Below are 135,761 nucleotides of genomic sequence, written 5' to 3'. Positions count from 1 at the left end.
CAATTACTCCTCATGGCATGTGACCTACACTCAAAGTGGCCCAACTTCTGCCTGCTGGGTCAATCATGACTTCCTATCCTCTCTTTTTGCACGTTGGGGTGTTCATGATGTCATCGTGACAGATACCCGTTATCTGTCACGATTGTTCATCTCAACAGATATCACAGCTTTCACGGAGGGGCGGGGGCGGGGGGGGGGGAAGCATATCAGGGCTGCCTACTGCGGGGGTGAGCAACACGCAGCTCTTTAGCGCCATTTAGTGACTCCCTGGAACTTTATAAAAAATGTTTGAAAATGGAAATAGATGTGCGAGGGAAATTTACTTTTTTGTTTCAAATATGGTTTCTGAAGGAGTAAAACACAACAAACCACAAACATTTTTAACTTTTCCCAATGCTGTAAAAATGTGTAGAATAAATATTACATTTCAACGTTTTTGTCAACGAAAATTTGCGTCATCACCTGTGACAAACATTTCTATTACTCTCAATTGTCCCTGGTTGTGATTCTGAGCGTGATTGCAAGCAATTAAAACAAAAAAAAGAAGAAAATCCTCACTTTGTCCTGTGGAAATTTTTAACAAAGCAGCCCTGTTTGTACATTTCACCTAGATCACAAATGTCAAAAACAAGGCCCGGGTCAGATGCGGCCCGCCAGGTTATTTTATGTTGCCCGTAAAAGCAAATCATGTGTGTCAACCTGCTCAAATCCGTACCAAAATGTGAAATTGTCAGGTGAAATAAATAACGTTGAGATTTTGCAATAATTTCGTGACCCAGTTTACACGCAAACAATAATCGAACAAACTATTGTAATTGACTTGACTGATTCCAAAAGTTGTAATCCATTAAATTGTTGTGTAAAAGTAATAATGTTGTGGTTTCACTGTCATAATGGCCCTCTAAGGGAGGACGTAACTCCAAATTGGCCCACGACTAAAATTGTTTGATACCCCTGACCTAGATCTCCAAACATTTTGTGGTCTATTTAAAAGCCCAACACATACAAAAATGTCCGTTGAAGTCAATTGCTAAACTTAACAAGAAGTCCAACATTTTGAAATGACTTAACAATTCATCGTCACCTAGACTACAAATGCGGATATGATGTTTCACCTTTATTGGGATTCTTCTTTTGAACTTGTTTTTCATCGTAGATGTAGCCTACTTACTTGCTAAAGAAAACAAAATTTGTATTTTTAATGTTTTCCTCTCAGCTGTTTATCAGATTATGTTCATATTTGCTTGAGTGTTGACGCCTTCATGATTTTGCAACAGTAAGATTCTCGATCTCTGACCAACTCTTCTTCTAAACTTGAAGCTTACATATTTCCCAAATTAGGTTGTGCTGCAGACTCTTTTTTTCCCACCTCCAAGGTGTGATCATGATTACCCATACAGCCGTGCAAATGCCAGTGATTTGGGTTGCCGAATAAGGTGTTTATCTCCACACTTAAGATGGCTTGTTTAGATGTATTTAGCTCAAAATTTTCTAATGAAACCTATCACTCTTTAACAAAATGAACGGTTGAAGAAAAACGCACAACAGACTCCATAAATAGTTTTCTGAGCAAATATGAGTTAAATCTGGTTAATCTGCTGGGCAAAAAAAATGTCAAAGAGGAGAACATATTATCCACAGCTCGTCGTGGTGCGGCCACAATGATAAAAATAAGTTTGCATATGTCTTCATGCCTAGACTCATCAAATGTGTCAAATATTGACAAGATATAAGATAAGATATCCTTTATTTGTCCCACACTGGGGAAATTTACAGCCTCCAGCAGCAAGAATGTGGGTAGAAAGAAGAAAGAAGAAAAAACAGACAAACACCGTTCAATTAATGAATATGATCGGTCAAGTTGTGCCGAATTTTAAACTAAGTTCAAAGTGGAGAACTTCCTCAAAGGTTTAGCACATGGCTCCATGATACGTGTTGGATTTATTATTGTTTAGTAATCATACATTCACGTATTATTCGGTTGATTCTCGTGTCGTCATTTTATGCTCGCAATGAAGAATGCTTCTGCCTGTCAGTATAGTTTGATTTTGCTTGCAAAGAAGAACGCTTATGCTTGCAATCATTAGTTGGCTTTGCCTGCAATGAAGAACGCTTATGCTTTCAATAAAGATTTATCCTTTATTATTTACTCACATCTATAATCATTATATGTTCTTCATTATGTGCTCACTTTTGCTTGCTGTACTGTGTGAGAAGTTAGGGTCGCAACCACCTTTCCGAGGACGTGGCTGGGAAGAGATAACTGTTAAGACTAAACAGCGAGCAAGGCTGAACCGTGAATGGAGACATCAACACCAGCTGCAACGGGATGTTTATGTCTATTTGCACACATGTACGTAAATTGCACTCACATACACACACATAGTCAAACAAGTTCAGAGTGTGTTCAACAGCCCCCACCCTTTAGGTTGGACACACCTATGTAGTAGCTTTTCCCAATAAATGAGGGGGTGAAGGGGGAGATCGTTAGGGGTTCCGTGTGGAGAACTGAAACCGAACGCTTCTCCTCGTTCCCTCCTGGTACCAGAATCGAGTCTCCTGTCTCCTCCTTTTGGTTATTCTTGAGTGTCAATTTGGACCAACCTGACAATACGTTTTTGTAGGCCTTGTGTGGTTACATATACCACTAAATTTTCATAGCACAAGGTGAAAAATACAACTCGGGCTGCATTATTAAAAAAATTCCAGGAGGCATTCATGAGCCATTTTTGACATATTGCACAAGAAACAAATTATTGATTTTGCCAGGCCTGGTGTGTGTGCAAAATTTCATGAGTTGTCGTGCATGTTTAGACCCTCAAAATTGGTGTTGTTTTCTTGGAGAACTGCACGATGCCATGGCAACAGTGTTTTGCAAAAACTCACAATTTGCATGTTTTACATAATTGAAGGCCTCTTCTGAGGAAGTACAAACGACATCTATCACATGAGGAGAAAAACGCCAAAGAATACATTGATTTCCTGTAGCCATTCCATGGTACTACCACTATGTCAAAAGACAAGTTTGTATGTGTCCTCAAGCTTAGACTTTCATCAAATAAGTGAAATTTGAAAAAGATCGGATCATCTGTGTCAAATATCAGCAATATTTATTGTCACAGTAAAACCCGTATTTTCACGTCTATAAGGCGCCATTAAAAGTCTTAAATTTTCTCCAAAATGGACAGGACGCCTTGTGATGCGGAGCGTCTTGTGTATGCGCTGAGTTCCAAAACCTGACTGACAGCCGACACGCTGTTTATATAAAGAAAAGGCGGAAGTGCCTGTGGACAGGCATGCGGCAAAGAAGTCGGCCAATCAGTGAAGGGTGTGCGTGTATATATACATATATGGAGAGAGAGAGAGAAGGCAGACGTGAAAGAAGACAGGCGGGGAAGAAGTCCACCAATGAGTGAAGGGTGGGCGTGTAAGTGGACGCTAAAGGGACGCCCGAAGCAGGGACCAAGACCTGTATAGAGTGAGGCTATGTGCATTGTTGCAAAACAACTTCGGTTTTGGTTTCTAAGAACCCCCGAAAATAAATTCTACAAAGAGACACGCCTACGAAGCTCAGTTCAAAATTCAAGCCATCGGTTATGCTTTTGGCATGCGTGCCCATCTCACAGCAGCGGTGAAAAACCAAGTCAAGCAAATGAACTCTGAGCTTGCCGTTATTCCCGGAGGCTTGACTAAAGCACTCCAACCGCTGGACATCGGCATCAACCGGGTGTTCAAAGTAAAGTTGTGACTGGGCGTTCAAAGTAAAGTTGCGAACGGCATGGGAACAATGGATGATAGATGGCAAACACAACTTTACAAAGAGTGAGAGGCAGCGCTGGGAGAGTTACGCCACAATCTGCGAATGGATTGTGGCTGCTTGGACGAACGTGTCTGCTTGCACTGTTCGAGTTTTTGGCAAAGCCGGCATCATTTCTGTGGAGCCACATGGCAATGAGAGTGACTCTAACAACGAGAGGGAACGCGGCGTATTTGATGGATTACGGTACTTGCACAATTGTTCAGTTCTTTCTATACACACATGCGCTGCAGACCATGTTTCGCTCTGTTCTTTACTTTCAAATGTGGGAAAGCTTCACACGAGAGAAATGTTGACTTTGCTGTTGCTGCTCCTTCTTTCTGCTCGGCAATGCGCAGCAACTCACACTTTAGCATGTGATGCGTTCAATGACAACTGGGATGTGCAGTCCTCTGCTTCTGATACAGAGGATGAGGACTTTGATGGATTTCTGGGTGATGATTGATCGAAAAACGTGAGTACATTGTACGATGGCTAAATAAAATACAACGGAACTCAGTTTTGCTTCCGTTGCCTTTTTAAAAACGTGTTTTTAGCTTGTATCTGTATGTCTTGGGATGCTACCGTATGCTTCAAGCTAACGTGTTTTTAGCGTGCGCACATGCATGCCGTATGTTTAAGCTGGCGTATGTTTTACCACTTTAAAACTGCGCCCAATGACACAGTGCGTGTTGTCTATGTCTAAAATACAGAAATAGCACCCATTAATGAGACTGCGCCTAACCATACGGTGCGCCGAATGGTCGTGAAAATACGGTAATCAGACTGAAATTCATGTCTTGAATTACATGTGACTGCCAATTTTCATAGGCCTCAGCCAAACTTACTGGAATTTCTTTTTCATTCTCAGTTGGGCTGCAGAGCCATTTTGTTTTTCGTAGTTTGTGACAATTTTAAAATATCAAATTTTTCACCATGTTTAAGTACCATATTTTAACGACCATTCGGCGCACCGTATTGTTGGGCGCAGTCTCAGTAACGGGTGCTATTTCTGTGTTTGACACATACACAAAACACATTATTATTGGGCGAGGCATGGTAAAACGTACGCCAGTTTAAACACACGACATGCATACACGCACACTAAAAACACGTTTTTAAAAAGGCAACGGAAGCAAAACTGAGTTCGGTTGTACTTTATTTAGCCATTTTACAATGTACTCACGTTTTTCTCTTCACCTCTGACACGCTCACCCTTCACTCATTGACGGACTTCCGCATGCCTGTCGTCACTCACTCCGCCTTTTCTCTAAATAAACAGCGTGTCGGCCAGAAGCGCTCTCAGTTATGCTTTGAAACTCGGCTCATACACTAGAGGCTCCGCATTATAAGGCATCCTGTCCATTTTGGAGAAAAGTTAAGACTTTTGGCGTCTTGTAGTCATGAAAATACGGTAACCAAAAATACAATTAATGCTTGTGAACAATAATAATAATGATGATAATTTCTACTAAATTAATAGGGACCTTGAATTGGTCACGACTAGGGCTCTAATGAAATGAAAGTGAGAATCGTCTTTAACTGTTTGTAGCCATTACAAGTGCAGCTACTCAAATAAATCAATGACTTGCAAGTGTGTCAAATTATCCAAATCTATTCGAGTTAAGGTGCACACAACTATAACTCTATTTAGAGTCAAGGGGAAACCTCCAACAGTAATAAGACACTGACAGAAATTAGCAAAGGTATTTTGTGTAAATATGTACATAAGGAGTAACTGGGCAACCAAACTGTGAGTACACTCCTCTGAACAAGAATTAAAAAAAAGAACAAGGATAAACACAAGTTCACTGAATTTCTAATACTCTCATAACCCCCCCCCCCCCCCACACACACACACACACACTCCCCAATGCAGAGGGCATTCAAATAAAATTGTAACAATACAAGTTCTAGGTTGAGTTGGTATGGATTATTATCAGGGTTGGTGTCAGATCTGACACAGAAAAAAAATCGTCTGAGATCTCAGATTAAAAAAAAAAAACTGGGTTCATCCGAAAAACATTTGGGAATCCTTTTAACTGTCCTAACACCCAAACAGGTGGCCACAAAGTCAAAAATGTCCTCTCCGACGTCCCACGTGGCATCCAATCCACATAAGATGTAATTCAATCCATCGACAATTCTCAGTCCAAAAAAAAAAAAAAAACAGCCTGCATAAAATCCGCAGGGCATTCACTCAATGTGGCGGTAATCAGCCATGGAAAATAAACGATTTGGTAAACCTAGCTCGCATGATGGTCACAGCGTTATTCGCGGTACGCATGTTAGCTTAACTCGATGCTAATGCGCTTGCTATGGAGAACACATTTTGGTGCTATGGTTTACCCCCTTTCTTTTATAAGATAAGATAAGAAAAGATAAGATATCCTTTATTTGTCCCACACTGGGGAAATTTACAGCCTCCAGCAGCAATAATGTAGGTAGAAAGAAGAAAGAAGAAAAAAACAACAAAAACCGTTCAATTAAGTGCAATATAAACACAAAATGGATCAATCGTAGTGCTATTTACAATTGTATTATAACAACACAGTTACATCTTACATCCACAAAAAAGTTTCAATTTTCAGCAACTTCATTTCTCACTATTTTTTTAATGCTACAAATCAAATACTAGGAATGCTAATCACACATTCAACTAAAACACAGGATCACAGGATTCACCTCCACCACCTTACACAGGTAGGGGTTTAAGCACCAGCTTTCGTTTATCCAGAGCCATTTGTCTTTCGAGTGCTCAGAAGTTACCGCACCCTCGCGAGCGAAAGTCATTGTTCGTAGCGCCGCGGTGCATTCAATATCTGTCGGAAACGTCAGAATTGCTAATAAACATATCCTTAGCTAAATCTAACAATAAAATAACAGTATTAACAGTCTGGGTTACATGTTCATTAGTTAGGGTTAGGGTTAGGGTTAGGGGTTAGGGTTAGGGTTAGGGTTAGGGTCAATTTTGTAGTCTTTTTCTTGTCACAGTCTCGGCTTGTCTTGCCCTTGGTCTTGGCTTAGTTTCCACTTCCAATAGGCTTGGTCTTATCTTGGTCTTGGCCAAGTATCTCTGGTGTACTGTGGTCTTCAGCGCAACTATAGTACGGCAGTCAAACCTCAGTTTTCGTCTATAATCTGGTCCAGAAGGCTGTTTGAAAACCGAATTGTTTGAAAACCAAAACCATGCTCACACATCTGCTCACAATGGAAAGCGAGACGATGAAGCCTCATTTCCTCATCTACCCGAGGAACCGTCATTTCCTCGTGTAAGGAAGGCGAGAGGAGTCAAGTGGTGCATTCACGTGCACTCAGTTTGTTCGAGAACCGAAATTTGTTCATCATCCAAGGCATAAAAAAACTAGACATTTTTGGTCGAAACGGAATTGGTTGAGAACCGAGACATTCGAAAACCGAGGTTTAACTGTACTGTATATGATGCTGCCATCCGTTTTGTCCACGGTGTGCCCTTTAACAGCCTCCAATCTCAACTCGATTGCATAATTATGAATTATAAAGATTCATTACAGTCACATGATAATCAAAGATGGAGTAGGTGGGGAGGCTTATCTGTGCTGTGAATGGTACAGAGTGACGATATTGTGAGGTAGAGGGGGACAGTGATGACTGATCAGACTTTCAAACTGAAGGTCTACCAGTCCGCCCAGGATGTATTGGGAAGATCAAGATCTCTTCCCAAACAACCATGGATCTCACAGCTGACCCAAGACATCATTGACCGTCGCCATGAGGCTCGTCTCTGTGGTGATTTGACAGAGTACCAGAGGCTGAATGCAGCACATAATGCAGCAATTGCAGCTGACAGGGAGAGGTACTGGGGGGAAGAGGCCAAACGCCTGGAATCAGCAGCACACAGCAATGACCTCAGACAGGTCTTTAGCATGCTGCGCAAAGCCTGTATCGGACCATGCATCAAGACTGCCCAGTGGAAAACGCCACAGAAATCAACTGCCTTGAATGCTGGAAAGAGCACTTCAGCCACCTCCTTCATCTTCCTCCAGTCCCTGTCTGGTTACTGCTGCCAACTCCGCCACCCCCGACCCCAACTGTACAACTGACCCAGTTACAATTGATGAGGTCAGAGCAGCAATAAAAACACTGAAAAATCACAAGTTGCCGTCACCGCAAAGGTTCTCAAAGAAGGTGATGACTCCATGGCCCAGTGGCTCACCCACATCATTAAGCACGTGTGGTGGCATAACACCCCCCCCCCCCCCCAGACTGGAACCAGGGCATCATCCTGCCATTCTAAAAGCAGAAAGGCGACAAGCTGCTCTGGAGCAACTACAAAGGCATCACATTGCTTTCCATACCTGCAAAACCGTTCACCCGTATCCTTCTCACCTGTGCTCTTCCTGCCATTCGAAGCCCCCGCCGACCTCAACACACTGGCTTCATGCCCAACCGGTCCACTGTAGACTGAGTTTCGGAATGACCAACATCTCTTTATAGCTTTCATAGATCTTAAAGCTGCCTCTGAAACAGTTGACTACCTCTCCTTTTGGAACATCCTGAAGTACCTCAGAGTTCCACCCAAAATAACCACATTGTTCAGCGACTCTACAACAACTCAGAGAGCTGTGTTCTTGTGAATGGGAAGCACTTACAGTGGTTCCCCACTAACTGTGGGGTCAGACAGGGCTCTGTGGCCGCTCCTGACCTTTTTAAGGACATGATGGAGAGCTTCAGACCGATATCATCAAGTTTAAGTCAATATCACCCTATCAAGACTGACGTTTCAAGGACCCTAAAACCGTTGGAAACAGGAGTGGATGCACACATTGAGACTTTTCTTGACTTGGAGTGATTGGCCAATGATCATAGAGAACAGCGAGAGACCCTTCACGCTAGTGTTGTTAACAGCAACTGTGGAGGATTTGGTTAAATATGCATAAGATTTGGAAGTTCGCTATTGGCAGAATAACATTTGACTTGTGAGTGCTGCAATCTAAATTTCCCAAGGTGTTGGGACCTTTCATGGAGTTTAATGTTTCAGATGGTTGGTGTTCGTTTAATCCGAATAAGAGGGAATATTGTTTATTTTTCTTTCTCGTGCACATCAAACATTCACATGCATTGATTTGTTTCTGATGAACATCTCACCCCTTAAAATGGTCTTGGACTGTAAATATGAATCAATACTTGTCTCTTTGAACATTCACTTCGGAAAATGTATACATCCTCAGCCGCGGTGGCATTTTAATACACAAATATTGTTGGATCAGATCAATACTTGTGTCTTTGAACATTCACTTCAGTATATTTATACATCCTCAGCCCCAGTGGCATCTTAGTACACAACTATTGTTGGATAAGAACGTTGTTGAAGATATTTGGAAGTTTGATTATTATGATATTTTTTTTTCCAGTTCAACAAAACGGACTGGGGCAGTCTCGTGGGAATCAACAAAGGCATTTCGGAAGGGAGATAATTTCTTCTGAGGTTCACCAAAATCAAATCTAAGAGATTGAAGTTGGCCAACCCATACCAGAGAATTGCTAGTTGAGACTGTCTGTATGCTATATTTAAGCTACCAGAGATTTATAAGAAAGAAATGGCTTCACAAGCGGAGCACACTGTCATCTTCTCGCAATACACCATGAGAACTTCAGGCGAATCCTTGGTATCAAGTGGTCCGACTACATCACCAACAAAGACGTCTTGGAACGTGCCAACATGCCCAGCATGTACACCCTCCTCCATCAGCGTCGCCTTCGGTGGCTCGACTATACTCCGCAGGATGGAGGACGGTAGGATCCCCGTTGGCTTGTGGACAATACAGACTCGAAGTAATGTGATGAAAGTCAAAGTCACGGGAAAACTTCTGGAACTCCTCACATGCAAATTGGGGTCCATTGTCCGAAACAATCTGGTTCGGGCAGCCATAGCGAGCAAAGCGAGATTTCAGCTTCAACATGACTTGAGAAGCAGTTGTCGTTGACATATGGAGTATCTCGATAAACCTGGAGAAATAATCTAACAAAACCAGGTAGGTTTGTTGTAATCACAAAGGTCGATTGCAAATCTTTGCCAAGGTCTTTCAGGCATAGGAGTTGCGATGGGTGTGTTTCATCTCACAGCACATTTGACAGGACTCCACTTTCAGTTTGATGTCAGTGGAGACATCCCTGCCCGCTCCCTGCATTTTGCTAGGCCCTGATGTCCATCATGGATAGGGACATTTCCGACATAATCGGGCCAACTTGACTTGATATATCTCAGTAGCACCTTCAGGTTACTGTGAGCTGCTGTGGCTAGCTTTATAGCCTCAAGCTTTTGTCGTGTGGCTGGCATGCCGGTGATGATGGCTGCAATATAACACTACATCTGAATGAGTGTCACTTACCTCCGTTGTGCACTGTAATGTGCTACGGGAGAGTGCATCAGCTACGGTAAGAGTCTTGCCTGGCGCATATTCAGCTGTAGGCTTAAATCTCATAAGTCTCATTAAGAGTCTTTGGCAACGCATAGGATCATTATCCAGATCCTTTTTATTTATCAGCGGTTTATGGTCGGTGACCAATTTGAAGTTCTCCAGCCCAACCAGGTATTTCTCAAACCTTTCGCATGCCCAAACACTTGCCAGACATTCCTTTTCTATCCGGGCATATCTGGTTTCGGCATCTGACAAGCGACGAGAACAGTAAGCGACCGGTTTCCAGTCCCCGTCGTGTTGTTGTAGCAGCACACCTTCAATGGCATAACTGCTTGCATCTGCTGATAGCAGTAGGTTGGTTCACATCATACAGGGTGGCCCACTTAAAAGTAGCCCGGATTTTTTTTTTAAATTAAAATATTTTTTAAATTTTTTTCAAAACATGTATTTAATTACGTGAATGTTACAAGTGACCCAAGTCTTTCCAAAACCTGTTTTTATTACTTACAGGTTACAAGAGATGCTGGAAGTGTCCCCCATTGACATCTATACATTTTTGAGCACGGCACAGGATGTTGGCTGATACTGACTGCCGCTCTGCTAAGGTGATGCTTCGGATAGTGTTGGTGATGTTCTGTTTGAGTTCGTTCAGGGTATGAGGATTATTTGCGTACACCTTTTCTTTTAAATTCCCCCATAGATAAAAATCGCATGAGGTCAGGTCCGGAGACCGTGGTGGCCATAACCCCTTGCTCACAGTTCGCTCTTCCGTAAAGACTTCATGAATGGATGCCAGTGACATGTGGGACGTGTGACATGTTGCACCATCTTGTTGGAAGAAGGAGTACATTCTTTCTTGTGGTGTTAGTTGCTCGTAAAACTGTTCCAAGATGCCCAGATAAACATCGGTATTCACTGTTGATTCAAAGAAAAATGGGCCCACTATCCGTGTTCCTGAAACTGCACACCAAACACCGATTTTCTGGTCATGTAGTGGTTTTTCGCGTGTCATGTGGGGATTCACAGAAGACCAGTACCGCGTATTCTGGGAATTTACGTATCCTGATAAGTGAAACCATGCTTCGTCCGACATAAAGTATAGCAGTGGGTCCAAAAGTCCGTCTGCAATGCTAGTCAGCAACCATGTACAGTAATTAATGCGTTTAGCTTTATCGGGCTGCTTTAGTTCCTGAACACATGAAATTCGGTATAGTTTCAGTTTCAGAGAATTCAGTACACGCTGACATGTCGTTCGTGCTACACCAACTTGCTGGGATAGTCTCCGAGTTGACTTGTGAGGGCTATTTGTAATTCGCTGCTGAACATCACTGACAACTTCGGGCGTCCGGACTAATTTAGGTCTCTGCTTCTTCACGTTTGCGAGAGAGCCAGTGTCTCGCCATTTCTTAACCAGGCTCTGAACACAACGTTTAGCCGGTGGTTTTGTTTGTGGGTACTCGCGAGTGAAGGCCTCTTGTGTTTTCTTAATTGATCCGGTTCGCACATAGCCTTCCACAATCACTATTCTCTGCTGCAAGGAAAACACCATTTTCTTGAGGTATGGTACGCACCCGGAGAAGGTAGGAGCACTACTGTTCGTGTATAATCTAAAACAAACAAAAATTGGCTCAGCGCCAACGTGTATAACCGTAGCAGTTTTGGAACACTTCCAGCATCTCTTGTAACCTGTAAGTAATAAAAACAGGTTTTGGAAAGACTTGGGTCACTTGTAACATTCACGTAATTAAATACATGTTTTGAAAAAAATTAAAAAAATATTTTAATTTAAAAAAAAATCCGGGCTACTTTTAAGTGGGCCACCCTGTAGAACTTGAGAACGGGAGATGTAGACAGAATGACTTTGTTATGCTCGAATGCCTCTTTCTGCGGGTGATCCCATGTCCATGTAAAATTGGACCTCAACTGTTCGTATAAGAGTTGACCCACTGTTGACAAATGAGGGATTTTATTCCCCAAGTATGTGAGCATGTTTAGGACACATTTTCAGATCCTGGACGTTCTGTGGCTCTGGGAGCTGTTTTTACTTTTTCAGGGTCAGGTTTTACTCCTGACTTGTCAATCAGTTGACCCAGGAAGTGGAGTTGTTTTTTTCCGAAACACGCACTTTGTTCAAACATGTCGACTTGATTCTCTCCAGTACTTTGCTCAGGCGGTCGCCGTGCTGTTCTGGTGTGTTGCCATAAACTAGTATGTCATCCATGTAAATTGCCACTCTGTCAAGATCACTCAAGGCCTCCATCATTTTCCTCTGAAGGATTTCTGAAGCGCTGGTGATGCCGAAAGGCAGACGTTTAAATGCGTACCTTCCAAAAGGCGTAATGAATGTGGTTAACTCGCTGCTTTGTGGATGGAGGGGTATCTGCCAGAACCCTTAGGCTGCGTCAAGTGACGTAAACATTGCGCCGCACAGTTTTGCAGTGATTTCTTTTACCTTCCCCAAAAGTGTCAGAGGGACTCGGCGAGCTGTGTGAATGGCATACGGTTCTGCGTCATCTTTGAATTTTATTTTGACTGGCTCTGTCCTAAGAGTTCCATGCTCACCGAATGCATTGTGCACTTCCTCAATGTGTTTCACTCGTCCCATTGTTTATGCTGTCTCTTTGCCTCGCAGGTTATTAGACCTCTGGCTGTGGATTACAAACACTGGAAATGAATAGCACTTTCCTTTGTACTATACATTTGCCTGGAATTTTTCAACACAGTTAAGCTGACCACCAGGGCTATTAATGGGGGGGATATTGGACTGCACAAGTTTCTCTTTAGGGTCTAACATGTCGAATGTCTCTTTCTCCATGATGTTAAAATCTGCTCCAGTATCAATTTTATATTTAACTGGTGTTGTACCGATGACAATTTCTACAGTCCATTTATCACTGGCTGGCAGTTACGCAAAGAAAAAAAGTTTTTAAAAAAAGATGGAATTCAGTGTTGTGACAGCCCCATGGAAACATGAGGTCTCTAAAACAGTCTCCGCGTCCGTCACTTCTTTGATGGACTTACTGTGGCACGTTCTTTCCCAACTGAGGGGGAAGCAGGTTTTGGCAGCAGCAGCGGTGTCGGTGAAAGATGGAGACTCTGGTTGTCCAGGACCAAAGGTGATCGTGTCCATCTGCTGCTCAGCATCGTGGATATGGTACAGTTTGGAGATTCTCTGCTCCAGTTCAGCAATCTTCTCAGCAAGGCGGGTGCAGCTGCTGCAGCTGGACGGAGAGGCAAAAGGAGGCATGCGTAGAGTATGGTGTTGGTCTACTGGTGGTTTGGCTAGTTGCGGATGGTTTGGCTAGCAGCGGGTGGTTTGGCAAGCAGCGGTTGTGGCTTGCAGCAGGTCGTTTGGCTTCCACCGCTGACCCTCGCTCGCTGGTATGTGCTGTCTCTCGCCGTCGCTCGATGGTTTGCTCGCTGGTGCTCTCTCTCACTGTTCGCCGTCGCTCGGTAGCTCGCTAGGTGGTGCTCTCTCTCGCCGTCGCTCAGTAGCTCGCTAGCTGATGCTCTCTCTCGCCATTTGCCGTCGCTCGGTAGCTCGCTAGCTGGTGGCCTCTCTCGCTGTCCGCCGTAAGTCGGAAGCTCACTAGCTGATGAATCTTCTCTTTGAAGAATTTTTTTTTTCGCTGCGTCCTGCCAATAGCGTCCATAAGTTGGCGTTGCTGCTCCTTGTTTTCTTTTGCTCCGCAATAGAAGATACCTGCATAATACGACTGCATGTCACAAATAATTACACTGAAGAATGTCCAGCGAGTTCAACATAAACATTTGATCACTCTACAGCCAAAATTAACTGACCGCAATACTGTAAAGATACTCCGGTTGTTGTTGTTGTTGGTTTTTTTTTTCTGTATATGCAACTCTGGTGCGACTGTATCTAGTGGCAGAAACAACATCACGCCTGAATTCATGCAATTTACATGGATAGTGCAGAATGTTATCTTTTATGGCACTTGAGATGGCAAAGGCTCTCACACTGTACTGAAGAAGTACAGATACGTGTGTGGGAGGGCGGGGGGTGTCTTGTAATTACGGATTCAATTTCTGTATTTAAGTACAAGAGAGTTTTAAATGTACAGTATCCAAGTAAAAAGAAAATATGATTTGATAACAATATATATATATACATATATATATATATATATATATATATATATATATATATATATATATATATATATATATATATATATATATTTCGACAAAGTAATGATTACAAAGTAATCTAATTTGAAATCAAGGCAGTTAAGGTAACATGTTATTCAAGTATCAATAAAAAGTATTCGTACTTTGTTACTTCCCAGCACTCGCATTTCGTAACATCTTAGACCGTAGGTGTCAAACTCAGGTCCTGGAGGGCCTCTGCATGTTTTCCAAGTCTCCCTGTTGCAGCACACCTGATTTCAGCACACCTTGACTTTCATTTGAAATGTCAATCTAATTTTGAATACAAGTTTCAGATAATACTTGTTTGGCTCCAATCTGTGGTGCACTGCAGCTCAAACGTCAGATTGTCGACGTCCCTGGAATGTGGGAGGAAACCAGAGGACCCGGAGAAAACCCATGCAGGCCCTGGGAGAACAACTAAACTCCACACAGGGAGGCCAGAGCTGGAATTGAACCCGGTACCTCTGCACTGTGAAATTGATTCGCGAACCCCTGGACCTCCAGGCCGCCATCTATTCATTTCAGAGTGATTCAATTAACTCATGCCTTACAAGTTGACAAAGGCAACGTGACAAAGACATACTGCTTGGAAATACCCGCTGAAAAGAAACCACCTACTGTAATTGTGTGAAAACAAAAGAAAATCAATTCAGTGCTCCACCTTAACAAGAGCCCCACCTTAATGGTGGCCAGACAAATGATTTAAGGCGTCCATTACCGACTGTGAAACAACAGAAGAGAGACGGAAGCAGGACTGTCAACAACCCAAGCGTGAGAGGGGCATCAAAAGCAAACTTGGGTGTGCGTGGTGAGTACTTTCTCCATCTTCAAATGTTTTCAGGGAACACACCATTATTCTTGGACATGTTTGGTGTTGTGCTTTGTACAATAAAGGGAAAAATATGCATTTTGATTCTGGTTACATTGGACCACAAACTTCCAGACAAAACTAATGACAAAAACGGAATTTTAAATCCGGACAAACGTGCATATGTGCAAAAACTGTGCGCTCAAGAAATTTAATTTTTCAAAATACACTTCTCAGTGAAGTCCGAAAAGATCCATCCTTCAAGAACGTTTAAACAATCAAAAATTAACCTTTTCTTTTTTAAATATTCCAGCACACAGGGCTCCCACACATAAAAATTAACATTCGAGGATGGCATGAAATGGGTTAACAGCAAACCAACATTAGGTGTAACCTCACTTAAATTTGTAATATGAATGAGGTAGTTTTTTTTTGGAAGTCAGTTACCGTAAGTGGCTCCTTAAAGAGTGTGTCGCCTGCCCCCGCGGGTCATCCGTTGCTCATCTAAGGTCAAGTGTATTGAATGAATGCGTGTGACATCATTCAGTGTTTCCTTTAAGCAAACCATCTTTGCACGTACATTGGAAATGTATCAAAGATTTAAAATTGCTGTAAAGCTTCATTGAGAACGTTATTATTTTTGGAGTGATGGGCAAGATAACTTTATTTATACAATGCAGAATTACAACATTTAAAAGCATTTATGATCCTGACAACTGCACAAAAAAGCACCATTGCAATTAATCTATCCTTTGCAAGCCGGAGGTAAGCACAGTTGAGTGGGGGGGGGACTAAAACTCTTTCTGTTCTTTCGGATACATGAATTTCACAAGAGTAGGCCAAAGTACTCACGCTTTTGAGACGATAGATGGTGGTTCACAAACAAACAAAACAAAACTTAATTTCCGCTTTTCTTTTATTGACAAATATTTTCACATTGAATTAAAAAAGTCACAAATCAAACAACTGTTGCAAGCGATATTGAAAGAATTTTTTTTTTTGGCAATCACAATGCTTTGCAGCATCCCACATACATGCACACACAAACAACCCCTCTCACCACCCATGCCCACACACGAACTTTCGTGAAGAGTTTGGTCACTATTCGTAAGTCTTCGTTCAGTGAAGATTTATTTACAAAAAGTGCAGAATTACATTTTAATGTGACAGCACTTTTATGAGAGAGATCTTAAAAGAATGATAAAGAACGCTTTTCAATTCTAAAAAACAAAACCCATTTGTGGCATAGAATTTGTTTTGTTTGTTTTTTGTGAGCCACTCACACTGCTCGTTTCTCAATAAATTATGTTACGATCAAAACCATTTAGAATTGTTTTAGAAAGGAAACACTGTTCAGATGTTCGAGTCACAGATATTAAAATATGAGCACCAAGGCCTCGCCTCTTCTTGAAATGATTGGATTCGCAATAAGCAAATTTTCTCCAATAATTGTGAGAAGCGGGTGAATTTTGCAAAATTTTGCTTTGTTCTCCTGCTGATTACCAAAGAACGGAAAGGTATAATTTTATTTATTTCATATTGTTTTTTATTTTCCACTGGTTAACTGGTTAATTGTCGATTTTATTTCTTTTACTGTCCACTGGTGAATCCAAAACATTCTTGAAAAATTGGAGATATCCTGCCAATATACATTTTCCACAACAAATGGGGGATGGTCCCAAAAAAAATATTTTAAATTTGAAACAAATAATAATTGAGGAGCCGCGAAAATGCTGGGTGTGCACTGTGTTCCACAATGCAACCATTTGTGAAAAATGTTTTGTGAAGTTAAAAGCTTTTACATGGCGAGGCTCTGTGTGACAGTGGACTTTGAAGTGCATGTTTGGTGCTGGCACCATGTACAGAAATGACAGCATTAAAAAAATATACCAATTTGTATCTCAACTAAAAAAGTGATTTACGGAAAAGTCGCAGTTTCAGTAAATGCGAGAATTCTGTCCAACGGGAATAACATTGACATTGGCAGAGAGTTATGACTCTTCTCAGTCGCAATCCAACCAGTGTCTAACCAGCTAGTTCTCCCATCATGTTCACCACATGGACTTTCTCTCAATGTACATTTACCGTCCCTTTTCACTGTCTTTTAGGGCATCATCAGCCACAATGAGGATTCTCAAGGTGTTCACTGTTGCCCTTGTGCTGTTTGGTAAGTCTTCGAACTCAACTATCAAGTAACAGAGTAAGTGAAACGTCACCATGTAACAAAGATGTCAACTCTTTATCACAGGAACCAGCTGTCTTTCTGCAAAGATAAAGAGACAAGTGACCCCAGATGACAATAGTCCACCTGGATCACCTCCAGGAAGTCCACCAGGATCACCTCCGGGAAGTCCACCAGGATCACCTCCGGGAAGTCCACCTGGATCACCTCCGGGAAGTCCACCTGGATCTCCACCTGGATCACCTCCAGGAAGTCCACCAGGATCACCTCCGGGAAGTCCACCAGGATCACCTCCGGGAAGTCCACCTGGATCTCCACCTGGATCACCTCCAGGAAGTCCACCAGGATCACCTCCGGGAAGTACACCAGGATCACCTCCGGGAAGTCCACCTGGATCTCCACCTGGATCACCTCCAGGAAGTCCACCTGGATCACCTCCAGGACAACGTGGGCCACCAGGACCAGAGGGTCCAACAGGACCAACCGGACCAGATGGTCCACCAGGGCCAGATGGTCCACCTGGACCAGATGGTCTTCCAGGAGTAGATGGACCACCAGGAGCACGTGGACCAGATGGTCCGCCAGGACCAAATGGCCCACCTGGACCACCTGGACTCGATGGGCCACCAGGACCACCTGGACTTGATGGGCCACCAGGACCAGCTGGACCACATGGGCCAGCAGGACCACCAGGACCACCTGGACCAACTGGACCATCTGGACCCCCTGGACCACCAGGACCACCGAGTGCACCAGGACCACCTGGACCACCAGGTCCTCCTGGGCCACCAATAAATTATCCATATTGGCTTCCCTTTAACCATGGGCAACGACCAACACCATATTGGCCACCTGCTCCACCAACATATTGGCCACCTGGCCCACCACCATATTAGCCGAATGGCCCACTGCCACCACCACCTGATCCAAATTTTATTTCATGTCATACTAAGCAACCCCGGCAAATGTTAGCCACCAATGCAACACCACACCCATTTGGACACCAAATTATCAACCGGCACCATGATTTCTCACACCTGCATCATTACCAGAACAACCCATGCCATCACTAAATACTCCATATAAAACAACCCACCTGGACAAGCATCCTGCCAACCAGGACCATCTGTGACTCCAGATGAAAACAACAATCTGGAACGTATCCTTTTCAAACCTGAACCACCATCTAGGTCCACACCAGGATCTGCCTAGCCAACACCAGTTTCTGGATGAACACAACCACCCGGACTTGGACTTGGACCAACAACCAATCCACAACCTGAGTTTGCTCGACATGTCACCCCAGATCAAAGAGAGTTGTTCTTATTCCAAAACAAAACTTGTCCTCAAGCATTCAGTCCTAATCATCTTGAGTATTGTGTGGTCGTTAATGTGTAAATGCAAGTTAAGTCAAGCCAAGTCAACTTTATTTTCAAATATGCTACATCTGCAACAAACAGCATGGATGAAATTACATTCCTCAGGAGAGAGAGATTCCCATCCTCACCACCTGCATCCAGTTCAAATAATAAAGATTATTTTTCTTCTCAATGACTTGAATTGCTTGAATGTGACCTCAATTCAGACATTCCATCCTTTGTTTTCAGAGACACACTCATACTTGGTTGGTATGGCATGAAATTGAAGCCACCTACCTGTAAAAGCAATACAAATCATCAGCCATATATATATATATCTTCCACTGAACAAATTCAACTCAACATTATTCATAGAGAAATTTAAAACTGCCATTGTTGCATGCAAAGTGCTCTACATGAAAAATTAGTGACACAATAGCAAAGACAGTGAAAACAAATAATGTAAATACAACAGACAGCATAAAATGCTAGGAAAATGGCGAGTCTCGTGCTGAGTAAAAAGTCACACAATAAAAATGTGTTTTCAGATATGTGGAACGAGCGATGCCCTCTGAGCTCCTCCGTACCTCTGGTTTGTGCACGCGTGAGTGTTTGTGTGTGTGTGTGTGTGTATAAAAAATAAAAATCCTCGTCTCACCCCTTGGGTGGTGTCCGCCCCTCATTTAGCTCGGGTCCACTACCAGAGGCCAGGAAGCTTGAAGGTTCTGCGCAATATCCTTGCTGTTCCCAGCACTGCACATTTCTGGACTGAGATGTCCGATGTTGTTCACGGGATTTGTTGCAACCACTCATCTAGTTTGGAGGTCACTGCCCCGAGTGCTTCGACCACCACAGACACGACTGTCACCTTTACCTTCCAGGCTCTCTCCAGTTCCTCTCTGAGCCCTTGGTATTTCTTGAGTTTCTCGTATTCCTTCTTTCTGATGTTTCCATCACTTGGGACAGCTACATCCACTACAACGGCTTTCCTCTGCCCTTTCAGTCCTTCAGGCCAGCCCTCACGAGCCACTGATAGGACTTCTTGAGATCAGCCACTTCAGTTATGGTCTGGTGGTACAACCCGTGTAGGGGCTTGTCCTCCCTTTGATGGTCCTTCTTCCAGCGCCTCATCTTCTGTTCCCCATTGTCTGAGACATTCTCTGAGTACGTCATCCGTCAGAACCTTCTCCTTGATGTATATATGGAGCTTGGATGTTTCGTCCAGGACAGTGGCTCTCACACTCACGAGTCGCTGGCCTCCTTCCTTTCGGCTTGCATACAGTCTCAGGGTGCTGGATTTGGGATGGAAACCTCCGTGCATGGTTAGGAGCTTTCGGGTCTTAACGTCCGAGGTCTGGATCTCTTCCTTTGGCCACCTTATTATTCCTGCAGAATATCTGGCAGGTCATAGCTGTTTATTGCCCACGTCTTATTCGTGCCATTGAGCTGGCTTCTTAGGAGTTGCCACACCCGGTGGAGGTATTTGGCCGTAGCTGCTTGAGGTACTTGTCGCTGTCCACAATATCTGCTGTTGTTCCTTCAGGGAGTGAGACCCCTTCAGTGCAGACGACCTTGCCTCTCTTAGTCACCATCCGACTACATTTCTCAAGCCCGAATGGCATCCCGATGTCGCTGCTGTCGATCCTGGTTGTGTGGATCAGGTAGTCTATGTCCCTTTCGCTCTTAGCATACAGCTTTATGTCATCCATGTAGAGGAGGTGACTGATCGTAGCTCCATTTCTGAGACGGTATCCATAGACTGTCTTGGTGATTACTTGGCTTAGGGTGTTCAGTCCAATGCACAACAGCAGTGGGGAGAGTGCATCACTTTGGTATATGCCACATTAATGGACACTTGGTTAAGTGGCTTGCCATTGGCTTCAAGTGTGGTTTTCCACATCCTCATCGAGTTCGCAACGAAGGCTCTTAGGGTCCTGTTAACCTTATACAACTCCAAGCAGTCAGTGATCCATGGAGCAGCATCGTAAAAAACAAAGACCATCATAAAGTTAGTGATGTGGCTCAAGGGTCTTGTGTGTTTCGTGAACAAAGGCCACAAATATTAGAGGAAGTGGAGAAACATTTGTATCTCAGATACGATTTGTGGCAAAACAAGACAATTGTATCGGGATTTGATAAAAAAGGATCCGAGTGATGCTCCTGAAGAGTTTGATTTTAAAGCTAGCAGAGGTGGTTCGAAAAGTTGAGGACAATAAGTGATTCGTCATGGGGAGGCAGCCAGTTCAGACAAGGAAGCTGCCGAAAAGTTGAAAGTTGAGTTTGAAAATCTCATCAAGGCCGAGGAATGTCTTCTCCAGCAAATTTTTAATATGGTGATCAAGGCCGAGGAATGTCTTCTCCAGCAAACTTTTAATATGGTGAGACTGGACTTGTGTGGATAAAGCGGTTCAGAAAATGGATGGAGAGATTTTTGTTTTGTTTTGTTTGTTTATTGAACCTAAAACATATACAGTAATAATTTGACAGAAAATAAGGTAGATAAAAAAAGTAAAAAGAAAGAAATCAGTCTTCATTCAACACAGTTATTATGTTCAAGGGAGTAGGATGACGTAAAAAACTTATCTAGTCCTACCCGTTATGTGTTTATATCTACTAAATCATTTTTATATCAATCAGAAAAGAAAAAGTAAGAAGAAGTCTCCATTAAGGCTCATACTTTACCCTTAACCGTGATATTTTTACAACTTTTGGTTTGTATCGGGATTATATACATCCTCACACTGGCACTCTTGTGTCAATTTTCTCTTGTATTCATAATGGTTATTTCAATACCTTTCTCTATTTATCAACTCAGTTCTGATTTATCATTATATTTAATGTTTAGAATTTATCATTTTAACTCTGATTGATGTAGGTTGTTTGTACTATTTTTTTGAATTTGTTTTTGAACTCAGCAAGCGATTTACTCATTTTTAGGTCAGTTTCGAGATTATTTCACAGATTAACACCTTTGCTAGATTACACTTCTTTGCTTGATGTTTGTTCTTGTTTTGAGTTTTTTGAATAAGTTGGTACCTCTTAATTAATAGTTGCTTCCTCAAATTTCGAAAAACTTCTAAATGTTTTGGCAGAGCAGGTTATTGTGTGCTTTGTACATTATTACTATAGCATCCTCGTCTCGAAAGGCGATGGTCGACGCGTACTGGACGTAGGTCCTGTACTGGACGCATGAGCGCGAGTGGCTGAAGAGCCCTATTCTTGAGTGGCATTCCCGCTGGCATTTCACGCAGGTGAATGTTGAGGATGGTGGGGTGGTGCGTGGAGCAGCTGCGCGGCACTTTCTCGCTGCCCGCTTCTGTGGGAAAAGGGCCACATCCCCCAAGACATGAGGGATGCCTCCATTGTCACCCTCTACAAGAACAAGGGGGACCGCAGCGACTGTAACAACTATCGGGGCATCTCTCTGCTCAGCACCGTTGGGAAGGTGTTCGCCCGCGTCGCCCTGAAACGGCTTCAGCGCCTCGCCTCACGAGTCTACCCCGAATCGCAGTGTGGCTTCAGGGCTAAAAGATCCACAGTGGACATGATATTCTCCCTCCGCCAGCTTCAAGAGAAGTGCCGCGAGCAGCAAAGACCTCTGTTCATTGCCTTCGTTGACCTGACCAAAGCGTTCGACCTGGTCAGCCGGAGCGGGCTATTTCAAATACTGGAGAAAATAGGCTGTCCACCAAAACTGCTCACCGTTATCCGCTCCTTCCATCAAGACATGCAAAGCACAGTCCGCTTCAACGGCGCTACCTCCCAGCCATTCCCAGTCAGCAGTGGAGTGAAGCAGGGGTGCGTCCTTGCACCAACCCTATTTGGAATCTTCTTTTCCATCCTCCTCCAGTATGCCTTCTCCGACTGCGAAGAGGGGGTATACCTCCGCACACGGCAAGATGGTAGCCTCTTTAACATGGCAAGACTGCGCACCAAGTCTAAAACCTACAACATCCTGGTAAGAGAACTACTGTTTGCTGACGATGCTGCCCTCACTTCCCATAGTGAGGCAGGACTCCAGCACTTGGAGAACAGACTCTCGCGTGCGTGCAGGGACTTCGGGCTCACGATCAGCCTAAAGAAGACAAATATACTAGCCCAGGGAACCACCGTCGCCCCCTCTATCACCATCGAGGACACACCGCTGCGAAATGTCGACTCCTTCACCTATCTAGGCTCAACCGTCACATGTGCAACAACACTCGACGCCGAGATCAGCTCGAGGATCGCCAAGGCTGCCGGTGTGATGGCGAAGCTGTCGAAACGCGGCTGGGAAAACAGCCTTCTGAGAGCAGCTTTGTACATTAATTGGGCGATTTTAAAGTCAACCAGGTCATAAAATTTCATCGTATTTAATTTGATAAATAGTGGATTTGTGGGTTCCGTATATTTTGATCTATTAATAATTCAAATTGCTTTTTTTTGTAGTTTGAGAATAGGGAGTGTGTTTGTTTTGCAGGCATTTCCCCATATTTACACACAGTAGGTCATATATGGTAATAATAATGAAGTGTATAATGTGTACAAAGATCTCTTATTTAGCACTTCCTTGGTTTTGTAGAGGATCCCTACGGTCTTGGCTATTTTTCTTTTTACGTTATCGATATGTGGTTTCCAACATAGTTTTGAGTCTATTACTAATCCGAGAAACTTGGTTTCATATGCTCTTTATATTTCAATTGAGTTTACCATAATTTTAGCTTGGTGTTTGATTGGTCTTGTGCCAAAAACAATTAACTTTGATTTTTTCAGGTTAAGTGACAATTTATTTCTGTCGAACCAGTTTTTTAATTTGATTAATTCGTTTTCTACAGTTGTCAGGAGCTGTTTCAGATTTCAGAACAGTAGAAAGTTGTATCATCAGCAAATAGGACACATTTAAATAGTTTTGAGACCTTGCAGATATCATTTATATATAAGATGAATAGTTTTGGACCAAGCACTGACCCCTGAGGAACTCCGTGAGTGATTTTCAGTTGATTCGTTTTTTTATTGTTGAGTTGCACGTACTGATATCTGTTTTCTAAATAACTTTTTATCCATTTATAAGCTACACCTCTAATGCCATATCTTTCTAGTTTTTTCAATAATATACTGTGATCTATTGTGTCAAAAGCTTTTTTTAGATCTAGGAAAACCCCAACAGTAAATTCTTTGTTGTCTATATTAGTGGTTATTGCTTCCACAAACTCCATAACTGCCATTGAGGTGGTCCGTTTATCCCTGAAGGCATATTGATTCTGACTTAACAGCGCATGCTTTTGTATAAAGCTATCAAGTCTGCGAGAAAATAGTTTTTCTAATATTTTTGAAAATTGTGGTAGTAGTGATATTGGTCTATAATTTGTAAACAGATGTTTTTCTCCACTTTTATAGATTGGAATAACTTTAGCAATTTTCATTTTTGATGTAAAGATACCAGCTTTGAATGACAGGTTGCATATGTGCGTGAAAGGTCGCACTACATATTTTATAATCTGCTTGATTATTGTCATATCGATATTAAAACAATCAGTTGACTTTTTATTTTTGAAAGTTTTTATAATATTTGATACTTCCTCTTGTTTTACAGCATTAAGGAACATCGTGGAGGAGTTTTTTTCTACGTATCTATCTATTTCAAGCAGGTTTGTTGGATCAGGAATTTGTTTTGCTAGCTTACTGCCGATGTTGACAAAATACTCATTAAATTCAGTTGCTATTTCTGCAGTTTTTTCCAAAATAGTATTTTTACCTTTGATAAAATACTCTGGATAATCAATTATTTTAGGACTATTTCTGATTACTTGGTTAAGTATTTTCCATATTTCTTGTGTGTTACCTTTTATCTGCTCTAATAGTGCATGATAATGATCTCTTTTACTGGTTCTTATAATATTTACTAGTTTATTTTTATAGGTCTTATATTTTTTTCTGCTTCTTCAGTTCTGAATTTTAAAAACAATTTATATAAATTGTTTTTCTTTTTACATGCGTTTTCTATGCCTTTCGTTATCCATGGCTTACTTGGGTCTTTATACTTTTTGGAGACTTTAGTTAATGGAAAATGTTTATCATATAAGGAGATTATGGTAGACTGAAATACTTCAAACGCTGTATTTGGGTCTTCGTTTGAGTAGACCTCGGTCCAGTTTTGTTTTTCTAGGTCTTGCTTAAAGGCATCGATGGAACGTTGGGTTCTTAGTCTTATTCTGTTATACGAGTTGTTGATTTAGCTTTTCTACCGAAATAATTATGAAAAACTGCAAAAACAGGTAGGTAGTCACTTATGTCATTAATGAGAAGTCCACTTTCCATTTTATGATCAATCTTATTTATAAATATGTTATCTATTAATGTGGCCGTGTCAACTGTTATTCTGCTAGGTTTCAGGATTACTGGGAAAAAGCTGTTGCTGTACATAGTATTTATGAAGTCAGTTGTTTTTTTGTGTCTATTTGGGTTTAATAAGTCAATGTTAAAGTCACCACATATTATTCGTGTTTTCTTATCGTTGTAGTAACTGAGCATATCTGTTAGTTTTTTATTGAATGTGTCAATACATGTTCCTGGTGTCCTATAGATGCAGCTTATGATGATATTTGATGCCTTTTTATTGTGTATTTCAATGGTTAGACATTCCATTAGGTTTTCTATTGTGTTTGTCAATCTCTCGATTTTACTGCATTTAAGTGCTTTGTCTACATATATTGCAACCCCCCCCCCCTCCTTTTTTGTTTTCTCTATTAGTTGCAAACATTTTCATAACCTTTAATTTAGTCAGGTATTCTTTAATTTTTGTGAAGTTTTTATAGAGACTTCTACTGTTTAAGTGTATTACCGAAAGTGCATTTTCCAATTTTATATTAGTGTTGAATTGTTCATCCAGGTAATAGTCAGAGTTTGTTACCCTTTGTTTGTTGTTGAAGAATTTATTGTCTGGGTCCAAATTGTTCTCGGGATTGAATGGCTTATAGTCAATATCTTCAAAGGGTTGGAAATTAATGTTTTTGGGATGTGAATTTCCCGCTCCCACGCGGTCGTCGTTGGCTCCCTCACGGCCGTCGTTGGTTCCCTCGCTGTCGTCGCTCGCTCTCTCACCGTCATCACTGTGTCCCTCGTGGTCGCTGGCTCCCTTGCGGTCGTCGCCGACTCCCTCACGCTCGCCGGCTGGCTGCCTCCTGGCTCTCTCACGCGCGCTGGCTGGTTGTCTCCCGGCTGCCTCAGGCTCGCTGTCTCCCGGCTCCCTCGCGGTCACTGGCTCCCCTGCAGTCGTCGCTGGTTTCCTCTCGGTCGTCTGTGGCTCCCTTGCGGTCGTCGTTGGCTCCCTCACGGTGGTTGCAGGCTGGTTGTCTCCCAGCTTCATCACGGTCGCTGGCTTCCCTGCAGTCGTCGCTGGCTTCCTCACGGTCATCATTGGCTCCGTCACGGTCGGTCGTCGCTGGCTCCCTCGCGGTCGGTCGGTCTTGAAAAAGTTATTGTCCGGGTCCAAGTTGTTCTCAGGGTCAAACGTCTTGTGGTCAGTAGGGTTGGAAGTCATCAAAGGGTTGGAAGGGTCATCAAAGGATTCGAAGTCCATGTTTTTTGGTATGTGAATTTCCTGCTTCAGTAGAGTCAGTTTTTATTGTCGGGTGGTGAAAATTTCTCAGTATGCTGCTTGATGGTGTTGAACTCTAGCCTGTTGTGTTGGACTGGTGCGGGGGTGGACAATAAGTTTGTTATGTCTTAAGTAGGCAGTTTCCCCTCTGTCACGTGCAGCTTTTAATTTTGGGAGGAGCTCTTTTCTTTTTTGTCGTACAGCATCTGTAAAGTCTTCGTTGATGTAGATGTTGGAGCCTTTTCAGTATTTTGCTTTTTGTAGGATCCTTGATCTGTCCTTGTATCTTAGAAATTTCACCACAACTGGCCTTGGTCGAGGTCTTCCAGGGTCTTGTCTTCCTGTGCGGTGAGCTCTCTCCACCTCAATTTGCCCCTGTATCAGAAGTTTCTCCTTAAGGATTTTTTGAACTTTTTCCTCTGTTTCAGTCCACGTTTCTCCCGGTTTTTCCTCAATTCCATCAATTACTAAGTTGTTTCTTCTTGACTGTCCTTCCAAGTCGTCCACCTTGTCTGTTAATACAAGCATGCCGTCACATACTTTGTAGAATTCTGTTTGCATGTCTTTGGAATGGCCAGTTTGACAGATTCGATTTTTTTTAATTTCGTCTACCTCTTTTTGGGTAAAGTTGATGCTGGTTTTTATTTCTTGGACTTCCCTGGTAAAAGTGTCAAGTCGTGAGTTTGTTGAGTCTATTATCATCTTGACAAATCCTTTGAAATTTTCCTGTTGTTGTTGCAAGAGCGCCGTAAAAAGTTCTTTTTGTTGCTGGAGTAATTCATTTACTTGAGTGAGGGTCAGGGAATCCTCTTCCTGCTTTGTGTCTTGCTTCTGTTTGGGTGGCATTTTGTCGGGTCTCGTTGCTAGCCGGTTGTATGCTAGTTTGTGACGTGTCCAGTAGGCTTGCTGCTGGGTGTTTCTAACGTGGCAAGTGGGTTTACCGGCTCCCTCACGCTCGCTGGCGTTTAGTTGGTTGGTCTCTGGTCGTGGGTTCCAGCTGCATAGCGACTTTTCGCAGTTAGCTTCCGTGCTAACATCCGCGGTTAGCTTCCGTCGAGATGTTACCTTGTACCGTCGTGTAGGATTGCAGACAGAGGGTCCATATTTGCTGCCATTACTTTTGGGTTTATGAATTCAATGTGTAAAAGAATGCAATCTACAATTGTCACAATAAGAGGGAGAGAGACAGAGAGATGTTCAATTTATATGTTACACTGTAAATGTTTGTTAAAATTGGTTAAAAAAATTTTTTAAAAATGATTGTCGTTTGTTGTTACCTGCTCTCTTATCGTCTGTAATTTATGGTGTAAAATAGTTGAAAAATTTTTTTTCAAAAACTTGTTTTCTAGACTTGGAACGGATTAAAATGTTTTACCTTTATTCTCACGGGAAACATGGTTTTCGAACAATTCGGTTTTCGAACAGCATTTTAGAACGGATTGTGGTTGAAAACCAAGATTTGTGTGTGTGTGTGTGTGTGTGTGTATATATGTAAAAAGACAGAGAGAGAGAGCGCGACAAACACACACACACACACACACACACACACACAATTCACCAGGGGTACGGAGGTGCTCAGCGGGCATCGCCAGTTGCACATACAGGTATCTGAAACACATTTTTATTGTGTGGCTCGGCATGAGACTCACCATTTTCTTAGCATTTTGTGCTGTCTGCTGTTTTTGTATTTGTTTTCACTGCCTTTGCGATTACCCGACTAATTTTGCATGAACAGCACTTTGCATGCAGCAATTACTGTTTTAAATTTCTCTTTCAAGAATGTTAAGTTGAATTTGGTAGGTGGAAGATATATATATGGCTGATGATTTTTATTGCTTTTACAGGGCGGTAGGTGGTTGCAATTTCATGCCATACCAACCAAGTATGATTGTGTCTCTGAAAACGAAGGATCGAATGTCTGAATCGAGGTCAAATTCAAGCAATTCAAGTCATTGAGAAGAAAAATAATCTTTATTATTTGAACTGGATGCAGGTGGTGAGGATGGGAATCTCTCTCTCCTGAGGAATGTAATTTCATCCGTGCTGTTTGTTGCAGATGTAGCATATTTGAAAATAAAGTTGACTTGGCTTGACTTAACTTGCATTTACACATTAACGACCACACAATACTCAAGATGATTAGGACTGAATGCTTGAGGACAAGTTTTGTTTTGGAATAAGAACAACTCTCTGATCTGGGGTGACATGTCGAACAAACTCAGGTTGTGGATTGGTTGTTGGTCCAAGTCCAAGTCCGGGTGGTTGTGTTCATCCAGAAACTGGTGTTGGCTCGGCAGATCTTGGTGTGGACCTAGATGGTGGTTCAGGTTTGAAAAGATTACGTTCCAGATTGTTGTTTTCATCTGGAGTCACAGATGGTCCTGGTTGGCAGGATGCTTGTCCAGGTGGGTTGTTTTATATGGAGTATTTAGTGATGGCATGGGTTGTTCTGGTAATGATGCAGGTGTGAGAAATCATGGTGCCGGTTGATAATTTGGTGTCCAAATGGGTGTGGTGTTGCATTGGTGGCTAACATTTGCCGGGGTTGCTTAGTATGACATGAAATAAAATTTGGATCAGGTGGTGGTGGCAGTGGGCCATTCGGCTAATATGGTGGTGGGTCAAGTGGCCAATATGTTGGTGGAGCAGGTGGCCAATATGGTGTTGGTCGTTGCCCATGGTTAAAGGGAAGCCAATATGGATAATTTATTGGTGGCCCAGGAGGACCTGGTGGTCCAGGGGGTCCAGATGGTCCTGCTGGCCCATGTGGTCCAGCTGGTCCTGGTGGCCCATCAAGTCCAGGTGGTCCTGGTGGCCCATCGAGTCCAGGTGGTCCAGGTGGCCCATTTGGTCCTGGCGGACCATCTGGTCCACGTGCTCCTGGTGGTCCATCTACTGCTGGAAGACCATCTGGTCCAGTTGGTCCAGGTGGACCATCTGGTCCGGTTAGTCCTGTTGGACCCTCTTGTCCTGGTGGCCCAGGTTGTCCTGGAGGTGAACCAGGTGGACTTCCTGGAGGTGATCCAGGTGGAGATCCAGGTGGACTTCCTGGAGGTGATCCAGGTGGACTTCCCGGAGGTGATCCTGGTGTACATCCCGGAGGTGATCCTGGTGGACTTCCTGGAGGTGATCCAGGTGGAGATCCAGGTGGACTTCCCGGAGGTGATCCAGGTGGACTTCCCGGAGGTGATCCTGGTGGACTTCCTGGAGGTGATCCAGGTGGACTATTGTCATCTGGGGTCACTTGACTCTTTATCTTTGCAGAAAGACAGCTGGTTCCTGTGATAAAGAGTTGACATCTTTGTTACATGGTGACGTTTCACTTACTCTGTTACTTGATAGTTGAGTTTGAAGACTTACCAAACAGCACAAGGGCAACAGTGAACACCTTGAGAATCCTCATTGTGGCTGATGATGCCCTAAAAGACAGTGAAAAGGGACGGTAAATGTACATTGAGAGAAAGTCCATGTGGTGAACATGATGGGAGAACTAGCTGGTTAGACACTGGTTGGATTGTGAATGAGAAGAGTCATAACTCTCTGCCAATGTCAATGTTATTCCCGTTGGACAGAATTCTCGCATTTACTGAAACGGCGACTTTTCTGTAAATCACTTTTTTAGTTGAGATACAAATTGGTATATTTTTTTAATGCTGTCATTTCTGTACATGATGCCAGCACCAAACATGCACTTCAAAGTCCACTGTCACACAGAGCCTCGCCATGTAAAAGCTTTTAACTTCACAAAACATTTTTCACAAAGGGTTGCATTGTGGAACACAGTGCACACCCAGCATTTTCGCGGCTCCTCAATTATTTGGAGATTATTTGTTTCAAATTTAAAATATTTTTTTTGGGACCATCCCCCATTTGTTGTGGAAAATGTATATTGGCAGGATATCACCAATTTTTCAAGAATGTTTTGGATTCACCAGTGGACAGTAAAAGAAATAAAATCGACAATTAACCAGTTAACCAGTGGAAAATAAAAAACAATATGAAATAAATAAAATTATACCTTTCCGTTCTTTGGTAATCAGCAGGAGAACAAAGCAAAATTTTGCAAAATTCACCCGCTTCTCACAATTATTGGAGAAAATTTGCTTATTGCGAATCCAATCATTTCAAGAAGAGGCGAGGCCTTGGTGCTCATATTTTAATATCTGTGACTCGAAGATCTGAACAGTCTGAACAGTTTTGTGAAGTTAAAAGCTTTTACAGTTAGGATGGCGGAAAAAATCGTTGGCACCGCCCTACCCACTTTTGAGGACTTCACAGTGCAAGAATCAAGACAATTGCATCCCCTGCACCCTGCCCACCACCTTTTCCAGCTACTCCCCTCAGGCAGACGCTACAGATCTATGCGCACCAAATCCAGTAGACACTTAAACAGCTTCTTCCCTCGAGCCATTAACTCCTTAAACAGTCACTGACGTAGTCACTCTTCTTGTACTACAAAATGGTACTACAAAACTACTGGTTACACTAAAATGGTTCAATGATTTTGTTGTTTACGATGATACTAATGCAGCATGTTATACCGGAGACAAATTCCTTGTGTGTTCTACATACTTGACCAATAAAGATGATTCTGATTCTGATATCATTCGGGCTTGAGAAATGTAGTCGGATAGTGACTAAGAGAGGTAAGGTAGTGCGCACTGAAGGGGTCTCCTCCCTGAAGGAACAATATTGACATTGAGGACAGCTACAAGTACCTCGGTATACACAAGCCAATGACAACCTCGAAATGGCAACAAGGAAAGCAGCTAGGGCCCAATACCTCCAGCGAGTGAGGCAAGTCCTAAGAAGCCAGCTCAATGGCAAGAATAAGACGCGGGCAATAAACAGCTATGACCTGCCAGTGATCAGATGCCCTGCAGGAATAATAAGGTGGCCAAAGGAAGAGATTCAGACCACGGACGTTAAGACCCGAAAGCTCCTAACCATGCAGGGTTCCATCCCAAATCCAGCACCCTGAGACTGTACGCAAGCCGAAAGGAAGGAGGCCGGGGACTAGTGAGTGTGAGAGCCACTATCCAGGATGAAACATCCAAGGTCCATGAATACATCAAGGAGAAGGCTCCAACGGATGACGTATTCAGAGAATGTCTCAGACAATGGGGAACAGAAGATGAGGCGCTGGAAGAGGGACCATCAAAGGGAGGACAAGCCCCGACACGGGATGTACCACCAGACCATAACTGAAGTGGCCGATATCAAGAAGTCCTATCAGTGGCTAGAGAGGGCTGGCCTGAAGGACAGCACAGAGGCACTCATCCTGGCTGCTCAGGAGCAGGCCCTGCGCACCAGAGCTATTGTGGCTCAGATATACCACACCAGACAAGACCCAAGGTGTAGGTTGTGCAAAGAGGCACCTGAGACGATCCCACACATAACTGCAGGGTGTAAGATGCTTGCAAGGAAAGCCTACATAGAACGTCATAACCAGGTGGCTGGCATAGTCTACCGAAACATACTGTGCGCAGTATGGACTGGAAACCCTAAGGTCAAATGGGAAACACCTCCGAAGGTGGTGGAAAATGACTGAGTGAAGATCCTGTGGGACTTCCAGATCCAGACTGACAAGATGGTAATGGTGAACCAACCAGATATCGTGATCATAGATAAAGGGCAGAGGAAAGCCGTTGTAGTGGATGTAGCGGTCCCAAGTGATGGAAACATCAGGAAGAAGGAACATGAGAAACTCGAGAAATACCAAGGGCTCAGAGAGGAGCTGGAGAGAGCCTGGAAGGTAAATGTGACAGTAATGCCTGTGGTGGTCAGAGCACTCGGGGCAGTGACCCCCAAACTAGATGAGTGGTTGCAACAGATCCCGGGAACATCGGACATCTCAGTGCAGAAAAGCGCAGGGCTGGGAACAGCAAGGATACTGCGCAGAACCCTCAAGCTTCCTGGCCTCTGATAAAGGACCCGAGCTGAATGAGGGACGGACACCACCCGAGGGGGGGTGAGACGAGGAATTTTATATATACACACACACACACACACACACACACACACACACACACACACACACACACACACACACACACACACACACACACACACAACAGAGGTACGGAGGAGCTCAGCGGGCATCGCCAGTTGCACATACAGGTATCTGAAAGCACATTTTTATTGTGTGACTCGGCATGAAACTCACCATTTTCTTAGCATTTTGTGCTGTCTGCTGTTTTTGTATTTGTTTTCACTGCCTTTGCGATTACCGAACTAATTTTGCATGAACAGCACTTTGCATGCAGCAATTGCTGTTTTAAATTTCTCTTTCAAGAATGTTGAGTTGAATTTGGGAGGTGGAAGATATACATATGGCTGATGATTTTTATTGCTTTTACAGGGCGGTAGGTGGTTGCAATTTCATGCCATACCAACCAAGTATGATTGTGTCTCTGAAAACAAAGGATCTAGGTCACATTCAAGCAATTCAAGTCATTGAGAAGAAAAATCATCTTTATTATTTAAACTGGATGCAGGTGGCGAGGATGGGAATCTCTCTCTCCTGAGGAATGTAATTTCATCCGTGCTGTATGTTGCACATGTAGCACATTTGATAATAAGGTTGACTTGACCTGCATTTACTCATTAATGACCACACAAAACTCAGTATGATTAGGACTGAATGCTTGAGGACAAGTTTTTTTTTTTGGAATAAGAACAACTCTCTTTGATCTGGGGTGACATGTCTTTTATTATGTTTTTTATTTTTTTATTTTTTGCTTTTCCAGGGCGGCAGGTGGTTGCAATTTGATGCTATACCCACCAGGCATGATTGTGTCTCTGAAGGTAAAGGACAGGATGTCTGATTCGAGGTCACATTCAAGCAATTCAAGTCATTGAGAAGAAAAATCATCTTTATTATTTGAACTGGATGCAGATGGCACGGATGGGAATCTTGCAATTACAGATTCACGACCACATGATGATCAGGATGATATGTACTGAATGCTTGAGGACAAGTTTTGTTTTAAAAGTAAGAACAACTCTCTTTGGTCTGGGGTGACATGTCCAGCGGTTGTGTTTCTGGCCAGCAACAGGTCGTCTATGTGAGCAAGGGGTGAGCCCAGGTGGGTCGTTTTCATCCGGAGTAACTGGCACTGGCTAGGCAGGTCTTGGTGGGGACCAAGATGGTGGTTCAGGTTTGAAAAGGTCACATTCCAGATTGTTGTTTTTGTACGGATTCACAGATGGTCCAGGTTGGCAGGATGCTCGTCCAGGTGGTTTGTTTTGATCTGGAGTATTTGGTGGTGACAGGGGTTGTTCTGGTGGTGGTGCAGGTGGGAGAAGTCATGGTGCTAGCTGACAATGTGGTACCAAGTTGGGTGGTTTTGCACTGATGGCTGACATTGGCCAGGGTTGCTTCGTGGGATATGAAATAAATTTTTTATCAGGTGGTGGTGGCGGTGGGCCATGTGGCTAATATGGTGGTGGGCCAGGTGGCCAATATGCTGGTGGGGCAGGTGGCCAATATGCTGGTGGTCGTTGCCCATGGTTAAAGGGAGGCCAATATGGATAATATATTGGTGGTGCCCCAGGAGGACCTGGTGGTCCAGGTGGGCCTGGTTCACTCTGTGGTCCTGGTGGTCCAGATGGTCCTCGTGGTCCAGGTGGTCCATGTGGTCCTGGTGGGCCACCTGGTCCAGGTGGTCCAGGAGGACCATCGAGTCCAGGTGGTCCTGGTGGACCATCGAGTCCAGGTGGTCCTGGTGGCCCATTTGGTCCTGGTGGGCCATTAGGTCCAGGTGGTCCTGGTGGGCCATCTGAGCCAGGAGAACCACCAGGTCCAGGTGGGCCTGGCGGACCATCTTGCCCTGGTGGACCATGTGGCCCGGTTGGTCCTGATGGACCCTCTGGTCCTGGTGGCCCTGGTGGCCCAGGGAATCCTGGAGGTGGTCCAGGTGGAGATCCAGGTGGACTTCCCGGAGGTGATCCAGGTGGACTATTGTCATCTTGGGTAAAAGCTGCATTGGATAGCACTTGTCTCTTTATCTTGGCAGAAAGGCAGCTGGTTCCTGTGATAAAGAGTTGACATATTTGTTACATGGTGACTTTCACTTCCTCTGTTACTTGGTATTTGAGAGTTTGAAGACTTACCAAACAGCACAAGGGCAACAGTGAACACCTTGAGAATCCTCATTGTGGCTGATGATGTCCTAAAAGAAGTGAAAAGGGATGTTAAACGTACATCGAGAGAAAGTCCATCTGCTGAACATGACCGGAGAGCTGGCTTGTTGGTCACTGTCAGTTTGTTGAGGCCCAGGTTTCATTCCTTGCCACAAAGGCACCTGATTTGTCCTTGGGAAGAACGCTGATATATCCCTGCCAATCAGTTGTCATCGTCGGACAGAATTCTCATAGTTAATGAAACCACTGCTATTTGCTGAGTTGCTAATTGTTTTTTTATTTATTTTTTATATTTTTATTATTTTATTTATTATTCTCTCATAGACAAGAATGGTTCCAGCACCAATAATGCTCTGCCGTCACACAGAGCCTCGCCTTTAACTTTAACTTAACAAAACATTTGATAACAAAGGTTTGCAGTGTAGAACACAGTTGAAAACCAGCATTTTCGTGGTTCCTCACTTATTTGGTGGTTATTTATTTCAAATTTAAAATACTTTTTTTGTGTGAACATCCCCCATTTGTTGTGGAAAATGCTTTTTGGCAGCAGATCACCAATTTTTTGAGTGTTAGAATGTGTTGGGTTAACCAGTGGACAATAAAAGGTTGATTCAACCTTCCTTGCGGTTTCCGTTCTTTCGTAATGAGGAGGAGAACATTGCAAAATTTTGCAAAATTCACCCGCTTCTCACAAACATTGGAGAAAATTTGCTTTTTGTGAAACCAATCATTTTCATTTCAAACCAAAATGGTTATTTATCATTCGTTGAAGCTCTGTCTCATAATAGTGTCAAGACATTAAAATATCATCAGGCACTTTTTTGTCAGAATTAATCTTCACTGAACAAAGACTGAGGAACAGTGACCAAACTCTTCAAGAAAGTATGTGTGTGTGGGGGGAGAGGGGGGGTGTGTGTATGCGTGTATGTGACACGATGCAAAGCATTGTGATGATCAGAAAACAACCATATTTGTATTGTAATGTTGCTTGAAACATTCCTTTGATTTTTAATTCCTTGCAAAAATTGAGGTCAAAAAAGAAAAGCGGAATTAAAGTTTTGTTTTGTTTGTTTATGAACCACCGTGCAAAGTCTGAAAAGTGTGAATACTTTGCCCTACATTTGTGCAAATCATGTATATGAAAGTACAGAGAGACTTTTAGTCCCCCTCAACCCAGGGTCTGAACTCAACTTTGCTGACCTCTGGCTTGCTAAATATATTTTGCATTGTTGATTTTTTTGTGCCATTGCCAGGATAATGAGGCTGACAAATTGCAGCATCTCACCACAGCAAGCTTTGTCACAAGGAGAGATTTTTTTCTTTTTTGCACCTACTGAAAAGACATTCGGTTAATTAATATGTTGATGTGGATGGGACACTTGGGTCCAAAACGTCTTTCAATGTTAGCTATTTAATCCGGAAACAATAATAAATCATTGAACACAACTAGCCTTTATTAACTTATTTGTTGGGAGTATGAAGTCAACCCAAGTATGACTGTTTTCAAGTCTAAGTTAAAAACTCTTCTTAGTTTCCCATGTCTGTAACTGGGTTCCTGTAAAGCATTTTTTTTACTTAAATGCAGTTTTAAAAATATGTTTCTTGCACTAAATTATTTAGTACTCTTTTATTTCTGCACTTTTTTTTGTCTTCAGTTCTTTTATTTGTAAATGCTTAATTCTGCGTTGTATGAATCAATTTGCAATGTCCATCATTCCAAAAGTAATGAAAGCATTCTTTTGAATGCAGCTTTCCAGCAATTTTAAATCTTTGATCCAAATTTAAAAAATATGCTTTGTTCCACTGTAAAAAGATGGTTTGCAGAAACGAAACACTAAATGTCACACGCATTCATAAAATATATTCGACCACGGATGAGCAACTTTGATTGGCCTCTTAATTAATTTTCACCAAAAAAAATTCCGCCTCATTCATTTCACAACTTTAATTGAGGTGACATTTGTGAAAAAATGCACGACATGTATTCTTACAGCTAATATCGGTTTGCTGTTAAAACGTTTCGTGCCATCCTCAAATAGTAATTTATTTATGCATGAGAGCCCCATGCGTTGGAATATTTTTTAAAAAATCAAATAAAATCACAGTACATGGTTGATTTTTGATTGTTCAAACGTTCTTGAAGGATCGATCTTTTATGACATCCTTGAGAAATGTATTTTGAAAAATGAAATATGTTGAGAGTACATATTTTGCCGTTATGCACGTTTTGTCCGTTTTTACAATGCCGTTTTTGTCATACGTTTGGTTTGGAAGTGTGTGGTCCAATGTAACCTGAGTCAAAATGCATATTTTCCATTGATTGTCCAAAGAACAACCCCAAATATGTCCAACATAAAAGTTATGTTCCCTGGAAACATGTTGATAGTACTCACCACGCACACTCAAGTTTGCTCTCGGAGATCCTGTCAGGCTTGCGTTGTTGTCAGTCCTGCTTCCGTCTCTCTTCTGTCGCCTCACAGTCATTCCTAGTGAGCTTAAATCACTTGTCCGGCAACCATTAAGGTGGGGCCCTTTTTCAGGTGGAGTACTGAATTGATTTTCTTTTGTTTTCACACAATTACAGAATGTGGTTTCTATACAGTGTGTATTGCCAAGCAGTATTTCTTCGCCAGGTTGCCAAGTTGGAAGGCATTTGTGAATTGATTAATTCTGAAATGAATAGACAAAGACAAAAGGTCATTGCCGCTGGAATCTTATGCACAGGTACGTGGAGTCATAACTTGTCTTCAAACTGCTTGAAACGTGTTTTTTTTTTTTTGTGTGATCTCCTCAGAGTCAGCAAGCAAAATTTCGTTTGTTTTTTTTTTGTCTCCTCTGAGTCGGTCAGTAACAAAAAGGATACCATGGCATTTTGGTTGAAAGAATCATGTGTTGTCAAAATTATCCAATTAAAAAACAAACACAGGAACCTGGTGACAGCCACGGACCAAGTCCACTTTGGAAAAAAAATGGTGGTGCCAGCCAAACGTGCAATAAAATTTTGCCAAGAATCATCGCTTTTAGGCACCATATGCAAGGACGAGGCCCACAGACTATTCAAACGCCCCACAGAGCCCAAACGTACCATTGTAGCAAATTCCCCCTCATAATGGCCAAGTTGGCCATGTCAAGGCAAGGCATGTGGGCAAAAACTGGTGGGCCAACGGTCGTGGAAAATGCGGGAATCGTTAGTGACGGAAAATCCCTCAGCAAACGTTGATAAATGTCACCTGATGCCAAATAATTTGCGTGTGTTCATGGTCCGAGTCCCCCAGCTTCACACGATAAAGTAGTGTGAATCAACTAGAGATGAACAACATCCACTCGCAGTTTGTGTTCACACAAAAAATCCGCGCCCACAATTCGAACAGTGCTCTAAGCAACAATTAAGTTCCACTGGAAATTGCATCCATGTAAGTGCACAGTTATTGGCTTGGGTCCAAAATTGACAATGGGTGAGATATTAGGGGTGGCCCTCATACACCTGCTGTCTCGTCCGTGGCAGTACGCTTAAGCAGGCTAACTTGTGACCCGTCGTCAACCAGGAAACGTCTTCCTAACGACAAATCCGTAATGAAGCGCAGCTCACTTTCTCTGCCAGCACTGACAGCAGCAACTGAATGTCGCCATACGTGGAAAAGTGCTTCGACATGCTCAAACTACGAAGCTGGGTCGGACTGCCAGAACTCTGGCAACCTCGCAGTCACGATGATGGCTGCAGGTTGCGGGAGTTGGGGCAATATAGCAGAGGAAGACACCTCTTCATCCGCTGCTCAAAACATATTTGATGTCGTGTTCACCAATGTGGCAATAATGGCGGACACACGACTGACTGGAAACTACATCTTTAGTCCACAACTGCCAGCAAAAGAATCTCTCGTGTTGCAAAATTGCATCAAAAATATTAATGTCAACATGACCCCCATAGCCAGTCTGCTGGGTGAAAGGCATGTCCCTAATGTCCGCCACACTATTAACGAATTATATAAATGACATATTTTTATGTTATTGCACACAGCACACCTATCCTCCAATCAGTCTCAATTTTACAAAAAGTACCGGTATTTCAAAAATATAAGAGCAGGTCACATTTAACCCACAGCAGTGGTGCCTAACCAGTCAATCAGTGTGTTGGAAAAAAAAACATATATGTATATTTTTTTTAAATGACATGACGGGAAGTCCGTGTTGCAAAACTTAGCGACTTTATATTCAGTGAGCATTCAGATCCTCTCAAGTGACTTTTTCAAAAAAAATTAGACTAGTTACAATCTAGCAACTTTTTCTGGTGTGACTGGAGACTTTTGGAGTCTGTGTGGTGAAAAGCATGTTGTTCTCAATGAGCAGCGCCAGGAGCTGTTGTGGGCCTCCCCCAAAATCAAGCCACTGCTGGCTCATCGTGCCAGGTTTGCAATCTGGGCTGGATGTAAATGTAAAAGTTTTCATTGAAATAAATTCAAAAGACATCAACAAATAAAAATTACAAATGGGAAAAAAGACAAACACATTCAAGGCTGTCTGAAAATTGGAGAGGGCCTGTTCCCAAATCAGTTATCTGGATTTTCCCTGGATGGAAAAACACATGGAAGCGAGCTTCATCCCCCAACTCCTCCAAGCCTGTGACTGATAAGGTCAGCTGCAGGCGCAATGTCAAAGTCTTCGTTGCTCCCTACCATGTCAACACTGGAGGGACTGAGTAAACCGAATGTGCGCAGGTCGTTTCACAGATTGTGACGCTCCTTCTACCTTTCCCCCCTCCCTCCAGCAGCATGTTCATGACATGTTAAGTCTTGAGAATTGTACTCTGTTTTTTAATGTATGCCTCATGCGCTGAGTTTTTTTTTTCTCTGGCTCAAAGCATCCTCCCATTTTGGAGAATGTTTGGAATCAATTCTTGTTTTCCCCCTCCTCTTCCCGATTGTTTTCCTTTCAAATCTAAGCTATCAGATCTCTGTTCAGCGCTCCGCCAGGCTTCTCGTTTTGTCTCTCCCATGTTGGTTATTGCTGTCCTGTTGATTTTCCGTTGACTGGGTTGTAACGAAGTATTTTCCTTCTGTGATTCTAGTATACTGGGCCAAGAATTCTCATACATATATATCAGAGCTGTCAAACGAGTAAAACATTTAATCTGATTGAAAACGCAACTGTTATCATGAAGACACATTGACAAATTAACTGAATTTCCTTTTATATTTTTTTGTCCTATTTTTCCCGTTTTAATGCTCTCATCAACATCGAATCATGGAGCAGGTTTCTTTGTGCAAAATGCAAATATGTACTGAAACAACAATTTTGATTTTCAATTTTACATGAACATTTTTCACTTGGAGCAGTTATTCACACATAATCTCTCACACAATATTACTGTCCATCAACAACAGTGAAAAAAAATATTTCGTCACACAACACCTCCTTTGACAGCTCTTTTTTTATGGAATCAAAACAGAGCAATATAAAATTATAAAGTGCACATCAAAGGTAAACTAGTCCTCAGACAAAAGTGGATTCAAGCCATGGTTGCATATTTCGTTTTTCTCAAGTTTGCTTTGAACACAGCAGTCAGGCTATGTTGATTCTGTTGGTCCTTCTTGCGTGGAATTTTCTCTATGGTTTTGTGTAGACATCATTTCGGATGACTACACTTAGTTCAAGGGACAACACTGGAGATGTTTTCTTCTTTTCAACGTGGTCGCTACCACTGCACCGCTGAACTCTCGACGTGCCTCAGCGCACCGTCACTGTCAGACGAACACAGAGAAGCTCCACCCCCTTTATTTATAAGGATACTGAACATGGTAACCTTATACACAAAATAGTTCCAAACAAGTTACAATCATGTCAGTGGCATACATCGTACTCAACAGGCTACATGCTCTTTATTCACCAGAGGCTCATCCACCTCGTCTCTTATTTCTCTCCCGAAACAGTGTCACCCCCCGCTCTGTGTACCTTAGCCTTATCCGCTTCGGAGAATTTCTGTGCCCTCTGTCGTGAACAAGACCCTAAAATACTCCTCCACTTGAAGTAACACATCATCCACGACCCGGAGAGGGCACTCCATCCTGTGGACCATTACCAGTCAGCAAAATTGGTCTGGCTCAGCTCTTGGGCAGACACGGCACGTACACTCAGCCAACATAGCTCAATGAATGACGGTCCTGCAGTGGCCCACGTCTGGCATCCATGATGTAGGCCGCAATCGGCCCAGATCTGAGCCATATTGTAAAACCATATCTGGCCCTACGCCGGGCCAGAACAGGTTCCTGATATCAGCCTTAATTCAACCTCAACTAAGCCACATCTTTCATGAGCTTATTTGCCCCACATCTTAAAAAAATGTCTCAAAAACAATTGTTACAAAAATATGTTTATTTTCATAATTTGTGAACCTCACGTATAACTACACATACAATGGAAAAATGCACTTTTCTATCTTTAACTGTGAACACCAAGTCCAAATTGGGATGCAGCTTACTCTTGAATAGTATTTTTCTATCCATCAAATTGTTGCACTCTCCATGCCATCTTTTCTTCTCATGCTCTCCTTCCTGTCACCATCCCGATCAGGAGCCAGATGTAGCCGTCTTTTGATTGTGACATCAATTTCCCGGTCTGAGGCCCAAGATGTTAGGCTGTTAGGTCTCACAGCGGCTGTAAGAACTGTAAGAAAACAAGAATGGACAGTGTGTTAGGAAAACAAACATTTGTACATGTCATGAACAATGGTCAGTAAAAATAACCCTTGATATTTCTTATAATAATAAGAAGAATACATTTATAAGCGTCTTTCAAGACACTCAAGAACACTTAACAACCAAAACTAAACTAGGTGTGACGCTGTAGGGCGGAATATTTGCCACCAAAAACTAAACGTCAATAACTTTTAAGTAGTTTATACTGAATTTGAATGAATTGAAGTTAAGTGGCTCGGATAATGGATGGATTTGTATATTTTACTCTGAATCATCTTGAATAACTGAATCTGAATTGTACAATCTGAATTTGGAACGATCTACTTTTTTTCTTTGAAACTGTATTTGATCCTCACTGAAAATTAAATTCTGTTTATTTTCATATTCAGTCTTACAAATACAAAACTTTTCATTTCAACGTCAGATTTTGTTTTTAAATTAGTTTTAAAGTAACTTTATGTTCAAGTAAATTGTGCGCCTCACCTTCTGGTGAGGCCCCACCTCCTTTACTGCCGGCTGGTGGGCATTTAACCCCGTCAGGGGTCCAAAAGCCCCAGCGTTCCCCCCTCGCACCACTCTGAGTCATCCCATCACGCGAGGCTGCGAGCTCTGTTTTCCTTGCTTCTTCTTCTTGTTCTTCTTCTTAATTGGCGGGTGGCAGCTAACGTTTGCGGTGCATCACCACCTACTGTATCGGAGTGTAGCAATACTTGACTGTTATATATTAAAGTACGTATGAGGAAAAAAAAACCCCTTTTACCTGATTGTGTGATGAATGGAATTGCGCATCGGTGTGCAATTGTAAAACAAGGCTGTGTGTCGAAAAAAAAGATCTGAAACTGCATTTAAGGGTGGCCCAATACTGGCTGGCCATATGCAGGCCGGAGTTGTAAATTGATTTCTGGCCCAAATACTTCACTCCACAACTGGCCCTCATCTGGTTTGACAAAGTCAAGCCAGTGCCTCCTTAGCCATTCCTGGGCCGTGTTCGGCCCACATGCATTATGCAAGTGCCGACACAAGGCCAGCTTCATGCCGAATCCGGGCCAGATGCATTTGCTGAATGGGTTGTTTCAGATTTAGAGGTGCTGATTTTCATCCCAACCATCACACTCGGCTGCGAACTGCTCCAGTGAGAGTTGTCGATCCCGGGTTGAAGAAGCCAAGAGCCAGACATCGATCATCTGCAAAAAGCAGAGATTCAAGACTGAGGCCTCCAAACTGGATCCCCTCAACTCTTTGGCTGCGCCTAGAAATTCTATCCATAAAGGTTGTGAACAGAATCGGTGACAAAGGGCAACCTTGGCGGAGTCCAACCCTAACTGGAAACGAATCCACTTACTTCTGACAATGAGAACCAAACGAGATCTGAGTGGGGTGCTAACAAAGATGCTTTAAAAATCATTTGTGTGAGTTAAATGAGTTTGTGGTGGATTAATGGAAGCATGGTGTATGGGACAGTGTCAAAAACACTTCTGAACAAAAAAAACAGTTTGCTCAAAATCAGGCTCTGAGATTGTGTTGTGAACACATGAAGACATCTATTTAGGTGATTCAAGTTGAAATGAAATTGAACTAAAGGGGAAAATTGCAGTGCCAGTCAAAGAAACATTTTCCAGAAGTGATGGTTCTGTAACAGGGAGGGTGGAAAATCCAAGGTCGATGGAATTAGATGGCAGATCAAATTTGAGTTTTGGGGCTGTTTAACTCCTTAAACAGTCACTGATGTAGTCACTCTTCTTGCACCACAAAATGGTACTACAAAACTACTGGTTACTCTAAAATGGTTCAATGATTTTGTTGTTTGCGATGATACTAGTGCAGCGTGTTATACCGGAGACAAATTCCTTGTGTGTTCTACATACTTGGCCAATAAAGATGATTCTGATTCTGATTCTGATTATCTCTTCGGCAGTGTCGTGTTGGGTTCTGCCTTTCTGGTTGTGCAGTGATCCCTCGCTTATCATGGTTAATGGGGACCGGGACCAGCCGTGAAATCCGTAAATTAGGGTTTGCCCCTCCCTCCGCCCCCTAGGAATTGCGTCTGGGAAAACAGCCTTCTCAGTGCAAAAACCAAGGTTATGGTGTACGAGGCCTGCGTCCTCTCCACCTTACTCTACGGCAGTGAGTCATGGACCACCTACGCTAGGCAGGAACGGCGACTTAACACCTTGTGTGTAAGGGTTTGTGAGTACCAGCATGTTTAAAATATGTCAACAGTTTTTATACTTAACATATTTGAGACAAAGACCATATTTACTGAAATATTTAATTATAAAGCCTTAAACAGTAATTAACATTCATCAGCATTGTCTTTATGCAGCTGTGACAGTGTAGCCTCCAGCTGCTGGCCAGTTATCCCACGGCGCGCAGCCGATGTGTTTATTACTAGACAATTACGGAGGCGACTAGACAAGTGCTGCTTTTTTCATATGAGCCCAATCACCCTCTCTCTCTCTCTCTCTCTCTCTCTCTCTCTCTCTCTCTCTCTCTCTCTCTCGCACTTCCCTCAGCCACACACATACACACACACACATCCCCCGCACATGGGCGCTCGCACGCATATATACACACGCACACAAACACGCACACACGAAATGGCGTAGTAAACACAACACTGATCTAGGCAAGCACTTGATTAGACACTGATCAAAGAGTAATCCATGTGATAAGACAGAAAGGAGAATGCTGGGTGGGGCTGTGAAGCCAATCAACATCACTGTGCTCATGGGATAGATCCACTCGTGCTGTCATTGGTCGATGTCGGCGCTGGGAACCAATCAAGCCATGTACAAAACCTATGACTCATTCGCCATTTTTTTCTGAATACAGTACTTTGGGGAAAAAAATGGGATGCACTGAGGCCGCGATAATCAAAGCGCGAAATAGCGAGAGATCACTGTACCACACCCCCTCCCCCCTCCTGCGGATGTAGATCTATATTTTTCTAGAGAAAATTAATAGTGGTAAGCTGAAAGGTGACTGTGTAGAGGAGGTTGATTTCAGACTACACTTTGTCCATAGATTGTTGACTCCAATATTTTTGAATGGTTCTAAGGCAGTGGTATCCAAATTTGTTCCTCAAGGGCCACTGTCCTGCCTGTTTTCCAGCTCTCCCAAGAGCACCACACCTGATTCAAATAATCAGGGTCGTTCCACTGCTGCTTCAGAGCTCACTGATGAGCTGATCATCTGAATCAGGTGTGTTGCAACCAGGAGAGTTGGAAAACAGGCAGGAGAGTGGCCCTCCAGGCCCAGAGCTGGACATGCCTGTTCTAAGGATCATGACAGTGTCAAAACAGAATGTGTTTGTCATCTCACAGTTCAATATAGTCTTTTCGACCAGTTTACTTACTTTCAGTTCCTGCCAAATTTCTATTGTCTGTTTAAATGTTCAATAAACAAACAAAACAAACAAACTTCACGAAGCAGACTTCTGGTTATTTATCTGTTTTTAACATTGTGGGATTGTTAGCAATGGATTGAACATAATAGGTTATAACAAGTTTTTATCTGCTCGGATTCATTGTTAGCATTGACCATAATAGGTTACAAAAAGTTGTTATCTGCTCGGATTCATTGTTAGCATTATTGTCAATAAAGTCCATGGTGTCATAGATTAGGCCTGATTTGTTATTTGCACTGTTTGAAAACGGACATAGGTTCAACACAAGTGGGACTGGAGTTTATTTAGTGTTTATTTAGGTCCCAGCACATCAAGGTATAAAGAAGAATGAAAGAGTGGATGGATTTGCAGGATCAGCATTTACTAATGACCAATGGCTGCGAGTGTCTCTTGGGATAGATGAGGTCAAGGCATAGATGAAGAATCCAGTTAGAGTTGAATAGCGCGTAGTTTAGAGTGGAGAACACACAGGATGTCATCTACCACATTTTTCGGACGATGAGTCGCTCCTGAATATAAGTTGCACCGGCCATAAAATACAGAAGAAAAAGAAAAAAAAAAGAGAAAAACATATATTAGTCGTACTACAATACAATACAACACATGCTGGTTTACATAGCACTTTCACAATAGCTGCCACTGTAACAAAACGTTTAACAAAACAGTTAACATAAAGTGAAATAATAAACACACTTGACTAGAGTATAAGTCGCGTTTTTGGGGGGAAATGTATTTGATCAAATCCAACACCAAGAACAGACATGTCATCTTGAAAGTCAAATAAAAATAGAGAACAACATGCTGAATAAGTGTACAATATACTTATGTTACATGATGCTTTAAAAACTAACTGAAAACGTTTCTGGCATGTTCACGTAACATATCAAGAGTTATTCAGACAGTTATAGAATAAAGAACATTCTAACAAGTTTATCAAACCACCAGTGTCACTCCAAATCACTAAATCTAATGAAATCTTCAGCCTCTCTGTCACTTTTAAAGAACTCCATGAACCCCAGAGGCAGAAGCAGCGGTTCTTCCCCGTCTCTTAATCAGTCATCCTAAATCGTTTTCATCAGTTCCCACCAATGTGGAAAGTATCAACACAGGCCTAGACCACCCTCTTGCGGTTTAATGTGAAAATAACATGTGAAATGATCGAACGTGTAAATAAATTCACACATAAGTCGCTCCAGAGTATAAAACACACCTCGCCTAACTATGAAAAAAAACTGTGACTGATAGTCCGGAAAATACAGTATAAAATCTACAGCAAAGGGCGGGTGGGATGAATGTAGAGCAGGTGTCACCAACATTTTTGAGGGTGAGAGCAACTTCATGTGTACCGATTGTGTGAAGGGCTACCAAATTGATACACGTCTGAAATAACATATTTGTCCAAAATACCTTCAATAATATGAGGATGTGTTATTTTTAATACTTGATGATTTAAATTGTCAGACTTTGATCGTGTTTCGAAATGTCTCACAGTACTGCCAATGTTTGCATTTTTAAATCATAATTTCTACTAGCAAATCACAATGTCCAGGCACTGGCGGGCTACTCAAGTGGTCTTCACGGGCTACCTGGTGCCCGCGGGCACCATGTTGGTGACCACTGATGTAGAGAGTAGGAATAGAGGAGAACAAGCTGCAATTCGTTGAGAAGAGGACAGACTGAGTTAAATGGGTCAATGTGTTTGATTGACAACAAACAAATGCTTGCATAATCTCAAAATATTTTAAAGTGAAGACAACTTTCAGTTTTGATATTTTAGCAACAAACAGGATGTTGATGCAAATATTATTTTAAATGATTTGGCACTCCAAATCTGTCAATTACAGACTGAAGGTATAAAGGGTAAACGTCAACTCTGGTAATTGATTTACTCCAACGTACAAGTATGAAGAACACGTCGCACGGCAAGACCAGCCTAATAGAAACCTGCGTGAGAACAAAAGGAATAAACAAACAAATGAAAATAATTAAATGCCTCACTGAATGACAGCATGACCTTTGCAAGGGGCGTACAAGGCAGGTTGCATACGAGACAAAATGGGAAAAAGCAGAGCAGGATCAACACCGTCTTGTAACATGCGGTGAGGTTCATGACTGGTGAGGCATTACTTCCTGGGAGTCTGAAATAAAAATATGAATCCAAAATAGATATATTTTGGATTCATATATTTATATATAGCATATTTTTCACTTTTAATAACCTTCAATAAAACACGTCTTAATTCAGTTAAAAAAATATTTTTTACTATTTGTTTTCAAAGCTTTTCATTTTTATGTTCTCAAGTGATTCTACATGGTTCAACAATGTGATAGCAAGAAATACAAAATAACAATTATTAATTTATTAATATAAACTCAAGTTCATTGTTGTTGGGTTGTTGATTCTTGGAGAGGTTTTGAAGTAAAAAGAACATTTGATCATTCCTGAATATTTAATATGAATGACCCGATTACAAAATTACCGGTACCTAGACATCTGGTATCATAACTGCAGGTCTGATGTTTCTCACAAATCAATCCACGTCAAAATCTGTAAAGAATTGGATGAGTTATGAATTTATTGGACTCAAACATTTACCTCAGTACAAGTGAATGGAAGAGATCGCCGGGGATTCCAAGATGATGACTTATGGCCTTTTCAAACTTCAAACCTTTTTGTCGTTCGTGATTGTCGGTTAGACGACCAGATAAATATCATTCCGTGTCATTGACCGGACGAGATGTCACACTATTACACTACCATCAAGATTCAGGCAACCAGGGGAAGGTCCATTGAGGAGGCTGGACAAACAGCTTAAGTCATGTTGAATTATTTGCATTGCATTGTTTTCTAGTCAATCAGAAAATGACAAATTGTGGAGGACCTTACGGTGCACGTGGACCATGTGAGACTTGTATAGCCGGAGCTCTGGGGACTCTATTAACTTTTTAACCATTATTCCAAGCCATGACACTGTTCACTTCAAGTTTTATGACACATTGTGAAGCACTGTTTATTTTGGAGCCTTTCGTGGAGAAATGTTGAGTCTTCAGCACAATAACAACCAGTCTAAACGCGTCTGCAAAAGCTGGAGCCATCCTCGGGGTCTGATTCTCATCAAAACCCTGATGCGAACATGGATATGCCTTAAGGACTTGATGGATGAACTTCAGACCAAGATCAAGATCAGTATTAACCTTTCAAGACTGAAGTTTCACGAACCATGAAGCCGTTGGATCCAATAGTGGATGCACAAATTGAGACTAGTCTTGACTTGGAGTGATTGGCCAATGATCATGGAGACCAGCTAGAAACCCTTTAAGCTGGTGTTGTAAAGCTATCAGTACCTGTTGAAAATTTGGTTAAAAAGGGGAAGATTTGGAAACCCTGTACTGGCAGAACAACATTTGATGTGTGAGCGCCGCAATCTAAATCTGCCATGGTGTTGAGACCTTTTATGGAGTACAAGGTTTCAGATCCTTGACGTTCATTTAATCCGAATCAGAGGGAGCATTGGTTTTTTTGTTGTTGTTTTTTTTCTCTCATGTACATCAAACATTCACACAAATAGTTGATTGTCTTTTGATAGATTTTATTTGAGCTAATAAAAACAAACAAACAAAAGTTTGCACAGCTATGTCTTACAGCATCCAAAAGAGTTAGGTGGTATTGCTCTGAAATACAGTAATCCCTCACTTGTCGCCTGGCCGCAATAAGTGCAAAACCACGAAGAAGGGTTTACACCCCACTAGGAATGTTTTTGTAAGTGTATGTAGGTACCCATCCATCCATCCATCCATTTACAGATCCGTTTTATCCTCACAAGGGCCGTGGGGCATGCTGGAGCCTTTCCCAGCTGTCTTCGAGTAGTAGGCGGGGATACACCCTGAACGTTGCCAGCCAATCGCAGGGAACACAGAGACAAACAACTATCTCTGCTCACACCCACACCTAGGGACCATTTAGAGTGTTCAATCAGCCTGTCATGCATATTTTTGGAATGTGGGAGGAAATTGAAGTACCTGGACACCCCCCCCCCCCCACACACACACAGGAACGAGGAGAACATGCACAGGAAGGCTGGAGCCCGAGTCGAACGTTGCACCTCTGCACTGTGGAGTGGGCGTTCTAACCAGTCGTACCACGCCTTTGCCCCTCTCTCTCTCTCTCTCTCTCTCTCTCTCTCTCTCTCTCTCTCTCTCTCTCGCTTTTGCGCTCACTTTTGGTCTGCTCAAGATAGCCCCCCCACGCCCAAACGGTGGACTGAAGCCGTGGTAATTGAAATGTGATATAGCGAGGGATCACTCTCTTTGATTATTGAGTTGACAACATAAAAAACCCCTACATTACTGGCTTCGCTTTGACACTACAGAGAAATCTTGTGGCTGGTTGTGGAGGCAAAGTGCTGATCCGGTAACATTAAAATCCCAAGTATATTCACCTCTTTTGTCCTCCACCTCCACTTATTTGAAAAAATTTATTTTCTTGTCTTCAAATTTGGAATCACTTAACATGTTTCTTGGGGCGACAGACCAACTCTGTTCAGACTCCGATCTCAGCTCATCTTGCCTTCCCCTCCATCCTTGCTCGATGGCACATTTCCTTTGTGGGCTGGGCTGGCCCTCAAAATTCTTAAAGATCTCTAGGGTGCCTCCACTTTTGCCTCTTTTCTAAAGTTAATTGAAGTTTTCATGACCTCAAGGACATTTTTTAAATATCTCCAAATTTGTTATGTTCACACTTCGTGGCTTGCTTTTCCAACAATTTCCAAACAACTTTTTTGAACCTCTGCCATCATTAATGGGTGCTGGGTATGCTATTTATGCTCAGATTTACAAAACTGTCTGTGATTCATCATTGAATATTCTCAAAACTATATGACAAAATGATTTACAACAAGAAAATGTCATATAGTTGCAGGGAAATGTTGCAGCATCATCAATTTGTGCAAAACACAGCTTTAGTTCATGGAGAATTCCTCATAGAGCCCATGATACTAAAGGCCGGTTGGTCAAAATATTTAACATGGTTTCTACCTTTTGGGAGCGGTGAATACAGGTTAAAGCTGACAATATACATATGTTTGGCTTTGCCCTTCATTAAATTTGTAATCTTCCGGTATTTTAGACCTCCGGTCTAAGGTCACACAGGTCTATATAGCTGTGAATGCAACCTTGCTGGCCAGGAGGCTGATTCTGCTGAGATGGAAGGGGAGCTTTCTTGCCCCTCTGGGACATTTTGTGCTGGGTACACCTTCGATCCTTGGCCGAAGTAGTGTGCTTGACATTATTGTCTGAAGAGGATGTGGAAGACATCCACATTTTTGGCCTTTTGATAAGAGGTATCCTGCTGTTTGGTGTTTGCTGTTTCCTGATCTATTGCAAAATTCAGCCGGCAGAAGAAGCTTCATTGGAAGGGTACAAGCTGGCGGCCTACATGGAAGGTGGGGTGAGTGTGATCAACACTCAGACTCATGTGTTAACCGAACTCAGACGCAAAGGGTTGCGGTGTTGGACGCGCTTCGCAAAACTGGAAAAGCCTGGGAGTAGTTGTACCGACCTAGAAAATTGATTGACTGATTGATCAAGAATTCGGCAGATTGAAATTGCAGACAGCCTGACCCCAAAGCAATTGTTTTCTGGACTTTCCCCTGGATGGAAAAACACATGTCCGCAACTATTCTATCTCCTTCCCCCCTGCACTTCTGCTCAGGCCTGTGACTGATAAGGACTTGGCCTTGCAGCTGCAGGCGCAATGTCAACGTCCTCGCTAGATTCCTATTCCCTGCCCCGTCGCACAGCTGGAGATGCTTCACACTCCACTTTCTCAGATTGAAACATTTTGCCACCTTCCTCCCATCCCTCCCCCACCCTGTTCATTACATGTTAAGTCTCGAGAATTGTTTTACTGTATTTTTAAATGTATGCTACAGTGCTGTCAAAAAATATTTGTCCCCATCGTGATGACTGTGTTCTTCGCATATTTATCACACACAGGGATTTCGGTTCACCAAACTAATTTTAATATACGACAGAGACAACAACAAAAGGAAATACAAAATGCTGTTTTCAAATGACAATTCAATTTACGAAGGAACAAAAAAATAAAAAATAAAAACACTTTCTGACCCTGTGTGAAAAACTAATTGCCCCCCGAACCTCATAGTGGGTTGTGCCAACTTTGGCAGCAATAACTGAAATCAAGCCATACTTTACGTTCTGTCTCCCCCATGTTGGTTATTGATGTCTTGTTTATATTCCTCTAAAGAGTTTTAAACTGGGAAGTCCTTGTGTGTTTCTTGCAGACCTGGCCAATAACTCTGATTCTGAACCTGTTCACCACTCCTTCCAGCTCCTTCACTCAGGGAGGCGCTATCTAACTATGCACACTAAAACCAGCAGACATTGCAGCAGCTTCTCAATAACTTCCTAAAAATTGACTTGATTTTTAATTCCTGAGTGAAAATTTGTCAATTTCTGCCAATTTGACATTGTGTTGTGACAAATTTTGGCATATTCATTGTTTTTACATTGTCACGCTGCGTTATTTGCAGAACCATTGTTGATCTTCATGATTGCACTGCTTGTCAAGTTAAATTGCTTTTGGACTCTCTCGATCAAGTTCTATCATACCATATCATACCGCACGTTAAATCTTTCATTGGCTCTATACTTGTGTATTTATGTCCAAAATGTACATTTTGTTCTCTGTAGTGTTACAGTTGTTTCACCTCCTGAGAATAAATTGGGCAAATAACGATGATTCTGATTTTCATTTTCACACAGACATTATGCGTACGATAAAACGTAACAAGTGAAAAGCTGTGTTGCCAGTCACATATTTTACTAGAAAGAGCTGATAACTCGATTAAAAAAATTTTGAGGGGATAAATTTCACGACAACACATGATTATTTCAACAATAATGTGCTGTGGTATCGTAATTGTTACTGATTGACTCAGAGGAGACCAACCGGTTTGTCCTCTTTGCAAAGCCACAGGAGCCTTCATCAGGTACACCACCCAGCTCATTGTTGTCGGACAGATAATAAAAATAATAAAAACAGCTGTTTGAAGACATTTTTGGACTCCGCGTACCTACATATAAGATTCCAGCAGCAGTGACCTTTAATTTATTCACATCAAAGTGACTCAATTAATACATTAATTACAACTTGGCAACATGACAAAGAAATACTGAATGGCAATACTGACCGAATAAAAACCACTACTGTAATTATTTGAAAACCAAAAAAAAAAAAAAATCAAGTCAGTGCTCCACCTTCAGAAGGGCCCCTTAATGGTGGTCGGTCCAGTGATTTAAGATCACTGGTAACGACTGTGAAGACAACAGAAGAGAGACGGAAGCAGGACTGTCAACAACGCAAGGCCTCAGAGGGTTTCCAAGAGCAAACTTGAGTGTGTGTGTTGAGTACTATCGCCATCCTGAAGTGTTTTCAGGGAACACAACATTAATGTTGGACATGTTTGGCACTTTCTTCTCTTTTGATGTTCAAAGATTTTTTTTTTTTCGGCCCAAATGGCTAACATTAAAACTGCTCTTCATGTCTTTGAGTCGAAAAAAAAAACATCTACTCCCACTGACAAAGCTTGCTGTGGTGACATGCTCCATTTCGTCAGCTTCATTATCCTGACAAGTGACAACGGCACAAAAAAAGTAACATTGCAATTAATCCTTGGCAACCTGGAGATAAGCACAGTTGAGTTCAGAACTGTCACGTCCCGTGCCGGCCAGTAGGTGGCGGGGTTGTCCCTCTACCTACTGCACACCTGTTTTCAATCTCGGGGTGATGTTTATCCCTTTATTAAGAGACTCCGGCAGTCCTCTCACTGCCGGAGAATTCCTCGCCGAGCCATTACTCTCTCGTACTCTATTTTTCGCTATTGCTATTTGCCTCGTTGCATACTTGCCTTACGGCCTATACTTGTTGCCCACTTATTTCGACTTTCGATATTTCGCATTTGCTACTATTACCACCAGCGCGATTATCTCCTCGCGTTTGTTTCAGCCGCGAGCGTTTTCTGTTTGTTTCCTGATCCTTATTTGATCAGCGTTTTCTGTTAATTTCCTGATCCTTATTTGATCAGCGTTTTCTGTTACCGTTTTTCCCTGTCGGGCTCTTTCTGTTGTTTTTTCGTTCTGTCATTTGTAACAATACTCTCTCTTGTCTGCTTTACCTGGGATCCAACTTATTTAATTCATTGTTCTGCTCGGAGCGACTTTTTCCCCTCGAGCAGAACGGGACAAGAACTTGGGGGGAAAAACTAAGTCTGTCCGTACTTGCAGATGCATGACATGCACAAGAATAGGCCAAAGTTCTCACGCTCTTGAGGCGATGGATGGTGGTTCATAAACAATCAAAACAAAACGTTATGCTTTAATTGAGAGCAATTTTCCTACAGAAATAAAAAAGTCACAAATCAAACGAATGTCCGAAGCCATTTGACGAGAAAAATATTTTATTGTTTTCTGACAATAACAATGCATTGCTTGGTGTCACACACACGCACCACCGGACACACAAACACCACGCACCCATGCCCACACACACACACTTTCTTGGTTGGTTACTGTTTCTAAGTCTCCATTAATTCATTCATTCATCTTCCGTGCCGCTTGATCCTCACTAGGGTCGCGGGGGGTGCTGGAGCCTGTGTAGGGGCTTGTCCTCCCTTTGATGGTCCCTCTTCCAGCGCCTCATCTTCTGTTCCCCATTGTCTGAGACATTCTCTGAGTACGTCATCCGTCAGAACCTTCTCCTTGATGTATATATGGAGCTTGGATGTTTCGTCCAGGACAGTGGCTCTCACACTCACGAGTCGCTGGCCTCCTTCCTTTCGGCTTGCATACAGTCTCAGGGTGCTGGATTTGGGATGGAAACCTCCGTGCATGGTTAGGAGCTTTCGGGTCTTAACGTCCGAGGTCTGGATCTCTTCCTTTGGCCACCTTATTATTCCTGCAGAATATCTGGCAGGTCATAGCTGTTTATTGCCCACGTCTTATTCGTGCCATTGAGCTGGCTTCTTAGGACTTGCCACACCCGGTGGAGGTATTTGGCCGTAGCTGCTTGAGGTACTTGTCGCTGTCCACAATATCTGCTGTTGTTCCTTCAGGGAGTGAGACCCCTTCAGTGCAGACGACCTTGCCTCTCTTAGTCACCATCCGACTACATTTCTCAAGCCCGAATGGCATCCCGATGTCGCTGCTGTCGATCCTGGTTGTGTGGATCAGGTAGTCTATGTCCCTTTTGCTCTTAGCATACAGCTTTATGTCATCCATGTAGAGGAGGTGACTGATCGTAGCTCCATTTCTGAGACGGTATCCATAGACTGTCTTGGTGATTACTTGGCTTAGGGTGTTCAGTCCTATGCACAACAGCAGTGGGGAGAGCGCATCACTTTGGTATATGCCACATTGATGGACACTTGGTTAAGTGGCTTGCCATTGGCTTCAAGTGTGGTTTTCCACATCCTCATCGAGTTCGCAACGAAGGCTCTTAGGGTCCTGTTAACCTTATACAACTCCAAGCAGTCAGTGATCCATGGAGCAGCATCGTAAAAAACAAAGACCATCATAAAGTTCGTGATGTGGCTCAAGGGTCTTGTGTGTTTCGTGAACAAAGGCCACAAATATTCGAGGAAGTGGAGAAACATTTGTATCTCTGATACGATTTGTGGCAAAACAAGACAATTGTATCGGGATTTGATAAAAAAGGATCCGAGTGATGCTCCTGAAGAGTTTGATTTTAAAGCTAGCAGAGGATGGTTCGAAAAGTTGAGGACAATAAGTGATTCGTCATGGGGAGGCAGCCAGTTCAGACAAGGAAGCTGCCGAAAAGTTGAAAGTTGAGTTTGAAAATCTCATCAAGGCCGAGGAATGTCTTCTCCAGCAAATTTTTAATATGGTGATCAAGGCCGAGGAATGTCTTCTCCAGCAAACTTTCAATATGGTGAGACTGGACTTGTGTGGATAAAGCGGTTCAGAAAATGGATGGAGAGATTTTTGTTTTGTTTTGTTTTGTTTGTTTATTGAACATAAAACATATACAGTAATAATTTGACAGAAAATAAGGTAGATAAAAAAAGTAAAAAGAAAGAAATCAGTCTTCATTCAACACAGTTATTATGTTCAAGGGAGTAGGATGAAGTAAAAAACTTATCTAGTCCTACCCGTTATGTGTTTGATATAAAAATGATTTAGTAGATATAATCAGAAAAGAAAAAGTAAGAAGTCTCCATTAAGGCTCATACTTTACCCTTAACCATGATATTTTTACAACTTTTGGTTTGTATCGGGATTATATACATCCTCACCCTGGCACTCTTGTGTCAATTTTCTCTTGTATTCATAATGGTTATTTCAATACCTTTCTCTATTTATCAACTCAGTTCTGATTTATCATTATATTTAATGTTTAGAATTTATCATTTTAACTCTGATTGATGTAGGTTGTTTGTACTATTTTTTTAAATTTGTTTTTGAACTCAGCAAGCGATTTACTCATTTTTAGGTCCGTTTGGAGATTATTCCACAGATTAACACCTTTGCTAGATACACTTCTTTGCTTGATGTTTGTTCTTGTTTTGAGATTTTTGAATAAATTGGTACCTCTTAATTCATAGTTTCTTTCTCGAATTTCGAAAAACTTCTGAATGTTTTGGCAGAGCAGGTTTTTGTGTGCTTTGTACATTAATTGGGCAATTTTAAAGTCGACCAGGCCATAAAATTTCCATCCATCCATCCATTTTCTGAACCGCTTAATCCTCACTAGGGTCGCGGGGGGTGCTGGAGCCTATCCCAGCCGTCTTCGGGCAGTAGGCGGGGGACACCCTGGATCAGTTGCCAGCCAATCGCAGGGCACACAGAGACGAACAACCATCCACGCTCACAATCACACCTAGGGACAATTTAGAGCGCCCAATCAGCCTGCCATGCATATTTTTGGAATGTGGGAGGAAACCGGAGCACCCGGAGAAAACCCACGCAGGCCCGGGGAGAACATGCAAACTCCACACAGGGAGGCCGGAGCTGGAATCGAACCCGGTACCTCTGCACTGTGAAGCCGACGTGCTAACCACTGGACTACCGGGCCGCCGCCATAAAATTTCATCGTATTTAATTTGATAAATAGTGCATTTGTGGGTTCCGTATATTTTGATCTATTAATAATTCGAATTGCTTTTTTTGTAGTTTAAGAATAGGGAGTGTGTTTGTTTTCCAGGCATTTCCCCATATTTCCACACAGTAGGTCATATATGGTAATAATAATGAAGTGTATAATGTGTACAAAGATCTCTTATTTAGCACTTCCTTGGTTTTGTCGAGGATCCCTACGGTCTTGGCTATTTTTATTTTTACGTTATCGATATATGGTTTGCAACATAGTTTTGAGTCTATTACTAATCCAAGAAACTTGGTTTCATACGCTCTTTCTATTTCAATTGAGTTTAACATAATTTTAGCTTGGTGTTTGATTGGTCTTGTGCCAAAAACAATTAACTTCGATTTTTTCAGGTTAAGTGACAATTTATTTCTGTCAAACCAGTTTTTTAATTTGATTAATTCGTTTTCTACAGTTGTCAGGAGCTGTTTCAGATTTCAGAACAGTAGAAAGTTGTATCATCAGCAAATAGGACACATTTAAATAGTTTTGAGACCTTGCAGATATCATTTATATATAAGATGAATAGTTTTGGACCAAGCACTGACCCCTGAGGAACTCCGTGAGTGATTTTCAGTTGATTTTTTATTGTCGAGTTGCACGTACTGATATCTGTTTTCTAAATAACTTTTTATCCATTTATAAGCTACACCTCTAATGCCATATCTTTCTAGTTTTTTTCAAGAATATACTGTGATCTATTGTGTCAAAAGCTTTATTTAGATCTAGGAAAACCCCAACAGTAAATTCTTTGTTGTCTATATTAGTGGCTATTGCTTCCACAAACTCCATAACTGCCATTGAGGTGGCCCGTTTTTCCCTGAAACCATATTAATTCTCACTTAACAGCGCATGCTTTTGTATAAAGCTATCAAGTCTGCGAGAAAATAGTTTTTCTAATATTTTTGAAAATTGTGGTAGTAGTGATATTGGTCTATTATTTGTAAACAGATGTCTTTCTCCACTTTTATAACTTGGAATAACTAGCGATTATCATTTTTGATGCAAAGATACCAGCTTTGAATGACAGGATGCATTTGTGCGTGAACGGTCGCACTACATATTCTATATGTAGCTGCTTTATTATTGTCATATCAACATGAAAGCAATCAGTTGACTTTTTATTTTTAAAAGTTTTTGCAATATTAGATACTTCGTCTTGTTTTACAGCAGTAAGGAACATTGTGGAGGAGTTTTTTTCTACGTATCTATCTATTTCAAACAAGTTTGTTGGATCAGGAATTTGGTTTGCGAGGTTACTGTCGATGTTTACAAAATACTCATTAAATTCAGTTGCTATTTCTGCAGTTTTTTCCAAAATAGTATTTTTGCCTTTGATAAAATACTCTGGATAATCCATTTTTTTAGGACTATTTCTGATTACTTGGTTAAGTATTTTCCATATTTCTTGTGTGTTACCTTTATTCTGCTCTAATAGTGCATGATAATGATCTCTTTTACTGGTTCTTATAATATTTACTAGTTTATTTTTATGGGTCTTATTTTTTTTCTGCTTCTTCAGTTCTGAATTTTAAAAACAATTTATATAAATTGTTTTTCTTTTTACATGCGTTTTCTATGCCTTTCGTTATCCATGGCTTACTTGGGTCTTTATACTTTTTGGAGACTTTAGTTAATGGAAAATGTTTATCATATAAGGAGATTATGGTAGACTGAAATACTTCAAACGCTGTATTTGTGTCTTCGTTTGAGTAGACCTCGGTCCAGTTTTGTTTTTCTAGGTCTTGCTTAAAAGCATCGATGGAGCGTTGGGTTCTTAGTCTTATTTCTGTTATGTGAGTTGTTGACTTAGCTTTTCTATCAAAATAATTATGAAAAACTGCAAAGACAGGTAGATGGTCACTTATATCATTCGTGAGAATTCCACTTTCCATTTTATGATCAATCTTATTGTGGTGTATTAACCATCATAGTTATTTGTATGTTGTTTGGACGCATTGACTTCGCGTACTTTGTATTGCTGTCTGCTGCGCATGCGTGAAATGTTACCTGAAATGCTAAGCCTCTTCCCCACGAGGTTAATGGCGGAACTCGATGGTTGAATACATAATAGAAAGCGCGTGTGTGTGCCTCGTCATTTCAAGACACAACACTTATTTATAAATATGTTATCTATTAATGTGGCCATATCAACTGTTATTCTGCTAGGTTTCAGGATTACTGGGAAAAGGCTGTACATAGTATTTATGAATTCAGTTGTTTTTTGTGTCCATTTGGGTTTAATAAGTTAATGTTAAAGTCACCACACATTATTCGTGTTTTCTTATCGTTGCAGTAGCTGAGCATATCTGTTAGTTTTTTGATTGAATGTGTCAATACATTATCCTGGTGTCCTATAGATACAACTTATGATGATATTTGATGCCTTTTTATTATGTATTTCAATGGTTAGACATTCCATAAGGTTTTCAATTGTGTTTGTCAATCTCTCGATTTTACTGCATTTAAGTGCTTTGTCTACATATATTGCAACCCCCCTCCTTTTTTGTTTTGTTTTGTTTTTGTTTTACCTATTAGTTTATACATTTCATAACCTTCTATTTCCATTTCACTTGTTTTATTTTTGTCAAGCCAAGTTTCAGATCTGGCAATTATTTTAAATTTAAGATTAAGATATCCTTTATATGTCCCACACCGGGGAAATTTACAGCCTCCAGCAGCAAGAATGTAGGTAGAAAGAAGAAAGAAGAAAAAAAAACAACAAACACCGTTCAATTAAGTGCAATATAAATACAAAATGGGTAAATCGCAGTGCTATTTACATTTGTCCTTCACATCATTTAAGTATTATTATTATTAATTATTGTTGTTATTTTTATTCAGCAGCCTGACAGCAGTCGGTAGGAACGAGCGTCGGTATCTCTCCTTCTTGCAGCGCAGGTGTAACAGTCTCTGGCTGAAGGAGCTACCAAGTGCTGTCAGGGCGGGCTGGATGGGGTGGGAAGGACTGTCTATCATAGCTTTTAGCTTAGTTAGCATCTTTCTGTTGCCCACCTCCTCCAGAGTGTCAAGGGAGCAGCCCATGACAGAACTGGCCTTCCTGACCAGTCGCTCCAGTCTCTTTCTGTCCCGGGCTGAGATGCTGCCTGACCAGCAGACAATGCCATAATGGATGGCCGAGGCCACCACCGAGTTATAGAAAGTCTTAAGGAGTGACCCCTGAACCCCAAAAGACCTGAGTAGGAAGAGTCGGCTCTGTCCTTTCCTAATCAGGGTGTCCGTGTTTGTAGACCAGTCCAGTTTGTTGTTCAGAAGAACACCTAGCTACTTGTAGGAGGTCACCCTCTCTATGTCCATATCCTGGATGTTCATCGGTGCTGGTGAGGACTGTTTCCTGCAGAAATCCACAACCACCTCCTTAGTTTTCCTAGGGTTGATCTGGAGGAGATTCTGCTGGCACCAGTCCACAAAGTCTTTTGTCAGTCCCCTGTACTCCCGATCGTCCCCCTCTGTAATGAGGCCAACAATCGCAGAGTCATCGGAGAACTTCTGAAGGTGGCAGTTTGGAGTGGCGTGTCTGAAGTCCGAGGTGTAGAGGATGAACAGGAATGGAGCCAGAACAGTCCCCAGCGGCGCTCCTGTGCTGCAAAAAAGCCTGTCCGACTCACAGCTCTGCAACCTCACGTACTGCAGCCGATTTCTGAGGTAGTCTATGATCCATGCTGTGAGAAGGTGGTCCACTCCGGCGTTCTGCAGTTTGCCTCCCAGTACGTTGGGCTGGATGGTGTTGAAGGCACTGGAAAAATAAAAAAACATGATTCTCACAGTGCTCCCAGCCTTCTCCAAGTGTGACAGCACTGAGTGGAGGAGGTAGATAATGGCGTCTTCCACGCCGATGCCAGGCTGATAGGCAAACTCTAACGGGTCCAGTGCCGGACTCACCAGCGGTCGAAGGTGGGCGAGGACGAGTGTCTCCAGCGTCTTCATCAGGTGAGACGTCAGCGCCACCGGTCTGTAGCTGTTCAGCTCCTTAGGGTGGGGGGTCTTGGGCACTGGGACCAGGCACGAAGTTTTCCACAGCTGCGGAGCTCTGCCCAGCTTCAGGCTCAGGCTGAACATGTGCTGGACAATGTCACACAGCTGGTCAGAGCAGGTCCTGAGGAGCCGGGAACTGATCTTGTCCGGACCTGCTGCCATCCTCACATTCATCTTCCTCAGTTGGTTCCTCACCTGCTCTGTTGTGACAGACAGGCAGGAACCAGGTGACAGAGGAGGGGGAGGAGAAGAAGTCCTCAGTGAGAGTGGTTGCAGTTGGTGGTTGGGGGAAGGGACAGACTGGTTGAAAAAACGGTTCAGTCCATCTGCCCAGTCGTTGTCCTTCTCCTTCTCAGTCAATGTCTTTGGGCTGTCATGGCATGAGATGGTTTTCAGGCCCCTCCAGACACCAGTGACATTGCTGGCCTTTAACTGGTCCTCCAATTTCATCCTGTATATAGTGGACATTATAGTGACAGTAAGGACAGTAAGGCGGTTTTATCGATGAGAGCCATCAGGCTTACGATAATTTTCAGGAAGAAATTGGGAGATGTAAAGTTTCCAAGATGGTTCAGGGATGGGAACTTATTGATTGCGTGTAAGGATGAGGCGCAAAGGGAAAAGGCGTGTCAGATGAAGGAAATTAGAATGTGCCAAGTGGTGAGTGTGAGCACGGTACATGTACGGGGTGAATAGAGTAAAGTGGTGATTTGGGGGATACTGGAGGAAGTAACAATGTATGAAATTTGTTCAAATATCAAAGGTGGAAAGTTGAGGCAGGCATGGAGGTTGCAAATTACGAGGGAAGTGGAGAGAATTTACAGTAAAAGCGCTTTGCTGATGTTTGAGGGGAGGCTCCCAGAGAAAAGTGTTGCTTGGCTATGTGACATACAGTGTAAGGGCGTACATGACTCGCGATTAAGGTGTTTTAAATGTCAAAGAATTGGACGTACTCCTATGACATGTCATGGAAGGAGAAGGTGTGCAAGGTGTGGGGAGGATTATGACAATAACCAATGCAATAATGAGGAACAACAGAAATGTTGCAATTGTGGTGGAAATCACTGTGGCATATGGCTGGTATGAGGTAATGAAGGAGGTTCAAGATCAACAGGTCAGGGAAAAAAAACGGGATGACGCGGAGGCTGTTTGTATCTTGAGCCAGCAGAGTGTGGGAGTGTGTGAAGCCAGAAGTGAGGAACAGCAGAAGAAAAAAACAGAACAATTGAAGGAGGAGAAAGTTTGGATTGATGTCAGGTCACATATTACTACATTCATTGCAAGGATGATAAATGCAATGATGGGGATAACACAGATCATAGGGCAGCGTAGAATTATCTTAATGTCAAACAATTAACGTGGGAGGAGGTCAGAGAAAATGTGGGTGGGAGGTTTAGGACGACTTATCAATGGGCAATAATCATTGCTCAATATTGAGTTACATTCAATACGTTTGTCGAGAGAGTGGGTTTTCAGTAAAGCAAGATGGGATCAGTTTAAATTTATGAGTGAAAGGTAGAGTAGGCACATAGATCACAAAGCAAATATTGACGTTATCAATGAGGAAATTAGGGAGGTGATATTCAGGGCTACTGTGTGTGCTCAACCAAGATGCAAAGGTCATATGAGAAGAACGGACAGAAGAATACATGACAGTTGTGAAGGAAAGGAAAGAGGCTACAAGGCCTGATAAAGAATGCTTACTATTTAGACATTGTTGGAGTACATGAAATTGCAAGCGGTGTTTAGGAAAGTTGTCAAGGAAGGAAGAAAGAACTTCAGGGATTTTTCAGGTAAAATTGGAAGAACTCCAATTAGGCATGTTTGGGGAATGATTTAGAGAATGAGGGGTGAAAGAGGGAAAGGAAGTATCCAGTGTTAAAAGATGCAGAGGAGATCCATCCATCCATTCTCTTCCGCTTACCTGCAGTTGGGTTGGGAAAATAGCTTTTGGAAGCCCTAATTCTCCTTTCCTCTGCCACTTCTTGCAGCTCTTCCCGGGGGATCCCAAGGCATTCTCCGGCCAGGCGGGTGACATAGTCTCTCCAGCTCGTCCTGGGTCATCATTGAGGCCTCCTGGGTCGCCCGGAACACCTGACGAGGGAGGTGTCCCGGAGGCATCCTGATCAGGTGCCTGAGCCACCTCATCTTGCTCCTCTCGACGAGGAGAAGTGGCTCGACTCTGAGCCCCTCCCGGATGACCTTTGCTGAGAAACCTTATCTCTCAGGTGGAGCCTGGACACCCTGCAGAGGAAAGTGATTTCGGACACTTGTTTGCAGAATCTCGGTTTTTCGGTCATGACCCACAGCTTGTGACCATAGGTGAGGGTAGGAATGTTGATCGACAGGTAAATCAAGAGCTTCACCTTTTGGGTCAGCTCCTTCTTCACCACGACAGACTGAAACAAAGATGCTGCACCAATATGCCTGATCTCCCGCTCCATCCTGCCCTCCCTTGTGAACATGAAGTTGATGAAATGTTTTAAATGATGTTGAACTCCAAATCTGGCTCCCTGGCCCTTGAGTTTGACACCTGTCAATTACAGAATGTAAGTATTAGGGGGAAATGTCAACTCTCGTAATTGATTCATGTATGAAGAACAAATGTCGCACAGCAAGACCAGCCTAATAGAAACCTTTGTGAGAACAAAAGGAAAATAAATTAAATACCTCACCTAATGACAGCATGACCTTTGCAATGGGTGTACAAGGCAGGATGCGTCTTGCATTTGCACCTGCGATGCAAGATCGAAAACAGCAGAGGAGAATTAACACAGTCCAATAATGTGTAATGAGGTTTATGACTGGTAAGTCGTCAGAAATAAAAATATGAAGCAATAGTAAATGAGCATATTTTTCACTTCTGACCTTCATTAAAACACATCTAAATTCTGGTAAAAAATGAATTTTTGAAAATTTGTTTTCAAAGCTTTTAATTATGTTCCAAGTGATTCAACACCATTCAACAATGTGATCGCAAAAAATACAAAAGAAAAATCAATATACACTCAAGTTCATTGTTGTTGGGTTGGTTTTTATTGGAGATTATTTAAAGTGAAAAGAACATTTGACCATCGCTGAATATTTAATATGAAAGCCCCAATTATAAAATGACCTAGACAGCTGCGATCATAACCGCATGTCTGATGTTTCTAATCAGAATCAGAATCAGAATCAGAATCATCTTTATTGGCCAAGTATGTAGAACACACAAGGAATTTGTCTCCGGTATAACACGCTGCACTAGTATCATCGTAAACAACAAAATCATTGAACCATTTTAGAGTAACCACTAGTTTTGAAGTACCATTTTGTGGTGCAAGAAGAGTGACTGTCAGTGACTGTTTAAGGAGTTAATGGCTAGAGGGAAGAAGCTGTTTAAGTGTCTACTGGATTTGGTGCGCATGGATCTGTAGCGTCTGCCTGAGGGGAGTGGCTGAAAAAGGTGGTGGGCAGGGTGCGGGGGATCCAGGAGGATTTTCCGTGCCCTTGTCTTGATTCTTGCAGTGTGCAAGTCCTCAAGAGTGGGTAGGGCGGTGCCAACGATTTTTGCTGCCGTCCTAACTGTCCGTTGAAGTCGGATTTTGTCCTTTTTTGTGGCGCCCCCAAACCAAACCGTGATGGAAGAACACAGGATTGATTCGATGACTGCAGTGTAGAACTGTCGTAGCACCTCCTGTGGCAGGCCATGCTTCCTCAGCAGCCTCAGGAAGTACATCCGCTGCCGGGCCCTTTTCAGGATGGAGATGGTGTTGACTTCCCACTTCATGTCCTGGGAGACTGTGATTCCCAGGAACTTGAAGGTCTCGACGGTTGACACAGGGCAGTTGGATAGTGTGAGGGGCAACTGAGGAGAAGAATGTTTCCTGAAGTCCACGATCATCTCTACAGTTTTGAGCGTGTTCAGCCCGAGGTTGTGTCGGCCGCACCAAAGCTCCAGCTGCTCCACTTGTTGGCGGTACGCAGACTCGTCGCCGTCTTTGATGAGACCGATGACCGTGGTGTCGTCTGCAAACTTTATGAGTTTGACAGCTGGATCTGTTGAGGTGCAATCGTTTGTGTAGAGAGAGAAGAGCAGTGGCGAGAGGACACATCCCTGTGGGGCACCAGTGCTGGTAGTGCGTATTGATGATGTTGTTGCTCCCAGTCTCACCTGTTGTGTCCGTCCCGTCAGGAAGCTGAGGATCCACTGGCAGATCGTAGGGGACACACCGAGGTGGAGTAGTTTGGGGGTGAGGAGTTCTGGGATGATGGTGTTGAACGCAGAGCTGAAATCCACAAACAGAATCCTTGCGTAGGTCCCTGTGCTGTCGAGGTGCTCGAGGATGTAGTGCAGACCTATGTTGACTGCGTCTTCCACAGACCTGTTTGCCCGGTAGGCAAACTGGAGAGGGTCCAGCAGGGGTCCAGTGACGTTCTTTAGGTGATTCAGCACAAGGCGTTCAAAGGACTTCATGACCACAGACGTCAGGGCGACAGGCCTGTAGTCGTTCAGTTCCGATGTTGCAGATTTCTTGGGAACTGGGATGATGGTAGACTGTTTGAAGCAGGATGGGACCTCACACAGCTCCAGGGATCTGTTGAAGATTTGTGTGAAGACCGGAGCCAGCTGGTCAGCGCAGACTTTCAGGCAGGAGGGGGACACTTTGTCGGGCCCCGGAGCTTTCTTGATCTTTTGCTGCTTGAAGAGCCGTCTCACGTCCTGTTCGTGGATCTGTAGTGGAGAAAAAGAGGGTGGGGGGCTAGGTAGAGTGGTTTCTGGTAGAGGTGGGTGTGTGTGGGAAATGGGGGTGTCCTTTTCAAATCGGCAGAAAAACATGTTTAGTTCATTAGCAAGACCCTTATTGTTCACTGTTTGGGGGGATGGCATTCTATAGTTAGTGATTGCTTTCAGGCCATTCCATACAGATGCAGAGTCGTTAGCAGAGAACTGGTTTTTCAGCCTCTCTGCATAGCTTCTCTTTGCGATGTTAATTTCCTTTGTCAATTGGTTTCGGGCATGTTTGTACAGTGCCCGATCTCCACTTCTAAATGCGGCCTCTTTCTCTTTCCTGAGTTGCCTGAGTTTGGGAGTAAACCATGGCTTGTTATTGTTGAAGGAGCAGAACGACTTCGTTGGTACACACATGTCCTCACAGAAACTGATGTATGATGTTACAGTGTCTGTGTATTCATCCAGTGTGCCCGTTGAAGTTTCAAAGACGCCCCAATCAGTGCAGTCTAAGCATTCTTGTAGAGCTAGCTTTGCTTCATCTGTCCATTTTTTCACAGTCTTAACAACCGGTTTAACACATTTGAGTTTCTGTCTGTATGTAGGTATTAAGTGGATTAAATTGTGGTCAGAAAGACCCAATGCTGCGCGGGCGACCGATCGGTATGCATTTTTGATTGTTGTATAGCAGTGATCTAGAATGTTGCCTTCTCTGGTGAAACAGTCTATGTGCTGCTTATATCTGGGAAGTTCACGGTTAAGATGTGCTCTATTAAAATCGCCCAAAATGATCAGGGGTGACTCTGGGTATTTTAGTTCGAGTTTGTTTACTTGTTCGGCTAGCGTTTGTATCGCCGTGTTAGCGTTAGCTTGTGGCGCAATGTAAACACCGACTAGTAAAAAGGAGGTGAACTCACGTGGCGAGTAGAATGGCTTGCAGTTTAAAGACAGCGACTCCAGGTCCGGGCTGCAGTGTGCGTCGAGCTTCGTGACATCAGTGCACCATTCTTCGTTGATATAGAAGCAAATCCCACCACCTTTCGATTTTCCCGATAGCTCCGTGTCGCGGTCGGCTCGGAGAAGGCGGAAGCCGGGTAGATGTAGCGCGGGATCTGGATGGCGGTCACTGAGCCAGGTTTCAACAAATCAATGGTAACAAATCAATCTGGGTCAAAACCTGTAGAGGAGGGGTCTCAAACTCAGGTCCTGGAGGGCCGCTGTCCTGCTTGTTTTCCAAGTCTCCCTGTTGGAACACACCTTATTAAAATGAACAGGTTCAATGTCAGGCTTCCTCAGAGCTTGCAGATGATCTGATCATTTGAATCAGGTGTGTTGCAACAGGGAGACTTGGAAAACATGCAGGACAGCGACCCTCCAGGACCCGAGTTTGTTTGACACCCCTGCTGTAGAGAATTGGATGAGTTGTGAATTGATTGGATGCAAACGGTTAACTCAGCATGAGTAAATGGAAGAGATCGCCAGGGATTCCAAGATGGTGACTTATGGCCTTCTCAAACGTCATGACTTTTTTGTCGTTCACGATTGTCACACCGTCATAAATATCAGATAAATATTACACCAGGCTGGGGAGGCCTTGCCCCTGCACCTTCAATGACAAAAGGTGAGTTATTTTCCACGATTTAACCTCTGCTGTGGCCAAGTGCAGGGTGGCATTTACGTGGGTAAAGACAGAGCTTCATTCCTGAATTAATGACAAATTTGTCCTGTGGTATGGCCTGACTACTTGCTTTGTAAACCCGGAGAAGGCGTTGGAATTTGTTTGCAAAAAAAAAAAAAATAATAATAATAATCAGATGTCCCTGGGCTCGATGGATGGCTGAATTTCTTTGTAAGGGTATGTTGCTTTTTCTTTTTGCCAGTGATGTTAAACTTCAGCAAAACGGTTTTGTTAATTTTTAAGGAATTCTGCTAGTGGTTTTAATTTGTTGAGGCAAGGTAGCACACACCCAATTTGAGGGTGCTTCTGCTCAGAGTAGTGGGGTTCTCTTGTGCTTGTTTTGGTGTTTTGGGGGTTACCATCGAGGGGAGCCAAATGAGGTGGCTCGCGCATCAGAATAGGATGTCACCTGGATGCCTCGCTGGTGAGGTGGTCCGGGCATGTCCCACGGGCAGGAGGCCCCGGGGTCGACGCAGGGCACTCTGGAGAGACTATGTCGCCCAATTGGGCTGGGAATGACTCGGGATTCCCCCGGGAAGAACTGGAACAAGTGGCTGGGGAGAGGGAAGTCTGGGCTTCCCTAATAAAGCAGTTGCTCCAGCGACCCGACTCCGGATCAGCGGTAGAAAAAGGAATGATGGATGGATCGATGACCATATTTTCCAGATTATAAATCACTGTTTTTTTTTCATATTTTGGCCGGGGGTCTGATTTATACTCCAGAGTACAGGTGTCAAAGTCATTGTTGTACCTTTATCACATTATTTGCATAACTATCATTGATCTTTACGACTGCACTGCTGGTCACGTAAAATTGCTTTAGGCCTCTCGGGATCATTTACACAATTTTTATTTTATCAGTTCTCTCATTCTATGGGACATAATCTAATTTCTCAATGTAACCAAACTTCTGGTTTATGTCCAAAATGTACATTTTGTTTGCTGTAGTGTTAGGGTGGCTCCACCTACTGGTGATAAATTCATTGTGTATTTTAATTATTATTTTTATTTTCACACGAAGATTATGGGTGAAAAATAATAAAATATGTAACAAGTGAAAAGCTGTGTTTTTTTCAGCCACATATTCTACTAGAAAGGGCTGATAACTGACATCATGGCACATGATTATTATTTCAACTCATGTGCCATGTTATCGGAATTGATACTGACTGATTCAGAGGAGACAAACAGGTTAGTTCTCTTTGCAAAGCCACAGTGCCTTTCATGAATAACACCACACAGCTACTTGTTGCTTGACTTATTGAAAAAAAAATAAACATGTTTCCAGCTGTTTGAAGACATGTTAACGAGTCCACATACCTGCGCATAAGATTCCAGTGGTGGTGACCTTTTTGTGCTCTACTAATTTGAAAATGATTCAATTAACTGATGCCTGACAGCTTGGCATCATGTCAAAGAAATGCCGCTTGGATATACCCACTGAACAGAAACCACTGACTGCAATTGTGTGAAAACAAAAGAGAATAAATGAAATAATTCACCTTAACAAGGGCTCCACCTTAATGGTGGCTGGACAAGTGATTTAAGCTCTCTGGTAACGACTGTGAGGCGACAGAAGAGAGACAGAACCAGGACTGACAACAACGCAAGCCTGAGAGGGTTTCCAAGAGCAAACTTGAGTGTGTGTGGTGAGTACTATCGCCATCCTGAAGTGTTTTCACGGAACACGACATTCATGTAGGACATTTTTGATGTTGCGCTTTGGACACTCAAGTGAAATATGAACTCAGGTTTCATTGTATCACACACTTCCAAACCAAACGTACGACATAAATGTTTTAATCACGGACAAAAAGTGCATACCTGCAAATGTATGTGCTCTCAACATATTTCATAACACATTTCTAAATGAAGTCGTGAAATGTCAATCCTTCAAGAGTGTTTGAACAATCAAAAATTGACCAACTAATGTGACTTTATTGTATTGTGTTATTATTCCAGCACAAAGGACTCTCATGTTTAAAAATTACTATTCCAGGATGGCACGAAACGGGTGAAAAGTGAACCAATATTTGGTGTAAGAATCCATGTCGTGCATTTTTTCACAAATATCACAAAGATCATATAATGTATTAATGTATTTTAAGCGGGCGGCCCGGTAGGCCAGTGGTTAGCACGTCGGCTTCACAGTGCAGAGGTACCGGGTTCGATTCCAGCTCCGGCCTCCCTGTGTGGAGTTTGCATGTTCTCCCCGGGCCTGCGTGGGTTTTCTCCGGGTGCTCCGGTTTCCTCCCACATTCCAAAAATATGCATGACAGGCTGATTGAACACTCTAAATTGTCCCTAGGTGTGAGTGTGAGCGTGGATGGTTGTTCGTCTCTGTGTGCCCTGCGATTGGCTGGCAACCGATTCAGGGTGTCCCCCGCCTACTGCCCGGAGACAGCTGGGATAGGCTCCAGCACCCCCCGCGACCCTAGTGAGGATCAAGCGGTACGGAAGATGAATGAATGAATGAATGTATTTTAAGCTAAATCAGGGTGGCCCAATGGTCCCAGCAATGCAGAGGTGCAAGGTTCGATTCTGGCTGCAGCCTTCCTGTGTGGAGATTGCATGTTCTCCGCATGCCTGCGTGGGGTTTCTCCCGGTACTCCGATTTCCTCTCGCATTGCAAAGACATTAATGGCAGGTTAATGGAACACTCCAAATCTCCAAATCAGTGAGGGGACGTGAAAATGCTGGACATCCACTGTGTTTTACAGTGCAAACCTTTGTTCACAAATAGATTGTGAAGACAAAGGCTTTTTCAAGGCGAGATTCTGTGTGACCATGGACTTTGAAGTGCATGTTTGGTGCTGGCAGGGAGTCATGACTCTTCTTCCCAGTCGCAGTCCAGGTTTCTCAATCCAAGACATGGGACCTGGGCCTCACCAAACTGAGTGTGTCCAAGCAGCCATTTCTCCCATCATGTTCACAAGATGGACTTTCTTTCGATGTACGTTTACCGTCCCTTTTCATTGTCTTTTTAGGACATCATCAGCTACAATGAGCATTCTCAAGGTGCTCACTGTTGCGCTTGTGCTGTTTGGTAAGTCATCAAACCCTCAACTAAAAAGTAACAGAGTAAGTGAAAAGTCACAATGGAACAAAGATGTCAACTCTTTTTTTCACAGGAACCAGCAGTCTATCTGCGAAAATCAAGAGACAACTGCCATCAAATGCAGGTTTTAGGCCATTTAGAGGAGGACCACCTGGTCCACCAGGACCAACCGGACCACATGGCCCACCAGGGGCAGATGGTCCACCAGGACCACCTGGGCCAGGTGGTCCACCAGGGCTAGATGGCCACCCAGGACCACCTGGACCAGATGGTCCACCAGGGCCAAATGGGCCACCCGGACCACCTGGACTAGATGGTCCCCCAGGACCACCTGGACCCGATGGGCCACCAGGACCACCTGGACCAAATGGGCCACCAGGACCTCATGGACCACCTGGACCACCAGGACCATCTGGACCACCTGGACCACCAGGACCACCTAGTGCACCAGGGCCACCAGGACCTCCAGGTCCTCCTGGACCACCAATAAATTATCCATATTGGCCTCCCTTTAACCATGGGCAACCTCGGCTACCACGACCTTGGCCACCTGGTCCATATCCATATTTGCCACCTGGTCCACCACCATATCAGCCACATGAGACACTGCCACCAACACCTGATCCAAATTTTCTTTCGAATCACAATTCATAAATATCAGCCATCACTGCAGGTTCCAGTGCAGCCACCTGTGTTCCTTGATTAAAAAAAAAAAAACACCCATCTGGACACTTAACTCTCAACATACCCCATGACTTGTCCGCGCTGCACCACCACCAGAACAACCCTTGGCATCATCAAATCTTCCAGATAAAAACAACCCACCTGGACAAGCACGCTGCCAGCCTTGATCATCTTTTACTCCGGATGAAAATAAATCAATCTGTAAAATTACCTTTTCTAACCTGAACCACCGTCTCGGTCTCCACCAAGACATGCCTTGCCAACCACAGTTACTCCGGATGATCATGACACACCTGGAGCAACACCTTGCTCACCCAGACAACCTGTTACTGGTCAGAAACACACCCACCTGGACCAGCAGTGGGACCAACATCCGGTCCACACCCTGGGCTCGCTGGACATGTCACCCCAGACCAAAGAGAGTTGTTTTTATTCCGAAAGAAAAGAAAAGCATGCAGTCCGAATGTTAATAATCGGACTCATATCCTTGCCACCTGTGTACAATTTAAATAATAAAGATGTCTTTTTGGCTGCCTAATTTAATTGCTTGAATGTGACCTCGATTCAGACATTCGGCCCTTTGTGTTCATAGACGCAATCATACATGCTGGGTTTGGTATCAAATTGCAACAGCCTTCTGCCTTGTAAAATGAATAATAATTTTCAACCATATGAACATCTTGCACTTGCCAAACTCAATTCAATTTTATTTACAGAGCACTTTAAAACAGCCATTGTCATACAAAGGCCGTTCCATTTGAGGTACACCAGTCTCCAACAGCTTTTCCCTGATGCCTGATTAACAATTATCAGCAAAACGTACATCTTCCACGAACCAAACTCAACTCAACTTTATTTTGAGAGCACTGAAAAACAACCATTTTCTCCGGGTGCTCCGGTTTCCTCCCACATTCCAAAAATATGCATGGCAGGCTGATTGAACACTCTAAATTGTCCCTAGGTGTGAGTGTGAGTGCGAATGGTTGTTCGTCTCTGTGTGCCCTGCGATTGGTTGGCAACCGAATCAGGGTGTCCCCCGCCTACTGCCCGGAGACAGCTGGGATAGGCTCCAGCACCCCCCACGACCCTAGTGAGGATCAAGCGGTTAGGAAGATGAATGAATGAAAAACAACCATTCGCAAAGTGCAAGGCAGTTCTTTATCAACTGGACATACCTGACCAGACTGCAACACCGCCACCACCAAAAGCTCGTCCACTTGTTCATATCCTGTCCAGACATCCAGATGAGTTTTATAAATTAATGAAAATGTCAAGTCAAGTCAACAGTATTTATAGAGCACTTTCAAACAGCCATCGCTGCATACAAAGTGCTGTACATGGAGCGATTTAACATATACAATAAACAGTAAGACGAATCAGTAATAAGTAATAAGTAATAAGGCGGTAGAAAGCACCAAGCAGTAAAATCAAGAGCAAATCTAAGTCATGCTGAGTCAAACGCCAAAGAATACAAGTGAGTTTTGAGGAGGGCTTTAAAGATGGGCAGCGAGGAGGCTTGCCGAATGTTCAGTGGGAGGTCATTCCAGAGAGATGGACCAGCAACAGAAAAGGCTCGATCCCCTCTGAGCCTCAGTTTAGTTCTTGGTACGTCTAGCAAAGACTGGTCCACAGACCTGAGGCGCCGGGCAGGGGTGTAGGGGTGTATGAGCTCAGAGAGGTAAGGTGGCGCGAGATTATTCAGAGATTTGAAAACAAAGAGGAGGATCTTAAAAATAATTCTAAAATGAATGGGGAGCCAGTGAAGGGATGCCAAAGTAGGAGTTATATGCTCCCTCTTACGAGTACCAGTCAAGAGGCGAGCAGCGGCATTCTGTACCAGCTGAAGGCGCTTGATGGAGGACTGGCTGACTCCAAAGTACAGGGCGTTGCAGTAATCGAGCCGGGATGTGACAAAGGCATGAATTACTGTCTCAAAGTGTTCATGTGAGAGGAAAGGTTTTATTTTGGCCAGCTGTCTAAGGTGAAAGAAGCTGGATTTAACAACGGCACCAATTTGCCGATCGAGTTTGAAATCACTGTCCAGTTTAAGTCCCAAGTTTGAGACCGTTGATTTCAGATAAGGAGATAGGGGGCCCAAGTCTACAGGATGGAATGTACAAGGTCCACTGGGGCCAAACAATATCACCTCTGTCTTCTTTTCGTTGAACTTCAAGAAATTTTGTGCCATCCAGGTTTTGATTTCTTCCAGACAGGATAGGAGTGGCCTTAATGAGAAGGTGTCTTTCTTGCTCAGTGGGACATAGATCTGGCAGTCATCTGCATAGCAGTGGAAAGGAATACCATGTTTCCTTAAGATGGAACCCAATGGGAGCAGATACAGCGAGAACAGCAGAGGCCCCAGAATTGAGCCCTGTGGAACACCACATGACAGGGGAGCAGTGCGTGATTCAGAGCAGCCAAGGCTGACACAAAAGGTCCTGTCAGCTAGATAGGACCTAAACCAATCAAGAGCACTCCCGCCAATGCCCACCAAGTGCTGCAAACGAGTCAGCAGAATACTGTGATCCACTGTATCAAATGCTGCAATTAAGTCCAATAAAACCAGACACACGTGGTCTCCAGAGTCATTTGCCAGGAGGATGTCATTAGAAACGCGTAACAGGGCTGACTCCGTGCTGTGCATCGTCTTGAAACCTGACTGGAAGACCTCCAAGATGTTATGTTCATCCAAGAAAAGTTTCAACTGCATGTGCACCACTTTTTCCAGAATTTTGGAAATGAAAGGCAGTTTGGAAATGGGTCTGTAACTTGACAGCTCATCTGGATCAAGACCAGGTTTCTTGATCAAGGGTTGGACCACAGCATGTTTAAACTGTTGGGGAACGACACCAGAAGAAAGGCTGCTGTTGATGATATCCAAGACCGATGCACCAACACTCGGGAGAACCTCCTGAAAGAAGCGTGGGGGAAGAGAGTCGCAAGGGGAGCCAGATGGCTTCGTCTGGCGAACTATATCCTCCAAAAGCGCCAAGGACACAGTATCAAAAGAATTTAGGACAGCTGAACATGGAACATGGACAGAGGGGTCAGATGCGGTATTTGGGACCGGAATCCTAGCTGTAGAGACCTTATCAATAAAGAACTGAAGGAATCTGTTGCACATCTCGGCTGAAGAATCCGAGCAAGTAGGCAGAGGGGGTTTGAGTACAGAATCTATCGTTTTAAATAGTGCACGAGGGTTGTGACGGTTGGCTAGAATAAGGTCCGACAGATATTCTCTTTTGGCCTCTTTTACTGTGAGCTGGTAGTTACGCCAGCTGTCTTTCCAAATTTGAGAAGAGACATGCAATTTGTCTCTTTTCCACTTGCGTTCAGCTTTGCGACACTCCTGCCTAGCTGCGCGGGTAATGTCGTTAAACCATGGCTCGGGTTTAGGCTTTGGCAGCACAATTTTTGAAGGAGCCACCAAATCCAGGATGGCCCGGCATGACGAGTCGAACCAAGAGGTGAGTTCCTCTGTGTTAGACGAGGGTACGCAAAGGTTATTAAAGGCATCAGAGAAACGACTAGCAGTGTGAGGGTTAAAAATTCGGCGTTTACAACTAGGAGCGCCAGATTTCACAGCAGCATGCGATAAGACTACGTCAAATAAAACTGCCATGTGATCAGAAATTCCATTTTCAAGGACTTCCAGATTTGACACCGTTATACCATGAGCAAGGACAAGGTCTAAAATATGTCCTTGTTCGTGTGTCGGGCTGGTCACATACTGCACAAAATTAAAAGAGTCGATAAGTCTTAAGAAGTCTTTTGCTAGCGTTTTTTCCGGACAACATACATGGATATTAAAATCCCCCATTAGGAGAATACGATCATATCTCAGCCTGATTTCCGCAAGAAAGCTTGAAAAGTCGCTTAAAAAGTCTTTGTTGTATTTAGGAGGACGGTAAATGACAGCACAAAGCACCGGGAAAACACGACCAACTTCAAAGAAGGTTGCTTCAAAGCTGTTGGCAGATGTGGTGAATGTGCACCGTTTACATTTGAAATTGTTCTTAAAAATGCTTACCGTACCTCCACCACGTCCTGATGTCCTCGGGGTATCGAGGAAATCACAGTCAGGTGGTAACAATTCAATCAAAGCTTTGTACTCACCGGTACCTGCCCAAGTCTCCGTCAGACACAGAAAATCCAAGTCATTGGAAAGAAAATACTCCCTCAGAATATGGGTCTTGTTCGTCAGCGACCGGGCGTTTAACAACGCGATCCTTGTGGAAGTAGCAATGGGAGGGCTTCCCTCTGTCAATCGCCGAGCCCGGGGGAATTCCCTCAAAAGGTTTCGCTGAATTCCTCCCCGAGAAATGCGCGCAGGGTAGAAATGCCGTGGCACGATGGGAGAGCCAACGACTGTTAGCAAGCACGAGGCGACGGGGTCGAGGGCACACCACGCCGGAGCGATCGAAGTGTGTCTCAGATCCCGTTTCAGTTTCACGAGCTGACCACTGCGTTTGCCGCGGCGGCGGCGGCGCTTTCGTGAAGGGAGCGAGCGAACGCGGAAGAGATCAGCCGGCAGGTTAGCCAAGAACGGAGGTAGCGTCTTTCCACCACCGTCCTGCCAAAACGCGGCCGAATCTCCGACGTGTTGTTGAATCAATAACAACGATCGGCGATCATAAACCAACCGAGACGCTGTTAGGGAGGTAACAAGCATTGCGAAAAGTAAAAAAAAAACCCGAAATGGCAGGAGCGTCGCCGAACACACTGGCGCACAAGCGGCCATCTTGGATCATCTTCTGTCTGTAATTCTTTTACATGGTGACAAATAGCATGTTTTATTTCACTGATGCTTTGTGACAAAGATAAAAAATAAATTATTTTTAATTAAATTAATAATAAATAATTTCATAAATATAAGTGGCAGACTACACGGTGTCCAGCATGTGGGACGTCAAGATTGGCAGGGGAAGACACGAAGAGAAAGCAGTGGTACTTCGGAAAAGTGTGTGTGGAGCAGGTGCGTTCACTTACAAGCGCGAGTGCCATCAAGAAGTGTTGGTCGCTAAAATTGGATGGAATGAAGCCCCAGTTATATACAGAAAGCCATCCCTTTCATTCGTCTGTGTCTCACCACTCTGGTTGATGTCACTGGACCAAAAAGTGCGTTAAGATTACGATTCGGGGGAGAGGACACTGACGTAAACTTTTACGGTGTGCAAAGCCTGTACGTATATATTTGTGTCTCATAAAAGATGAGCTCATGTGGACACAAAAAAAAAATTCTCGATGAGGACAGGATCTGCAAAGTTGACTGAGTTCCTTAATTGTTCCTTTAGAAACACAGGTTGGAGAAGAGAACAAAGATGAGGAAGAAAAATAAAGATTGAAGTGACTTTTTTACTTTGTTAAATTCATGGCCTTGTGAGTCAGATGCAGCCACATTGCGCCTCGCCTTCGAATAGGAAAACAGGGGTGGTGTCTCCCTGAGGCAAGTTTCGCAGAAGCAGAGCACGGCAGACAGTGCACATGTTTTGTTGGATCCTTTTGATCAGAAGAAGTTCATCCAGATTGTTTGGCAGAGAATGTAGATTAATAATTAAATATTTAATAATTAATGTAGATTTTCTTTTCTTAATCAAATGCATCGATGGGAGTGGTGTTCGAAATCCATGCTGACGTTGCACTGGATATAAAATGGTCTGGGTAGATCCCTGTAATTAGGTCACTCGTGTTTGGCTCATTGGTGTCACATGTTTGTAGCTCCACAACAAAGGAAACAAGTAATTGCTTTTTTTTTTGGTCGAAAGAAGCACAAGAACATTAGGAATATTTTGAAATTGAATAAACAGATCTTTTACAAACCATTTCATGAAGCTCTTTAGATTTCCTTCGACAAATGTGCAATTTACTTTTATCATTCACATATATTCTGTCACGTTGTGCGCGAAGTATCGCGGAGCGATAATTGCTTCGTGCACAACAAAAAAATAAGGACGTGGATCCCCGAAATGCAGACACCAAACAAGGTCTCCGTAGCAAAAGGGTTTAATCTACAAAAATTTGCACCGACAAAGTAGTAACATAAAGTGCTGGTCAAAACGAGGACCAGAGGGCACAAAGAACGAATAACAAAAAGCGCTTGCACAAAAGGCAAGGGGGAAAAATTATCGCGAAGGCAAACAAAAAACAATGTAACCACTACACGCAAGCGAGAGCCAAATCACAAACAAATAACCATACTTACAAAATAATGAGCACCGAGAGTTCAAAAAGCGAAACACGACGAGGTCTGTAGCAATAGCAGTCAATGAGCAAGGAAGTAGCAAGGCGAAACACAATACTCCAGCGATCTGTGCGTTTCAGAGGTCTCCTTAAATACAGACTGAGACTAATTATAGATTGGCAGCAGGTGTGCACCAAAAATCCGCCGATGCCACCTGCTGGCCAGACTGAAACATAACCGTGACAGTACCCCCCCCCTCAACGGACGCCTCCTGGCGGACTACCTGGCTTCGATGGGTGCGCAGCGTGGAAAGCGCGGAGAAGGGACGGGTCCAAGATCCAGGAGCGGGGGACCCATTGCCGATCCTCCGGGCCGTAGCCCTCCCAGTCGACCAGGTACTGGAACCCCTTACCCCTGCGCCGAGAGTCCAAAATTTCCCGCACCGTGTACACCGGGTCACCATCGATAATCCGTGGAGGAGGCGAGGTGGGAGGCGGAGCCAAGGGACTGGTGGCCACCGGCTTAAGCAGGGAGACGTGGAAGACTGGGTGGACCTTCATGGTGGGCGGCAACCGGAGCTTGACGGAGACGGGGCTGATGATCGAGTCCACCACGAACGGTCCCGTGAAGCGGGGCCCCAACTTGCTCGAAGTGCCGGCCAGACGCAGATCCCTCGTCGACAGCCACACTTCCTGGCCCACCTGATAGGCCGGCGCCGGGCGACGACGACGATCTGCGATCATCCGGTTCCTGGTGGCGGTGCGAGACAACGTGGCCCTGGTCTCTTTCCACATACGATGAGCCCGTCTCAGATGATGCCGCACAGACGGGACTTCCACCTGCCCTTCTTGTGATGGAAAAAGCGGCGGCTGATAGCCATAGGCAGACATGAAAGGAGACCGCCCTGTGGCTGACGAGACGAGAGTGTTATGGGCATATTCCACCCAGGGCAGGTGAACAGACCATGATGAGGGACGATGGAGACACACGCAACGCAGAGCCGCCTCCAGGTCCTGGTTCATGCGCTCAGTCTGTCCGTTGGACTGCGGGTGGTAGCCTGACGAGAGACTTGCCGTGGCTCCCAGGGCTAGACAGAACCGCTTCCACACCCTGGAGACAAATTGGGGTCCCCGGTCCGACACAATGTCCACGGGAATCCCATGGAGCCGGAAGACATGGCGAGCGAGGAGGTCAGCGGTCTCCAAGGCAGACGGTAACTTTGACAAGGGAACAAAATGAGCAATTTGAGAATGAGAAGCGGTCCACAATGCTAAGAATAACGGACTTTCCCCGGGAAGGAGGGAGGCCGGTGACAAAGTCCATGGAGAAGTGAGACCAGGGTCGAGGTGGAACGGGAAGGGGTTGAAGCAACCCTGCCGGCTGCTGGTGAGAGGCCTTACTACAGGCACAGGTGGAGCAGGCCTTGACGAAATCCAGAACGTCCTTCCGCAGCTACGGCCACCAAAACCGCTGGGAGACAAGATGCCAGGTCCGATTCATCCCAGGATGGCAAGCCACCTTTGACGAGTGCCCCCACTGCAACACCTCTGAACGCAGAGGTGGGGGTAAAAAGAGTTTACCAGCAGGACAGCCAGCCGGGGCTTGGGTTCCGTCTTGGGCCTCTTGGACCTTACGCTCAATCTCCCACCTCCGCGCCCCCAGGATGCAGTGGTCCGGTAGAATGCTCCCTGGTTCGCTGCTCCTCTCAGCGGGGTCATGGATACGCGACAGGGCATCTGGTCTTATGTTCTTGGACCCTGGACAATAGGTGAGTGTAAAGTTGTAGCGCGTAAGTAGTAGGGCCCACCGGGCTTGACGTGAGTTCAGTCTCTTGGCAGAGCGAATGTATGCGAGGTTCTTGTGGTCGGTGTACACAGTGAAGGGTTCCTTAGTCCCCTCGAGCCAGTGCCTCCACTCTTGTAGAGCTGAAACGACGGCCAGTAATTCACTATTTCCCACATCATAGTTGGTCTCCGCGGGACTGAGACGACGAGAGAAGAAGGCGCAAGGGTGGAGTCTCTCGTCGACTGGGGAACGCTGCGACAATACCGCCCCCACTCCAGTCTCGGAAGCGTCCACCTCTACCACAAAAGGAACTTTGGGGTTAGGATGTTGCAAAACAGGGGGGTTAGTGAAAGCCTTCTTTAATTCGCTAAACGCATTGTCGGCATCCGAGTCCCACCTAAAGGGGACCTTGACTGATGTCAACCGGGTTAACGGAAGGGCTCTCTGGCTATAGTTCCTGATGAATCGTCGGTAAAAATTGGCGAAACCCAAGAAACGTTGTCGCTGTTTCCTCGTGGTGGGTGTAGGCCACTCTACCACCGCCTTAGTCTTGGCGGAATCCGCTCTCAGCTGACCCTTCTCTATGACAAAACCAAGAAACGAAACTGACTCCACATGAAACTCACATTTCTCTGCTTTAACGAAGAGTCGATTCTCCAAGAGACGCTGCAAGACTAGCCGGACGTTGTGTTGGTGCTCTTTAAGCGTACGAGAAAAAATCAATATGTCATCCAGATAAACAAAGCAAAACACGTTCAGTAAATCTCTCAAAACGTCATTAATAAGACTCTGAAAGACTGCGGGTGCGTTGGTCAACCCGAAAGGCATGACCAAATACTCAAAATGTCCCAGTGGGGTCTTGAATGCAGTTTTCCATTCATCCCCCTCTCGTATGCGGACTAAATGATAGGCACTACGTAGATCAAGTTTTGTGAAGATGGTTGCAGATTGGAGAGGGGCAAACGCGGAATCTAATAGCGGAAGTGGATATTTATTCTTTATGGTGATTTCATTAAGTCCCCGATAGTCTACACACGGACGTAATGACTTGTCTTTCTTTTCTATGAAAAAGAATCCAGCCCCCAAAGGAGATCTAGATGGTCTAATAAGGCCAGCGGCGAGGGAGGCGTCAATGTACTCCCTCAATGCTTCTTGTTCCTTGTGGGAAACTTGATACAAATGAGAACCTGGAAGGGGGGTATTAGCGAGTAAGTCGATGGCACAAATCGTACGGCCGGTGAGGCGGCAAAGACTGAGCACGGTCCTTACTAAACACTTGTCGCAAATCATGATAGATGCTCGGGACTTTATCTAAACAAATAGATTCCGGCGGGTCGTTACGAGGAAGCCCTCTACCCCCCGCCGCAGACTGCAAACAGTGAGCATAGCAAAACGGACTCCAATTCTCAATTGCGGGGCGTTCCCATGAGATGACTGGATTATGGGTTCTTAGCCAGGGTAACCCCAGGATTAATGGTACAGATCGGGACCGCATCAGAAAAAACCTCCGATGTTCGACATGATTGCCCGATGACCTCAACATTATAGGCCCTGTGATCTGTTTAATTTCCGCCAGGAGTCGCCCATCAAGATCGTGAACCCTCTTGACCTCATTTAACTCCTCTACCGGACAACCCAGTTTGTTAGCTATTTCTGTGTCCATGAAACAGTCGTCCGCCCCCGAATCCACCAATGCCCGAACCGGAAGAGTCAGTGATAGACCATAAAGAGTACCGTCCAACTCGAGTCTCTTGGGACGTCCTGCCCTGGACTCCTCGAGACCCACACGTCCTCCTACCAGCTGCAGGGGCTCTTCCTCTGCGTCGGCTGGGCTGGAACTCGAATGACGCTCGGGTCCGGATGGTCGCCTGGACTCGTGTTCAGCCGGCCGACTACCCGCACGTCGGGGTTGAAAACGGGTAGTTCCTTGTTCGTGCATGCGTTCCCTCTCACGCTCCCGCAAGCGGTTGTCCATGACGAGGGCCAGACTGATGAGCTCCTCCAGGTTGGTGCTATCATCGCGGGTAGCCAGTTCATCCTTTAAAGCAACACTTCACCCGCGGCGAAACAAACCACACAGCACGCGGTCCCCGTAACCGCTACGGGCTGCCAAAATGCGAAACGAAATAGAGTATTCGGCCACTGATTGCTTTCCTTGCCGACACTCTAGTAACCGACCTTCGGCCTCTCTTCCCATCACTGGATGGTGGAAGACCCGTCGAAACTCTGCCACAAAATCAGGGAAGGAAGACCGAAGGCCGGGTTTAGCATTGCTCACGTCCAACGCCCATGACGCCGCCTGACCAGTCAATAGACTCATTATGAACGCCACCTTGGTTTTATCCTTGGCATAGCTGTAAGGTTGTTGGTCGAATACCAACGAGCATTGGTGAAGAAATTGTTCACCGGGCCCAAGTTCTCCACCATAACGCGGTGGGTGTGGGATATCGGGTTCCCGCTCCACCGGTGAACCCAAAATTTCGAGTCGATGGGCCAGCAGGGAGACCGTGCCCCGGAGTTCCGCGAGCGCTTGTTCCTGCTGACCCACCAGTTGTCCTTGGCTGGTCAAGGCGGTCATAATCTTGTTGAGGTCTGCGGGATCCATGTTGGCTGGAGTATTCTGTCACGTTGTGCGCGAAGCGATAGGATAATTGCTTTGTGCACAACAAAAAAATAAGGACGTGGATCCCCGAAATGCAGACACCAAACAAGGTCTCCGTAGCAAAAGGGTTTAATCTACAAAAATTCGCACCGACAAAGTAGTAACATAAAGTGCTGGTCAAAACAAGGACCAGAGGGCACAAAAAACAAATAACAAAAAGCGCTTGCACAAAAGGCAAGGGGGAAAAATAAGAATCGCGAAGGAAAACAAAAAACAATGTAACCACTACACGCAAGCGAGAGCCAAATCACAAACAAAGAACCATACTTACAAAATAATGAGCACCGAGAGTTCAAAAAGCGAAACACGACGAGGTCTGTAGCAATAGCAGTCAATGAGCAAGGAAGTAGCAAGGCGAAATACAATACTCCAGCGATCTGTGCATGTCAGAGGGCTCCTTAAATACAGACTGAGACTAATCATAGATTGGCAGCAGGTGTGCACCAAAAGTCCGCCGATGCCACCTGCTGGCCAGACTGAAACATAACCGTGACATATGCATTGCAATGGATCCCAACGATTGTACAAAGGCACAAAACTTTAACAAGTAATTGGTATTGAAAAATATAGTAATGCACTTTAAGATTAAACGAGATTCATAAGAAAGCAATTGTGAAACCATTTTCACGTGCATATAAAATCGAAATGTAACTCTGCCTACACCTTTCAAACTAAGGAGAGTGCTATTAAATGTTGTTAAGAATAAAGTATTCACGTCCTTGATCGGGTTTGCTGTGTTGGGTCTGTCTCAGGGACAGACTGAGGTGGCTGTTGTCTTCTTCTGTGATCAAAACAATGTTGTCTTTTACTCTGATCACAACAATGTGCCCCCCTAACGGATACTCCTTGAATTGCATCCTATTAAAAATAAAATCATTCCGTGTCTTTTATGCATGTATTCATTTTTAAATTATCCTGCGGGCCTAATCAAACCTCCTTGCTGTTTGACATGCAACAACAACAACAGCAACAACAATGTTTGACACCCCTGCCAGAGACGAATTGAATAAGTCAGTCATGAACGATATGATCTCTTTTCCTTTTCAGCTCTGTTCAATTCTGTACAGGTAATGATCTTTTTGTGGATTCTATTTTCCAACTCGTCTTGTTTCGCTGGTACAATAGCTTCCTTTCTCAGCAAGGTAAGCCTGCAATCTTTTATGTTGCATTCCTTTGTCTTCTGTGAAACTCACTCAGTTTTCCGTTGTGGTCAGTCTCTCTTCCAGTATGTCAATTCTCCTCTTAATTTCTCTGACTCAAGTCCCCCATGCGCAATTGAGACGAGAATGTCACTTCTAGATTTTTCTTGAAACTTACGCAGCTCCGTTCGCATTCGCATTTCGTTACCGAATTTGAGTGAGCCAAGCAAGCATCCAGCATTAGCTTCTTTTGGGTTGTCTTTTTCATTATCACTTTTCCCCAATTTAGTTGTCTCAACCTAGTGAAGAAACCAACCTGTCGGAAGCATTCAGGGGAGTGACTCAGTAAACAGGATGAATAAAAGGAGGAAGCCCTGAGCCTCACTTGGCTGTGGTCTTAAGAGCTGTTCACGTGACACACGTTTGCATCAGTGCTGCACCGATGTATTTTGTTGCGATATATCTTACACCGGTGTAAATTTTGTGGAGTGTTCACACATATGAAGCTGCTTCATAAAGAGAAGCGTGTTCACCCCAGTGCAACTCCCTTTTGCATTCACATGGTAGTTTATGTGGCCTTGCAATACGGAAATAAAACATGCGCATGCGTATAGTGTACTTCCTTTTCCCCGCCTTGTTTTTGACATATCGAAAAACCATAGTTTATACTTCTCCAGACAAATCAATGCTGTGGTCTATCAGACAATGTAAAAAAGATAGTGGCCCTCCATGACTGGAATTTCCCACCACTGATGTATAATCAAATTACTAGTGTGACCCTGCAAGGACTTCATTCACGGACAGGGTGTGCAATCAAAGTAGTATGTCATCCTGACGAGACCAGCTTCTTTCTCTTCTCAGCCTTGAAGATAAGATACCAGCCTCAGGAGGGCGCTCCCATGACACATGCACAGCTGCTATCACAAACCAACCCTCAACATGATTCCTCCAATTATCTAGGAGTACATTGTGTGTTTCCCCACCCCTTGAGAAGTTTGTGTATTCAGACACTCCCTCGGCCAATAAAAGTGGGGAGACCAGTGAAGTGTTTTCAGAACTGTTCGGAGATTGTAAGGGATTCCACTCATTAACTCTCACAAGTTAAAAGACAACTGTGCTTTACTCCTCGTCTCTCTTGTGTTTTCATGTTTGTCTTTGGGGTCTGGTTGCCTGCCAGACCTGACACTGTCTTTGGCCAGTTGGTGGGGTACACCCTGAACCAGCAGTACACATCAAGACAAACCATTTGCACTCACAATCACACGAGGAACAATTTAGAGTGTTTGACTAACCTTCCGTGTGTTTTTTTGGAATGTGGGAGGAAACAAGGGGACCTGGAGAAAACCCATACAGGCATGCGGAGAAGATGTAAACTCCACAAAGGTAGGCCAGGGCCTGGAATCAAAACTCACAACTCTCCACTGAAGCGAACATGCTCAACAGTCAAACAGTGCATTGGTTGATAATACAAATAAGAAGAAGAAGAAGTAGAAAAAAAAGAAGAATCATTTTGACAAAAACAATACGGACCTTACAGCAGTTACTACTCAGGCCTAAATTAAAATTAAGGTGAGAATGCTCTTTACCTGTTCAACCTTGATATTTTTTTCAAATCAATGTCACATCTTGGTCTTGTCACAGTGCTGTCTTGCCTGGCTCTTGGTCTTGACTGGGTTTGAACATCCAAAAGTCTTGGTCTGGGGTCAAAAATTCCAGTTGTAGTGTGATCTTGAGCCCAACTATTGTATTATTCCATGCCGCCATCCGCTCAGTCACCGGTGTTCCCTTGAACAGCCTCCACTCTCAACTCCATTGCATGGCCCTCCCTTAGCTTATAGTGGCAAATTCACTGGTCCTTGTTTATCTGTAAAATACTCAACCCAATCTTTGCTGTCTGATGACTTTGCATACAACCATTCGTACAAACAGTTTCAGTTAGGTAAACTTATTCGTCACCTCACAAATGGCATGTTTGTTCAACCATCAACATTGCATCCTCAAAGACAGCAACCATTTTCAGCACTTGAGATTGGTGAAGAATTTGCACAAATAACACCCACATGTGAAGAATGACGAATAGTATAGATTTTCATTCATTCATTCATTCATCTTCCGTACCGCTTGATCCTCACTAGGGTCGCGGGGGGTGCTGGAGCCCATCCCAGCCGTCTCCGGGCAGTAGGCGGGGTACACCCTGAATCGGTTGCCAGCCAGTCGCAGGGCACACATAGACGAACAACCATCCACGCTCACACTCACACCTAGGGACAATTTAGAGTGTTCAATCAGCCTGCCACGCATATTTTTGGAATGTGGGAGGAAACCGGAGCACCCGGAGAAAACCCACGCAGGCCCGGGGAGAACATGCAAACTCCACACAGGGAGGCCGGAGCTGGTATCGAACCCGGTACCTCTGCACTGTGAAGCCGACGTGCTAACCACTGGGCTACCGGGCCGCCCCTAGTATAGATTTTCTAAAACCTATTTACCAAACTGTAACTCATGAGGTGTCAATGCCAACAATATGCACAATAATTAATGAGAAAACATAATATTTTTAAATTAGAGGCCAGCAGTTTGTTCACATATAAAAATATTTATTTTACAATTGGAATTGGTGACAGAAAAATTCTTGCAATATCTCAAAATGTTTAAACCAATCATATCCAAAGTCCGGCCCGCGGTCGAATTCCATTCGTCCCACGGTCTCTGTCATAAAATCAGTGCCGTCTGGCCCGCAGGTTGGGCACAATGGGACACGTGTTGCACGGAGTGAGGTCTCGTAGACGGGTGAGTGATGTTTCATAGAGTGCTGCTTCCCTCTAATGGCTAAATGAGTAATAGCATTCATTAAATGAGTAATAGCATTTAGACACTAGAGAGCAGTAGCACTCTACGAGACATCACTCACGAGTCTACGAGACATCACTCCGTGCACATACTAACCTCACAGTTTACTAAAATGGCGCCAATCAACAGAAAAAGGAAATCTGACTGCGAGGGACGACGATTCAAGGATGGATGGAAATTGGACTATTTCTTCACTGAAATACGCAACAACTGTGTCTGCCTCATTTGCCAAGAGACAGTGGCTGTTTTTAAAGATTATCATGTCAAGCGACATTACCAAACAAGACACGCTGACATGTACGACATGATTACAGGCAAGGGAACGCACAGAGAAATTGAAGCAGTTTGAAGCTCGTCTGAAGCTTGAAGAACGCCATAGAGGCGAGTCAAACGGGAACAGGGGCGAGTTACGTGGTAGTACCGCTGATCGCAAAACCTTCCAAACCTTTCAACGAAGGGGAATTCATCAAAGACTGCATGATGACGATGGTGAAGAAAATATACCCTGAGAAGCAGCAAGAGTTTGCCAAAGTCTGCCTGGCACGTAACACTGTGGCACGCAGGATTGAAGAACTCTTAGCGGACATCAAACGACAATTGGGAGACCGAGGAAAAGAGTTCGATTTTTTTCGCCGGAGTTCCACTTGCAGCTGGAACTCATTGAGTTGCAGTGTGATGCTGAGAGCCGCAGTCGGCACCAGCAACTTTCTCTCGCCAACTTTTACCAACAGCTGAATAAGGACAGGTTCCAAGAGATTCGAGCATTTGCTTAGAAAATGCTGAGCTTGTTTGGGTCGACATATTTGTGTGAGAGGACATTCTTGGTAATGAACATAAATAAAAGCTGTGTGAGGACACGGCTAACGGACCATCACCTGCGAGACATTTTGCGCATCAATACCACTGCTTTTGAGCCAGACCTGCCCTTTGTGCTGCAATCCAGATCTCAATATCACCCGTCACATGAAGACAAACAAGTCATTTGTCATCTGGCAATAAGTCTGAATAAATGTTTGTTAAGATCTACATCAGTCCTAAGTTTCATTCCAGAGTAAAATTTTAAAAGTTCAATCAACATTTATATTGACTGATATGTCATATTTCAAATGATCCCTGCAGTTGTGAATATGTGTATTGCTTGTTCATTTCCCCGTTGTTCGAGTCAAATGTATTGTGAGTATTGAAAAGTCATGGTGATACATTTTATGTTTCAAACGCTGCAATTTGCATTCAGGAGACTTCTGTTTAAGAAAAAGTCAAGTGAATATTCAGTTGCATGTGATATACCTCTTTCAAATGAACCAAAATAAATTCTTAATATTGTTGAAATTAAAATAAAAAATAGAAATGTGAAATACAGACTGGCTTACTAAAATTTGTTTAACAATATTGTTGTTCCGTGTAAAGAATGTCAGCCAAGGTCAGACCCCCGACATTTTACCACATAAAATCTGGCCGCCTTGGCAAAAAGTTTAGACACCCCTGGTTTAAACTGAAGCGGCACATAAAGTGATGTGGCAGTCTTATATCTGGCCCACGGACCTTTAGTTTGACACCGGTCAATTACATTCTGTCAGTATGAGGGACAAATGTCAACTCTGCTAATTGATTAATTAAACCATGCAAGTATGAAGAACAAATGTCTCACGGCAAGACCAGCCTAAAAGAAACCAGCATTTGAACTTGCGTAAGAACAAAAGGAAATATCTATTCAAGCCTCATCAAGTGACGGCGTGACCTTTCTGATTGTCACGTTGAGCCCGAGGCGATGAGAAATCGCCTCGTGCACAACAGAAAAAAAAAAAACGAGGTGGATCCCAGGAAAAAAGCAGACAACGAAAAGATCTTGTAAGAAATAAAAGGGTTTTAATAAAGAACAAAAGGAGCCCGAACAGGGAAAACGGTAACAGAAAACGCTGGTCAAATAAGGACCAGGAAAATAAGGAAGACAACCGAAAACGCTCGCGAAACAATAAAGGGCGAGGAATTACCGAAAATAGGAGAACCGTAGCGATAACAATTTGGTCACAACGCGAAATACACGAAGGTAGTGGCCGTAAGGCAATAGGGCAGCGAGAAATAGTCAAACGACGAGATTAGCGATAGAGAGCAATGGCACGGTAAGGAATTCTCCGGCAGTGAGAGGACTGCCGGAGTCTCTTAATATAGAAGGGCAATCAGTCCGAGATTGCGAACAGGTGTACCGAACAGGCGGAGGGAAAAACCCGCCACCTGCCGGCGAGCACGCGACGTGACACTGATGGGCGTATAGAACAAGTTGCCTCTTTCATTTGCAGCTGCAAGGCAACATAAGCAACTGACTGATTCAGAGGAGACAAACTGGTTTGTTATCTTTGCAAAGCTACAATACCCTTCATCAAAGACACCACACAGCTCCTTGTTGCTTGACTTATTGAAAAAAAAAATAAACATGTTTCCAGCTTGAGGAACTCCGGGCGGATCTCATCCACCCCTGGGGCCCTGCCACCGAGGAGCTTTTTAACCACATCGGTGACTTCAACCACAGAGATAGGAGAGCCCACCTTAGAGTCCCCGGGCTCTGCTTCCTCCAAGGAAGGCGTGTTGGTGGAGTTGAGGAGGTCTTCGAAGTACTCTGCCCACCGGTTCACAACGTCCCGAGTCGAAGTCAGCAGCGCCCCATCCCCACTGTACACAGTGTTAGTGGTGCACTGCTTCCCCCTCCTGAGACGTCGGATGGTGGACCAGAATTTCCTCGAAGCCGTCCGGAAGTCGGCTTCCATGGCCTCACCGAACTCTTCCCACGTTCGGGTTTTTGCCTCGGCGACCACCGAAGCCGCGGTCCGCTTGGCCAGTCGATACCCGTCAGCTGCCTCTGGGGTCCCACAGGCCATAAAGGCTCGATAGGACTCCTTTTTCAGCTTGACGGCATCCCTTACTGCTGGTGTCCACCAGCGAGTACGGGGGTTGCCGCCACGACAGGCACCAACCACCTTACGGCCACAACTCAGATTGGCCGCCTCAACAATAGAGGCACGGAACATGGTCCACTCGGGCTCAATGTCCCCCGCCTCCCCCGGAACATGGGAAAAGCTCTGTCAAAGGTGGGAGTTGAAACTCCTTCTGACAGGGGATTCCGCCAGACGCTCCCAACAAACCCTCACGATACGTTTGGGTCTGCCAGGACGGACTGGCATCTTCCCCCACCATCGGAGCCTACTCACCACCAGGTGGTGATCAGTTGACAGCTCCGCCCCTCTCTTCACCCGAGTGTCCCGAACATGCGGCCGCAAATCCGATGATACAACTACAAAGTCGATCATCGAACTGCGGCCTAGGGTGTCCTGGTGCCAAGTGCACATATGGACACCCTTATGTTTGAACAAGGTGTTCGTTATGGACAATCCGTGACGAGCACAGAAGTCCAATAACAAAACACCACTCGGGTTCTGATCGGGGGGCTGTTCCTCCCAATCACGCCCCTCCAGGTCTCACTGTCATTGCCCACGTGAGCATTGAAGTCCCCCAGCAGAACAAGGGAGTCCCCAGCAGGAGTACTCTCCAGCACACCCTCCAAGGACTCCAAAAAGGGTGGGTATGCTGAGCTGCTGTTTGGTGCATATGCACAAACAACAGTCAGGACCCGTCCACCCACCCGAAGGCGGAGGGAGGCAACCCTCTCGTCTACCGGTGTGAACCCCAATGTACAGGCACTGAGCCGGGGGGCAATGAGTATGCCCACACCTGCTCTGCGCCTCTCACCGTGAGCAACTCCAGAGTGGAAGAGAGTCCAATCCCTCTCGAGAGAACTTACCAGAACCCAAGCTGTGTGTGGAGGCAAGTCCGACTATATCCAGTCGGAAATTCTCTGCCTCACACACCAGCTCGGGCTCCTTCCCTGCCAGAGAGGTGACATTCCATGTCCCAAGAGCTAGCTTCTGCAGCCGAGGATCGGACCGCCAGGGTCCCCGTCTTTGGCTGCCGCCCAGCTCACATAGCACCCGACCCCTTTGGCCCCTCTCATGGGTGGTGAGCCCATGGGAAGGGGGACCCACGTTGCCTCTTCGGGCTGTGCCCGGCCGGGCCCCATGGGCGTAGGCCCGGCCACCAGGCGCTTGCCAACGAGCCCCACCTCCAGGCCTGGCTCCAGAGTGGGGCCCCGGTGACCCGCGTCCGGGCAAGGGAAGCCTTGGTCCATATATTGTAGTCATCATAAGGGTCTATGAGCCATGCTTTGTCTGGCCCCTCACCTAGAACCTGTTTGCCATGGGTGACCCTGCCAGGGGCATAAAGCCCCAGACAACTTAGCTCCTAGGATCATTGGGACACGCAAACCCCTCCACCACGGTAAGGTGACGGCTCACGGAGGGGGTTTTTCCTTTCAGGGATTCCATATCCAAAAACTCCTCCGTAATCTCGAAATTCTTATTAATCCCTCTGATAAAAATTAAGATTTTAGCAGTGTCCTTAATATTGTTGCTTTCGTCCAGTGTCAAAGAATATAATGAAAATCTCTCCGCTTTTTTTGTTTAGCTTGCTCGTTAAGTGTTCGTCAATTACTTCAATCTGGCGAGTCACTGACCTGAGAAAGGCTTGTTGGCTCTTGCTAGTTTGAATGCCAGTAAAAAACTTGTCATCGTGCTTGCTTTTTGGATGGAAGTTGATCGAGTAAAGGTGTTTTGTTGAGCCTGCACAATTGCTAGCAACCTGTCAGCGGTGGCTGTACGTTCTTGTGTTGAAAGGTTGCTGGCGTAATTAGCATGTTTAGTGGAAAAGTGACGGCTGATGTTGTATTCTTTTAAAACCGCAACAGTTTCTTGGCATATATGACATACAGCCTTGGATCGGACATTGGTAAAAAAGTATTTAGGCCTTCCTTCTTAAACACCCGCACTCACTTTTTACTTTACTTTTCTTTGACATTGCTGCAGATGGCTTTCGATCCAACCAATAGAAGTAGAGCGATTACTGAATTGGAAATTGCTCGCTCTCTAGAGTGCTCTCTCTCTCTCTCTCTCTCTCTCTCTCTCATTCTTTCGCGGTACAGGCACTGCAAAATAACGTCACAGCACCGCCTGTTGTTGAACGCCAGTCATTGCAAATAAAATGAAATAAATTGCGGGAATTCACATCAAACCTTTCACTGTATTCTGAACCAATCTTCGGCGGGCCGGATTAAAAAGCCCTACCTGTCACGTCACGTGTTTGCCAGCAGGGGGCGGGCTTTCTGCCCGCCGTTTACACACCTGTCACCCATTTGGCAGAAACATAACCGTGACAGTACCCCCCCCCTCAACGGACGCCTCCTGGCGGACTACCTGGCTTCGATGGGTGCGCAGCGTGGAAAGCGCGGAGAAGGGACGGGTCCAAGATCCAGGAGCGGGGGACCCATTGCCGATCCTCCGGGCCGTAGCCCTCCCAGTCGACCAGGTACTGGAACCCCTTACCCCTGCGCCGAGAGTCCAAAATTTCCCGCACCGTGTACACCGGGTCACCATCGATAATCCGTGGAGGAGGCGAGGTGGGAGGCGGAGCCAAGGGACTGGTGGCCACCGGCTTAAGCAGGGAGACGTGGAAGACTGGGTGGACCTTCATGGTGGGCGGCAACCGGAGCTTGACGGAGACGGGGCTGATGATCGAGTCCACCACGAACGGTCCCGTGAAGCGGGGCCCCAACTTGCTCGAAGTGCCGGCCAGACGCAGATCCCTCGTCGACAGCCACACTTCCTGGCCCACCTGATAGGCCGGCGCCGGGCGACGACGACGATCTGCGATCATCCGGTTCCTGGTGGCGGTGCGAGACAACGTGGCCCTGGTCTCTTTCCACATACGATGAGCCCGTCTCAGATGATGCCGCACAGACGGGACTTCCACCTGCCGTTCTTGTGATGGAAAAAGCGGCGGCTGATAGCCATAGGCAGACATGAAAGGAGACCGCCCTGTGGCTGACGAGACGAGAGTGTTATGGGCATATTCCACCCAGGGCAGGTGAACAGACCATGATGAGGGACGATGGAGACACACGCAACGCAGAGCCGCCTCCAGGTCCTGGTTCATGCGCTCAGTCTGTCCGTTGGACTGCGGGTGGTAGCCTGACGAGAGACTTGCCGTGGCTCCCAGGGCTAGACAGAACCGCTTCCACACCCTGGAGACAAATTGGGGTCCCCGGTCCGACACAATGTCCACGGGAATCCCATGGAGCCGGAAGACATGGCGAGCGAGGAGGTCAGCGGTCTCCAAGGCAGACGGTAACTTTGACAAGGGAACAAAATGAGCAATTTGAGAATGAGAAGCGGTCCACAATGCTAAGAATAACGGACTTTCCCCGGGAAGGAGGGAGGCCGGTGACAAAGTCCATGGAGAAGTGAGACCAGGGTCGAGGTGGAACGGGAAGGGGTTGAAGCAACCCTGCCGGCTGCTGGTGAGAGGCCTTACTACAGGCACAGGTGGAGCAGGCCTTGACGAAATCCAGAACGTCCTTCCGCAGCTACGGCCACCAAAACCGCTGGGAGACAAGATGCCAGGTCCGATTCATCCCAGGATGGCAAGCCACCTTTGACGAGTGCCCCCACTGCAACACCTCTGAACGCAGAGGTGGGGGTAAAAAGAGTTTACCAGCAGGACAGCCAGCCGGGGCTTGGGTTCCGTCTTGGGCCTCTTGGACCTTACGCTCAATCTCCCACCTCCGCGCCCCCAGGATGCAGTGGTCCGGTAGAATGCTCCCTGGTTCGCTGCTCCTCTCAGCGGGGTCATGGATACGCGACAGGGCATCTGGTCTTATGTTCTTGGACCCTGGACAATAGGTGAGTGTAAAGTTGTAGCGCGTAAGTAGTAGGGCCCACCGGGCTTGACGTGAGTTCAGTCTCTTGGCAGAGCGAATGTATGCGAGGTTCTTGTGGTCGGTGTACACAGTGAAGGGTTCCTTAGTCCCCTCGAGCCAGTGCCTCCACTCTTGTAGAGCTGAAACGACGGCCAGTAATTCACTATTTCCCACATCATAGTTGGTCTCCGCGGGACTGAGACGACGAGAGAAGAAGGCGCAAGGGTGGAGTCTCTCGTCGACTGGGGAACGCTGCGACAATACCGCCCCCACTCCAGTCTCGGAAGCGTCCACCTCTACCACAAAAGGAACTTTGGGGTTAGGATGTTGCAAAACAGGGGGGTTAGTGAAAGCCTTCTTTAATTCGCTAAACGCATTGTCGGCATCCGAGTCCCACCTAAAGGGGACCTTGACTGATGTCAACCGGGTTAACGGAAGGGCTCTCTGGCTATAGTTCCTGATGAATCGTCGGTAAAAATTGGCGAAACCCAAGAAACGTTGTCGCTGTTTCCTCGTGGTGGGTGTAGGCCACTCTACCACCGCCTTAGTCTTGGCGGAATCCGCTCTCAGCTGACCCTTCTCTATGACAAAACCAAGAAACGAAACTGACTCCACATGAAACTCACATTTCTCTGCTTTAACGAAGAGTCGATTCTCCAAGAGACGCTGCAAGACTAGCCGGACGTTGTGTTGGTGCTCTTTAAGCGTACGAGAAAAAATCAATATGTCATCCAGATAAACAAAGCAAAACACGTTCAGTAAATCTCTCAAAACGTCATTAATAAGACTCTGAAAGACTGCGGGTGCGTTGGTCAACCCGAAAGGCATGACCAAATACTCAAAATGTCCCAGTGGGGTCTTGAATGCAGTTTTCCATTCATCCCCCTCTCGTATGCGGACTAAATGATAGGCACTACGTAGATCAAGTTTTGTGAAGATGGTTGCAGATTGGAGAGGGGCAAACGCGGAATCTAATAGCGGAAGTGGATATTTATTCTTTATGGTGATTTCATTAAGTCCCCGATAGTCTACACACGGACGTAATGACTTGTCTTTCTTTTCTATGAAAAAGAATCCAGCCCCCAAAGGAGATCTAGATGGTCTAATAAGGCCAGCGGCGAGGGAGGCGTCAATGTACTCCCTCAATGCTTCTTGTTCCTTGTGGGAAACTTGATACAAATGAGAACCTGGAAGGGGGGTATTAGCGAGTAAGTCGATGGCACAAATCGTACGGCCGGTGAGGCGGCAAAGACTGAGCACGGTCCTTACTAAACACTTGTCGCAAATCATGATAGATGCTCGGGACTTTATCTAAACAAATAGATTCCGGCGGGTCGTTACGAGGAAGCCCTCTACCCCCCGCCGCAGACTGCAAACAGTGAGCATAGCAAAACGGACTCCAATTCTCAATTGCGGGGCGTTCCCATGAGATGACTGGATTATGGGTTCTTAGCCAGGGTAACCCCAGGATTAATGGTACAGATCGGGACCGCATCAGAAAAAACCTCCGATGTTCGACATGATTGCCCGATGACCTCAACATTATAGGCCCTGTGATCTGTTTAATTTCCGCCAGGAGTCGCCCATCAAGATCGTGAACCCTCTTGACCTCATTTAACTCCTCTACCGGACAACCCAGTTTGTTAGCTATTTCTGTGTCCATGAAACAGTCGTCCGCCCCCGAATCCACCAATGCCCGAACCGGAAGAGTCAGTGATAGACCATAAAGAGTACCGTCCAACTCGAGTCTCTTGGGACGTCCTGCCCTGGACTCCTCGAGACCCACACGTCCTCCTACCAGCTGCAGGGGCTCTTCCTCTGCGTCGGCTGGGCTGGAACTCGAATGACGCTCGGGTCCGGATGGTCGCCTGGACTCGTGTTCAGCCGGCCGACTACCCGCACGTCGGGGTTGAAAACGGGTAGTTCCTTGTTCGTGCATGCGTTCCCTCTCACGCTCCCGCAAGCGGTTGTCCATGACGAGGGCCAGACTGATGAGCTCCTCCAGGTTGGTGCTATCATCGCGGGTAGCCAGTTCATCCTTTAAAGCAACACTTCACCCGTGGCGAAACAAACCACACAGCACGCGGTCCCCGTAACCGCTACGGGCTGCCAAAATGCGAAACGAAATAGAGTATTCGGCCACTGATTGCTTTCCTTGCCGACACTCTAGTAACCGACCTTCGGCCTCTCTTCCCATCACTGGATGGTGGAAGACCCGTCGAAACTCTGCCACAAAATCAGGGAAGGAAGACCGAAGGCCGGGTTTAGCATTGCTCACGTCCAACGCCCATGACGCCGCCTGACCAGTCAATAGACTCATTATGAACGCCACCTTGGTTTTATCCTTGGCATAGCTGTAAGGTTGTTGGTCGAATACCAACGAGCATTGGTGAAGAAATTGTTCACCGGGCCCAAGTTCTCCACCATAACGCGGTGGGTGTGGGATATCGGGTTCCCGCTCCACCGGTGAACCCAAAATTTCGAGTCGATGGGCCAGCAGGGAGACCGTGCCCCGGAGTTCCGCGAGCGCTTGTTCCTGCTGACCCACCAGTTGTCCTTGGCTGGTCAAGGCGGTCATAATCTTGTTGAGGTCTGCGGGATCCATGTTGGCTGGAGTATTCTGTCACGTTGTGCGCGAAGCGATAGGATAATTGCTTTGTGCACAACAAAAAAATAAGGACGTGGATCCCCGAAATGCAGACACCAAACAAGGTCTCCGTAGCAAAAGGGTTTAATCTACAAAAATTCGCACCGACAAAGTAGTAACATAAAGTGCTGGTCAAAACAAGGACCAGAGGGCACAAAAAACAAATAACAAAAAGCGCTTGCACAAAAGGCAAGGGGGAAAAATAAGAATCGCGAAGGAAAACAAAAAACAATGTAACCACTACACGCAAGCGAGAGCCAAATCACAAACAAAGAACCATACTTACAAAATAATGAGCACCGAGAGTTCAAAAAGCGAAACACGACGAGGTCTGTAGCAATAGCAGTCAATGAGCAAGGAAGTAGCAAGGCGAAATACAATACTCCAGCGATCTGTGCATGTCAGAGGGCTCCTTAAATACAGACTGAGACTAATCATAGATTGGCAGCAGGTGTGCACCAAAAGTCCGCCGATGCCACCTGCTGGCCAGACTGAAACATAACCGTGACATATGCATTGCAATGGATCCCAACGATTGTACAAAGGCACAAAACTTTAACAAGTAATTGGTATTGAAAAATATAGTAATGCACTTTAAGATTAAACGAGATTCATAAGAAAGCAATTGTGAAACCATTTTCACGTGCATATAAAATCGAAATGTAACTCTGCCTACACCTTTCAAACTAAGGAGAGTGCTATTAAATGTTGTTAAGAATAAAGTATTCACGTCCTTGATCGGGTTTGCTGTGTTGGGTCTGTCTCAGGGACAGACTGAGGTGGCTGTTGTCTTCTTCTGTGATCAAAACAATGTTGTCTTTTACTCTGATCACAACAATGTGCCCCCCTAACGGATACTCCTTGAATTGCATCCTATTAAAAATAAAATCATTCCGTGTCTTTTATGCATGTATTCATTTTTAAATTATCCTGCGGGCCTAATCAAACCTCCTTGCTGTTTGACATGCAACAACAACAACAGCAACAACAATGTTTGACACCCCTGCCAGAGACGAATTGAATAAGTCAGTCATGAACGATATGATCTCTTTTCCTTTTCAGCTCTGTTCAATTCTGTACAGGTAATGATCTTTTTGTGGATTCTATTTTCCAACTCGTCTTGTTTCGCTGGTACAATAGCTTCCTTTCTCAGCAAGGTAAGCCTGCAATCTTTTATGTTGCATTCCTTTGTCTTCTGTGAAACTCACTCAGTTTTCCGTTGTGGTCAGTCTCTCTTCCAGTATGTCAATTCTCCTCTTAATTTCTCTGACTCAAGTCCCCCATGCGCAATTGAGACGAGAATGTCACTTCTAGATTTTTCTTGAAACTTACGCAGCTCCGTTCGCATTCGCATTTCGTTACCGAATTTGAGTGAGCCAAGCAAGCATCCAGCATTAGCTTCTTTTGGGTTGTCTTTTTCATTATCACTTTTCCCCAATTTAGTTGTCTCAACCTAGTGAAGAAACCAACCTGTCGGAAGCATTCAGGGGAGTGACTCAGTAAACAGGATGAATAAAAGGAGGAAGCCCTGAGCCTCACTTGGCTGTGGTCTTAAGAGCTGTTCACGTGACACACGTTTGCATCAGTGCTGCACCGATGTATTTTGTTGCGATATATCTTACACCGGTGTAAATTTTGTGGAGTGTTCACACATATGAAGCTGCTTCATAAAGAGAAGCGTGTTCACCCCAGTGCAACTCCCTTTTGCATTCACATGGTAGTTTATGTGGCCTTGCAATACGGAAATAAAACATGCGCATGCGTATAGTGTACTTCCTTTTCCCCGCCTTGTTTTTGACATATCGAAAAACCATAGTTTATACTTCTCCAGACAAATCAATGCTGTGGTCTATCAGACAATGTAAAAAAGATAGTGGCCCTCCATGACTGGAATTTCCCACCACTGATGTATAATCAAATTACTAGTGTGACCCTGCAAGGACTTCATTCACGGACAGGGTGTGCAATCAAAGTAGTATGTCATCCTGACGAGACCAGCTTCTTTCTCTTCTCAGCCTTGAAGATAAGATACCAGCCTCAGGAGGGCGCTCCCATGACACATGCACAGCTGCTATCACAAACCAACCCTCAACATGATTCCTCCAATTATCTAGGAGTACATTGTGTGTTTCCCCACCCCTTGAGAAGTTTGTGTATTCAGACACTCCCTCGGCCAATAAAAGTGGGGAGACCAGTGAAGTGTTTTCAGAACTGTTCGGAGATTGTAAGGGATTCCACTCATTAACTCTCACAAGTTAAAAGACAACTGTGCTTTACTCCTCGTCTCTCTTGTGTTTTCATGTTTGTCTTTGGGGTCTGGTTGCCTGCCAGACCTGACACTGTCTTTGGCCAGTTGGTGGGGTACACCCTGAACCAGCAGTACACATCAAGACAAACCATTTGCACTCACAATCACACGAGGAACAATTTAGAGTGTTTGACTAACCTTCCGTGTGTTTTTTTGGAATGTGGGAGGAAACAAGGGGACCTGGAGAAAACCCATACAGGCATGCGGAGAAGATGAAAACTCCACAAAGGTAGGCCAGGGCCTGGAATCAAAACTCACAACTCTCCACTGAAGCGAACATGCTCAACAGTCAAACAGTGCATTGGTTGATAATACAAATAAGAAGAAGAAGAAGTAGAAAAAAAAGAAGAATCATTTTGACAAAAACAATACGGACCTTACAGCAGTTACTACTCAGGCCTAAATTAAAATTAAGGTGAGAATGCTCTTTACCTGTTCAACCTTGATATTTTTTTCAAATCAATGTCACATCTTGGTCTTGTCACAGTGCTGTCTTGCCTGGCTCTTGGTCTTGACTGGGTTTGAACATCCAAAAGTCTTGGTCTGGGGTCAAAAATTCCAGTTGTAGTGTGATCTTGAGCCCAACTATTGTATTATTCCATGCCGCCATCCGCTCAGTCACCGGTGTTCCCTTGAACAGCCTCCACTCTCAACTCCATTGCATGGCCCTCCCTTAGCTTATAGTGGCAAATTCACTGGTCCTTGTTTATCTGTAAAATACTCAACCCAATCTTTGCTGTCTGATGACTTTGCATACAACCATTCGTACAAACAGTTTCAGTTAGGTAAACTTATTCGTCACCTCACAAATGGCATGTTTGTTCAACCATCAACATTGCATCCTCAAAGACAGCAACCATTTTCAGCACTTGAGATTGGTGAAGAATTTGCACAAATAACACCCACATGTGAAGAATGACGAATAGTATAGATTTTCATTCATTCATTCATTCATCTTCCGTACCGCTTGATCCTCACTAGGGTCGCGGGGGGTGCTGGAGCCCATCCCAGCCGTCTCCGGGCAGTAGGCGGGGTACACCCTGAATCGGTTGCCAGCCAGTCGCAGGGCACACATAGACGAACAACCATCCACGCTCACACTCACACCTAGGGACAATTTAGAGTGTTCAATCAGCCTGCCACGCATATTTTTGGAATGTGGGAGGAAACCGGAGCACCCGGAGAAAACCCACGCAGGCCCGGGGAGAACATGCAAACTCCACACAGGGAGGCCGGAGCTGGTATCGAACCCGGTACCTCTGCACTGTGAAGCCGACGTGCTAACCACTGGGCTACCGGGCCGCCCCTAGTATAGATTTTCTAAAACCTATTTACCAAACTGTAACTCATGAGGTGTCAATGCCAACAATATGCACAATAATTAATGAGAAAACATAATATTTTTAAATTAGAGGCCAGCAGTTTGTTCACATATAAAAATATTTATTTTACAATTGGAATTGGTGACAGAAAAATTCTTGCAATATCTCAAAATGTTTAAACCAATCATATCCAAAGTCCGGCCCGCGGTCGAATTCCATTCGTCCCACGGTCTCTGTCATAAAATCAGTGCCGTCTGGCCCGCAGGTTGGGCACAATGGGACACGTGTTGCACGGAGTGAGGTCTCGTAGACGGGTGAGTGATGTTTCATAGAGTGCTGCTTCCCTCTAATGGCTAAATGAGTAATAGCATTCATTAAATGAGTAATAGCATTTAGACACTAGAGAGCAGTAGCACTCTACGAGACATCACTCACGAGTCTACGAGACATCACTCCGTGCACATACTAACCTCACAGTTTACTAAAATGGCGCCAATCAACAGAAAAAGGAAATCTGACTGCGAGGGACGACGATTCAAGGATGGATGGAAATTGGACTATTTCTTCACTGAAATACGCAACAACTGTGTCTGCCTCATTTGCCAAGAGACAGTGGCTGTTTTTAAAGATTATCATGTCAAGCGACATTACCAAACAAGACACGCTGACATGTACGACATGATTACAGGCAAGGGAACGCACAGAGAAATTGAAGCAGTTTGAAGCTCGTCTGAAGCTTGAAGAACGCCATAGAGGCGAGTCAAACGGGAACAGGGGCGAGTTACGTGGTAGTACCGCTGATCGCAAAACCTTCCAAACCTTTCAACGAAGGGGAATTCATCAAAGACTGCATGATGACGATGGTGAAGAAAATATACCCTGAGAAGCAGCAAGAGTTTGCCAAAGTCTGCCTGGCACGTAACACTGTGGCACGCAGGATTGAAGAACTCTTAGCGGACATCAAACGACAATTGGGAGACCGAGGAAAAGAGTTCGATTTTTTTCGCCGGAGTTCCACTTGCAGCTGGAACTCATTGAGTTGCAGTGTGATGCTGAGAGCCGCAGTCGGCACCAGCAACTTTCTCTCGCCAACTTTTACCAACAGCTGAATAAGGACAGGTTCCAAGAGATTCGAGCATTTGCTTAGAAAATGCTGAGCTTGTTTGGGTCGACATATTTGTGTGAGAGGACATTCTTGGTAATGAACATAAATAAAAGCTGTGTGAGGACACGGCTAACGGACCATCACCTGCGAGACATTTTGCGCATCAATACCACTGCTTTTGAGCCAGACCTGCCCTTTGTGCTGCAATCCAGATCTCAATATCACCCGTCACATGAAGACAAACAAGTCATTTGTCATCTGGCAATAAGTCTGAATAAATGTTTGTTAAGATCTACATCAGTCCTAAGTTTCATTCCAGAGTAAAATTTTAAAAGTTCAATCAACATTTATATTGACTGATATGTCATATTTCAAATGATCCCTGCAGTTGTGAATATGTGTATTGCTTGTTCATTTCCCCGTTGTTCGAGTCAAATGTATTGTGAGTATTGAAAAGTCATGGTGATACATTTTATGTTTCAAACGCTGCAATTTGCATTCAGGAGACTTCTGTTTAAGAAAAAGTCAAGTGAATATTCAGTTGCATGTGATATACCTCTTTCAAATGAACCAAAATAAATTCTTAATATTGTTGAAATTAAAATAAAAAATAGAAATGTGAAATACAGACTGGCTTACTAAAATTTGTTTAACAATATTGTTGTTCCGTGTAAAGAATGTCAGCCAAGGTCAGACCCCCGACATTTTACCACATAAAATCTGGCCGCCTTGGCAAAAAGTTTAGACACCCCTGGTTTAAACTGAAGCGGCACATAAAGTGATGTGGCAGTCTTATATCTGGCCCACGGACCTTTAGTTTGACACCGGTCAATTACATTCTGTCAGTATGAGGGACAAATGTCAACTCTGCTAATTGATTAATTAAACCATGCAAGTATGAAGAACAAATGTCTCACGGCAAGACCAGCCTAAAAGAAACCAGCATTTGAACTTGCGTAAGAACAAAAGGAAATATCTATTCAAGCCTCATCAAGTGACGGCGTGACCTTTCTGATTGTCACGTTGAGCCCGAGGCGATGAGAAATCGCCTCGTGCACAACAGAAAAAAAAAAAACGAGGTGGATCCCAGGAAAAAAGCAGACAACGAAAAGATCTTGTAAGAAATAAAAGGGTTTTAATAAAGAACAAAAGGAGCCCGAACAGGGAAAACGGTAACAGAAAACGCTGGTCAAATAAGGACCAGGAAAATAAGGAAGACAACCGAAAACGCTCGCGAAACAATAAAGGGCGAGGAATTACCGAAAATAGGAGAACCGTAGCGATAACAATTTGGTCACAACGCGAAATACACGAAGGTAGTGGCCGTAAGGCAATAGGGCAGCGAGAAATAGTCAAACGACGAGATTAGCGATAGAGAGCAATGGCACGGTAAGGAATTCTCCGGCAGTGAGAGGACTGCCGGAGTCTCTTAATATAGAAGGGCAATCAGTCCGAGATTGCGAACAGGTGTACCGAACAGGCGGAGGGAAAAACCCGCCACCTGCCGGCGAGCACGCGACGTGACACTGATGGGCGTATAGAACAAGTTGCCTCTTTCATTTGCAGCTGCAAGGCAACATAAGCAACTGACTGATTCAGAGGAGACAAACTGGTTTGTTATCTTTGCAAAGCTACAATACCCTTCATCAAAGACACCACACAGCTCCTTGTTGCTTGACTTATTGAAAAAAAAAATAAACATGTTTCCAGCTGTTTGAAGACATGTTAACGAGTCCACATACCTGCGCATAAGCGGTGGTGACCTTTTGTGTGCTCTATTCATTTGAAAATGATTCAATTAACTGATGCCTTACAGCTTGGCATCATATCAAAGAAATACCGCTTGGCAATACCCACTGAATAGAAACCACTGACTGTAATTGTGTGAAAACAAAAGAGAATAAATGAAATAATTCACCTTAGCAAGGGCCCCACCTTAATGGTGGCCGGACAAGTGATTTAAGCTCTCTGGTAACGTCTATGAGCGACAGAAGAGAGACGGAACCAGGACCGTCAACCACACAAGGCCTGAGAGGGTTTCCAAGGGCCAAGTGTGTGTGGTGAGTACTATCGCCATCCTGAAGGGAACACAACATCAATGTTGATCATCTCTGGTGTTGCACTTTGTATACTCAAGGGATAAATATTCATTTTGACCCAGGTAACATTGTATCATACACTTCCAAACTAAACATATGACAAAGATTTTTAAAATTTTGAATAAAAGGTGCATACCTGCAAAATATGTTCTCTCAACATATTTCAGAATACATTTCTCGGTGAAGTGGTAAAATATCCATCCTTCAAGAACGTTTGAACAATCAAAAATTAACCATGTAATCTTATTTTTTTGAATTTATATATTTTTTATATTATAGAATAAAGAAGGCTTAAATGAAGGCTTTATCAAAATGAAAAAATAAAACTTCTGTATTACACTTAAACGAAATACGAAATCAGTTCACATGAAGTACGAAATAAGCAAACACGAACTATGGTAAAAAAAAAGGTGTTGCTCCAGGCCCTACTGTCTTCCTAATGAAGCTTACATAAATCTAGCCTCTTAACAGACTAAATACAGGACAACCAATGGAGCCCAGATACTTTTACATACAAAGTGCTCGACATGCAAAGTTAGTAATACAAGACCAAAGGCAGTGAAAACAAATAATACTAATACAGCACACAGCATAAAACGCAAAGACAATGCTGAGTCTCATGCTGAGTTGAAAGCCAGACAATAAAATTGTGTTTTCAGACATGTGGAACTGGCGATCCCTTCTGAGCTCCTCAGTACCTCTGGTGTGTGTGTGTGTGTGTGTGTGTGTGTGTGTGTGTGTATGTGTGTGTGCGTGTGTGTGTGTGTGTGTGTGTGTGTGTGTGTGTGTGTGTGTGTGAGTGTGTGTCAGAGATGTGTTCCTCAACCCAGTCCTTGGCTTCGAGGACTGGCTCGAAGACGGAGGGGCGGCCCTTGGTCCTCGGCCTTGGCCTCAGAGTCAAGTCCTTGGCCTTGGACTCGGATTGCCGGTCCTCGGACACAATGAGGGATTAGAGCAGGGGTGGGCAAACCTTTTGGCTCAGGGGCCACATTGACTTTTAAAATTTGGCGGGCCGGGTCAGAACAAGATAGATTTATTAACATATCAGAACATATTAAACATAAACAGAACAAAAGCATTAAAGTATGAACATACTTTTTAATGGGAGCAGTCTGGTTGGAATATGTTGTCGCAATTCTCAGAACAGATCTGAGGTGTTCATCACTCATCTGGGATCTGTGGGGTGCTTTTTTGGTGTTCATCACACTAAAAGTCTGTTCACACACATATGTCGAGCCAAACAACACCAGCATTCTCCATGCCATAGTCCGGATGTTTGGAAATTTGGCTACACTTAACGAAGCATAAAACGTATCCAGTTTCAGGAAGTGGAACTTGTCCTTTAACATCATGTCACATTGGAGATCTATCAGTTCCAACTGCAACTCCCGTGGCACTGTTTCCGGGTCTTGTGAGAAGGGACATGACGCCAGCTGAAGTGCCCTGTCAATTTTTCCAAAATCACAAAAGCGACGGCAGAATTCCTCATGCAGGTGATCCAGTGATTTTCTGTATTTTTTCACATGTTGTGGGGCCTCCTTTAACGTAGCCAGTTTGGGGAAATGAGCAAATTACTTGGCTGACATTTGCTTCGAAAATAAAATCAGCTTGCTTTTGAAGGCTTTGACGTTTGCTTGCATTTCATGCACAAACTGGTTTTCCCTTGGAGCTTCATATTCAGTTCGTTCATATGAGTCAGTATGTCCACAGTAAAAGCAAAATCACAAAGCCAATCTGTGTCATTCAGCTCAGGAAACTTGTCACTGTTCTCAAATTGCTCTAAAAATGAAATAATCTCCCGTCTGAGCTCGCACACACATTGTAATACTTTCCCCAACTTAACCAGCGGATATTAGAATGGTACAATAAATCCGTGCGTCGGCTTCTTCAAGGAATGGAATAAATTGATGATGGTGAAGTCCCCTCGCTCGAATAAAATTGACAAGTTTCACGACTGGCTTCACTACGTAGTCAAACTGCAGCACGGATTTACACAGTGCTTCCTGGTGAATTATGCAGTGTAGGAAAATTACCTCCTGCTCAGGGTTGTCCTCTTTCACCCTGTCCTGAACTATCTTCAGCATCCCGATATTTTCTCCTGTCAGATTCGGTGATCCATCTGTGGTAACGTTGGTGAGCGTTCTCCAAGGTAATTTGTGCCTCTGCATGACCGCTGACACGCTGTTAAATAAATCCTCTCCTCGTGTTTTTCCTTTCATCCATCTTCTACCGCTTATCCGGGGCCGGGTCGCGGGGGCAACAGCTTTAGCAGGGAAGCCCAGACTTCCCTCTCCCTAGCTACTTCTTCCAGCTCTCCCCGGGGGATCCCGAGGCGTTCCCAGGCCAGCTGGGTGACGTAGTCTATCCAGCGTGTCCTGGGTCTTCGTCGGGGTCTCCTCCCGGTGGGACATGCCCGGAACACCTCACCAGGGAGGCGCTCAGGAGGCATCCGAATCAGATGCCCAAGCCACCTCATCTGGCTCCTCTCGATGTGGAGGAGAAGCGGCTCGACTCTGACTCCCTCTCGGATGACCGAGCTCCTCACCTTATCTCTAAGGGAGAGCCCGGACACCCTGCGGAGAAAACTCATTTCGGCCGCTTGTATCCGGGATCTCGTTCTTTCGGTCACGACCCATAGCTCGTGACCATAGATGAGGGTTGGGACGTAGATCGACCGGTAAATTGAGAGCTTCGCCCTTTGGCTCAGCTCCTTCTTCACCACGACAGACCGATACAACGTTCGCATCACAGCAGATGCTGCACCGATCCGCCTGTCGATCTCCCGCTCCCTCCTGCCCCCACTCGTGAACAAGACCCCAAGATACTTGAACTCCTCCACTTGGGGCAAGATCTCCTCCCCGACCCGGAGGGGGCACTCCACCCTTTTTCGACTGAGGACCATGGTTTCAGATTTGGAGGTGCTGATTTTCATCCCAACCGCTTCACACTCGGCTGCGAAACGCTCCAGTGAGAGTTGGAGAGCCCCGTTTGAAGGAGCCAACAGCACCACATCATCTGCAAAAAGCAGGGATGCAATACTGAGGCCCCCAAAACGGACCCCTTCAACGCTTCGGCTGCGCCTAGAAATTCTGTCCATAAAAGTTGTGAACAGAATCGGCGACAAAGGGCAGCCTTGGCGGAGTCCTACCCCCACTGGAAACGATTCCGACTTACTGCCGGCAATGCGAACCAAACTCTGACATCGGTGGTATAGTGACCGAACAGCCCGTATCAGGGGGTTCGGTACCCCATACCCACGAAGCACCCCCCACAGAACTCCCCGAGGGACACGGTCAAACGCCTTCTCCAAGTCCACAAAACACATGTAGACTGGTTGGGCGAATTCCCACATACCCTCAAGGACCCTGCTAAGGGTGTAGAGCTGGTCCACTGTTCCACGGCCGGGACGGAAACCACACTGCTCCTCCTCAATCTGAGGCTCGACTTCCTGACGGACCCTCCTCTCCAGCACTCCTGAATAGATCTTACCAGGGAGGCTGAGGAGTGTGATCCCTCTGTAGTTGGAACACACCCTCCGGTCCCCCTTTTTAAAAAGAGGGACTACCACCCCGGTCTGCCAATCCAGAGGCACTCTCCCTGTTGACCACGCGATGTTGCAGAGGCGTGTCAACCAGGACAGCCCCACAACATCCAGGGCCTTGAGGAACTCCGGGCGGATCTCATCCACCCCTGGGGCCCTGCCACCGAGGAGCTTTTTAACCACATCGGTGACTTCAACCACAGAGATAGGAGAGCCCACCTTAGAGTCCCCGGGCTCTGCTTCCTCCAAGGAAGGCGTGTTGGTGGAGTTGAGGAGGTCTTCGAAGTACTCTGCCCACCGGTTCACAACGTCCCGAGTCGAAGTCAGCAGCGCCCCATCCCCACTGTACACAGTGTTAGTGGTGCACTGCTTCCCCCTCCTGAGACGTCGGATGGTGGACCAGAATTTCCTCGAAGCCGTCCGGAAGTCGGCTTCCATGGCCTCACCGAACTCTTCCCACGTTCGGGTTTTTGCCTCGGCGACCACCGAAGCCGCGGTCCGCTTGGCCAGTCGATACCCGTCAGCTGCCTCTGGGGTCCCACAGGCCATAAAGGCTCGATAGGACTCCTTTTTCAGCTTGACGGCATCCCTTACTGCTGGTGTCCACCAGCGAGTACGGGGGTTGCCGCCACGACAGGCACCAACCACCTTACGGCCACAACTCAGATTGGCCGCCTCAACAATAGAGGCACGGAACATGGTCCACTCGGGCTCAATGTCCCCCGCCTCCCCCGGAACATGGGAAAAGCTCTGTCAAAGGTGGGAGTTGAAACTCCTTCTGACAGGGGATTCCGCCAGACGCTCCCAACAAACCCTCACGATACGTTTGGGTCTGCCAGGACGGACTGGCATCTTCCCCCACCATCGGAGCCTACTCACCACCAGGTGGTGATCAGTTGACAGCTCCGCCCCTCTCTTCACCCGAGTGTCCCGAACATGCGGCCGCAAATCCGATGATACAACTACAAAGTCGATCATCGAACTGCGGCCTAGGGTGTCCTGGTGCCAAGTGCACATATGGACACCCTTATGTTTGAACAAGGTGTTCGTTATGGACAATCCGTGACGAGCACAGAAGTCCAATAACAAAACACCACTCGGGTTCTGATCGGGGGGCTGTTCCTCCCAATCACGCCCCTCCAGGTCTCACTGTCATTGCCCACGTGAGCATTGAAGTCCCCCAGCAGAACAAGGGAGTCCCCAGCAGGAGTACTCTCCAGCACACCCTCCAAGGACTCCAAAAAGGGTGGGTATGCTGAGCTGCTGTTTGGTGCATATGCACAAACAACAGTCAGGACCCGTCCACCCACCCGAAGGCGGAGGGAGGCAACCCTCTCGTCTACCGGTGTGAACCCCAATGTACAGGCACTGAGCCGGGGGGCAATGAGTATGCCCACACCTGCTCTGCGCCTCTCACCGTGAGCAACTCCAGAGTGGAAGAGAGTCCAATCCCTCTCGAGAGAACTTACCAGAACCCAAGCTGTGTGTGGAGGCAAGTCCGACTATATCCAGTCGGAAATTCTCTGCCTCACACACCAGCTCGGGCTCCTTCCCTGCCAGAGAGGTGACATTCCATGTCCCAAGAGCTAGCTTCTGCAGCCGAGGATCGGACCGCCAGGGTCCCCGTCTTTGGCTGCCGCCCAGCTCACATAGCACCCGACCCCTTTGGCCCCTCTCATGGGTGGTGAGCCCATGGGAAGGGGGACCCACGTTGCCTCTTCGGGCTGTGCCCGGCCGGGCCCCATGGGCGTAGGCCCGGCCACCAGGCGCTTGCCAACGAGCCCCACCTCCAGGCCTGGCTCCAGAGTGGGGCCCCGGTGACCCGCGTCCGGGCAAGGGAAGCCTTGGTCCATATATTGTAGTCATCATAAGGGTCTATGAGCCATGCTTTGTCTGGCCCCTCACCTAGAACCTGTTTGCCATGGGTGACCCTGCCAGGGGCATAAAGCCCCAGACAACTTAGCTCCTAGGATCATTGGGACACGCAAACCCCTCCACCACGGTAAGGTGACGGCTCACGGAGGGGGTTTTTCCTTTCAGGGATTCCATATCCAAAAACTCCTCCGTAATCTCGAAATTCTTATTAATCCCTCTGATAAAAATTAAGATTTTAGCAGTGTCCTTAATATTGTTGCTTTCGTCCAGTGTCAAAGAATATAATGAAAATCTCTCCGCTTTTTTTGTTTAGCTTGCTCGTTAAGTGTTCGTCAATTACTTCAATCTGGCGAGTCACTGACCTGAGAAAGGCTTGTTGGCTCTTGCTAGTTTGAATGCCAGTAAAAAACTTGTCATCGTGCTTGCTTTTTGGATGGAAGTTGATCGAGTAAAGGTGTTTTGTTGAGCCTGCACAATTGCTAGCAACCTGTCAGCGGTGGCTGTACGTTCTTGTGTTGAAAGGTTGCTGGCGTAATTAGCATGTTTAGTGGAAAAGTGACGGCTGATGTTGTATTCTTTTAAAACCGCAACAGTTTCTTGGCATATATGACATACAGCCTTGGATCGGACATTGGTAAAAAAGTATTTAGGCCTTCCTTCTTAAACACCCGCACTCACTTTTTACTTTACTTTTCTTTGACATTGCTGCAGATGGCTTTCGATCCAACCAATAGAAGTAGAGCGATTACTGAATTGGAAATTGCTCGCTCTCTAGAGTGCTCTCTCTCTCTCTCTCTCTCTCTCTCTCTCTCTCTCTCTCTCTCTCATTCTTTCGCGGTACAGGCACTGCAAAATAACGTCACAGCACCGCCTGTTGTTGAACGCCAGTCATTGCAAATAAAATGAAATAAATTGCGGGAATTCACATCAAACCTTTCACTGTATTCTGAACCAATCTTCGGCGGGCCGGATTAAAAAGCCCTACCTGTCACGTCACGTGTTTGCCAGCAGGGGGCGGGCTTTCTGCCCGCCGTTTACACACCTGTCACCCATTTGGCAGTAATTGCTCAGCCTTTATTTGAAGGCTCTGGCAGTCTACTCACTGCCGGAGAATTCCACGCCGCGCCAATATTCTCTCGCCCAAATTACTATTTGGATTACTTGTTGCCTCTTAGCTTTGTGGCTGTTATTACGCGCCATTATTCCTATTACGTACAAAATTTATATAATCGTCTAATCAGACCTTCCTTGCCATTTGTTTTCCGCAAGCGTTTTCTGTTGTTCCCTTTATTCTATCCCTGGTCCTTATTTTGACCAGCGTTTTTTGTTAGTCTCCCTGTCGGGTATTTTGTGTTCGTCATTAAAGACTCCTTTTGTTCTCTGACAAAATCTCTTTTGTGTCTGCTATTTCGGGGATTCACCTTTCAGTTATTTTGTTCTGCACTAAGCAATAATTCCATCGCTTCGGGCACAACGTGACACTACCGGCCGGATCTGGCCCGCGGGCCGTAGTTTGCCCAACCATGGTGGGGACACCACAACAAAAAATGTCAACGTCTCAATAATTTGTCATGTGCCCTTGAGAATCAATTACAGCTTGACGATGACGTGTTGTGCTGTTCACAAGACAACTTATTGTCTGGTGAGGCTTGTCATCCCACTCTTCTTGAGGTCATTGAGATCCTGGGGTGCAGAGTTTCGAGCCTCTGCACGGTGACTCAGCTGTTCCCAGTGGTTTCCAATATGATTCAAGTCTGGAGATCATGCAGGACATTTCATTTGAGGTCCACCAGTCTGGAACAGCCGTTCCCTCATGATGTGACCTCGATGGAGCTGGAGCATTGTCGTCCATGAGGATTAAATTAGCGTCCTTTTTATGTCGGGGCACAACCACGGGATGAATCATTTTTGTCATGTAGAATGGGATGATGACTGTACCACTTACAAAACGGAAGGCAGTTCTGTATCGACTGGACACATCTGCTACCACTGTAACACCGCCACCACCAAAAGCTCTTCCACTTGTTCATATCCTTTCCAGGCATCTGGATGAGTTTTATAAATTCATAAAAATGTCTGGCTTTCATTGTTTTACATGGGACCAAAGAGCATGTTTTATGAGACTGATTCTTTGTGACAAACAAGAGATGCAGTGCTGTAAAAATAATAATTATGAGTGGCACGTGTGACATCGAGACTGGCATGGGAAGTCCAGGAAGAGAAAGCAGCGGTACTTGGGGGAAGGTTTGTGTGGAGCAGGTGCACTCTGTTGTAAGTGTGAGTGCCATTGAGAAGTGTTTGTTGCTAAAATGAGATGGAATGAAGCCCCAGTTAAACAAGGAAACAAGGTTTGCTGAGCGCAAACAACTTCCGGTGACGTACTCACGTGCCACCGTAAAATTTACCTGCTTTATTTTATTTTTTAATTTTGTTTTTTTGTGTGTGTGAAAATGAGACTGATAGGATGATTAGGGTGCAGCGTACATGACCACAAAAAATATATATTACTAACATGTACAAAGACACACAAATAGTTTTTTTTTTTTCTCCTCGACACTCCTCGGATCTACTTGGGACCTGTCTTAGATCTACCGGTAGATCAGGATCTACCTAATGGGCACCCCTGCTCTAAATTGTCCCTAGATGTGACTGTGAGCGCGGATGGTTGTTCGTCTCTGTGCGCCCTGCAATTGGCTGGCAACCAATCCAGGGTGTCCCCAGCCTACTGTACAGAGACGGCTGGGATAGGCTCCTGCACCCCCCGCCACCCTTGTGAGGATAAAGCAGAACAGAAAATGGATGGATGGACATTTCCAAGGCTTGTTTCACTGAGGCCAGTTACGCCGGCCTTGCTCACGAGAAAAAGTCAACGTTGCAAACAGACAGGGGTTTTCGAAAAATCTGCTGATGGCAGACGCCTGTTGCATTCTCTTCTAACTGATTCTGGTGAAAGATAAATGACAGCAGAGGTGTCAAACTCATTGCTGTCGCGGGCCACCTCGCATAAACATTGCATCCTCAAAGACAGCAACCATTTTCAGCACTTTAACTGGAAAATAATTAGCAGAAATAACACCCACACCTGTAGAATGACGAATATATAGATTTTTTAAAACCTTTTTACCAAACTGTGACTCATGAAGTGTCACTGCACATATACACAATAAATTAATGAGAAACTTTCATAAGATTTTTAAATAAGAGGCCAGCACTTTGTTCAAATATAAAAACATTTATTTTACAATTGGAATTGGTGACATAAAAATTCTTGCAATATCTCAAAATGTTTAAAAATGAAGCGGCACATAAAGTGATGTGGCAGTCCACATCTGGCCTCCGGACCTTTAGTTTGACACTAGTCAATTACATTCTGTAAGTATGAGGGAAAAATTTCACCTCTGCTAATTGATGAATTAAACCATGCAAGTATGAAGAACAAATGTCACACGGCAAGACCAGCCTAAAAGAAACCAGCATTTGAATCTGCGTAAGAACAAAAGGAAATATATATTCAAGCCTCACCAAGTGACGGTATGACCTTTCTGATGGGTGGAGAGCAAGTTGCCTTTTTCATTTGCAGCTGCAAGGCAACATAGGCAACTGACTGATTCAGAGGAGACAAACTGGTTTGTTCTCTTTGCAAAGCCACAACTCCCTTCATCAATGACAACACACAGCTCCTTGTGCTCCCTACAAAACATCAGAGCACGATCAACACCATCCGGTGACTGGTGAGGCATTCATTCTCAAGAGTCTGATATACAAATATGAAGCCAAAATAGATGGGTGTCTCAAATATGGTCAAAACTGAATTTTTGATTGTTTGTTTTCAAAGCTTTTAAGTATGTTTCAAGTGATTCCACACTGTTCGACAATGTGACAGCAAGGAAAACAAGATAATATTTCATATAAACTCAAGTTCATTGAAGTTTGGTTGTTTCTTGGAGATATTTTTGAATAAGAATAGCATTTGATCATCTGTTAATTTGGAATATACACGATTATTAAAGCCAGGATAACAAAAACAAATGGGAGTCGCGGCTTGGAATTGAAGCGGATTTAAATGGGACAGGAGATGTGAGCCAATCTCTTTTTCGTTAATGGACATGTTGGGGGAAGAGCGGCCTTCTCTCTCCCGTGTGTTCATTGAATTTTGGACGAGGAGAATGTTGGTCATTCAAATAAAGGCTGGAATCGATGAACAGTTCCTTCGAAGCTTTTAATGACGGACTATTCCGGCTACAGACAATGGCAGCGATGATCACAAGTGCGAAGCAGGAAGAATATCACATCATTTTTATACCATCAGAATGGCGGTACTGAGACACAAGGTGTGATGTCATAACTTTCATTTCTCCTAAACCGATTCTCAGCTTGGCGCATTCCAAAGTTTGTGTGTCTTCAGCAGGGAGTATTCCAGTTATCAGGAATGATTATTCCAAGGACGCAAAGCGACACTACGGGCATGGGAAACATATACAGTGTAACGAAATATGAGAATACAGACTTCAGACGCTCCCGCTTCTTGTTGCTTTCAAACCTAGCTTGTAGTCGACGTGCGCACGTTTCAGCATGACATCTTTGATCCACTAGTGAAAAGAACACTTTGATTCGCTCCTCTTTCACGTATAACAGTTTCAAATTGGGTTCTGTTCAGGGAGGTTGTTGTGTTCCTCTCTCAGGGTCACCAGCCATTGTGCACTGCTGTTATGTGCGACCTCCTTCTCCCATTTCCTTTCCAGGACCTTTCAGGTTCCAGTCTTGGTGGGTCTGCTCTGCTGTTAGAACCCTTCCATTGAGCGTAAACCTTCGCAGCCCCAATGAATGAAATGCTGAGCGAGGCAGCAACTGACCTGAAAGCTAAGATCATGGCGAGAATGAAACCTGGGCAACCTAGAAACCGATTACAACGACTATGTGAAGTACCACCTGAAAGTCTCATGGAAAGTGTGAATGCAGCACTGAGGGCGATCCCTACCGTAACGATCACGGAAACCAATGAGCTGATATACGCTTCAGCATCAGTGATCCTTGAGATGCTTGGCTATAAGAGCAACCATGGAAGCCATGAGATACGTTACCCACCATGGAAAAGACGGTTGGAGGCTAAGATCAAGGCAGCCCGGAAAGATGTGAGTCAATTGACGGAGGCCCAGAGAGGTGTGATGAAAAGGCCGATACCCGGGAAGTACATCCAGATGACCATACCTGAACCTTGTCCAGCCACCTAAAGCGGTACACGAAAGAGAATGAGGCCAGACGAATAAACAGGCTGTTCACAACACAACCTGTGAAAGTGTACGCTCAGTGGCAGGGTCCTAACAACAGAGCTGACCACCAAGACTGGAAACTGAAAGGTACTGGAAAGGCATATGGGAGAAGGAGGTTGCACATAACAGCAGTGCACAATGGCTGGTGACCCTGAGAGAGGAGCACAGCAACCTCCCTGAACAGGAACCAGTTACCATAACAGTGGCAGACATACAGCAAAGAGTCTCAGATATGAAGAACTGGACAGCACCAGGCCCGGACATGGTCCACACCTACTGGCTAAAGAAACTCACAACACTCCATGAGCGCCTAGCAGCACAGCCTAGCTGCTGAGGGATGGGACTCACCCAGGATGGCTAACCGAAGGGCGAACGATCCTGATCATGAAGGATCCCTCAAAGGGTGCGGTCCCATCCAACTATTGGCCAATAACCTGTCTCTCCACAACATGGAAGCTCATGTCAGGCATCATTTCGGCTAAGATAAGTGGACACATGGATCAATACATGAGCGAAGCACAGAAGGGCATTGGTAGAGATACCAGAGGAGCCAAACATCAGCTCCTGGTTGACAGAACAGTGGCACAAGACTGCAGGTCCCGACGTACGAACCTGTGCACAGCCTGGATTGATTACAAGAAAGCCTATGACTCGATGCCACATACATGGATCACTGAATGCTTGGAGTTGTATAAGGTGAACAGGACCCTAAGAGCCTTCGTTGCAAACTCGATGAGGATTTGGAAAACCACACTTGAAGCCAATGGCAAGCCACTTACCCAAGTGTCCATCAAATGTGGCATATACCAAGGTGATGCACTCTCCCCACTGCTGTTCTGCATAGGACTGAACCCCCTAAGCCAAGTAATCACCAAGACACGCTATGGATACCGCCTCAGAAATAGAGCTACAATCAGTCACCTCCTCTACATGGATGACATAAAGCTAAGAGCGAAAAGGACATAGACTCCCTGATCAACACAACCAGGATCTACAGCAGCGACATCGGGATGTCATTCGGGCTTGAGAAATGTAGTCGGATGGTGACTAAGAGAGGAAAGGTAGTCCGCACTGAAGGGGTGAAGGAGCAATAGCAGACATTGAGGACAGCTACAAGTACCTTGGTATACCACAAGCCAATGGCAACCTCGAACTGGCAACAAGGAAAGTGGCTACGGCCAAATACCTCCAGCGAGCTCAATGGCAAGAATAAGACCCGGGCAATAAACAGCTATGCCCTGCCAGTGATCAGATACCCTGCAGGAATAATAAGGTGGCCAAAGGAAGAGATTCAGACCACGGATGTTAAGACCCGAAAGCTCCTAACCATGCATGGAGGGTTCCATCCCAAATCCAGCACCCTGAGACTGTACGCAAGCCGAAAGGAAGGAGGCCGAGGACTAGTGAGTGTGAGAGCCGCTGTCCAGGATGAAACATCCAAGCTCCATGAATACATCAAGGAGAAGGCTCCAACGGATGACGTACTCAGAGAATGTCTCAGACAATGGGGAACAGTAGATGAGGCGCTGGAAGAGGGACCATCATGGGAGGACAAGCCCCTACACGGGATGTACCACCGGACCATAACTGAAGTGGCCGATCTCAAGAAGTCCTATCAGTGGCTAGAGAGGGCTGGCCTGAAGGACAGCACAGAGGCACTCATCCTGGCTACTCAGGAGCAGGCCCTGAGCACTACAGCCATTGAGGTCCAGATATACCCCACCAGACAAGACCCAAGGTGTAGGTTGTGCAAAGAGGCACCTGAGACGATCCAACACATAACTGCAGGGTGTTAGATGCTGGCAGGGAAAGCCTACATGGAACGCCATAACCAGGTGGCTGGCATAGTCTACCGAAACATCTGTGCGGAGTATGGACTGGAAACCCCACGGTCAAAATGGGAAACACCTCCGAAGGTGGTGGAGAATGACAGAGCGAAGATCCTGTGGGACTTCCAGATCCAGACTGACAAGATGGTAATGGCGAACCAACCAGATATCGTGATCATAGATAAAGGGCAGAGGAAAGCCGTTGTAGTGCATGTAGCAGTCCCAAATGATGGAAACATCAGAAAGAAGGAACACGAGAAACTCGAGAAATACCAAGGGCTCAGAGAGGAGCTGGAGAGAGCCTGGAAGGTAAAGGTGACAGTCGTGCCTGTGGTGGTCGGAGCACTCGGGGCAGTGACCCCCAAACTAGATGAGTGGTTGCAACAGATCCCGGGAACAACATCGGACATCTCAGTCCAGAAATGTGCAGTGCTGGGAACAGCAAGGATACTGCGCAGAACACTCAAGCTCCCTTATATATATATATATATATATATATATATATATATATATATATATATATATATATATATATATATATATATATATATATATATATATATATATATATATATATATATATATATATATATATTATAGCTGTCAGTTTAGCGTGTTTTTATTGGCATTAATTTAAATCAATTTTAACGGGATAAAATTTTTTCTCGCGAGATTAACGCAGCGCACGTCTCAAGCGGATGTTACTTGTTTGGAACTATTTTGTGAGGAAGGTTACAGTGTTCTGCGTCCATATAAATAGAGCGGGTGGAGCTTCTCTGTGTTTGTCTGACAGTGGTAGCGACCTAGCGAAAATAAAACGTCTCCAGTGTTGTCATTCGAAATGAGGTCTACACAAAAACTGTAGAGAGACTTCCGCACAAGAAGGACCAACATAATCAACATAGCCTGACTGTGTTAGGGGGAGTGACCCCCCCTCCCTTTCAGAATGGTTTGCCCCAGCCACGGGAGAAGTGCCTGCGCTTTTTTGTACGGCGGGCAGTTTTGAATACAGCGGCACATAATGAACACTGGTGTCCGGTGTCTCGTTATTCTTCAACAAACATACAGAAACAGACTGCTGTGTTCAAAGTGAACTTGAGAAACACACAATAATACTGTCCATCAACAACAGTGAAAATAATATTTTGTCACATAACAGCTGCTTTAACAGCTTTTTTTATGAAATCAAAAGGAGGTCGCACAGAGCAATATAACATTGTAAAGTGCACATCTAAGGTAAACTAGTACTCAGCCTAGTGGATTTAAACCATGGTTACATACTTAATTTTTCTCAAGTTGAAGAATAACGAGACACCGGACAGTGTTCATTATCTGCCGCTGTATTCAAAACTGCGTCTGTACAACAAGTGGAGCAGCTGGAGCCGTTGAGACTTTCAAGTTCCTGGGAATCACAGTCTCCCAGGACATGAAGTGGGAAGTCAACACCATCTCCATCCTGAAAAGGGCCCGGCAGCGGATGTACTTCCTGAGGCTGCTGAGGAAGCATGGCCTGCCACAGGAGGTGCTACGACAGTTCTACACGGCAGTCATCGAATCAATCCTGTGTTCTTCCATCACGGTTTGGTTTGGGGCCGCCACAAAAAAGGACAAAATCCGACTTCAACGGACAGTTAGGACGGCAGAAAAAATCGCTGGCACCGCCCTAACCACTCTTGAGGACTTGCACACTGCAAGAATCAAGACAAGGGCACGGAAAATCCTCCTGGATCCCCCGCACCCTGCCCACCACCTTTTTCAGCCACTCCCCTCAGGCAGACGCTACAGATCCATGCGCACCAAATCCAGTAGACACTTAAACAGCTTCTTCCCTCTAGCCATTAACTCCTTAAACAGTCACTGACATAGTCACTCTTCTCGCACCACAAAATGGTACTACAAAACTACTGGTATACTCTAAAATGGTTCAATGATTTTGTTGTTTACGATGATACTAGTGCAGCGTGTTATACCGGAGACAAATTCCTTGTGTGTTCTACATACTTGGCCAATAAAGATGATTCTGATTCTGATTCTGACAAAAAAGCGCACGCACTTTCCCCGTGCTGCAGAGGCAAACAATTCTGAAAGGGGGGTTTCACTCCCCCTAACACAGTCAGGCTATATTGATTGTGTTGGTCCTTCTTGCGCGGATTTCTCTCTACGGTTTTTTGTAGACCTCATTTCGAATGACTACACTTGGTTCGATGACAACACTAGAGATGTTTTATTTTCACTAGGTCGCTACCACTGCAGCGCAGTCACTGTCAGACGAACAAAGAGAAGCTCCACCCGCTCTATTTATATGGACACAGAACACTGTAACCTTCCACACAAAGTAGTTCCAAACAAGTAACAATCGAGTCCGTGGCATACATTGTATACCTGCATGATACACAGAGAGAGAAGAACAGGTAACATTGGTCTTGTCAGTGGAGCAATCTGGCAACTTTTTAAAAGTAAACTTTCCATTCATAAACTCTTTAAGTATCCGTTTTCGGTGTCTCGCGCTGCCATGGCTGGCAAAACAGACATGGGCGTGGACTTCTGCAGTGCGCTTGTTGTTTTGTTTCTGGTGTATTTATAGAGCACCGTAACATCCGCTTGTGACGTTTGGCGCATTAATCTCGCGAGAAAAAATTTAATCCCGTTAAAATTCATTTAAATTAATGCCAATAAAAACGCGATAAACTGATAGCTCTAATATATATACATACACACACACACACACACACACACACACACACACACACACACACACACCCTCACCGACCACTTTATTCGGTACACCATGCTAGTAACAGGTGGCACCCACTTTTGCCTTCAGAACTGCCTCAATTCTTCGTGGCATAGATTTAACAAGGTGCTGGAAGCATTCCTCACAGAGTTTGGTCCATATTGACCTGATGGCATTACACAGTTGGCGCAGATTTGGCGGCTACACACCCATGAATCGAATCTCCCGTTCCACCACATCCCAAAGATGCTCTATTGGATTGAGATCTGGTGACTGTGGAGGCCATTTGAGTACAGTGAACTCATTGTCCATCCATCCATCCATCCATCATCTACCGCTTATCCGGGGCCGGGTCGCGGGGGCAAGAGCTTTAGCAGGGAAGCCCAGACTTCCCTCTCCCTAGCGACTTCTTCCAGCTCTCCCCGGGGGATCCCGAGTCGTTCCCAGGCAAGCTGGGTGACATAGTCTCTCCAGCGTGTCGTGGGTCTTCCTCAGGGTCTCCTCCCGGTGGGACATGACCGGAACACCTCACCGGGGAGGCGCTCAGGAGGCATCCGAATCAGATGCCCAAGCCACCTCATCTGGCTCCTCTCGATGTGGAGGAACAGCGGCTCGACTCTGAGCCCCTCCCGGATGACTGAGCTTCTCACCTTATCTCTAAGGGAGAGCCCGGACACCCTGCGTTGTTTCGGTCACGACCCATAGCTCATGAAAGTTGAGTAGTAGTTTACCTTATATGTGTGATGTCCCATCCTGCTTCAAACAGTCTACCATCATCCCAGTTCCCAAGAAATCGGCAACATCGGAACTGAACGGCTATAGGCCTGTCGCCCTGACGTCTGTGGTAATGAAGTCCTTTGAACGCCTTGTGCTGAACCACCTAAAGAACGTCACCAGACCCCTGCTGGACCCTCTCCAGTTTGCCTACCGGGCAAACAGGTCTGTGGAAAATGCAGTCAACATAGGTCTTCACTACATCCTCGAGCACCTAGACAGCACATGGACCTACGCAAGGATTCTGTTTGTGGATTTCAGCTCTGCGTTCAACACCATCATCCTGGAACTCCTCACCCCTAAACTTGTCCACCTCGGTGTGTCCCCTACGATCTGCCAGTGGATCCTCAGCTTCCTGACGGGACGGACACAACGGGTGAGACTTAGAGCAACAACATCACCCACACGCACCACCAGCACTGGAGCCCCATAGGGATGTGTCCTCTTTCCACTGCTCTTGTCCCTCTACACAAACTTGCACCTCAACAGATCCAGCTGTCAAACTCATAGAGTTTGCAGCCGACACCACGGTCATCGGTCTCATCAAAGACGCCGACGAGTCTGCGTACTGCCAACAAGTGGAGCAGCTGGAGCTCTGGTGCAGCCGACACAACCTCGGGCTGAAGACGATCAAGACTGTAGAGATGACCGTGGACTTCAGGAAACATTCTTCTCCACAGTTGCCCCTCACACTATCCAACTGCCCTGTGTCAACCGTCGAGACCTTCAAGTTCCTGGGAATCACAGTCTCCCAGGACATGAAGTGGGAAGTCAACACCATCTCCATCCTGAAAAGGGCCCAGCAGAGGACGTACTTCTTGAGGTTGCTGAGAAAGCATGGCCTGCCACAGGAGGTGCTACGTCAGTTCTACACGGCAGTCATCAAAATCAATCCTGTGTTCTTACATCACAGTTTGGTTTGGGGCCGCCACAAAAAAGGACAAAATCCGACTTCAACGGACAGTTAGGACGGCGGAAAAAATCATTGGCACCACCCTACCCACTTCTGAGGACTTGCACACTGCAAGAATCAAGACAAGGGCACGGAAAATCCTCCTGGATCCCCCCGCACCCTGCCCACCACCTTTTCCAGCTACTCCCCTCAGGCAGACGCTACAGATCCATGCGCACCAAATCCAGTAGACACTTAAACAGCTTCTTCCCTCTCGCCATTAACTCCCTAATCAGTCACTGACGTAGTCACTCTTCTTGTATTACAAATACTGCTACTGGTCACTCTAAAATGGTTCAATGATTTTCTGCACCAACTGTACAAAATGTCATAGTTTTGTATTCTACCACTGTTCACTTTAGCTCTGCTTGTACTTTGCACATTGTCTCACAGTTGTCACTGGGTGGTACCACCGCATTATGGTTCACTTACATTACGAAAAGGTCCCTGCATACCTATTTGTCATGTCCTTGTTTACGATGATACTAATGCAGCGTGTTGTACCGGAGACAAATTCCTTGTGTGTTCTACATACTTGGCCAATAAAGATGATTCTGATTCTGATTCTGATGTGCACTTTATAATTTTATATTGCTCTGTTTTGATTCCCTCAAAAGAACTGTTAAAGGAGCTGTTGTGTGGAAAATAAATTTTCACTGTTGTTGATAGACAGTAATATTGTGTGAGAGATTATGTGTCAATAACTGCTCAAAGTGAAAAATGTAAAATAGAAAATCTTTGTTTCAGTAAATATTTGCATTTTGCACATAGAAAACGGATCCATGATTCCATGTTGATGAGAGCATTAAAACGGGAAAATATAGGAGAAAAAATATTCGAAGAAATTCAGAAACGATAAAAAATGTGTGAGTCATCACGATTAATTTTCAGTTAATTAGAGTTCATCATTTTAAATTTGATTAAATATTTTGATAGTAGGGCGGCCCGGTAGTCCAGTGGTTAGCACGTTGGCTTCACAGTGCAGAGGTTCCGGGTTCGATTCCAGCTCCGGCCTCCCTGTGTGGAGTTTGCATGTTCTCCCCGGGCCTGCGTGGGTTTTCTCCGGGTGCTCCGGTTTCCTCCCACATTCCAAAAACATGCATGGCAGGCTGATTGGACACTCTAAATTGTCCCTAGGTGTGAGTGTGAGTGCGAATGGTTGTTCGTCTCTGTGTGCCCTGTGATTGGCTGGCAACCGATTCAGGGTGTCCCCCGCCTACTGCCCGAAGACAGCTGGGATAGGCTCCAGCACCCCCGCGACCCTAGTGAGGATCAAGCGGCTCGGAAGAATGAGAATGAGTATTTTGATAGTTTGACCCTTGCATGTATAATGAGTTTATCCACACGAGCACACCACAGTCACCACACAGCATTGCCCTTTCTCGCTGAGCTCCTACAGTGTGTTTCATGTGTGTGGCCAGTCTGGCCACATCAGCATCACTGCGGGTCAAAACCAGTCGTGAACAAAACTGATTCCGGAGAGTTTGAAACCGAGACAAGACCAAGATAACAAACAAAATCTTGGTTGCCTATTATTCCAAATATTTTTATATATTTATCTATATTTGAGAGTACCTCTGATCAAAAATACATGTTCAAAGATTTCTATTCCATTCCAAAAAAAGCCAATGTGCTCTCACTTTTGATTCAGAAAATCATGAAAAGGATCAGATATTTTACATCTTAAGATGTGTTTGTCTACCTTTTGTCATAGGGTAGAGTTTGGTATTTCACCCTCTTTCCAATTACTTTACTGTATTCTTTTAAGAGAACTTCACTTTTAAAGACAGTGAAATTGTATTCGATGCGAGGTCACCTCTGTCAATTCATGTGTGTGTGTGTGTGTGTGTGTGTGTGTGTGTTGGGGGGATTTGTGTGTCTGTGTACGTGTTCTTCAAATTACATATTTTTGTGTTACTGTACACTGCACCTGAAGCAGCCTATCAGTTAAATTTTCTCCCAAAAAAGTCTTTAAAAAATACAATTTTTAAAAAAGCAGGTTACCTTTCACCTAAAATGGCACGTGATCTGCCACTCCGGAAGTTATCAGCGATCAGCAGTCTGCAATTGCAGTTTGGAATCAGAGCTGTTGTGATAGTTATTTATTTAATTCTCATTCAAAGTTTGTTTCATCTGCAATTCACAAATGGCACCGTTTGTGACGCAAGGAGAAACATTTTAAAATGGTACACGTGATCTACAAGAGTGATGTACCTGCACTGAAGACGCTGCAAATGTACGTCACATGACTTTGTGTCAGGTCTCTACGAAGGCAGGTAGTGATTTATTTTTTACAAACTCACAAACTGTTGTATATTCTCTATTTTTCAGTTTCATTCAAATTAGGGGCTGTTATTGCTGTTGCTCATCATGGCATGTGTGTGTGACCTATAGCCTCAAGAACTCAGCTGAAGAAAAAGGAAATCTTTCGGAGAAAGAAGGTTAAAATAAGCAACTGAGGAAATTATTGTCTTGTCCAGGGAAGCCAAGACAATAAGTATTATAAAAAAAAAAGATTACATTTATTTGAAAAAAACATGGAGAGACACCATTCACATATCTGTCAAGGTATCCTCCCCTCACGTGTTGCGCTCTTGTTTTACCTTGTTGGGAGGTGGTGAAGGTCAGCACAATCAGCATTTTGAGCAGCTATACGGAGTGCAAACTAGTGCATGAGCAGGCAACTTTGGTTATCCGCAAAATAACTGGTCAGCATTCAAAGGTACGGTCAGCCGTCAATCGTACAAACAGTTACCGTATTTTCACGACTATATGGCGCCATTAAAAGTCTTAAATTTTCTCCAAAATGGACAGGACGCCTTATGATGCGGAGCGTCTTGTGTATGCGCTGAGTTCCAAAACCTGACTGACAGCCGACACACTGTTTATATAGAGAAAAGGCGGAAGTGACTGTGGACAGGCATGCGGCAAAGAAGTCGGCCAATCAGTGAAGGGTGGGCGTGTATATATACAGATATGGAGAGAGAGAGAAGGCAGACGTGAGAGAGAACGGGCATGCGGGGGAGAAGTCCGCCAATGAGTGAAGGGTGGGCATGTAAGGGGACACTAAAGGGATGCCCCAAGCAGGTACCAACACCTGTATAGAGTGTGGCTATGTGCATTGTTGCAAAACAACTTAGGTTTTGGTTTCTAAGAACCCCCGAAAATAAATTCGACAAAGAGACACGCCTACGAAGCTAAGTTCAAACTTCAACCCAGCGGTTACGCTTTTGGCATGCATGCCCATCTCACAGCAGCGGTGAAAAACCAAGTCAAGCAAATGAACTCTGAGCTTGCCGTTATTCACGGAGGCTTGACTAACAAACTCCAACCGCCGGACATCGGCATCAACCGGGCATTCAAAGTTAAGTTGCAAACGGCATGGGAACAATGGATGATCGATGGCAAACACAACTTTACAAAGAGTGAGAGGCAGCGCTGAGGGAGTTACGCCACAATTTGCGAATGGATTGTGGCTCCTTGGACAAACATGTCTGCTTGCACTGTTGTTCGAGTTTTTGGCAAAGCCGGAATCATTTCTGCGGAGCCACATGGCAATGAGAGTGACTCTGACAACGAGAGGGAACGCGGCGTTTTTGATGGATTACTGGCACTTGCACAATTGTTCAATTCTGATACAGAGGATGAGAACTTTGATGGATTTCTGGGTGATGATTGATCAAAAAACGTGAGTACATTCATTGTACGATGGCTAAATAAAATACAACGGAACTCAGTTTTGCCTCCGTTGCCTTTTTAAAAACGTGTTTTTAGCTTGTATCTGTATGTCTTGGCATGCTACCGTATGCTTCAAGCTAACGTGTTTTATCGTGCGCGCATTCATGCCATATGTTTAAGCTGGCATATGTTTTACCACTTTAAAACTGCGCCCAATGATACAGTGCATTTTGTCTATGTGTAAAATACAGAAATAGCACCCATTAATGAGACTGCGCCCAACCATACGGTGCGCCGAATGGTCGTGAAGATACGGTACTTCCATTTAGCGCTGTTATATGTCAAATTCCCATGACATGTGGTTGCACTTGCACACTCTCTTAAAGCTGGGAATGTGGCTGTTTTCAGTGCACCGGGACACAGAGGTTCTGAGTGCAAGTCTGTGGCATGTAACCGCAGCCACAGGGACAGGTTATGACGGGGTGACATCACAGCCGTAAAGTGGGCGGACAGAGTCAGACTGCACACATTTTATTGAACACAACATTGCCGACGAGGATGGAGTTTCCACTTTCGCCTCTTCCTCCATTCCTCGCCCTGCCTGGCGAGCCGCCAGTCCCATGGCCCCGCTGGTTGGAATCCTTCGAAACTTTTATTGAAGCCATCGGGCGAGCCGACGCTAGCAAGGCGCGAAGGCGGGCAATGCTTGTCCATAGCCTGGGCTGTGAGGGCCAACGCATCTTTCGGACCCTCGAACCGGCCACAAAATTTTCGCACCGTGTAGCATTACTCTCCGGACACTTTGCTGCTCCACAGAGCGTCATGGTATGGTGGATTGTCTTCCGGCAGCATTGACAGTGGCCCGGTGAGTCCATCCACCATTACGTCGCCGACCTCCGGGGCCTAGCCAGCCTCTGCAGGTTCAGGGTTTTGGAGGACGAAATGATTAGAGACCAGCTAGCCGAGCACACGACGGACCTTAAACAGCGGGAGAAGCTGTTTTTATTGCCGGATGACACGTCGCTGTCTAGGACGGTGGAAATGGCATTCCAGCTCGGGTCTGCGGCCCTGTACGCGTCCCAGCTAGCTGCCTCGGACACAGCTTCAGCCCTTCCCCACCTCGCTCCACATCACATCTGCCTCTTTCATCTCGTATGTTGTTCTCACGGCCCCACTCCCCGACACCACTGCTCCTCTCTATGAGCCGGAGGTTAACGTCACACGACGTCGAGGCGCCACAATGACGCAACGTTGTGGGAACTGTGGCTCCTCATCACACTGCACAACTGCGCCCGCGTGCCCGGCGCTAGGACAAAGATGCCAACGTTGTGGTAAGCTGAACCACTTTTCTATAGTCTGCCGTTCTGCTCCTGCCCCTGTGGACCCCCGGCCCCACCTAACCAACGCATCTGTCTCCGCCACCATCCACTCGGTGGGCGCCTGCACCAGGCCGTTCAAGTGTTAAACGGTCGAGCTGGACGGCGTGTGTCTGTCACTGCTGCTGGACACCGCAGCCTCAAAGTCACTCCTGAATGAGTCCACGGTCCGGCGACTTTTTCCACGAATGGCTATTCAACCTGGCATGGAAGACCTGTTTGGTTATGAACACACCAAGATTGACATGGTTGGCACCGCGACTTATTCCGTGCGCTGTGGCACTAGACCTCTCCCAGCTTTCACCTTTCAGTTGTCCTGTAATGGCTGTAACCTCTTCGGTTTCGACCTGTTTTGTGCCCTGGGCTTCTCTATTACAGACAACATGGGTGCCACCATACAAACCGTTGCCACACCCTGAATGCACCACTGGCCCTCGCTGTTCACTGGACTGGGCTGCCTCACCGCCTTCAACCATCAGCCGCTCCTGAACCCAGAGGTGACCCCAGTCATCCAGCTTCTCCACCGCGTGCCCTTCGCCCTAAGTGCTGATGTTACAGCCGAGCTGCAGAAGCTTCTGGACGCTGGCATCATCGAATGGGTGGACGCATCGCCATGGATCTCCAACCTGGTAGTGGCACGGAAGAAGACGGGTGGCCTGCACCTCTGCATCGACCTCAGACAGGCAAACAAAGCGGTAATACCTGATAATTATCCTCTGCCCACTACAGAAGAGCTCTAGGCCAAGTTTCACGGCTCCACGGTCTTCTCCAAGCTCGACCTCTGCCAGGGATACCTGCAGGTTCCGCTACACCCAGAGAACCGCAACCTGACCGCTTTTGTATCGCACATGGGCGTTTTCAGATACACCCGCATGCCTTTTTGGACTTGGCTCCGCCCCCAGGTGCTTCCAGAAGATCATGATCAGAAGACCATCATCTTCGCCGGCATCCCTGGCGTAGTCGTGTACCTGGATGACATAGTGGTGCACGGCGCAATAGCAGCCTCACACGACGACTGCCTCATCAGGATGCTTGAGGTGCTCACCCACCACAACCTCATGCTGAACGGGGAGAGATGCATTTACTCCGCACCGGTCATCGAATTTGTGGGGTTTCGCCTGAATGGCGACGGCCTCAGCCCGCTCCAGTCAAACGTTGAAGCCATCCTACGCCTGCCTGAGCCCTCCTGCCCCGCACAGCTGTCCTCATTCCTAGGCATTACGGCGTTTCCCTGCATTTTCTCCCACACTACTTCGAGACCACGACTACATGGGGGCATCGAACGTCCCGTGGCATTTGCCTCATGATCTCTGACGGAGCAGAGATATTCGGTCGGGGAGATGGAAATGCTAGCCTGTGTCTGGGCGTGTGTTACTAGCGATAAGACGGGTCCACCGGTGACGCCACCTTTGCAGCCCTTCCAATGGCCAGCGACGCCATGGTCCCACATCCAGGTGAACATCAGTGGGGAGCTCCATGGCACTCCTCATCACCAGCGGTTCCTGTTGGTGGCCTACATACTCCAAATGGCCTGAGGTCCTCCCCATGGGGTCAGTAACCACAGAGCAAATCACTGGCTTTCTTTCCTCCTTGTTTGCCCTCTGGGGTGTGCCAGATGCCGTTACCACGGACAATGGGCCCCAGTTTCTCTCGGCTGACTTCGCTGCCTTCACGTGGGAAAGAGGGATTAAACACACCACCCTGTACCACCCGCAGGCCAACGGGAGGGGGGGGGGGGGGTAAAAGTTCAACCAGACCTTTAAGAACAGCCCGAGAGTACAGCTGACAGAAGGTCTTCCATTGAGTACGGGCCTGTAGAACACACTAATGCACTACAGAGCTACGTCACATGCCACGACAGGTAGCTCCCCAGCCCTTCTGATGCTTGGACGGGAACTCCAACTTCCCATGGATTGACTACGGCCTCCCATGGTAGAACCTCCAGAGCCTCCAGCAGCAGCAGATTTTCCTTTGCAGACTGGTCGGCTAGTTCATTCCCAGGGATTCCACAAAGTCCAGGGCACCATGTGAAGGCAATACGGCAGCCCCTTTCATGCAGAAGAGCCAGAGATTAGAGGATTTCAGCTTCGTACTCATTCAGCATTACGTTGGAAGGGGGTAGGTTCTGAAGTCTTAGGATGCACGACTGACTATTAAGATTAAGATTAAGATATCCTTTATTTGTCCCACACTGGGGAAATTTACAGCTTCCAGCAGCAAGAATGTGGGTAGAAAGAAGAAAGAAGAAAAACAAACACCGTTCAATTAAGTGCAATATAAATACAAAATGGATAAATCGCTGTGCTATTTACAATTGTTCTTCACATCACACACATCACATTATTATTATTATTATTATTATTATTATTATTATTATTATTATTATTGTTATTTTTTTTCAGCAGCCTGACAGCAGTCGGTAGGAACGAGCGTCGGTATCTCTCCTTCTTAAAGCACATGTGTAACTGGCTGAAGGAGCTACCACGTGCTGTCAGGGCGGGCTGGAGAGGGTGGGAGGGACTGTCCATCATAGCTTTTAGCTTAGTTCGCATCCTTCTGTTGCCCACCTACTCCAGAGTGTCAAGGGAGCAGCCCAGGACAGAACTGGCCTTCCTGACCAGTCGCTCCAGTCTCTTTCTGTCCTGGGCTGAGATGCTGCCTGACCAGCAGACAATGCCATATTGGATGGTCGAGGCCACCACCGAGTTATAGAAAGTCTTAAGGAGCGACCCCTGAACCCCAAAAGACCTCAGTTTCCTAAGTAGGAAGAGTCGGCTCTGTCCTTTCCTATTCGTTACAAGGCGGACTTCTTTGCGCTTTGGTTCGTCTAGTAGAACCTGCAGGGCGGCTCTGATTGCCTTCTCCTCTGACTGGAACGAAGAGCACCATCTTCCGGCTGGCATCGCATAGGATTTGAGGAGCGTCAGGTCACTCGGTGGGCCAGTAGTGGTTATGACACCGCTTCGTCTATGGTGGTACCCTCCCGTGCTGAGCCATCCGTATAGACTGTAGCCTCGTAGGCTTCCCAGTTCTCCTCTCGTCGCTCAAGATGGTACGTTCTGTCAGGATCAGCGGCCAATTTCTTTTTAAAGGACTTTAAAGGACAAATTTGGGATTTCCGAGGTCTAGCCAAGGTGGCAATATGCCTGGTTTAGTGGCAGGTGTTTGTTCTCCAAAGATCCTCTGCCTTACTTGCTTGCCTTTTGTACGCCAGCTCAATTTCTTTGTTTTCTGCATGGTAGGTTTTACTGCCGTTTCATGCCTTGGGATACTGGGTTTGCACCTGCGTGATTTTTCTAAGGCGCTTACAGATAGTTGGGTGCCGCGGGTTTCAATGGAGCGAAGGTTGGCCTCAGCCAGAATCGCCTCAGTTGGGGTGGTCATGAGTTGCCCGGTTATCGCTCTTCCACCATATCTTTGGTAAGTTTCAAGTTTCTGCATTGTGGTTTTTGAAATCCACGGCAGCCAGGCAGCACCGGCATACTCGATCTGCGAGCGACCTGTGGTGATGTACGTTGCTCTCAGTGTGGACTTATCATACCCCCAGTCGGTTGAAGCCAGTCATCTCAGTGCTCTTGCCTGTCGCTTTAGCCTGTTCCGCACTATTGAAGCATGCAGGGTGAAGGTCAGCTGTTGGTCATACGTCACGCCCAGGAACTTTGGGTTAGTGTTGTCGTGCACCGGTTGGCCGTCTAGCTTGAGGTTTTGGCACCAGCTTGCCTCCATTTTCCACTTAAGGCTCCACTGGGACACTGCATCTAGAGCCAGCTGCAATTTCTCTTCAGCCACCGACAGATCTTTGTCCTGGACTCAGATCAACACATCATCTGCAAACATGCTGACTTGAGGTCCTCCTGGCCCGGTGTCTAGATCGTCAATGCAGAACAGGAAAAGCAGTGGTGAAAGGACAGATCCCTGCGGCACACCTTCCTTGAAGTTTTTCTTCTTGCTTTTCTCACCCTCGAACGTCACCCAATTGATACGGTTTGAGAGCCTGGCCCGGGTTGGTACCCCACTCTTCCACATCTTAAATAGGAGGACGTCCCACCATACTCGGTCATAGGCCTTCGAGTAATCTTTCAGAGCGAGGACTGTACGTTGCATTGGATTGCATTGGAAGCCATCCCTGATAGACTGTGATAGGTGAATGACTTGGTTTTCGGCGCTCCTGCCGGTCTGAAGCCAGCTTGAGATTCTGACAGTAGTTTTTGAGTCTCAGGAAGGAAGCGCAGTCGATTTGCAACAAGTCTCTCCATAACCTTTCCGACTACGGACGTCAGGGAGATCGGTCGATTGCTGGCCAGTTTCATTTGGTCCTTTCCGACTTCCGGCACTGACCCGATGTCTGACCATTCTTGCGAGATCTGCAAAGTTGACCATGATAGGTTCAACATCTGACCCATCAATAACAGCGCAGTCAGTCCCAGGTTGTGGAGAAAATGTGGATGGATACCATCCGGTCCCACCGCTTTCGAGGAGTTGAGATTTTCGCCGGTGGTGAAGGCATGATTGCTTCTTATACTCTTTTGTCCGCTCTTAGATTGGAGTTCAGCATTTTTTTTAGTTCTTTACATCCTCACAGATCACCCGCGAGGGGTCACTGGTTTTTGCCGTCGTTAAACTTCGAAATACCTTCCACATTTCACTCTTTTCTTTCGCCTTCAGTACCTTCTTCTTCCAAATCTTAGACTTTCTTTCTTTTATGGCAGCCTTAAGCTTTCCATCGAGCTCTTTGAACTTCGAGGAGTGGATACCATCTGTCTCGTGCTTGATTTCTTTCAGATTCAAGGTGATTTCTTTTGTTTTCTAGCATTCGCCAGTCATCACTACGGCTTTTAAGTCTATATGCCTATATGCCTTCGCAGCCTTCAATATCGCAGCAGCAAGTGTCTCATACAGTTTCTTTACTTTAAGTTCGATGTTGAAATTTGATTCACTGATGGCTTCGTCAACCGCCTCGGCGAACTTAGTCAGATTACCATTTTTCCAGTCCCATTCAATTTCCTTCTGGCATTTCTGTTTCGGCTGGGAAGTCTATGGTTATCAATATGGGGGCGGTGATCAGAAGAAAGGAGATCTCTCGGCTCCCAGCCACATTTGTCCTGAAGAGTTTCATGTACTATGGTAACATCCGGGGAGGAGAGCTGAGCCGTCGCCGGGTCGTGTCTCGTTTGTTGTCCATCATTCAGGAAGGTCCCATTGCTGTCCAACATCATGTCAGCTAACACCTCTCCTCTTTCATTTGCTGTTGCTCTCTCATCCCAGACTCTATCATGTGCATTGACGTCGGCAGAGATTATCTCGTTTTCTCTTAATTCATACTGTAAATCGCAGTTCGTGAACCCCACTCTTTGAAGATAGTGTGAGTTCTCTGGTGTTAGGTACCAGTTACTAACTTTGAGCCTCTCACTGTTAGGTAGTGGGAGATCTATTGAGAGTTTCTCGAGGACCGGGGAGCTTGAGGTAGTTTGGGGAATGACACCGGAAGGCAGGGCCTTTTTCACGAAGATCAATAGTCCGCCTCCTCAGGCTCCACCCTGGATTCTTCTGTCTTGCCGGATTGTCACGTACTGGGACATATCTCGCAGCACGTCGTTTGGTATTAGCTTTGTCTCTTGGATACATACTTGGTCAATGGTGTGTTCCACTAGGTAGTCTTCGAGTAGAGGCATCTCTCGGTGAATCCCGTAGGCGTTCCACTGCAGTATTCGGAGTTGCGGCTGGATTACTCTTTCAGAGGCTTTATCGAGGATGGGCATCTCGGTGGAAACACTATTTAGTGGTTTCATTCTCTCTCTGCAGGGTCGGCAGCACCAGGTCACAAGGCTTCTCTGGGCTTGGGACCCAATGGTTGCCATGCAATTGAAATGGAAGTTGCTTTTACAGTGGGAACACGCCAACCTGTTTACCTCTCGGCCGACTCTTCTCTTACATTCTCTGCATGGTGCCCCTTCAAGTTGGATGACCTCTTCAGATCCTTGGTTCTTGAAGTGTATGTGATGGGATGTAGGTGTGTAGGTGTGGTCAGGGTAGATGAGGTTTGGTTACTGGCTGTGGTTTGTGCATCGGAGACACTGCTGCTTTGGATGGGGGGAGGGGAGGTGAATCATGTGTGGGAGTTGATCTTTGGATTGCTCTTCCAGGCAGGCAACAGTTCCAGATAGTGTCTTTGTCTCTAATCTTTTCTTGCTCTTGTGTCTTGAGTCCCGTACAGGCCAAATCCTCGATTCGCCACAAGTCGCACAGGTTGCTCTTGGGTAGTTACGTCTTATCCACTTTCTACATCTGGGACAGGTTTCTCTTCCTCTAGGTACTTGAAATTAACCTGGTGATGTCACAGTTGGCGGCGATGAGCAGCATGTCCAGGTCAGTCGTCCAGTTTTCAGATTCTCTCTCTCCAACCTGGAAACTTTGGTGCAGGCAAGGTGGGTCAGGCTCCGGCACGCGTTGCAGATTGGTCTGTTTTGTGTTAGTCTGATGCAGTTTGTTGCATGGGTGCGGGATGAAGGCCTCTGGGTGACAGTCGCTGCAGGTGAAGTTGTTCTCAACACACCGCTTCTTCACCGCTGACTTTGACAAGCCGGTACAGCTTTTGTGGCAGGAGTTATGGCACGTGATGCATCTTGTTCCTCTAGTTGACACCGCTCGATTGCAAGCTTGGCATCTTGGACACGGCTCCATGTCCCCGGCCCTCCACAGGAGAGAATTGATGACGGCGGCAGAGGTGGAGACGCTGTAGATCAGAGGTCCCCAAACTACAGCCCGCGGGCCGGATACGGCCCATCAGCACATTTGGCCCGGCCCTCTAACCCTCCTGTTGTCCTCGGGTCAAAATGACCCGTCACTGTGTTAAAAACGCCCCAAAACCCCCCTAACTGCCAACAGCGGTGTCTACAAGCCTACTGGAACCTACAAAAGGATGATAAGGAAGGAAAACAAGAACTTTAAGAGACTGCTCATATGTGTCAGAGAGATTCTGCTCTGACAACTGAGCTGAACTTTTATCTGTTAAGATTGTGCATGGCACAACAGAAAGATAATGTTCCATGGCTTTTTTTCTATGAACAACCCAGAGAGAGTTTATTCATTCATTCATTCATTCATCTTCCAAACCACTTGATCCTCACTAGGGTCGCGGGGGGTGCTGGAGCCTATCCCAGCTGTCTTTGGGCAGTAGGCGGGCGACACCCTGAATCGGTTGCCAGCCAATCACAGGGCACACAGAGACGAACAAACATCCACGCTCACACTTACACCTAGGGACAATTTAGAGTGTTCAATCAGCCTGCCACGCATGTTTTTGGAATGTGGGAGGAAACCGGAGCACCCGGAGAAAAAGAGAGGGTTTAGTTAGTTATTATTTATTTCATTAATAGTGTTATTATTTGTTTTATAACTTTTTTTCTGTCAAGAACTTGGAAAGGGTTATTTGGTTATGTGTGGCTTTCTGGAAAACAATAAATTTTTAAAGATCCCCTACGATCGTCACACTTTTTCTGTTACAAACTGGCCCCCCATCAGAGAAGGGAAAAGTTATGTGGCCCTCACAGGAAAAGGTTTGGGGACCCCTGCTGTAGTTGGTTGTGGCCCTACTCATCATCGGCCCAGGGTTGAGGGCCCTCTTTCCCCGGGCGGTTGAAAAAAAACCTTGACTTGTGTGTGCTTGAAAGCCCATTCGGTACTCCGGTTGGAGCACCGCTGGCAGGTTGGCTCTCTGGTCGATGCGAAAGAATGAGGCAGGTTTACGGAGAACAAGGCGAAAAGGTCAACCGTGTGAAAGCGGGAACTTAGTCGAGGAAGGAGCAGACTAACGTTAGCCGACTACGAAGTGGTCATCACCGAGAACTAAGATATTGGCTCGACAAGATTGATCGAACTGAGGATACAGTCTGCAGGAAATGCGGCATTGGCGATGAAACAGCGGAGCATGTGTTCAACTGCCCAAATATCCACAGGACCGCCGAAATGATCCCCCTGGACATCGTAACCACCAACCCTGGACTCTCCCTTCCGGATCTGGGAGAGGTGGAAACAAAGGCCAGATTTACCGGAGGTGACGAAATCTGGGGGCACGAGCAGACAATAACCCTACAAAAACCCTGGCTTGTGTGCTTAACAACAACAACAACAACAACAACAGCAGCTGTCGGCGATATGGTGGCAGAGACGCAACACCGGATGAAGCACCGCTACGACAGCGCGCGTCGGGTGAGGGGACACACACTCATCGTGTCAGACTGAGTCTGTATCCGCCACCCCCATCGGTCCCACAAGCTGCTATCCTTCTGGTCCTCATCCACACAGATAATAGCACAATGGGGCCCAGTGACGTTCCGCCTGGCTGACGGCTGCCGTTGGCATGCCAGCCGCCTTCGGCACGTCAACCCACCGTCAGCACAAGAACTGGCCGCCGCGGCTGATCCGTGCCACACTGCCGAAGACTGGGATTTCCCTCCGGTAGCCCCAGCAATCCCACCCGAAACCGAGGTGCCAAGTGATGCCCTCGAACCGAGGCTCCGCCCTGTTCGGGCTCGTCGGCAGCCCCTGTACCTCAGAGACTTGTCTTTAGTTCAGATTTAGGTTCACGCATAGTCTGTTACGTGGCAGAATAAACCACATGGCTATGCGGGAAAACAGGGAGTCTACCGTTTACCCAGATAGGTTGGCCACGTTCTGGCCTTAAAGTTGTGTCCTATTAATATTGTTTGAATGTTTTTTGCACTTTAAAAAAGGGGGTGAATGTGGCATGTAACCACAGCCACAGGGTCAGGTTACGAGGGTGTGACGTCACGGCTGTAAAGTGGTGGTTGCCGAAAAGTGTTGATATAAAAAGGTGACGACTGACAATAAACAGCAGTGAGCACAAAGTCGGACTCCACGCGTTTTATTGAACACAACTAAGTTCTAGGGTCGCGGGGGGTGCTGGAGCCCATCCCAGCCGTCTCCGGGCAGTAGGCGGGGGACACCCTGAATCGGTTGCCAGCCAATCGCAGGGCACACATAGACGGACAACCATCCACGCTCACACTCACACCTAGGGACAATTTTTTAGAGTGTTCAATCAGCCTGCCATGCATATTTTTGGAATGTGGGAGGAAACCGGAGCACCCGGAGAAAACCCACGCAGTCCCGGGGAGAACATGCAAAGGCTGGAATCGAACCCGGTACCTCTGCACTGTGAAGCCGACGTGCTCCCCTCCGAGAGTCGTCACCTTACCGTGGTGGAGGGGTTTGTGTGTCCCAATGATCCTAGAAGCTAAGTTGTCTGGGGCTTTAGGCCCCTGGCAGGGTCACCCATGGCAAACAGGTTCTAGGTGAGGGGCCAGACAAAGCACGGCTGAAAGACCCCTATGATGAATGAAATAAATGGATCTAGGTTTCCCTTGCCCGGACGCGGGTCACCGGGGCCCCCCTCTGGAGCCAGGCCTGGAAGTGGGGCTCGTTGGCAAGCGCCTGGTGGCCGGGCCTACACCCATGGGGCCCGGTCGGGCACAGCCCGAAGAGGCAACGTGGGTCCCCCTTCCCATGGGCTCACCACCCATGAGAGGGGCCAAAGGGGTCGGGTGCTATGTGAGCTGGGCGGCAGCCAAAGGCGGGGACCCTGGCGGTCCGATCCTCGGCTGCAGAAGCTAGCTCTTGGGACATGGAATGTCACCTCTCTGGCAGGGAAGGAGCCCGAGCTGGTGTGTGAGGCAGAGAATTTCCGACTGGATATGGTCGGACTTGCCTCCACACACAGCCTGGGTTCTGGTACCAGTTCTCTCGAGAGGGGTTGGACTCTCTTCCACTCTGTAGTTGCTCACGGTGAGAGGCGCAGAGCAGGTGTGGGCATACTCATTGCCCCCCGGCTCAGTGCCTGTACATTGGGGTTCACACCGGTAGACGAAAGGGTTGCCTCCCTCCGCCTTCGGGTGGGTGGACAGGTCCTGACTGTTGTTTGTGCATATGCACCAAACAGCAGCTCAGCATACCCACACTTTTTGGAGTCCTTGGAGGGTATGCTGGAGAGTACTCCTGCTGGGGACTCCCTTGTTCTGCTGGGGGACTTCAATGCTCACGTGGGCAATGACAGTGAGACCTGGAGGGGTGTGATTGGGAGGAACGGCCCCCCCGATCTGAACCCGAGTGGTGTTTTGTTATTGGACTTCTGTGCTCGTCACGGATTGTCCAGAACGAACACCTTGTTCAAACATAAGGGTGTCCATATGTGCACTTGGCACCAGGACACCCTAGGTCGCAGTTCGATGATCGACTTTGTTGTTGTATCATCGGATTTGCGGCCGCATGTTCGGGACACTCGGGTGAAGAGAGGGGCGGAGCTGTCAACTGATCACAACCTGGTGGTGAGTAGGCTCCGATGGTGGGGGAAGATGCCGGTCCGTCCTGGCAGACCCAAACGTATAGTGAGGGTTTGTTGGGAGCGTCTGGCGGAATCTCCTGTCAGAAGGAGTTTCAACTCCCACCTCCGACAGAGTTTTTCCCATGTTCCGGGGGAGGCGGGGGACATTGAGCCCGAGTGGACCGTGTTCCATGCCTCTATTGTTGAGGCGGCCAATCTGAGTTGTGGCCGTAAGGTGGTTGGTGCCTGTCGTGGCAGCAACGCCCGTACTCGCTGGTGGACACCAGCAGTAAGGGATGCCGTCAAGCTGAAGAAGGAGTCCTATCGAGCCTTTATGGCCTGTGGGACCCCAGAGGCAGCTGACGGGTATCGACTGGCCAAGCGGACCGCGGCTTCGGTGGTCGCCGAGGCAAAAACCAGAGCGTGGGAAGACTTCGGTGAGGCAATGGAAGCCGACTTCCGGACGGCTTCGAGGAAATTCTGGTCCACCATCCGACGTCTCAGGAGGGGGAAGCAGTGCACCACTAACACTGTGTACAGTGGAGATGGGGCGCTGCTGACTTCGACTCGGGACGTTGTGAACCGGTGGGCAGAGTACTTCGAAGACCTCGTCAACTCCACCAACACGCCTTCCTTGGAGGAAGCAGAGCCTGAGGACTCTGAGGTGGGCTCTCCTATCACCTGTGGCCAGACAAGCGATTTAAGCCCTCCATTAACGCCTGTGAAATGACAGGAGATGGAAGCAGGACGGACAACAATGCAAGGCCTGAGAGGGGCTGCAAGAGTAAACTTGAGTGTACGTGGTGAGTATTTTCGCGATTTCGAAGGGTTTTCAGGGATCACAACATTAATGTTGGACATATTTGGGGTGACGCCGTGAACAGTCAAGAGAAAAATATGCATTTGGACTCAGGTCACCACACACTTCCAAACCAGACGTATGATCAAAACGGCAGTTTAAATCTGGACAAAACGTGCATACGTGCAACATACGTGCTCTCAATGGATTTCATTTTTCAGAAGACACTTCTCGGTGCCGTTACAAAAGATCCATCCTTCAAAAATCCAACAAGCAAAAATTAACCAGAGACTGATTTTTTTTTTTTTTTTATTCCAGGGCAAAGGGATCTCGTGCAGAAAAATTACCATTCAAGGACAGCACACAATGGCTGAACAGGAAACCAACAGTAGGTATAAGAATACATTTTGTGCATTTTTTTCACAATTATCAACTCACTCTAAGTTGTAATATTATTGAGGTTTTAAATAATCAAGGGGCTGCTCAAACTGTGCCAGTCGGGCAGACGCTGTGTGACTGTGGACTTTGAAGTGCATTGCAGTCAATGACAACAATTTTCACTCAATGAAAGAATTCCGTCCAACGGCGACAACATTAAGATTGGCAGTCAAGTCAAGTCAAGTCAAGTCAACAGTATTTATAGAGCACTTTCAAACAGCCATCGCTGCATACAAAGTGCTGTACATGGAGCGATTTACCATACACAAAAAACAGTAAACAGGGAGTTATCAGCCTTCTTCTCAAGGGCATTCCTGGTACCTCGGGGCAAGGTATGAAGCCTGGGCTTCACAAAACAGTGTCCAAGCACCCAGCTGTCTCACCATGTTCACCTGATGGACTTTCTCTCGATGTACGTTTTACCGTCCCTTTTCACTGTCTTTTACTTGCTTATGCTTATTCCAGTCCTTCGTAGCCGAAGACGATGTTGCGCTCCCCCATCCTTCGATCCCCGCGCTGTTGACGCCGCTGATGCGCACGTTGGTGCGCCCGCAGAGTAGCGCAGCCGCACCCGCAAAGGTCGCAGCGATAGTGGCCGTCCATAACCGGTCCGGCATGTCGCTTCTCCCTGCGCTGCAGGGCCGCCAGGTTGTATGAGGCGTCGTGATGCGCTGCGCCCTCCAGGGTGCGTCATCGCCACTCCACCCGATCCGATGCCGCTTCCTCCATGTTGGTCGGATCGATGGCGAACTTCTTGAGAGTGACCTTTATGCTGCCTTTAAAACGCTTCAGCTGCCCGCCGCTGCTCCTCCCCCCCGGACTTAATTCACCGTACAGCACCTTCTTCGGGAGTCTGTCCGGTGGCATGCGAACAATGTGGCCGAGCCATCTCAATTGACGCTGGAGGAGGAGAGTCGTTAGCGGTGGGACTTGCAGTCTGCTTCTGACGTCCGTGTGCGGAATTCTGTCCCACCAGTGAATGCCCAGGATTTTCATTAGGCAGTTCATGTAGAAGCGCTCCAGTTGCTTAAGATGTTTAGCATAGGGCACCCATGCTTCTGAACCATAGAGTAGGACAGACACACACACAGCGTTAAAGACCTTAGTTTTTGTGGTAAGAGTTAAGTTCTTGTTGAGGAAGCATCGCTTAGACAGCCGTCCAAATGCTGCAGCTGACGACCCGATCCGCCTTTGGATCTCGGGTGTGAGATCGAGCTTCATGTTGACAGATGAGCCAAGGTAGACGAAGTCGCCAGTGTTCTTCAGAGCATTTTCCCCGGAGTGGAAGATAAAGGGGTCAGCGTCGGTGGTCTGCTGCAAAATCTCTGTCTTTGTTGCATTTAGGACGAGGCCAGCGCGGGTATACGTGTCCGTGAGGACGTCAAGGGACAACTGCAGTCCTGGTGGCGTGTGACTCAG

General features: G+C 45.5%; 1 protein-coding gene and 4 long non-coding RNA genes across 54 annotated transcripts in view; 2 read left to right on the top strand and 3 right to left on the bottom strand.

Moving 5' to 3' along the window:
- Positions 1-17,348: 17,348 nt before the first annotated feature.
- Positions 17,349-69,601, bottom strand: LOC127597729 (uncharacterized). Of its 50 annotated transcripts, none has more exons than XM_052061065.1 (5): positions 69,317-69,591; positions 17,769-17,876; positions 17,685-17,732; positions 17,616-17,648; positions 17,400-17,579 (listed from the first exon to the last, which is right to left on the bottom strand). In XM_052061065.1, the coding sequence occupies exons 1-5, from the start codon at positions 69,566-69,568 to the stop codon at positions 17,418-17,420; spliced, it is 603 nt and encodes a 200-aa protein (XP_051917025.1). In that variant the 5' UTR covers positions 69,569-69,591; the 3' UTR covers positions 17,400-17,417. The 50 variants fall into 50 exon arrangements, with proteins under 50 accessions (XP_051917045.1, XP_051917028.1, XP_051917030.1 ...); XM_052061081.1 differs by having other exon boundaries at positions 17,400-17,564; positions 17,601-17,624; XM_052061083.1 differs by having other exon boundaries at positions 17,685-17,708.
- LOC127597772 (uncharacterized) lies at positions 24,527-57,526 on the top strand. Its single transcript, XR_007961735.1, has 2 exons — positions 24,527-24,860; positions 57,456-57,526. It is a non-coding gene; the product is annotated as an uncharacterized LOC127597772 (long non-coding RNA).
- Positions 28,244-33,724, bottom strand: LOC127597756 (uncharacterized). Its single transcript, XR_007961716.1, has 2 exons — positions 33,436-33,724; positions 28,244-28,602 (listed from the first exon to the last, which is right to left on the bottom strand). It is a non-coding gene; the product is annotated as an uncharacterized LOC127597756 (long non-coding RNA).
- LOC127597789 (uncharacterized) lies at positions 32,619-33,429 on the bottom strand. The gene is made up of 2 exons (XR_007961751.1): positions 33,108-33,429; positions 32,619-32,719 (listed from the first exon to the last, which is right to left on the bottom strand). It is a non-coding gene; the product is annotated as an uncharacterized LOC127597789 (long non-coding RNA).
- A 64,204-nt stretch (positions 69,602-133,805) lies between the features above and the next one.
- LOC127597757 (uncharacterized) overlaps positions 133,806-135,761 on the top strand; it is a 5,387-nt gene continuing 3,431 nt past the window's right edge. The window contains exon 1 of the long non-coding RNA XR_007961717.1: positions 133,806-133,908. This is a non-coding gene — a long non-coding RNA (uncharacterized LOC127597757). The remainder of the gene's footprint in view (positions 133,909-135,761) is intronic.

Source organism: Hippocampus zosterae, chromosome 3, assembly GCF_025434085.1.
Source record: "Hippocampus zosterae strain Florida chromosome 3, ASM2543408v3, whole genome shotgun sequence".
In the NCBI taxonomy this organism is placed as follows: domain Eukaryota; kingdom Metazoa; phylum Chordata; class Actinopteri; order Syngnathiformes; family Syngnathidae; genus Hippocampus; species Hippocampus zosterae.
Note: the sequence above shows the minus strand (reverse complement) of the source record. Positions and strands in the feature narration are given on the sequence as shown.

Bases quoted from the DNA above. Each gene is read 5' to 3' on its own strand.
- LOC127597729 (XM_052061032.1), bottom strand. From the start codon at position 69,568: ATGGTCCTGGTGGTCCAGGTGGTCCATGAGGTCCTGGTGGCCCATTTG. The intron at 17,877-69,316 runs GTGGACCAGGTG...CATCTGGTCCAG, and splicing joins ATGTGGTCCGGTTGGTCCTG to GTGGACCATCTGGCCCTGGT.